The 143,849-nt window shown below is 48.6% G+C and overlaps 2 protein-coding genes across 4 annotated transcripts; one reads left to right on the top strand and one right to left on the bottom strand.

Moving 5' to 3' along the window:
* Positions 1-20,225: 20,225 nt before the first annotated feature.
* On the bottom strand, positions 20,226-21,771 carry LOC130709061 (transmembrane protein 135-like). Its single transcript, XM_057554920.1, has one exon. The coding sequence runs from the start codon at positions 21,749-21,751 to the stop codon at positions 20,375-20,377; it is 1,377 nt and encodes a 458-aa protein (XP_057410903.1). The 5' UTR covers positions 21,752-21,771; the 3' UTR covers positions 20,226-20,374.
* Positions 21,772-62,520: 40,749 nt separating this feature from the next.
* Positions 62,521-125,571, top strand: LRRN2 (leucine rich repeat neuronal 2). 3 transcript variants are annotated; one of them, XM_057534394.1, is made up of 4 exons: positions 62,521-62,822; positions 114,411-114,589; positions 115,343-115,476; positions 122,032-125,571. In XM_057534394.1, exon 4 carries the CDS (start codon positions 122,269-122,271, stop codon positions 124,405-124,407), a length of 2,139 nt encoding a protein of 712 aa, XP_057390377.1. In that variant the 5' UTR covers positions 62,521-62,822; positions 114,411-114,589; positions 115,343-115,476; positions 122,032-122,268; the 3' UTR covers positions 124,408-125,571. The 3 variants fall into 3 exon arrangements, with proteins under 3 accessions (XP_057390377.1, XP_057390384.1, XP_057390373.1); XM_057534401.1 differs by lacking the exon at positions 114,411-114,589; XM_057534390.1 differs by lacking the exons at positions 114,411-114,589; positions 115,343-115,476.
* The last annotated feature ends 18,278 nt before the right edge of the window (positions 125,572-143,849 follow it).

Below are 143,849 nucleotides of genomic sequence, written 5' to 3'. Positions count from 1 at the left end.
CACCTGTAGGTGGGAGATTATAGAATTCTTCATGGTGGAAAAGAGGAAAAAAATAAAGAAATTTATATTTGTTCCTCTTCTCCTCAAAAGACAGAATCCTTGCTCAATCATTAGTGAAGCCCACTAGTTGACAAGCCCAGCTGAATTTCTAATCAGATTTTGTCTCCTACTCTTAAATTTGAATGGGTAATCAAGGATCAACAACCAGGAGGAAAACATCTAGACAAGTCTTCCCCAAAGAAAGACAACAGGGAAGAAAGAATAATGAAGAAACACACAATGAAAAAAAGCAAAAGAAAACTTTTAAAAATTTTAAGTATATTTAGAGCTATAGGAGAATATATTACATCCATGAAACAAAAACAGGATTCTATAAAAGAGAATAAGAGAATAAGAAAGAGTTCAGAGAATAAGAAAGAGTTCTTAGAAATTGTATATTGTATAATATATATCGATATATAGAGATAGATAGATAGATATAATTTCAAAAGTCAAAAAAGTTTTAAAAATTATGTTAAGGAAATCTCCTAGGAGTTGGAATAAAAAGAATGAGGGATGGTGACAATAGAGAAGAGTTAAGAAAACTAAACAATCAATTTATGAATAACAGGAGTTTGGGAAGGAGAGAACAGCAAAATGGGGGAGAAATTAGCAAATAAATAATGTTAAAAAAAACCTTCCCAGAACTAAAAGTATATATATTTCCAGGTTAACAGTTTTCATATTGACAGATTTCCTAGTAATAAGAATAAAAAAGACCTACACCAGAACACACCCTTGAGAAATTTCCAGATACCAGAGATAAATAGAAGAATATATATGCTTTCAGAGAAAAAACAAAGCAAAACAACAAAGATTACATAAAAATGTTAAGGAAAGAATCCAAAAGAGAATGGAGCAATGCCTTTGAAATTTTAAAGCAGGGATTGGCCAACTATGGCCTGTGGGCCAAATCTATGTCACACCCTGTTTTTCTACGGCCCCTGAGCTAAGAATGATATATAAATTTTTTAAGTGTTGTAGAAAGAAACACAAAGAAGAATATGTGACAGAGACCATGTGTGGCCCCTAAAATCTAAAATATTTACTATCTGCTCTTTTACAGAAGTTCTATGAAACTTATTCTAAAGAAACTTCTTTCAATCCAATTAAACTATTAAAGTTTAAGAATATATAAAACTCACTTCCCAACTTATTCTATGAGATAAGTATTACTCTGATACCAAAACTAAAATTTTCACAGGAATACTACAGACCATCTACAATACTACAGACTATCTGTTATGAATATAAATGCAAAAATACTCAACAAATACTAGCAAACCAAATTCAGCAACATAAAAAAGGATTATACACTGTGACCAAATGAAATTTGTCCCAGGGATGCAAGGTTGATTTAACCTACTAAAATCAATCGATGTAATACACCTTATTAATAGAATAAAGGATAATAATAATCACACGATCATCTCAATAGACAAAGAAAAAGCATTTGACAAATTCAACATTCTTTCATGATAAAAACACTTAACAACCTAGGAATGGAAGGGAAGTTCCTTAATCAGATAATAGGCATCTATGAAAAACTCCCAGCTAGATCATAATTAATGGTGGAAGACTGGATGCTTTCATCCTAAGATCTGGAACAAGACAAGGAAGTCTGCTCTCATCATTTCTCTTCAACATTATACAGGGCTAACTAGGTCAATTAGTCAATAAAAAAAACTAAAGTCATCCATTTAGGAAGAAATAAAACTATTAGCAGATGACAACACCTTGTATATAGAAAATCCTAAGAAATCCTCTAAAAACTAGTAGATTTAATAAATGAATTCATCAATGTGGCAGGATGCAAGATCAATGAATTAAAAATTTAATTATTTTTCCATACACTAACAATGAACAATCTAAAAATTAATTAATTGAGGCATTAAGGAAACAATTCCATTTATAATCACAGTAAAAATAAGAAAATGCCTAGGAATAAATTTAACAAAAGAAATGCAAGACTTGTACACTGAAAACTACAAGACATTTTAAAAATAAATTAAAGATCCAAATAAATGGAAGGGGATCCCATGTTTATAGATTGGAAGAATTAACATTGTCATGATGGTAAACAGTCCCTAAATTGATCTACAGATTCAATGCAATAATTACCAAAATTCTAGATTCTTTTTGCAAATAATGACAAGCTGACTGTAAATTCATATGGAAACGCAAGAGATCCAGAATAGCCAAAACAATGCTGAAAAAGAAGAGCAAGTTGGAGGACTTATACTTACCAATTTAAAACTGACTACAAAGCTACAGTAATTAAGACAATGTAGTACTGGCATAAGAATTGACATATAGATCAATGGAATAGAATTGAGAGTCCAGAAACAAACCCTCAAGTATATAGTCAACTGATTTTTAACAAGGGTGCCAAGACAACTCAATGAGGGAAAGAATAGACTTTTTTATTTCAACAAATGGTCAGTGAAAACTAGATATCCATAAGCAAAAGGCTGAAGTTAGACCCCTACTTCACACCATATGCAAACATTAACTCAAAATGGACCACAGACCCAAATGTAAGTGCTAAAACTATAAACCTCTTAGAAGAAAGCATAGGAGTAAATTTTTGTGGTCTTTGATTACACAGTGATTTCTTAGATACAACACGGAAAACAAGTGACAAAAGAAAAAATAGATAAATTAGAATTTATCAAATTTGAAAACCTTTGTGTATCAAAGGGCACTAGCAAGAAAATGAAAAGATAACCCATAGAACAATACATATTTGCAAATCACATATATCCAGGGTATATAAAGAACTCTTACAACAATAAAAACACAAATAGTACAATTTAAAAGTTGGCAAAGGATTTGAATAGACATTTCTCCAAAGAAGATATACAAGTGGTAAATAAACACATGAAAATATGTTCAGCATCATTATTAGGGAAATGTAAAGCCAATCAGAATGAGATACCAATTCACACTCACTTGAATGGCTAAAATTAAAAAGAGAACAAGTATTGGTGAGGATATGGAGAAATTGGAACATTCATACATTGCTGGTGGGAATGTAAAATGGTTCAGTCACTTTGGAAAACTGTTTGACAGTTGCTCAAAATGCTAAACATAGAGTTATGTAACCTAGCAATTCCACTCCTAGGTATATACCCCAGAAATGAAATATAGGTCCACACAAAAACTTATACATTAATGTCCAGCATAGCATTATTCAAAATAACCAAAAAGTGGAAGCAACCCACATATACATCAACTGATGAATGAACAAACAAGGTGTGGTATATTCATATGCCAAAATTATTATTTAACAATGAAAAAGAATGAGGTACTGATACATGCCACAACATGGGTGAACCTTGAAAAGATTAAGTGAAGGGCTTCCCTGGTGGCGCAGTGGTTGAGAATCTGCCTGCTAATGCAGGGGACACAGGTTCGAGCCCTGGTCTGGGAAGATCCCACATGCCACGGAGCAGCTGGGCCCGTGAGCCACAACTACTGAGCCTGCGCGTCTGGAGCCTGTGCCCCGCAACGGGAGGGGCTGCGATAGTGAAAGGCCCGCGCACCGCGATGAAGAGCGGTCCCTGCACCGCGATGAAGAGTGGCCCCCACTTGCCGTAACTAGAGAAAGCCCTCGCACGAACCGAAGACCCAACACAGCCAAAAATAAATAAATAAATAAATAAAGTAGCTATAAAATTTAAAAAAAAAAAAAAAAAAGATTAAGTGAATAAAGTTAGTCACAAAAGACCACATATTATATGGTGAAATGTCCAGAATTGGCAAACTCATAAGGACAGAAGGTAAATTAGTGGCTGTCTGGGGTTGAGGCAGGGAGTTTGGGGAAGTAAGGTGAGCAGAAATAGTGAATGATTGCTAATGTGGACAGGGTTTCTTTTTTGGGGTGTTGAAAATGTTCTAACATTAAATTGTGGTGTTTATACTACTGTGAATGTACTAAAAGCCATTGAATTGTACACTTTAGGTGGGTGAGTTTTATGGTATGTGAAATATATCTCAATAAAGCTGTAAAAAATACATAAAGACATTTTCAGACATTTTCAAGGCTTCAAAAATTAATTTCCCATTTATCTTTCACAAGAAGCTACTTGCAGAAGTATTCTGCCAAAAAGAGTAAATAACCTCAGAAAGAGAAAAATATGGAATTCAGAAAACAAGAAATTTAACCCAAGAGAGAGGCAAAAGAAATTCTCAGATTAATGTTGAAGGGATGCTCGTGATAACAGTTGTGCAGCAAGCTTCGACAGTTACAAGTTAAATATAACAGAAAGAAAAAGGATATAGGAGAGAAATCTTTGAGGGAAAAAAAAGGAAAAAAAAAGACTACTTAACATGTTTGCACATATTGAGATGATTTTTATTGTTTGGCCAGAGAATTTGAAATGAATTAGTGATAAGTACATGGAAAACTAAGCAAGCAGGCAAACAATGAGGCAACTATTAACTCCAGCAAAATATAAAGTTGTCCAAAAAATAAAATAGTTTTATTGTATTCCCCAGATAAGCAGTGAATTACATTTCCATAACCATAACACCATCAACACTGAACACTGATTTCACTCACAAGGTGACAGTACTATAATGGGAGGATGGGAAGAATTGATTGTGAGTGTGGCAGGAGTGCAGGAAAGGTTGGTATAGGATCCAAAAAAGCTAAAACGGAAAAACCAAGAGATAGCAGTATAATCCTGCTATTTAGAAATAAGGGGTTGGGGGAAAACAAAGAAACAGAGAAGAGAGTCGAAAGCAGTTTTTTCTAGGAAGCAGGAATTCAAAAAAGTAGGGGGAAAGGATTGCAATTTTTTCACTGTAGACTTAGTGGTACTATTGAATTAAAAAACAAAAACAAAAAATGGTACCCATGCATTACTTTGATTTTTTAAAAAAATAAGTAGTTTTTAAAATAAGGAAGACAGTTGTACTGGAGTTTCCTCAAAGAAACCACCTTTTCCAGAGAAGCTCCTCGGCTGCAGCATTCCACCCTGCTCTTCCTTTTCTTCAGCCCACATCAGCTTCCCTCCTCAGTGACTGACTTAGCCCCCTAACCACTTGCTCCTTTTTGCCCCAGTATGGTATGCTTTGACTTCTCCCTCGGTCCTCTCATAGTCATCCAGGTCCATTCCCTGTCTCTCTCGACCTTCCCTTCTGCTTTAGAATCCTGGACATGAGCCTGGGCTAGCCTTACTCTAAATTTGTCAGCCTCGAACAATTAGTCTGCTCCAGTCTGGTTCTCTTGGCTGCTCCACTAGCCTTGTAAGTACTCTGTACATCAGCAGCAGCCGTTAGCCTGGCTTCTCCTTGGGACTAGAGTGGGCAGCACTAAGCATAGCTGTCCAGGGGTGGGCAAGGTCCTCTCCTGAGATCTGGATCAAGCCACAGACCACATATCACTCCCCTTACTCATTCTGAGTCCACTAAACTCGTTGGTTTCTCTCAAGCTATGATGGCAAGTCTCCACCACATTTATGGACTTATATAATTGATATTTTAGCCTACATGCAGCATATTTATCTATATAACATTATATCTTTCAAAAAAAAATCTTGTTTTGACTCATCTGGGGAGTAAGGAGCAAGGATAAACACTGTATAAATGACATACAATGTAGACTCAAAGTAGAGGTGCTCAGGCATGTGGCTGGCAGGATGGACACAGTCCTCCCAGACACTTGTCACCTCAAGGAGAGGCATGCTTAGGCCGACCATGACTTGGAGTGCCATGTGTGTGTGTTTGTGATCCAAGAGAGGGAACCTGGTGTCCCATTGCCTTGCATATTAATGATGAAGGTCAGAGGGGATAGATCCTGAGCTTTGCAACCTGGGTTACAACCTTGTTGGCATGAGAAATATCCTATTCCCCAATGAGTTGTGTGAGAAGTTTGCATATCAGCATTGGTTCCAACCCAAGTTCTTTTTTTTTTTTTTTAATTTTTATTTATTTATTTATTTATTTATTTAATTTATTTTTGCTGTGTTGGGTCTTAGTTTCTGTGCGAGGGCTTTCTCTAGTTGCGGCAAGCGGGGGCCACTCTTCATCGCGGTGCACGGGCCTCTCACTGTCGCGGCCTCTCTTGTTGCGGAGCACAGGCTCCAGACGCGCAGGCTCAGTAGTCGTGGCTCACGGGCCCAGTTGCTCCGTGGCATGTGGGATCTTCCCAGACCAGGGCTCGAACCCGTATCCCCTGCACTGGCAGGCAGATTCTCAACCACTGCGCCACCAGGGAAGCCCCAACCCAAGTTCTTGAAGCCCTCCTACAGAGCCAGTGTTCTACTGGGCTGCCCAAGGGTCATCCAGCAGACAATCTGGTTTGTCCCTCCTCATCGGGTCTTTACATATCTGAGCTTACTGACTTTTGTGTTATGTTTTCCTCTAACCTTTGTGCTATTCAGTCTTTATCCAAGCCACTGATTAAAATCTTGAAAAAGTCAAAACCAGTGAAAAAGCCCTGTTGTTTATCTCTGTGATGATAATAATCAATACTTTTTGGCTATTAAACCAAAAAGATCTCTATCTAATATGCTATCATCCAACTTATTCCTCTAGTTTGTCCACAAAGGTAGTTATAGGAGTCTTTCTCCAGTTCATGCTAAAAATCAAGAAACCCCATATTCATCAGGCCCTATCCACAGCCAGGACATGGATGGTAAGGGCTGGCCTCAGAGACAGGGGGTGAGGAAGGGGTTCAGGAAGCCACATCCAGCTGTATGGAGATGGAAATTTTAATTGCCCCAGTGGATGCAGCAAGGGAGAGAAGAAAGCATAGCTGTGAGGAGACCCCAGGTCATGAGCCTATTAGAGTGAATGTGTTAATTAATATGTTTATCAAATCTTTCCCTCTAGGATTAGAGAACCCCCCAGACAGCCTGAAAGCCTTGGCACCTAAAAATGGAGACCACTGAAAGAGAGGGGACAGAGAGCTGGGAGAGGAGGGTCCCTCAGCCCCTCCTTTCTCTCCATCAGCCCCCTCACACGGCATCTTCTGTCCTTATACATCAGAAGGTGATTGCCTAAATTGCATCATGTGTTAGTTACTCTCTCAGGAATATTAATTATGTCCAGGCCACCAGGGGAGCACAATGCCTAACCCATACAAGTGAATTCCTCTTTCCAGGCTCAGCAGGAATAGGATTGGGGGGGCACTTCAAACCAGACCGCAAGGTGACACAGCACTCACTTTCAGTTTGTTCTCTGTATACATAGTCATTGTACTTATCACTGTGAGATAGTTGTTTACATGTCTTTCACATCTACTAGATTGTCAGCAGCTTGGTTAATGCAGATACTACTGTGCTGTTCATCTTTGCATTCCCAGGGCCTGGCATGCACCTGGCGTACTCCACCCATCTGCCCAATGAAGGCTGGCCCTAGGGGTCCTGCTAAGGGCTAGGGTGGCATCATTCCAACTGCTCCTCTGTGCTTGGCATATAGTAGCTGCCCAACAAATATTTGGTGAATAAATGAAAGCAAAATATTTGCCTGCCTGCGAGGAAGGTCTTAGGACAATGCTTACAGGGGACTCTGCCTGCATGGCTCATCCTTCTCCTCAACTGATCAAGGCCAGTGAAAGAGCCCTGTGGCACTGCTATGGACTTCCCCTCAGGATGATGAGAGTCATGGTGGGTCAGACCATTCCCTGCAGTTCAGGGAATAAAGAACTACCTTGTGAGCCTCCTCTGCAGCCTCTGGGGTGGAAGGCATCACACTCACAAGCAGTTCTGACATTTGGCACGTGCTGATGGAGCACTGACTATGAGTCACTGACTTTACACACAGGTAAAGTCCCTGCCTTCATGAAGCTTATATCGTCTCTCAGGGAGGCAGACAATGCAAATAAATATGTAACATGTCTCATGATGGTGGGGGTAATGAAGACAACAAAGCAGGGTGAAGGGGTAGAGCCGGGGTGCTGTTTTGTGTAGAGGTCAAGGAGGACCTCGGAGGTAGGTAACATTTGATCTAAGGCCTGAATTCAGTTGTTCGTTTGTGTAGCAGTCCACACGTCTGCCCACCCTCTCTGCTTCCTGCCGTTTCTCCAGCAGGCCAAGCCCCTCCCACCTCAGGGTTGTTTCCACTGCCTGCAGTTCTCCTTCCTAGTTGTTTGCTCTAGTTGTTTCCACTGCCTGTGATTCTCCTTCACCTCTTCAAGTTTTTGCTTAAATGTCACCTTCCCGATGAGGTCCAGCCTGACTGCCCTGTTTAAAGCACCCTCCCCCTCCCCATCCCCTTATACTCTGCTCTGTGTTCCCTGTAACACTTATCACCTTCTAATGTAGCACCCAATGCACTCGTTTGTTAGGTGTGTTGCTATTGCCCTTCTCCCCTCCCTAGAATGGAAGCCTGACTGGTGCGGGAATTCTCACCGCTTCGGTTCACTAATCCATCCCAAGTGCCTGGGGCGACGGCACAGGGCCAGCGCCTGGTAAGTGCTTCACACATCCACTGTTCCTTCAACCTGATGTGCCTGCCCTGCACCAGGTGCTGCCCTGCGGTGGCAAGAAGCCCCCTTGCGACGGTGGAGGGGGGCGTGGGATGCTGCCCCTACTTCCCTCTGTGCTGTTTTGGGCTAACTCTGGGGGGAGGTGGCATGGTTGGCTTGGGAGTCCCTGGGCTCCACTTCCCGACCACCTCAGCTCCTGCCCTCTTCTCTTCCAAAGAGCACAGGGCGAGGACCTTTCTCAGATAAGGAAGCTGGAGGGGGACCCAGAGAGGGTAGGCATGGCCAGAGACAGGGGACGGAGTCCAAGGAGGGCTGGGAGTCGGGGCGAGGGACTTGGCTTGCCAGAGTGGGTCGGAGTTGAGGCGAGAGGCACAGGGCCACCTGGAGAGGCCAAGGGAGGGGAAATCCCTTCCTTATTGCCTCCCTCAGGGATTCTGTAACAAGCCTTGCGACACCATTCCAGTTCCACTGTGCAAGGCTTCTGGTACTCTCAGCGGGGTGTCGGGGAGAATTAACTGCCTGAATGCCTAATGACAGACACAGGAGCAGAGAACAAGTGTGTATGTGTGGGGGGCGGGGTAAGGAAGAGCCAATGCCTTCTCTCTTTAGAATTATTTGTGGCCAATTGCAGATTTCCATCTTCAGAACCCGTATCTTCTGTGAACTCAGCCACCCCTCCCCACACCACCACTGTTGCCACTGTTCCTGAGTCTCTGGCCAAGGGACTGACCCTTCTGTTTTCCCAAGCAGGGATTTTCAGATTCCCTTCCCTCAAGCTTAGCACCGATGCCCGCTGGGCCATGGTGCCCTCTCTGCTGTGACCACTTCAGGCTGACAGTCACTTTCTCTAGGCTCGGTCACTTGATGGCCAACAAGTGTTCCCTGGGGCTGGTCAGAGTTAAGTCCAGAGCAGTGAATTTCTCCCTTGCTTCCCCCACTTCTGAGCTATGAAATTATCCATTAAGCAAATCAATAATTCATCAGGTTATCCACATTTAGTCTAAATTAGATCTCATCTCCTCAGGCTAGACTTTGAAGTCCTGCTTCACCTGACTCCACTACCCAGCCAGCCGCCCCATGGAGTCCAGCCAGCTTGCTAGTGCTGGGCCCCTTCTCCCCACTACTCGGTCCCCACACCACTGTCCCCAGCCAACCAAGAATAGCCCAGTCTGATCCCCTCTCCAGAAGCCCATCCTTCCCTCTTCGTTGTAATCCAGCTTGCTCTTCAAGGTCTCGTCTTAATTCCAGCCTTTACCATGAGCTTCCTGGGGCTTCTGCAGCAGACGGAAATATTTTATAATTAGAAGTACACAACTTTGCACTTATTTGCACTCCATTTGTTTCACACTTGCAAACTCTGTTTTCCCCCATAGTTGTTAAGCAGCACAAGGACGGGACACTGTAACAGACCCCTCACATCCCCTCACCACGCCACAGAACATGCAATGAATGCTGTTGAATTGTACCACCTCGTTTCCACCCTCCTCTCCAGCACTATCTCTCTCTCTTAATCCAAACTACCTTTAGCACCGCAACCCTCAGTCCCACTTTCCCTTCAGTCCTCAGGGACTAGACAACCCTGGGTACATGGTCAGACTTTGGATCGTAGAGAATCAAGCTGGCTGCAAGCCTACTGAAGAGATTAGAAATGGGGCTAGAGTGGATACAGGCCAGTCGGTAGGGCCATTGCAGCAGGCTGGATGAGAGACGGTGGGAGTAAGTTCAAGGAGCCACTGATAGAGAGGGAGACAAGTGGATGGATTCAAGAGATCATCTGAAGAACTTTTGCATCTACTACATCCTTTGAGATTCATCTCCCTCAACAAACCGTGACAGATACTGAGTAGTACATGTAATTCGGATCTCAGTCTAGGTGATGAAACCAAGGCGAGGAGGGATGGAGTGGATCGCCTGGATTCACGCAGCTGGTCAGCGTGGGCCTGGGACTCACATCCAGATCCTCGGACATCACATCCAGGACTCTCTGGTCTCGTGTCCCGGGAGAGTAACACTGGAGCTGCCATGGGAGGGCCGGGTGTTAAGCTGAAGAACCCTGACTGGGCTACCTGCCTGCAGCTATTTACACAGTTCCAATTGATTTGTAGTAACCTGTAATTATTTCTGCTGAATTTTTTGCATGCTCCATTTGTTTTTTACTCTCCAGCAGACAAGCTACAGGAAAAAGCAGCTTGGGACATAAATGGGAGCAGAAGAGCCTGTCTGGTTCTGGGATAGAAGGTTGGGGAGTCCAGATGCCAGTCTTCTGTCTTTCTCCCCTCGGCTCCCTCTGCCCTTTCCTCAGTCTCTCTTCCTTCCCACAGATGAGGGGGTGGGTACTCCTGAGCCAGATCTCTCTTCTCAGTGTCTCTCAGGTCTGTCTCTGCCAGAAGGAAAGAATCTCTCCAGAGTCCCTAACTCCCTTTCTGCCATGTAACAATTTCCCATTGGCACGTCTCTCAAGACACAGACTTTTTGGAAGGAAAAAGAAGGAAAGAAAGAAAGAAAGAAATGCCCAAGTAAAGTCTTCAGGGGTCAGTGTAGTGGGGAGCTATTATCTGGAGGCAGCTTCTAGAGCCTCTCAAATGTATACCAGACCAAGAATAAATAAATAGATAAATTTATAAGCATAAACAAATATTGAACTCTAGTTAATAAGATGATAAAATGTTTAAAAGTTAAGTGTACTGATGTATGCCACTTACACTGAAATGTGTCAAAAGCATAAGAATGGACTGATGGATGGACAGATGTGTAATAAAACAAATATAGTAAAATGCTAGTTATAGAATCTAGGCGGTGGGTGTTCACTATGCAATTCTTTAAATTCTTCTAGGGACTTCTCTGGTGGCACAGTGGTTAAGAATCTGCCTGCCAATGCAGGAAACACGGGTTCAATCCCTGGTCTGTGAAGATCCCACATGCCGCGGAGCAGCTAAGCTTGTGCGCCACAACTACTGAGCCTGCACTCTAGAGCCCGTGAGCCACAACTACTGAAGCCCGCGCGCCTAGAGCCCGTGCTCAGCAACAAGAGAAGCCACCGTAATGAGAAACCTGTGCACCTCAACGAAGAGTAGCCCCTGCTTGCCCAGCTAGAGAAAGCCTGCGCGCAGCAACGAAGACCCAACGCGGCCAAAAAAAAAAAAAAAAAAAATCTTCTGGATGTTTAAAATTTTTGCAAAAACATATTTGAGGGAGAAGAAATCACACAGGTGAGTCACACCCACCTCTTGTCACACATCACTGTGGCTCGAGGGAGCTTGGTCATTAGTCACCGAGTTCTTCCTACAGGAAGAGTCCTGGGCTACACACTTGAGAATACAGAATAATGAATGGATAGGTAGTCCCTGCTTTGTGAAAATTTAGGATACCTGGGAGAAAATAGGACAGAGTCATAAAATCAACATTTGTAACAACAGTGGTTCTTTATTTTCTGCCTTAACAGAAGGGGAGCAGGTTACAAATTGCTTGTAAGTATACATTGTCCAAAAACCTCTTCTGATTGACTTTGATGCGTAGGACAGCCCACTACAGTTAGAGTCAAAAATGGACAGTAAGGGAAGATGACTCACAATCCCCCAGGGATTACAGAGACTCCCACAGTGGAAAATTCACCTGCAGGTGAATGTGTTAAAGAACAAGAGTGGCTCCTTTGGGTGCCCGATTGGTTTAGTGGAAAGCTCAGCAGAGTTGGAACCCAGCCAGTCCCAACTATGCCCATGTATATCAACTTGAACTAGTCATGTTCTCTTCAAAGCTTAATTTCCTCCTCTGTTAAGGATGATAAACTATTGCCTGCAGTTCAAATTCTGCCTATGACTTGTTTTTATATGGCCTGAGAGTTAAGAATGAGCTTTATATTTTTAAATGGTTAGAAAAAATCAAAAGAAGAATAATTTAACATGTGGAAATTATATGAAATTCAAATTTCATTGTCCATAATTAAAGTTTACTGGAACAGAGCTGCTCTTGTTTTTTTTTACACATTGTCTATGGCTGCTTTCAACCTACAAGAGCAGAATCAGTTGCGGTAGACACCATATGGCCTGCGCAGCCTTAAATATTTACTTTCTAGCCCTCTGCAGAAGAAGTTTGCTGATCCGGTGTGAAATGGTCCATCCACTAACTTCACTTCTCCATCTACCTCACTTCACAGAACTGCTGTGAGAATTAATACGCGCTTTGGGCTTAGTAAACTGTAAGGTTCCATGAGACGCAGGGTGTTATTACTACTGGACCTCATTTCTCTCAAAACCGTCTTAACAAAGGGAGGAGAGTCTGAGAGGAATATTTTATACGACAGATGGGGAAACTGAAGTTGAAGAAGGGAGACAAAACAGGCATGCAGAAATAAATGCCCCTATTTCACTCACAAGGCTTCCACAGCCAGGGCCTCAACTATGTACCTCTGCAAATCTCAACGTACCTCTGAGAAGGACAGAATGGGGAGGACCATGCATTTTTCAGAAATTTTATGAGACAGTTGTTAAAACACACCCATTACTAAAAAGCAAATTACATAAAGTTACAATTAAATAAATTATAAAAGAAAAGGTAATAAATACTCAAAATTCATCACTTCCTAATTATTTTACTACATTTTATTACTATCTCTGCTTTTGAAGTTATTTATGTCTTTTGTATCTGCATGGTGAAAATACTGTAGAATGGTGTGCTTCTGCACAGCTCTTCCTGCCTTTGAATTCAATGATGTCACATTTGGTATCTTGAAATTAGTTTTGGTGAGAGTGTTTACAACTTGACACATGGCAAACCCCATAAATCAGGCATTCCCCTCACCACAAAGCTGGGCTTAAACATTTACCTGCATGCTGCTGGGACCAGAGCTTCCGGTTACAGGAGGTTCACAAGGGATATAGTTGGCGAGAGAATGGAGAATGATAGACGACAGAGGGCAGATGCCACAGGTATAGAAGAAGAGGAGGCCCCTTTTTTCTTGGCCCAAGAAGCCTTTGAACTAGGAGTATTTGGGGACTAAGGCTCCAGTACTTTCCCTGGGGAACCCTAGAGCCTTAGTGTCTGCAACCATTACTGTGATTCACATTCTGGTTATACCTCCAGAACGGTGAGGCTTGAAAGAACCTGGTTGCATAAAGACAGGGTCACTGAGGCTCAGAGAGATGAATGACTTGCTGGGAGTCAACCAGTGCCTCAGAGCCAGGTCTAGAATCCCGACTCCTTCTCCCAGACCAGCTCTTTGTAGGACAGTGATGCTGTTTTACCAAGCACCTGCTGATGACAGGAAATGGATATGTGGACCTGCATGGCTGTTGTCTTCCCACCAGGTCCCATTGAGGACCTGCCTCCCTCCCCTTTTGTCAACAGATGTCAGGAACCTTTGCCACACAGGAGAGTATGACCACCCATGTCCTCAGCTCACCTGTACCTCTGCAGCTCTCTTTCTCACAGCCTTCAGTCATCTCTCTGGACCATTCTCCTAACACAGGCTCATTAAGAGCATATGAAGTGCTGGGCTCATGGGTAGGGTGACTGACTATGGCTTTGGGAAGTTCCTGTCTTCTAGGCAGGCTGTCAAAGGGTGTCTTTGATCTGGATTCCTGCAGGAGCCTACCAACCGAGAAAGCGCACAGGATGAGGCAGGAGAAAGTGTTCAGGAAGTGGTCTGCTCTCTAAGCACGTGAAATGATTTTAGATCATCACTTGCACTCTGTATCATCATCTTGCACACAGTAGGCTCTTGGAGAGTCATGTTTGGAAGGAACCCAACAGATCACGTCTAGTACTTCATTTTACAAATGAGGAAACTGAGGTCAGAGAGAGGAAATGACAAGAGCAAAGACATTCCTAGTAAGTTATGGTGTTGGATTCAAAACCCAGGTCTCTCTGAAGTTTGTTCTTTTCTAAAAACAGAGCTAGGATTAGGAACCAAGGTGGCGGAGTAGAAGGATGTGTTGTCACTCCCTCTTGTGAGAACACCAGAATCACAACTAGCTGCTGGACAATCATCGACAGGAAGACACTGGAACTCACCAAAAAAGATACCCCACATCCAAAGGCAAAGGAGAAGCCACAATGAGACGGTAGGAGGGGTGCAATCACAGTAAAATCAAATCCCATAACTCCTGGGTGGGTGACTCACAGATTAGAGAACACTTATACCACAGAAGTCCACCCACTGGAGTGAAGGTTCTGAGCCCCACGTCAGATTCCCAACCTGGGGGTCCGGCAACAGGAGGAGGAATTCCTAGAGAATCAGACTTTGAAGGCTAGTGGGATTTGATTGCAGGACTTCGACAGGACTGGGGGAAACAGAGACTCCACACTTGGAGGCACACACAAAGTAGTGTGCGCATCGGGACCCAGGGGAAGGAGCAGTGACCGCAGTGGAGACTGAACCAGACCTACCTGCTGGTGTTGGAGGGCCTCCTGCAGAGGCGGGCAGTGGCTGTGGCTCACTGTGGGGACAAGGACACTGGCAGCAGAAGTTCTGGGAAGTACTCCTTGGCGTGACCCCTCCCAGAGTCCGCCATTAGCCCCACCGAAGAGCCCAGGTAGGCTCCAGTGTTGGGTTGCCTCAGGCCAAACAACCAACAGGAACCCAGCCCCACCCATCAGCAGTCAAATGTATTAAAGTTTTACTGAGCTCTGCCCACCAGATCAATAGTCAGCTCTACCCACCACCAGTCCCTCCCATCAGGAAACTTGCACAAGCCTCTTAGATAGACTCATCCACCAGAGGGCAGACAGCAGAAGCAAGAAGAACTACAATCCAGCAGCCTGTGGAACAAAAACCACATTCACAGAAAGATAGACAAGATGAAAAGGCAGAGGGCTATGTACCAGATGAAGGAACAAGATAAAACCCCAGAAAAACAGCTAAATGAAGTGGAGATAGGCAACCTTCCAGAAAAAGAATTCAGAATAATGATAGTGAAGATGATCCAGGACCTCGGAAAAACAATGGAGGCAAAGATCGAGAAGATGCAAGAAATGTTTAACAAAGACCTGGAAGAATTAAAGGACAAACAAACAGAGATGAACAATACAATAACTGAAATGAAAACTACACTAGAAGGAATCAATAGCAGAATAACTGAGGCAGGAGAACGGATAAGTGACCTGGAAGACAGAATGGTGGAATTCACTGCTGTGGAACAGACTAAAGAAAAAAGAATGAAAAGAAATGAAGACAGCATAAGAGACCTCTGGGACAACATTAAACACAACAACTTTCACATTATATGGGTCCCAGAAGGAGAAGAGAGAGAGAAAGGACCTGAGAAAATATTTGAAGAGATTATGGTCGAAAACTTCCCTAACATGGGAAAGGAAATAGCCACCCAAGTCCAGGAAGCACAGAGAGTCCCATACAAGATACACCCAAAGAGAAACACGCCAAGACACATAGTAATCAAATTGGCAAAAATTAAAGACAAAGAAAAATTATTGAAAGCAGCAAGGGGAAAATGACAAATAACATACAAGGGAACTCCCATAAGGTTAAGAGCTGATATCTCAGCAGAAACTCTACAAGCCAGAAGGGAGTGGCATGATATACTTAAAGTGATGAAACGGAAGAACCTACAACCAAGATTACTCCACCCGGCAAGGATCTCATTCAGATTTGATGGAGAAATCAAAAGCTTTACAGACAAGCAAAAGCTAAGAGAATTCAGCACCACTAAACCAGTTCTACAACAAATGCTAAAGGAACTTCCCTAAGTGGGGAAAACAAGAGAAGAAAAGGACCTACAAAAACAAACCCAAAACAATTAAGAAAATGGTCATAGGAACATACATATCGATAATTACCTTAAACGTGAATGGATTAAATGCTCCAACCAAAAGACACAGGCTTGCTGAATGGATACAAAAACAAGACCCATGTATATGCTGTCTACAAGAGACCCACTTCAGACCTAGGGACACATACAGACTGAAAGTGAGAGGATGGAAAAAGATATTCCATGCAAATGGAAATCAGAAGAAAGCTGGAGTAGCAATACTCATATCAGATACAATAGATTTTAAAATAAAGAATGTTACAAGAGACAAGGAAGGACACTACATAATGATCAAGGGATCAATCCAAGAAGAAGATAGAACAATTATAAATATATATGCACCCAACATAGGAGCACCTCAGTACACAAGGCAACTGCTAACAGCTATAAAAGAGGAAATCGACAGTAACACAATAATAGTGGGGGACTTTAACACCTCACTTACACCAATGGACAGATCATCCAAAGTGAAAATAAATAAGGAAACAGAAGCTTTAAATGACACAATAGACCAAATAGATTTAATTGATATTTATAGGACATTCCATCCAAAAACAGCAGATTACACTTTCTTCTCAAGTGTGCACAGAACATTCTCCAGGATAGATCACATCTTGGGTCACAAATCAAGCCTCAGTAAATTTAAGAAAATTGAAATCATATCAAACATCTTTTCTGACCACAATGCTATGAGATTAGAAATGAATTACAGGGAAAAAAATGTAAAAAACACAAACACATGAAGGCTAAACAATACGTTATTAAATAACCAAGAGATCACTGAAGAAATCAAAGAGGAAATCAAAAAATACCTAGAGACAAATGACAATGACAACACGACGATCCAAAACCTATGGGATGCAGCAAAAGCAGTTTTAAGAGGGAAGTTTATAGCTATACAAGTCTACCTAAAGAAACAAGAAAAATCTCAAGTAAACAATCTAACCTTACACCTAAAGGAACTAGAGAAAGAAGAACAAACAAAACCCAAAGTTAGCAGAAGGAAAGAAATCATAAAGATCATAGCAGAAATAAATGAAATAAAAACGAAGAAAACAATAGCAAAGATCAATAAAACTAAAAGCTGGTTCTTTGAGAAGATAAACAAAATTGATTATCCATTAGCCAGGCTCATCAAGAAAAAGAGGGAGAGGACTCAAATCAATAAAATTAGAAATGAAAAAGGAGACGTTACAACAGACACCGCAGAAATACAAAGCATCCTAAGAGACTACTACAAGCAACTCTATGCCAATAAAATGGACAACCTGGAAGAAATGGGCAAATTCTTAGAAAGGTATAACCTTCCAAGACTGAACCAGGAAGAAATAGAAAATATGAACAGACCAATCACAAGTAATGAAATTGAAACTGTGATTAAAAATCTTCCAACAAACAGAAGTCCAGGACCAGATGGCTTCACAGGTGAATTCTATCAAACATTTAGAGAAGAGCTAACACCCATCCTTCTCAAACTCTTCCAAAAAATTGCAGAGGAAGGAACACTCCCAAACTCATTCTAGGAGGCCACCATCACCCTGATACCAAAACCAGACAAAGATACTACAAAAAAAGAAAATTTCAGACCAACATCACTGATGAATATAGATGCAAAAATCCTCAACAAAATACTAGCAAACAGAATCCAACAACACATTAAAAGGATCACACACCATGATCAAGTGGGATTTATCCCAGGGATGCAAGGATTCTTCAATATACGCAAATCAATCAATGGGATACACCATATTAACAAATTGAAAAATAAAAACCATATGATCATCTCAATAGAAGCAGAAAAAGCTTTTGACAAAATTCAACACCAATTTATGATAAAATCTCTCCAGAAAGTGGGCATAGATGGAACCTACCTCAACATAATAAAGGCCATATATGACAAACCCACAGCAAACATCATTCTCAGTGGTAAAAAACTGAAAGCATTTCCTCTAAGATCAGGAACAAGACAAGGATGTTCACTCTCACCACTATTATTCAACATAGTTTTGGAAGTCCTAGCCACGGCAATCAGAGAAGAAAAAGAAATAAAAGGAATACAAATTGGAAAAGAAGAAATAAAACTGTCACTGTTTGCAGATGACATGATACTATACATAGAGAATCCTAGAGATGCCACCAGAAAACTACTAGAGCTAATCAATGAATTTGGTAAAGTTGCAGGATACAAAATTAATGCACAGAAATCTTGCATTCTTATACACTAATGATGAAAAATCTGAAAGAGAAATTAAGGAAACACTCCCATTTACCATTGCAACAAAAAGAATAAAATACCTAGGGATAAACCTACCTAGGAAGACAAAAGACCTGTATGCAGAAAACTATGAGACACTGATGAAAGAAATTAAAGATGATACCAACAAATGGAGAGATATACCATGTTCTTGGATTGAAAGAATCAATATTGTGAAAATGACTATATTACCGAAAGCAATCTACAGATTCAATGCAATCCCTATCAAATTACCAATGGCATTTTTTATGGAACTAGAACAAAAAATCTTAAAATTTGTATGGAGACACAAAAGACCCCAAGTAGCCAAAGCAGTCTTGAGGGAAAAAAACAGAGCTGGAGGAATCAGACTCCCTGACTTCAGACTATACTACAAAGCTACAGTAATCAAGACAGTATGGTACTGGCACAAAAACAGAAACATAGATCAATGGAACAAGACAGAAAGCCCAGAGGTAAACTCATGCACCTATGGTCAACTAATCTATGACAAAGGAGGCAAGGATATACAATGGAGAAAAGACAGTCTCTTCAATAAGTGGTGCTGGGAAAACTGGACAGCTACATGTAAAAGAATGAAATTAGAACACTCCCTAATACCATACACAAAAATAAACTCAAAATGGATTAGAGACCTAAATCTAAGACCAGACACTCTAAAACTCTTAGAGGAAAACATAGGAAGAACACTCTTTTACATAAATCACAGCAAGATTTTTTTTTTTGGAGGTTTAAAAGTAACTTCATTTGTTTTTGAATATTCAAGTGTAATGCTTCTGTAAAAGATTAAAACATACATTTCAACCTTATCAGATATGTCAATTTCCATTTGCTCCTAACCTGCCACTAATACATAGGTCCACTGGGCTGCCAAAGAACCCAACTGATCATGGAGAGAGATGAAGGTATCAGTGGAAAAAGAGCACGGATACCACGGCATTTATCCAAACAGTATGAGACCCGTCTTTGCATCCCTGAAGTAAGAATGGCCACTTTCTCCAATTAATTTGCTCTATACTAAATAAAGCAGCATTGTCTGTGAAGAGTTACTCCATACCCATAACATTTCACTACTATAGTTACCAAATCAGAAGTTAAAAAAAAAAAAAAAATACAGACCAAATCCATGTACCCGTGATCCTTTGTATCCTAAAATGTAGAAATATTGTTAGTTTTAACCAAGAATTATATTGGAATGAAGTAAAACATCTTTTAAAGTAATTTTAAGTATACTCTTATTTGTTACTATATTTCTACATAGATTATTTAATATTGCTTGTGGACATAATTTAATCGATAATAATATATCATAATGTCAACCATTACAGTGATCCAGAATGAGATTCTGGCTATAGAGGGAGCTTAATTATTATTTTTTTTTTTTATAAATTTATTTATTTATTTATTTATTTATTTTTGGCTGTGTTGGGTCTTCGTTTCTGTGCGAGGGCTTTCTCTAGTTGCGGCAAGTGAGGGGGCACTCTTCATCGCGGTGCGCGGGCCTCTCACTCTCGTGGCCTCTCTTGTTGCGGAGCAAGGCTCCAGACGCGCAGGCTCAGCAGTTGTGGCTCACGGGCCTAGTTGCTCCGCGGCATGTGGGATCTTCCCAGACCAGGGCTCGAACCCGTGTCCCCTGCATTAGCAGGCAGATTCTCAACCACTGCGCCACCAGGGAAGCCCAGGGAGCTTAATTATTAAGCAACACTTTCCTAAACAGCTTCTGTATTTCTGATTGGTAAGAAAAACAAAAAAAAGAGCGTCGTCTCTCATTGAAATAACACTGACGTTCAAACTCGGGCCCCCTCCTTTGTGTTCAACATAATTAACTCTCTAGGACAAAATAATGAAACATTAAGTCACATTAATAAGTTACAGTCATCTTCAAGAAAACTCGATGGGCAACTCTGGTGTTACAATTGTGTATCTTGGATCCAACTTAGGGATGAAGTCCTGCAAGTGTTTAGATGCACCAGTACCAAAAACGTCAAGGACTTTTCGGTTCATGACGGCAAATCTGCCCTTGGTGAGCCTTAAAAGGAACTTCCAGTAAGATGGTCGCAAGGTCTGAACTTCCATGACAGCTGCCTGGAAGCAAATTGCCGTAGAGATGGAATAGATGATAGTGTCTGCATGGGGAAAATAGGGAACCTTTCCTGCTTCAATGCCTTTGGAATACACTGTCTCTACCAATTTGGAAGCTAAATACATGGAAATTGTTGTGCTTTTATAAAACATCATTGATATTCCCGCCAAAAATCCAGCTATAATGGCATGCAGTTCATCATCCAGATTTCTGACCCAGCGCAGGAAGCAACTAGTACCCTTGTATATACTAACAAAAGAGCCCAGAAAAGCTCCGAGCTGGAAGTTTTCTTTATTGTAGAAGAGAGAAAGTAGCCGGGATGGCTGTGTAAACAGATGCCTAAATGCAGAGGGAATCCGGAGGCAGCACTGGATCAAGTATCCCACGCTAAACATTCTGATAAAACCTTTAATGCAATAAGAGATGCAATTATCCTCATAGTGTTTGCAACATCTATGCCTTGGTCCATGCTTACATACTGAATCCACAAGCTTCCTGACTAGAGCAATTATATTCGTTCCTCTTGGTTTTTCCTCATGTTTCTCAGTCTTTTGTTCCACTTTTGCATATGCCGCCTCTGGTGAACAAGAATGTGTGGGAATTTCTTCCTTCCCAACAATGAACCTAAGTGCAGAGAATGTAAATCCTTTCAAACCATCTTTGCACCTGAAAAAGAATATGTACATGGCAGCTGTGATGCAGAATAAAAGGACTTCTCCATTTCTTAACGTTGTGATGGCTCCTCTTGCTACACCCATTCTAAATAGTGTTTCTGTGGCCAAGTTGGCCATATAAATTGTGAGCAGCCCTCTCCTGCTTTTTCTCTCAATTAGAATGGCCACATAAGAAGCTGGCAAAGCGGCACCAAAGCCAGGACTCCATGAGTAGAATTTTCCAAGTATCTTCCTTAAAATGCAAAAGAAAGCCATAAACAAGGCCCCATTAGCAGTCAGAAATGAAGCAGATTGTAGGATCTCAGGGAGCAGTCTGTGTAAATAATAATCTAATTTTCGTTTCCGGAGAATTGCTGCAATCAAGTACAGGGGGGCATAGATCTTCAGGGACTCCTCCAGGGCGCCCCTGGTGATCTGCACGAAGGAGACCCCGCAGGACGGGTGCCAAGTGTGGCCGATCTCGTAGCAGTTATGAGGGATGGACTTGCTGAGGGCCGCCATGACGATGAGCCGCGCGCAGGGGCCGGGAGGGGATGAGCCGAAGCTCCACAGCAAGTTTTTTTGATCCACCTCCTAGAGTAATGGAAATAAAAACAAAAATAAACAAATGGGACCTAAGGAAACTTAAAAGCTTTTGCACAGCAAAGGAAACCATAAACAAGACGAAAAGACAACTTTCAGAATGGGAGAAAATATTTGCAAACAAATCAATGGACAAAGTATTAATCTCCAAAATATATAAACAGCTCATGTAGCTCAATATTAAAAAAGCAAACAACCCAATCCAAGAGGGCAGAGGACCTAAATAGACATTTCTCCAAAGAAGACATACAGATGGCCAAGAAGCACACGAAAAGTGCTCAACATCACTAATTATTAGAGAAATGCAAATCAAAACTATAATGAGGTATCACCTCACACCAGGTAGAATGGGCATCATCAGAAAATCTACAAACAACAAATGCTGGAGAGGGTGTGGAGAAAAGGGATCCCTCTTGCACTGTTGGTGGGAATGTAAACTGATACAGCCACTATGGAGAACAGTATGGAGGTTCCTTAAAAAACTAAAAATAGAATTACCATATGATCCAGCAATCCCACTACTGGGCATATACCCAGAGAAAACCACAATTCAGAAAGACACATGCACCCCAATGTTCATTGCAGCACTATTTACAATAGCCAGGTCATGGAAGCAACCTAAATGCCCATCAACAGACGAATGGATAAAGAAGATGTGGTACATATATACAATGGAATATTACTCAGCCATAAAAAGGAACGAAATTGGGTCATTTGTTGAGACATGGATGGATCTAGAGACTGTCATACAGAGTGAAGTAAGTCAGAAAGAGAAAAACAAATATCGTATATTAACGCATATACGTGGAACCTAGAAAAATGGTACAGATGAGCCGGTTTACAGGGCAGAAATTGAGACACAGATGTAGAGAACAAACATATGGACACCAAAGGGAGAAAGCGGCGGGGGTTGGGGGTGGTGGTGTGCTGAATTGGGCGATTGGGATTGACATGTATACACTGATGCATATAAAGTTGATGACTAATAAGGACCTGCTGTATAAAAAATAAATAAAATTAAATTTAAAAATAAATAAATAAATAAAAATAAAAACAGGGCTAGAACTTGTTCTCTTAACTCCAGACACATTTTGAAATCACAGAACCCTAGCTTTTTAAAGATAGTAATCTACTATATATTCCTGGAAGTATGCTGAGCACTGTGAAATGAATTCAATAAGCACAGTTCCTGCCATCTATGATCTGGTTTATAGTTTAAGACTGATAGATGAACATAGACGGGAAGGGAGTTTTAGACTTAGATAATGGATATATGAACAGAATTTACATTCTATGGCTGGTGATAATAGATGTAAGCTTGATGCAGAGGGGAAAGCATGGGTTGGAGAAACAACCACCTGAGTTCAAACCCTATCTTTGCTGTTCGTTAGCTGTGTGATCTTGGATAAGCTACTCAGCTTCTCAAAACCTCGGATCCCTGACCATAAAATGGGGAGAGTGATATTCCTTTAACAAGGATGTTGTGAAGCTTAAATGAGATATTTGTAAAGTATTTAGTATAGTACCTGGGACTTAACAGATGTTCAGATAATGGTGACTAGTGACAGATAGTGCAAGGTATGGGAAGTGCGTTGGGCCAGAAACACGTGAACTGGAGAAGAAAATGATTTAACCTCCCTGGTGCTGGTCGCGGTAACAGCAAAAATTCCTCATATTTGCATGTCTCCTTGTAATGTACAGACAGCCCTGAGAGACAAAGCAGTGTTGGTCCTATCTCCAGGCTGATGTACCTTCATATTTTTTCAGTTGAAATGCATTGTTCCAGGCATGTTCTAGATTACGGGGCTTTAGTGATGCAGAAGCAAATGCTAACGGAAAAGGCAGCAGCCCAGACTCTGACTTGAGTTCTCTGAGCTGCTATCTCTTTCAGGCCCCACTCATTCTTCTAGTTTGGGGAAGGCCTAGAATCCCCCAAATGTCCAGGATTCTGAGGGGGAGTAAAGAGGGCTGGAAAGAGGGTGCCACGTGCTGACTCAGGCCATGGCACTCCAGAGCACCACTGAGGGGTGGGGTGGTCACTAGCACCTGGTCACTCCAGGGTCACTTTCCTGATGGCCCTTCCAGGTTGGCACACACCCCTCCCAGGCTCAGGGAGCCGCATTCCCCCAGGACAGCTGCTTCTGGACTGCTGCTCTGGGCTCTGTGCAGGCAGCCTCTGGCATTCAACCCAGTCGAAGCCGGAGTGTGAGGAACTAAAGACAGGACAGGTGCTGCACGTCAATGACCGGAGGGAGGCGGAGACCACTCCCGGCTCCGCTGGTCTGCGTGGATGTCAGCTCAGCCTGCCAAAAGCCTGCGGGAGGGAGTGTAAGTACGTGGGTGTCCACACATGGGGAGTGGCCGGGTGTGGTGGGGAGCTTTCATGCATGGTGAACATGGAAGAGGCATGTATGTTTATGTGTACATGAGTATGTTTGTGGCATGGGTGTTTGAGTGCATGCTGTATGTTGTGAGAATGGTGGGTGGGTGTGAATGTGCATGTGAGCTATACACATCCAAGATGTAAATAGATGGCAAAGAGGCTGATGCCATAAGCCACAGACAAAAACTTTGTAGACGAATGCTTCTAACATGAACCTGTATATGTCATGTGTCTGTGTGGTTTGGGCATATATGTTTGGTCTAGTGCCCTGTGCGTTCAAATATGTGTACAAGTAGATGAGTGAGTGTTGTGTGCATTTGTGCATGAGGCTCTATACGTGAGTGTTGGGTGTGTTATGTGTGTATCTATGTAAGTCTGTGTGTGCTTCTGGCCAGGGCTGGGGACAGGATATTAGTGTGGGACAATGACAGATTCCTATTTTCCTATAGGCCCAGGATTCTCTCGCCCATAGTCTGTTACAATTTATCCATCCTGAGTGAAATCCTAAAGGTTTGGATAAATCAGTTAAGGCTTTGACCCCCAACAATGTATCCACTTGCTGCTTACACCGGAGCCACCCAGAGACACCTCCCTGATAGATCCCACCACCAGAAGGAGCCTCTGACCCAAGGGCTGGACCAATACAGCCTTTCTTAGCCTCCCCTCATTCCGTCCCTCAATGAGCAGGGTCTGCAGCAGAACCCGAACAGTCCACACTGGCCACCCGCCGACACAGTGCTTTGTTGCAAATGTCCCAGTTTCCCACCCGGGACCTAGAGGGGCTGGTTGGAAGGCCCAGATAATTTCCTCACTACCTTGTCATCTCCGAAAGCTGCTCACTCTGATAGGCCCCCTCTGCTCTGGGGCTGACATTTCTCCCTGCTTTTGTCTAATGAGGTACAGGAGGCTGCTGAAACCGACAATAGAATTACCTGGGATGCTAGATCCTGTCAATCTCCATTAGGAGCCCAGGGAGAAAGCAGTCAAAGTACCAGGACACCTTGGTTCTGTTATTGTAACGGGGCTCACTGTGAGAGCAAACAAAACAACCTTTCTCCTAGACGCACACCCTGGGCTGATGAGTCAACCTGGCTCCCAGCCCAGGCTGCAACACCCACCTCACCGGCCACGCCAAGGAGCCAGAACCTGGGAGAGAATGCACCTCACTGCTGGGGGTACTCAGACGTCAGCTAGATCTCAGACCTCAGATCTGCCTGAGGTTGACTCAACAACCTTTCCCCACTTTAATGACTTCATGGAAAATCCAAAGCCTTTCTATAATTTCCTGGGTGACTTATCTCCTCTTAAACACCTCTGGTTTTGAGCTGCTGATGGATTATTTGATACCTGGACCATCTCTCTGATCCCTCCTCCATCCTTTTCCAGTTCCCATGTGTAATACTGTGACTTATAATGAGAAATATATATTTGGTCTTTATTTCTGGCACAGAGCTCCTAAAACCCTTGGAATTTTCTAAGTGATAAGAGCGATAAAGGTGTCTTGATATTCACAACAAATTCCTTTCAGTCACATCTGAGTTAATGTTAATGAGGTAAGTTTTGGAAAGCACCTAAGGATGGGGGCTGGTTGCAGGGGGAACTAACCACGTGATTGGAGGGCTGGAACTTTCAGTCCCATGCTCCTGACCTCGAGAGGGGAGTGGGGCTGGAGATTGAATCAGCTGCCAATGGCCAATAATTTAATCAGTCATGCCTATGTAATAAAGCCTCAATAAAAACCCAAAAGAATGGGGTTCAGAGAACTTTCAGGTTGGTAAACACATGGAGGTGCTAGGGCAGTGTGTGCCCGGGCAGGACATAGAAGCTCCACGTCCCTTCCCACACACTCATGTCTTCCATCTGGATGTTCATGTCTTCCATCTGGATGTTCATCTCTATCCTTTATCATATCCTTTCATAATAAACTGATAAACAATATGTAAACTATTTCTCTGAGTTCTGTGAGCTGCTCTAGCAAATTACTTGAATTAAGGAGGGGGTGGTGGGAACCACTGATTTATAGCCAGTCAATCAGAAGCACAGGTAACTGGACTATTGATTGGCATCTGAGGGGGAGGGCAATCTTATGGGACTGAGCCCTTAAGATGTGGGATATGATGCTGGCTCCAGGTAGATAGTGTCAGAATTGAGTCAATTTCTTGGTAGCATTGAAAAAAAACACACATTGGAATCAGTGTCAGAATCAGACCACCATCTCAACCCACTGTGAAACTCAGTCTTTTTCCTCAATTGACATTTTTTTCAATTTATTTGTTTGTTTTTATTGGAGTAAAATTGCTTTACAAGGTTGTGTTAGTTTCTGCTGTACAAATGAAGTGAATTAGCTATACCTATATCCCCTCCCTCTTGGACCTCCCTCCCCCCCCCCAATCCCACCCATCTAAGTCGTCACAGAGCACCAAGCTGAGCTCCCTGTGCTATACAGCAGGTTCCCACTAGCTATCTATTTTACACGTGGTAGTGTATTTATGTCAAACCTAATCTCTCCATTCATCCCACCCTCCCCGTCCCCCCTGTGTCCACATGTCCATTCTCTACATCTATGTCTCTATTCCTGCCCTATAAATAGGTTTATCTGTACCATTTTTTCTAGATTCCACATATATGTGCTAATATACAATATTTGTTTTTCTCTTTCTGGCTTACTTCACTCTGTATGACAGACTCTAGGTCCATCCACATCTCTACAAATGACCCAATTTTGTTCCTTTTTTTTTTTTAATTTTATTTATTTATTTATTTTTGGCTGCGTTGGGTCTTCGTTTCTGTGCGAGGGCTTTCTCCAGTTGCGGCAAGTGGGGGCCACTCTTCATCGCGGTGCGCAGGCCTCTCACTATTGCGGCCTCTCTTGTTGCGGAGCACAGGCTCCAGACACGCAGGCTCAGCAATTGTGGCTCACGGGCCCAGTTGCTCCGCGGCATGTGGGATCCTCCCAGACCAGGGCTCGAACCCGTGTCCCCTGCATTGGCAGGCAGATTCTCAACCACTGCGCCACCAAAGGAAGCCCCTGTTCCTTTTTATGGTTGGGTAATATTCCATTGTATATATGTACCACATCTTCTTTATCCATTCATTTGTCATTGGACAATTAGGTTGTTTCCATGTCCTGGCTATTGTAAAGAGTGCTGCAGTGAACACTGGGGTACATGTGTCCTTTTGAATTATGGTTTTCTTAGGGTATACGCTCAGTAGTGGGATTGCTGGGTCATATGGTAGTTCTATTTTTAGTTTTTTAAGGAACCTCCATACTGTTCTCCATAGTGGCTGTATCAATTTACATTCCCACCAACAGTGCAAAAGGGTTCCCTTTTCTCCACACCCTCTCTAGCATTTATTGTTTGTAGATTTTTTGATGATGGCCATTCTGACTGGTGTGAGGTGATACCCCATTGTAGTTTTGATTTGCATTTCTCTAACTATTAGTGATGCTGAGCATCTTTTCAAGGATGTCCACTCTTGCCACTCTTATTCAACATAGTTTTGGAAGTCCTCGCTATGGCAATAAGAGAAGAAAAAGAAATAAAAGAAATACAAATTAGAAAAGAAGAAGTAAAACTGTCACTGTTTGCAGATGACATGGTACTATACATAGAAAATCCTAAAGATGCCACCAGAATACTACTAGAACTAATCAATGAATTTGGTAAGGTTGCAGGATATGAAATTAATGCACAGAAATCTCTGGCATTCCTATACACTAATAACAAAAAATCAGAAAGAGAAATTAAGGAAAAAATCCCATTTACCATTGCAAAAAAAGAATAAAATACCTAGGAATAAACCTACCTAAGGAGGCAAAACAACTGTACTCAGAAAACTATAAGATACTGATGAAAGAAATCATAGATGACATAAACAGATGGAGAAATATACCATGTTCTTAGATTGAATCAATATTGTGAAAATGACTATACTACCCAAAGCGATCTACAGATTCAATGCAATCCCTATCAATCAAACTACCAATGGCATTCTTCACAGAATTAGAACAAAAAATTTTACCATTTGTATGGAAACACAAAAGACCCCTAATAGCTAAAGCAATCCTGAGAAAGAAAAACGGAGCTGAAGGAATCAGGCTCCCCGACTTCAAACTATACTACAAAGCTACTTTGTAGCTGTTACTAGCTACAAAGCTAGTAATCAAGGCAGTATGGTACTGGCACAAAAACAGAAATACAGATCAATGGTACAGAATAGAAAGCCCAGATATAAACCCATGCACATATGGTCACCTAATTTATGACAAAGGAGGCAAGAACATAGAGTGGAGAAAAGACAGCCTCTTCAATAAGTGGTGCTGGGAAAACTGGACAGCTACATATAAAAGAATGAAGTTAGAACACTACCTAACACCATACACAAAAATAAACTCCAAATGGATTAAAGGCCTAAATGTAAGACCAGACACTATAAAACTCTTAGAGGAAAACATAGGAAAAACACTCTGACATAAACCACAGCAAGATCTTTTTTGACCCACCTCCGAGAGTAATGAAAATAAAAACAAAAATAAACAAATGGGATCTAATTAAACTTAAAAGCTTTTGCATAGCAAAGGAAACCATAAACACGATGAAAATAAACTTATAAAAAAAATTTTTTTAATGGGAGAAAATATTTGCAGATGAAGCCATGGACAAAGGATTAATCTCCAAAATATACTAACAGCACATGGAGCTCAATATCAAAAAAACAAACAACCCAGTTAAAAAATGGGTGGAAGACCTAAATAGACATTTCACCAAAGAAGACATACAGATGGCCAAGAGGCCCATGAAAAGATTCTCTTAAATTGACTTAAAAAGACTTCTCAAAGTTTAGTCTTTTCAACAATGGTGCTGGAACAAGTGGACACACATATGCACAAAAATGAGTCTCAACCTATACCTCACACCTTATACAAAAAATTAACTCAAAATTAGTTAAAAATGGGGACTTCCCTGGTGGCACAGTGGTTGAGGATCCGCCTGCCAATGCAGGGGACACGGGTTCAAGCCCTGGTCCACGAAGATCCCACATGCCGCCGAGCAACTAAGCCCGTGAGACACAACCACTGAGCGGTGCTCTAGAGCCCACGAGCCACAACTACTGAGCCCGCATGCCACAACTACTGAAGCCCATGCACCTAGAGCCCGTACTCTGCAACAAAGAGAAGCCACCTCAATGAGAAGCCCATATACTACAACGAAGAGTAGCTCCCACTCACTGCAACTAGAGAAAGCCCGCACGCATCAACGAAGACCCAACGCAGCCAAAAATAAAATAAGTAAACAAAATTTTTAAAAATTAGTTAAAAATGGATCATAAGGACCATTTTACATATGGGTCATATGTAAAACAAAAAACTATAAAACTTCTAGAAGGAAGCATAGGAGAAAGTCTTTGTGACTTTGATTAGGCAAGGAGTTTTTAGATATATAATACCAAAAGTATGATTCATAAAAGAAAAAAATGTATCCATGTTCAAAATTGAATTTTATATATATAGATATAATGTGTTCTGATAGCTTTACCTTTCTCTGCACCTTTATATTTGGTTCCAGGTCATAACTGATACCATGTACTTGTGAGAGAGGCCATGGAAAAGACACCTGGGTTGATCAGATAACCAAGAGATCTCTGCTCCTATTGAGGCCTGACCCACAGGCTTGCAAAGGAGCAGAGGGGGGAAAAGGGTAGGGTACATGATGTGTTGCACTTTATTAACCCAAGACAGAAGAATGTGTAAAGGGTGGTGAAGTCTCATTGGAACTGACTGGGATTTACCACAGGGAAGGCCAAGACTTGGGGCCAAAGGCCCACCCAAGCGATTAGCCAGTGACCCTCTAATGGGACCTGTGCAGTTGGAAGAAGGAAGGGTATTCTTTGTTCTTCACTGTCCCTGTAAGGAAAGGGCAGTTTCCTGCACTTGGGAACCTGGAGCAAGTGCTCCATTTCAAATAATTCACTCACCTGCGACTGAGGTACTCTTGCGACTGGGTGTCCATGTGCTCTAATTCTGGTTTTGGATATGTTCTGTAAAGATTTTGACAATGAAAATGTGTTTTTCTTTGTTAAAAAAATTTATCAGTGTACTAGAAGTAGTATATCTGTAGGTACAGGTCCATCTCTGCCCACAGGTAGGGGTGTTTTTCTTCATTTAACAGATTGACACTGGGGTCTGTTGCCCAGAGCCTCCCAACCCTTAACCATTTCTAGATGGTTAGAAAAATCCACAATTAGTCACTCCTCTAAAGACACTTCAGCTGAGGTAATAAGCCATTTGGAATGTTCCCACTCCAAAAATAAGTGGTAAATATTTTAATTTAGCAGATAGACTCTTAAAGGGAAAAGCAGCATTTGACTCATCTTTGATTTCTCCCCATTAGATTTGGCCAGAAAATAGATAATATGCATTGATTGGTTTCCAAGCCCAGTTCAGTAGAGTGGGAGCACTGGTTCCTTTCCTTATCCCACTTGATCTTATCTTTTTATGGAATTAAATGAGAAGCTATGGTCTGAGTGACCCTTGTGGTCTAAAACAGTTTGCACATGCACTACTTAAAAGGGCTGTCACATAGCTACAGATTCCATTGGCCACCAAAGACTGGAACCCACACACATGTCCCAAAGGAAAGGAATTTCTGGAATGCTGCTGCTTCTCTGGTGGTGCCTTCCCAGGCTGATGCTTCACATTTTGGAACTCTGTTCCCTGCACAGTAGATAGATCAGGGCTGCAGTCTCTCCCAACCTTAGCCCTTGGTGCTAACTGTCCTGCAGTGAAGTGCCTGTGGGGTTGTCCTATCCCATAAGTCACTCAGGTGCTGAGAGTAACCACCATTGAGATGACCCAAGCTGAAAAAAGAGTCCCCGCACCACTCAGTGACACCTTTCTTCTTTCCCCTAGACCGGAATATTGATTAGGGAGTGCCTTGACATGACATTCTTGTGCTGTCCTTGAGATTAATTTGGCAGCAGGAAGGAGCAGACTATGTAACCAGATGTAAGAATTAATTTTTATGTTGAGGGAAAAAATTTAAAAAGAAAGAAAGCATCATATAAAGATTTTTTTTTTTAAAGAAACATTAATTTTGCTTTAAACTTCTTTTGATGGGGCTTCTGTTCTCACAGCAGCACTTGGCCTCCACAAGGCAGTAGGACCAGCCCCAAGGGCTAGAGTTCTATTCTCTTTTTGTAACCTTGGAATCTTTTGTTGCTCAAAATACAATTAAAATTGGCAGAGACTTGTTTGTTGGGAAAAAAAGAAAAAACGATAAATTAGATATTATCAAAATTAAAAACTTTTGTTCTGCAAATTACACTGTTAGTAGAATACAAGCCGCAGATGGGAAGAAAATATTTACAAATCGCATTTTTTTGTTGTTTTTTTAAATAAATTTATTTATTGATTTATTTTTGCTGTGTTGGGTCTTCATTGCTGTACGTAGGCTTTCTCTAGTTGCAGTGAGCAGGGGCTACTCTTCGTTGCAGTGCACAGGCTTCTCATTGTCATGGCTTCTCTTGTGGAGCACAGGCTCTAGGTGCGCAGACCTCAGTAGTTGTGGCACGTGGGCTCAGTAGTTGTGGCTTGCAGGCTCTAGAGCTCAGGCTCAGTAGTTGTGGCACACAGGCCTAGTTGCTCCACAGCATGTGGGATCTTCCCGGCCCAGGGTTCGAACCCGTGTCCCTTGCATTGGCAGGCGGATTCTTAACGGCTGAACCACCAGGGAAGCCCGCAAATCACATTTTTGACAAAGGACTTGTATTCAGAATATATAGAGAACCCTCAAAACTCAACAATAAAGAAGCAAACACCAAATAAAAAATGGGCATAAGATTACAACAGGCATTTCTCCAAAGAAGGTACGGGGATGGCAAATAAGCATATGAAAAGATGTTCAATATCATTAGTCATTAGGGAAATGTTAAATTAAAACCACAATGAGATACCACTACAAACCTGTTAGAATGGCTAGAAAAATTTTTTTATACCTGACAATATTACCCAGTGCTGATGAGCTTGTAGAGCAACAGGAACTCTCATACATTGCCAGTGATACAGCCACTTTGGAAAACAGCTTGGCAGTTTCATATAAAGTTAAACATACACCTACCATATGACCCTACAATCCCACTTTTCTTGGCTTAAGAGAAATGGAAACATGTTCACACAAAAATCTGTGCATGAATGTTTACAGCAGCTTTATTCAAAATCACCAAAAACTGGAACAACCCAAGTGTTCCTTAACAGGCAAATGAATAAACAAACTGTGGTACCTCCATGGAGTGGAATATGACTTGGCTACTGGTTGACATACAATGTGGATCAGTCTTAAATGCATTTTGTTATGTGCAAGATGTCAGATCCAAAAGGCTACATATTATATGATTCCATTTATATGACATTCTGGAAAAGATATAACTTTAGGGACAAAAAACAGATCAGTGGTTGCCAGGGGTTAGTGCTGGGGAGAGGGACTGACCATGAAGGGACAGGACAAGCGAATTTTTGGAGTGATGGAGTTGTTCTATATCATGTCTGAGGTAGTGGATCCACAACTCTGTGCATTTGTCGAGACCTACTCCACCGTACAGCACAAAAAGTGAATGTCACTGAATGCAAATTTTTAAAAAATAGCCAGAATGTTGGGGGAACTCAAAATGGAATACACTAAGAAATAAACCAGATTGTGTGTAAATGAACCATATACCTACACTGAAGGGGATGGGAAAGAAAAGAACTAAACTAAGTAACTTTAGAAAACAGTTTTGACTGGATACGATAAGAGAACAGACCAAAAGGACTGTATACAGGTATTGTACGCTAGTCAGGAAATCTGCTTCTCACAGGGCTATGCATTAGCATTTGTGCAGCTACCTCATGTGTGCGTGTACTGGAGTTTAACAAACTAAATTCAGCCACTGCTGGTTATCCGCAGTAGTTAGGGTCTGCAAGTCACTGTGGACACTGAATTAGCAAATCCTGAACTATTGCTCCCGGGGGAATACAAGGTTCGCTTCCTTTGAGCCCCTGGTCACAACATCTTCGTCAATCAATCAACACATAACTTTGTTTTATGTGTGTTTTTTTATTAAAGACATCGTATTAATATATATCGTTGACTCACTAACAGGGAGCTGGTGGTCAACAGCACTCGAACTCACTCCTGAAGGAAGCTCAGCTAACACCCGTGTTTTCCCCATAAGGTGCATCACAGCTTCCTCTGCTCAGCAACACCACACGGCCCTTCTGCACTGTGCTTGGGGACCATTTTAAACAGCAAAATGACCAACAAAAAGCACAAAGATGAGGAAAATGTGGCGCTAAATAGACCATGAAAAGGGCACTTGTTTACAGTAGGAGAGCTGAAGCAAGGAGGCAGAGGGTCGCCTCATTTGACCTCAGCTGAGAACACATGCCTCTGGCAACTCAAATTTTTCACCACTCTGCACAGGTCTGTGAACGACCGACAAAGCGCCCTGAGTTTTGATTTGGGGGTGACGAATTAATTTTAGTGAGTAAGAGAATTTGCAAATACAGAATCCACAGTAACAGGGATCAACTGTATATTGTAGATAATGAGAGCCAGATGAGGGGAACAGGGTATCAACCCAACAGTCTCCCTGAGGTCAGTTATGCCCCCAGAGTGCACTAGACTTTCTGGAGTGAAATTCAGAGAGTTCAGGCTGGAAGGGCCCTCAGAGACCAAGTATCCACCACGCCTTCTACAGAAGCGAAAGCTGAGGTCTGGGGAAGGGAAGGGACTTGTCCAGGTCACTGTTAGCTCTGTTCTCTCTCCATTTCCCGTAATGACACTCGGATGCCTCAGTACCCATCTCCGGGATCTGAGGCCCTGAGAGGTTTGTAGGAGTTGGCGTGGACGGGAATAGAATGCTTGAAATCTAGGCCTCAGTTTACCCAGACTGATCATGCTCTTATACCACCAATCTGCCAGAAAGAACTTAAATAGCTAGAGCCTCGGGCTCAGCCTCAGACCTCCCTCCCTTCCTTTCTATCAGTGCTCACTCCTTAGGTGATCTCATCCATTCTCATTACTCTAAGTACCATCTATATGCAAATCTATACCTCCAGCCCAGACCTCTTCCCCTGAACTCCAGACTCCAATTTCCAACTGCCTTCGCCACATCTCCACCTGGATGTTTAACAGGAATCTCAAACCTAATATCTACAAAACAGAACTTTTATTCCCTCCCCATTCTTTCCCATCCCAAAACAGTAGCCCCAGTTGCTCAGGCTAAAATCTTGGGCATCATCCTTGAATCCTTTCTCCCATATTCTACATCCCATCCAGCAACCAATTCTGTTGGCTCCAAGCACTTCCTACCATGTCCATGGCTACCACCTAGGCCTTCTAACTGCTGCATTTGCCTCCGGAACTGGGTTCCCTGCTTCTAGCCTTGCCGTGTACAGTCTGGCAAACAGCAACTGGAATTGCCCTTATGGAAAATCTTGTCACATCATTGCTCTTCCCAAAACCCTCCAATGGCCTCTCTCTCATTCAGAGTAAAATCCAGGACCCATAGAGGATGCCCAACGCCTGCGTGAGCTACGATCTCCTCTCTGCCCACTCTCCCCTCGCGCCCCGGCTCCAGCCACCAGGCTCCCTGCTGTTCCTGAACACCCAGGTATGCTTCAGCGGGGCCTGTGCTCTTACCGTTCCCTTTACCTAGAGAGCAGGTTTGCAGGTCTTCAACACTATCCTCCTTGATCCGGACAAGCAGATCTGGGTTGAAAACCTTTGCTTGCTAGCAGGGTCAGGCCTGGAATCCATTAGCTCTCCGGTCGGCCATCCTCCTGTCCCGCCACCCACTAGCGGCACTCAATTCTTTACACGCTTTTTCCACTTCAAGGTTGGATTTTCATCTCCTCTCCCCATGTTTGGAAAGTGTCCCTAATCACTGGAGAATCTAATTACCACTCCTAAGTGAGTTCTCTGTCTCTGTTATGCAGATGTAGCTGTAATTGTGTCAGGCAGGTTTTGTTGCCATTTTATCTTTCCTCCCAAGTGTCTCCCCACCCATACCCCCAACCCCTTTCAAACTGGAGTTGCAGTTCCCTTTATCTTTTACTGTGAAGGCCCCTGAGGTCCCCAGCTCCCCAACCACTGAAATCTCCTTGATTACCCACTCCGGATCCCAGGAGCCACAAAAGGTCTGCCTCAGGAAAAACAGAAGGAAAAATAAACAGCGTTTAGTGGAATTTATTTTCTTTCTTTCGAGATGCAAATCAGAAGGTTCCAGATGAGCTCTGGGAGCATCAGTGTGGGGCGGGAGGAAGTTGGCTGTGGGAACAGGAGCAGAGACTGCGGGGAAAACAGGCCCCTCTGCAGTCGCAGGGGCTGCACTGATTCTAAGCAGAGCAGGGTTGGGGGCGGTGAAGGGGGAGGGAAGCAGCGCCAAACCCCAAACTGTTACATTTGTTATTTTGTCTTATTGAAAATTTCTGGGCCCTCTCTGAGCAGAGACTCTTGGGAAACTCTGGCTCATTTCAGCCTTGAAATTATCTATTGGCAGACTTGGCCGTGGAATGTGTGCTCCCCGGGTCCCTAGGAGGGGGCGAGTTCACTGCCCTTGGGATGGTCCAGGACCACTTCCTCAGCTGCCATCTCCTGGTGGCCCTGTCTGACGTTCCATTTGTTCATTCATTCACTCATTAACTAACACACAGAGTGCCTACTATGTGCCAGGCAATATTCCAGGTGCCGGGAATACAGCAGTGAACAAATTAGACATGAGCTTCCAATCTAATGGAGGGAGATAGACAATACACAAATGGGTGGATATATTATAGCAGGTGGCAAGGAGTATGAAGAAGAAAATCCAGGATGGAGAGGATAGAGAGTGAGGGGGACGACTCAATTTGGAAAAGGTAGTCAGGGAAGAGCTCTGATCAAGGGACATTTGAGCAGAGCATTTTGCAAAAAGTGAGGCTGGAGGTCCAGGCCTGACTCCCCCTGGCCACCCAGATCTTCTACTTGTGCGGACCCAGGGGTGAAAGTGTTGAAGATCCACAGACCTGCCTTGGGGGAGCTCAGGCTCTACCCCAGATAGCTGCGCGACCTCGTGCACGACTGACTCCCAGTAATTCACCTGTTAAATGGGACCTAAAGGGCTACTTGGTGATTAAATGAGATACTGTGTAAGCGTCTGTGGAGTTTAAATCCGTGGGCAGTGTGCTAACTTAAAAGCACCTTCTCAGTGCGGGTCTTACAGAAACTTGTGTTGCTTCCTGTAGGGCATAAGGTTGACCCCCTTCAGGAGGAGGTAACTTTTGAGTTGAGAAGGCAGTTAACCCAGGGGAGCGAAGGGGTTGGCAGCCGTGCAGCTGGGGCAGGTGACTGCAGAGGCAGAGTGACAGAGGAGCTGGAAGCGCTGAGGGTGTTAGAGAAGGTGGTCTCGCCCTTCGCTCCCTGAGCCCCAGTTCTCACTTTCTCCCCTGAAGAAAGCATAACGCCAGAGGGGTCACCTTGAATGCAATATTTGTGCATATATAAAAATCATTTGCAAATGTGGATCCTTTATTAGTAGTAGCAGATAATTTGTGTTATACCACCCACTGCCTGGACTATCATGCCCTTTGATGACAGAGACCAGATTTTTATTATTTTTATTATCACTTTTAATTTCTGGCACTTTGGTGCATTATGGGTGATCAGGAAATGTTTAATGAATGACTAACCAGTTTTGACACTCCCTTCCTCCCCACTGCTGTGGCATCCACCAAAGGCAGGGGACTCCTTGAAACCAGACAATTTAGGTCTATAACTGGCGTGACTCAGCAAAGGATGAAGGGACTTGGGGATGTAATCCTCCATATGTGACTTCTGGGCAATGTTAGGATGTTGGAACCAATGTCCCAAGTTTCCAAGAAGAGAGTGAACTGCAAGGGGCCTCTCTAAAAGAGAACAGATTCATCCTATCCTCATCTCTTATCTGGACTTGATCATTAGAAGCCTAATTGCTGTGATTAGAGAAGCATGAGTCAAAAATTATTCTTCTTTTACAGGGGTGAATGTGTTTGTGTGTGTGTGTGTGTGTGTGCATTTAAGTTGTGGTTATGGAAGTATTTCTGCAAGTCAAGTATTAGCTGAAGCTAAGAGTTTGTGTTCAGCTGGTTTCCATGGTAACCCATCAGCTTCCTTTGCTTCCCTCTCTCCCCCTCCTCTGTTATGGGTATACTCCTTTTCTAAACAGGAGGGCCAAGATTAGTAAAAGAGAGAAGGGACCCTCATCCACCCCGGCCTCAACTGCTCACAGACACTGTAGCTGAGGAGGTGTTGCTGGAAACCTGAGGTGTCTGCCTGTGGGGCTCAGAGCTGGTGGAGGGACTGATGGGCTCCCTGCTCCAAGGTCGCCAGCCCCCAGATTCCTGCTCAGGCACAGCCCCACCCTGATAGCTAGGCTGGTGCTGTAGGCACAACTGTGCCCAGAGACTTAATTACACGCTTGGGATTCTGTTCTTTCCCAGACCAGGTATTGGTTTTTGAAATAGAAGGACAGCAAAGGATTCAGCGGAAGACAGGAGCTGAGAGAGGCAAAGAGAGGGAGAATGACAGACAGACAGGGTCGGAAAAACAGCACAATAACTTTTGACCCTTTGATATTTTGAACAAACCACAGTCCCCAGAGATTACTAGTGAAGCAATTGTCAGAAGACGAGGTCTCAGACTCAGAACAAATGTAGCCTTAGCCCAAACATTTCCTAATTTGCAGGTTACCTATTTTATAATACAAGGTGCATGAACCCATTAAACCTTCCCCTTCCTCCTGCAATATATATAAAAAATATTTCTTAATATTTTCTAATACAGTTAACTTCTTAGAGCAAGGAGGTACATCCAAAGAATCATAGACTTGAAGTTCTATTTAGACTAAATGACCATGTGCCAGGCACCACTCTCATGCCATCACATGTGTTAATTAGTTTATTTCACCCCTACAAAAAGCCTGTGATATAGGTGCTCTAAGAGCCTTCATTTTACAGAGAGGGAAAGAGAGGCACAGAGAGGTTAAGTAAATTGTCCAAGGTTACACAGCAAACAAGTGGCAGAGTCAGGATTCAGACTCCAGGATCTGTGTTTATAACCTCTCTACTAATGTGGCTAGAAAAGAACTTAGAGAACATCGTGTTTAACCATCTCACTTTACCTGGAGTAAGGAAGTGACTTACCCAAGGTCATACAGCTCCTGAGCAGCAGATGCCAAGGGCGAGTGCTCAGATAATTAAGCTACAGCTGGTCCCTCCCCTTCTGAAAAAGATCTGGGGCAAAGATCTCCCCCAGCCCCACCCCTGTTGCCTCCTGTCCCAAGGTTCATACCCCTTGCTCCCTTGCCTTTGAAGTGTCCCTTGCCAGATGTCCCTGTCAGCTCTGCCTGGGTGAAGGGGAGGAGGCTCTGCCCGGCAGTCCTCTGAGAGTGACAGCACCACCTACCACCCTGCCATCTCTGCCTCGCTCCTCCCTGTCAGATGCCTCCCGGCTCCCAGCTGTCTGTCAGCAGCTGCTCGGGGATATAAATAGCCAGCCGTTGGCAGAGGCAACCCTGGCGGGGGGAGGAGATGGAGTGGGGGTGGACAGGCAGTGAAGAGACTCGGGGGTCTTCTTTGGGATCTGAGCCGCTCATCAGAGGGGCTGGTTGAGGCCTGATAGAAGAACGGGAATTGGGGTTTAGCAGGAAGCAGCTAAGCAGAGGCGTGGAGCAGGCCAGCTCTGTCATACATCCCCCGGGTGCCTGGTACAACCTGCATGACCCCAATTCTTCCCTCTTTCACCTGATTCTTGAGGAAATATAAGGGGAGCTCCTCTCCCCACAAGATTTGTCAGGTGTAAGGAAGCTAATAAAGAGAAGACAGTTCTGGAGAGGAGAGGGGTCCTGAGGCCTGATTAAAGCCCAGAGTAAGGGCAGAAATAAGAAGTAAAAGGGAGATCTTGGCAAAATTGGGAGGACAAGAAAATAATTAAAAATTCAACTAACATTTATCAAGCCTCTACCATATGTTGGGTGCTTCCGCACATATCACCCCATTTCATTGTCTCTGTAATCCCAGGGGTGGGCATTCTCTCTATTTTACAGATAAGGACAATGGGGAGTGAGAAGGAAAAGCAAGGAAACACAGGGCTGGCAGATCATCTGGTGCCGTCCTCACTTGCTGCTGAGGAGACACAAGGAAGATAGTGACAAGCCCAAAGACACACAGCCAGGCAGGGGCAGGGCTCACTGGAAAGAGCTTGACAGCCCAGCAGTCACGGCACCCTGTGCCCTCCTCCCCGGGCTGCACGTGGCGGATACGGAGTGGGAGGGAGCTTAGGTAAAGCTCAGGAAGGGGTTCCCCGAGAGCGGACATTTAACAGACCTATTTTATGGCTTAACAAATGCTGCCCCTCTGATATCTCTTGGTGTAGGACCGTCTCACACTTCAGTGTACATCAGACTCACCTGCAGGAGGTTGAAATGGAATACTGAGCCCCACCCCCGGAGTTTCTAGATCAGCTAGTGTATGTTTATATGTTTTATTTTCTGTATCTTAAGATGTTTTGAAATCTTAAAAACCCTTCTGGCTAGGGAGAGAGCATCTCCCGGGCTAATCAATTCTTAGAGGTAACAAAGGGCCCAGCTGGGAACACATCTTCCTTTGATATGCAAACTAACTATTCCGAGCCAAACCTCTTCTGTTTGGCTGGGACACCCCAAGAGACAATGCTTCTGCCTTAATCATCCAAGGCCAGGTACCGGGCAACTAGGGACACCTTATCGCTTAGAGCCCACCAGAATTATTCAAACTAGCCAGTCCTAAACTGTTTACCCTGCCCTGCCTTGCTTTTCCCACAGAAGCTCCGATAAAGGCCGTGACCTATGCTCTCCCCTCCCTCCTGCCCCTTCTGCTTCCTGACAATGCTTCCTCATGTGGCCCTATGCGGCATGCTTCCTGTTTCTAGAAGATGTGAGTACAATAAACATGTTTTCCTGAACCTCTCCTGTGTCTCTTCTTGTGGCTGCACCTGACTCACCATCACATAAAAGAACATAGTTCAATAGGTCTGGGGTGAGCCCTGAGGATTTGAATTTCCAACAGGTTCGCAGGTGATGCTGACGCTGCTGGCCCACTTTGAGAAGGTGGGGTCAAAGGTAACTGGGGAAGGAAAAGACAAATTTGCATAGGGCCCATGAAACTTCTTGAAAGGAACAGGATCAAGTCGCTGATCTCAAATTCAGTAAGTTGTAATGGACTGAGATGTAATAACCTTAGACATCACTGGTGAGAATGGACACCGAGGTCTCCAAGGGAGAACTCATCCTGAGGAAAGAAGAGTCTAGACCGGGCTACACAGTATGGTCCCTGTACTGGCATCAGTATCCTGTGGGATGAGGTGCAAATTGTTAGGTCCCATCGAAGACCCGCTCAATCAGAATCTCTGAGGGTGTGGCCCAAAGTCTGTGCTTGAATAGGCTCTGCAGAATTATAATACTGTACCCAATAAAATTTGGGAAGCACTAGTCTAGACTGGTCATCTGGCCTTAATGCTGGAGCTCAGGTTATCTTGGTGGCAGAGTGGCTCGTTCTGGCACAGAGTGTTACTGTGTCTAGCAACTCTTCCCAGTCCGGCTACTTAGCTGGTGACCTTTGGGGACAGTGGCTGAGCACACGAGTATACACTCATTTGCGGTATATCAGGGGCCCGAGAGTGGAACATCCCTGTGCTGGTCTGTGTAGGAACCTGATCAGCAAGGACATCAAAGCAGCAGTTGAAAAGCACCACTGGACCGTGGGAGACCACTGTCGGAGCATCATGTCATGAGGCAGTGACAGGAGCGTGGACTGTCAGGCCCTCCAGTTATCTACTCACCCATCCCTTCCCACTTCACAAGCCCTAGGACTTTTCTAACAATTACAAGGGGCAGGAGTTGTGGAGGAAGAAAGGGGCATCAAGAAAGAGATTCTGGACTTCCTGCTAAATTGGGCAGATGGATGCTTAGAGGATTAACTTAAATACTAAAAAAATCTGTGACCTGATTTGTACCCTAAGCTGATGAAGCACATCACACCGGTTATCTTTTGATAAACTTCGTATTTTATTTATGTCTCTAACAGAGACTGGTTACTGGTACTTGCAACTGAGAGTTCTGACTAATGGTAACCTGAGGGAGAGGTAAGGAAGGAGGTCTTCTTGTGTGGTGTGCAACCCAGCTTCTTCACCCTGCCCTGAAAGACTGCAGAGTCCATGCAGCTGAAGATGATTCCATGAAGGTTTGCTGCAAGGGAGGGTCCAGGCCAGGAGAAGTAAAGATGCCCCTCAGCACGAGGGGTGCCCCCAGCCTCATCCTGCCTTTGGCACCCACACCCACCTACACCTTCCAAGCCCCCAGGCTACTTCCCACCTCCCGTCTCTGCTAAGGCTGCTCCCTCAGTCTGGAAAGTCATCTTCCACCCCACCCAGATGACAAGTGCCTATGCCTCTTTGAGGACTTGGTTTGGGGACCTTTTCTCAGATTTTCCAGACCTGCCCTGTGATGGTATGGCCATTGCTTCCCAGGCTCCCACTGGACACTATCTGTACTTCTGTCAGAGCACAGACAAGCCTTTTTGCCATACTTTAAATCCCAAAAGGCAAAGATTACCTTGCCTTTCTCTTTAGGTTCAGCCCCTTGCAGGGAGAACGAGACCATTACTACCCAGGTGGAGTTTATAATCAGGTATGATTTTTATAAAGTTATCCAAATAAGGAATTAAACCCTGAATGATGAGCCTTAGATGCCTGATATTTTACCAATTAAACTACCAAGACTTTAGCACCTAATCTGACTAAGAAACACTCCTACCTGGGGAGCTCCCTGTTAGATGGGGGAACCCAGCTCCTGCCCCAGGGAACACCAATCTGGTAGGAGTAACACATCTCTTGCCCTCAGGAAGTTCCCAGTATAATGGGTAAATATATTAGTCATGACACTGTTGCCTGCCATTTATGGGTTCCTTTTCCTGTGGTGGGAAATGTGGCCCCTAGAAGTCCAAGGCTAAATTGTCCTACAGTTCACCGTCCAGGGGGAGAGTCCCATGTCCTAGTATCAAGTCTCAGAGAAGGCACAGTGTGGCCTGGCCAGGTGTCCATCCCTCGGTGGGTGGGGCAGGGTGAGGGGGGTGGGCTGGTTAGCCCTACCGATGTACACAGAACAGGTTTGCCATAGGAGAGGGCTCTGGGACGGAGGTGGGAGGATGGACAGATAAAACACTGCCCCCGGCTGCTGAGGAAGCTAGACACCCACCCACACCCAGCCCAGAACATAGATGTGGGCATGTACAGCAGAAGCAAGTGCAGATCAATACTCCAGAGTGCACTTAAATGCTGAGGGGGAGCCTGGCGTTTGAGGTCAGGTGGAGTTAAACAGGGAATGCTTGTAGGGGGAGGTGAATCTTGACTGGGAATCTGAAAAAAGAAGGCAACATGTCTCTGGGTCAGAGGTGGCAGAGGGGTCCTTTCAGATGCCTGGGATCTGGGATGGCGTGTGTTGGGGGTGTACTCTGAGGAAGGAGAAGACAATTTCTCAGAGGATGCTGGAGACGTGAGGCCCTAGCATTCCCACAAACTGCGCCCAGGTCCTTTGCCCCCTCCTCCCAGTTACAGCATAGGACACTTTCCCTTCAGAGCTTGGAACCAGCTCTTGGGAATCTACAATCTTGGAAGGACTGAAGAGAAAAATGCACAGTTTTAATCCTTCCAAAGGGAGAGATGGGGCAGGCAGGGATTTGAGTCCCATGGAAATTAGGAATAATGGTGGGGGAGGGGGAATTGAGAGAGAGAAACAGAGACAGAGAGAGGTGTTTAGCTTGTGAAAGGAGCAGAGGATGGGGTGGGAACAAGAACAGGGGCAAGCCTCCCTGTTGTCATGGCAACACAGGCAAATCCAACTGTGCTGTAAACACCACTGTGTTCGAGTCTTTTCCTAAGCCAAAGCCCCAGGACAGAAAGGACCGGGACAGCAGAGCCCGGGGTGTGAGGATCACCCCCAGAGAGCCTGCACCCGTCATGTCTGGACACTGCCCTGGGCCAGGGGTGTGGAGTGGGCAGGATCATCTGCCCTCCTTTCAGAGGTCAACTCTCCCCTTGGAACAGAGGGAAGCCCCTCATGCAAAGTGCCTTCATCTACAGGAAGCGATCAAATGGTGTAGTTTGTGCACCCGGAATTGTGGGGCTGTGGGGAGCAGAAGAGGGGTGTCCCATCAGGTGGGCACAGCTGGTGGCACAGCTCTGCCCACGCATACCCCATGAAGCCCAGGGCTCATCACCAGGACGAGGGGTCTGGTGAGGTGTGGCCCTGCTCTGTCCTCCCTGGGTTGCGGCCTGCGGCTCCAGGAGGTGGACCCCTTCAGCTGGCTGGAGGAGGGGAGGCCTGGGAGGAAGCTCTGCCAAAGCCCAGGAAGCTGAGTTTCCCCTCGCTCCCCCATTCTCCTCCTCCCCTTTTATTTTCTTGTTCCCTGGGCTCTGCTTATCTTCTTGCAGCTCTCATTTTCTTTCCTGCTCCCTCTCCACCCTCCCCGCCCACCATGCTGCTCTCCCTCTTCCTCTTCCCCTCTCCGCTTTAGTCTGCCTCTTGTTCCCTGGGTCGCACTCTTCCCTCTCCCAACCTGCCTTCTCTCTATTTAAATCGATGGGAAGCCAGAAGAGTAGGTGGAAAAACACCGCGCTGGGGACAGCAGGGAGGAACGCTTTAGTGTCATCTTCCTGCCGCAGTAGGAACAGAGCAGAGATCCCGGGAGGCATTATCCCGAGGATACAGGTCACCTACGCACCCCACCCCAAAACCAGCGTCGTGGCCTGGGCGGCAGGAGACCAAGACTCAGAGGAGGAGAGAGGGGCCACACCCAGCCCCCTCTTCTGTGTCGCCACCCTGCAGCTAACTGGGGTCTCAGACCCATGGGAAAACTGGAACTTTCCTAAACGTGGTTCACCTTGGGACCAGCCCCGCAGAAATCCTAGGTATTCCGCATTTGCAGTTTGGCCAAAGCGGACCGAAAGCCTCGTGGACAGCGTCGTGTACTGATGAACATGGGAGGGGGAGGAGGCCCAGGTCTCTGCTGCGGGTGCTCCCAGAGTTGAAGGAACCCCCATGCCAGGCCTCTGCGCCGGAAGGCCCTCCAGCTGGGCCTGGCAGGGGGGACGCGGGTCGGTCTGAACGTCTGATGTAGACAGCTTGGTTGGGAAGACTTTCTCCGGAATTGAAACTAAAGGCCAGTAATGAGGAAGGTCCTTTGATTCCCATTTTGCTAAAATAGAAATACTCTTTAAATTGTAAACCCACCCAGTGAGATGGGAGCTATTCCTAATGGCCCGTAAACACATTTCCTGAAGCTTACAGATCCTTATTTTTGGGGGGCAACTACCCACCAAGGAGCCCCCCTGACACTGGAAAGCTACACTAGATACAGGATAGCCAAAGGGTGTCCCAGGGTGTCACCCTGCCCCTCGTAGAAACTGTTGGCCCAAGAGACCCCTCCAGATGCATGCAGACTTGTATCCAGAGTCATCTTTAAGTCTCCAGGGTCCTAGAGTATGGACGAAGGGTAGTGAGGAGAGGGACTGTCATGCAGAGAGCCTTCATTCCTGGTCCAGGGCCCCACACTGTGGGGAAATATGGGATCCTGGGTACGCTGGGCAGCAGGGGTGGTCAAGCATCAATCAACAGCATCTGAGGCTTGTGTGTGCATGCATGTGTGTGTGTGTGTGTGTGTGTGTGTGTGTGTGTGTGTGTGTGTGTAAAATGACTGGATCACATATACCACATAGAAAGAGAAAAAGAGAAGATCAGGATAGCAAGCACAGGTGGTGAGAGCATACTCTCAATAAGGCCTCATGGAGCACTTAGCTTTCTGGCATTCACCACAGTCTATACCTGCTGATCATAACAGTGGTTGTGGTTGTTCTAGAATTCTAGACCTTCTAGAGAACTTTGACCTTCCAGAGCTCTTTCTCATCTATTATCTCATTTGATCCTCAAAGCAATTTCACCGGGATCACTTTCCTAACTTCCAAGATAAAAGCTGAACTCAGAGAGGTTAACTGACTTGCCTAAGGTCACACAGCTTATTAGATTCGATAAAGTACTTCCTGGATGTTTCCAGTGGGTCAGAAATGTCTTATTTCTCGAAAAGAGATGGCACATTGCTTGGTAGCTCACTGGTCTAAAATACATCAGGTCTAATGTTGGTGTAATACAGCCCAGGAATTTGCCCCTCAGACCTCCTGGGCTTGGGCCAGGGTGGAATGTGTGGGCAGCTGCCTTTCAGGACAAGAGAGTAAGTAAAAAACTAAAATGCCTAGGAAAAAGCAGCGCCTATAAGACTTGTGTACTGCACCTCAATGTCAGTTTAATTGCTTATGTGAGTGCACACACACACACACACACACACATCACCTGGGCCCCCTCTCCCTGGGTGTCCTGGGTGTCCTCTCCCTGCCTACTGGCATCCTGTGGCCAGGCCTGCTTGAGAGCAGAATCCTCGATCTGAAGGGAGCAGCCCCGTTCCTGCTCTCCAGGCTCTCCTCATGGGGGCTGGCTGTACACACACAGTGACTCGACACCGGCAAAGAAAACACATAAACAAATGCAGAGGAATAACCCAGCTGCAGGAGCTTTACACAGCCATGCCAGGGGGGTGGATAGCACAAGCAGAGCATAGAACTAGGGGTGCTGAGTCCAGGCAGCTGTGTTTGGGGTTCAGGAACTAACTTTAAGGGTGAGCTCTAGTCGGTACATAAGTCCTGAGGCCCCTCTACAGACAGTCTGCATTGAGCACAATTGGGTGGTTGCTTAGACACCCCCAGGCTCTGACCCAGGTCCTTAGGCTCTCACTGGGTCTGGGGCAGGAAGGAAAAGCCGCAGGAGACCAGATACTGTCCCTGCCAAGGGGTAGAGGGGAGGCACTTCCCTAGAGGGCTGGGCCAGCGACCTCCTGTGGCCAGAGAAGCACGGCTACCTGTCCTGGTCGTGCGGAAAGGTGCACTGAGAGCCCATCCTCAGTTCCGTCGGGGGCTCCCTCTGGGCCAGAGTAACTGGCCTTCTGAACAGGCTGGGAGAGAGGCCACTGCACAAAGGAGGACACTTAAAGGACGCAGCAGGTCACTGAACTCCTGGAGGCCGGCCTCCCTGCCTTCTTCTTGCAGCTCTTCCTCCCCATAGGCCTCATTTGAGATCTTCTGGAGGCTGATTTAAATCAAGCTTCACAGAAGAATTCCTACCTTGTACCCCTTGGTTGACGTTCCCTAGGCTCATTTCCTGCTCGTAATTTGGACCATAGTGAACAGATGTAAACGTCTCCGTGTTCGAAGAACCTCTGAGGAGCCACAGCCGCTCCCTGGCCCTCCTGTGACTGGGGAAAGCACTGGGGGTGTCAGGCACCAGCCCTCCCCCCCGCCTTGCCCGGGGCCAGGGGTGCTGGGAGAGATGGGGTCCTGTCCTGCTTGGGGAGCGCCAGGAGATCAGGGGGAGGAATGCTCCCTGCCCCCTGCACCACAGCTGTCTCTGCATTTTATAGCAGGGCTCCTAATTTATAAGCTGTTTTTACCACTGTTGTCAAACAGCCACAAACCAAAGAAATAAGTAGCCAGAGGAACAATGTCTCCCCTCTGCCTGGGCCCTCCCAGTCTCTCTGCAGGGTCAGGGCCTCTGTCTGTAGGGCTGGGGAGCTGAGGTGCTCTGTGACAGACCCTCCAAAATGACCCCCCCCAAGCCCCAATGAGGAGGGAGACACATTCAAGGGGGTTGGTGGGAAACACATTGAAAGCTGGCTCCCTGCATTGGACACCTCAGCCCCTCCAGACAAATGAGGACGTGCCCAGACCTTGCTGCCTCCTGGCTCAGCATACCTGGACTGCCCTGCCGCCCTTTCTCCCCAGTGCTGCTGGGCACAGAAGTGCCAAGCACGATGTGTGGCAGAAGGAAGGCCGTGATGACATTGTCGCCCGGGGCTCCATGCTGCCTGGGGACAGCCCGACCATTGCTCTGCCCACCCCTAGCCCTCAGGGCCCATAGCGACAGCACTTGATTATGGGCACTGTGCCCTCATGGGGAACGATGTCTTCTACAAAATGATCCCTTAGACTGCTCTGGGGCCCCCTTCTTAGCACATCTGTGCTGGGCCCATAGTGGGCAGGTGACTGGTACACACAGGGATTAAACGGTGTGATTCTGGGAGGGGAAGGAACAAGAGCATGTGCAGGAGGCAGCAGGCAGCCATGAGGGTGCTGAGTGTGAAGTGTGAGGGACCAGCCAGGGAAGAGCTGGGAGCAGTCCCCACACTCCTGCTGGACCCTGGGGAGGAAGGCTGGGGAGCTGGCCACGTCTGACAGTCGCTCTTCTGTGGTGGGTCAAACACAGGATGTGTTTGGTTAGATGTTGACCAACCGGTCTCCCCTGCAGAGAGAAGTGTTAAGGCCTGGCCTCTTCTCCTTAATCACGCTGGACGAGCAGAGGAGAAGGATGGTGTCTCCCGGGGCATCCAGGAGTGTGTCACCCAGCTGAGTATTGAAAACTGAGGTTCCCAGCTAGAGAAGGGGAGACAGCTATTCAAGCCACGGAAAGCTGGGTAGGTCGTGGTTACTCCGTTGCCGAATCCTGTTTGCCATGGCTCAGCACAGATAACCAGGCCCGGCCATGGCTCTGAGTCAGGACCACCCTCTCTCTACAGCCACCCAAACCACAGGCTCACCTAAACCATTCAGAAATCCCTCTCCCTAGAACTGCTGACCTAAGCAACTCCCTTGTCGCCATCCTTTGACCCAGACCCAGACAGAGGTCAGATCAGAGCCCCTCCTCCTTCTCCCTCCTGCCCAGGCCAGGCTCTCTCTGCTGATGGCAACTGCACTGTGTTCCGCCGGCTTCCCGCACCACGGTCCTTCACTCTTAACCAGCACCACCCCCTACCTTCCTACCCACCTGCCACAGCCCCAGTTAGTCTAGCTTCCGTTCAGCAACCTGTGTGGGCCTTCTCTGAGTAAGGAGAATGAGAGATGCTAGGGAAGGAACCCTGAGGGATACCTCATCCCTGCCCTTGAGGGGCTCACAGGGGAGTAGAAAATCCTGGCACGATAGCAGGAGTGATGTCACAGACCGTCTAGCTTGACCACCTCATTGTGAGGCAACCGGGAAAATTTAGTGACTTGTTCAATATCGCGTCACAGAGCAAGCTGGTGGCAGAGCAAGGGCTAGACCTCTGTGCTCCTTCCAGAATTAGATTGTGATATGTATGGATTTGGTGTCAGACAGACCTGGACCTGACTCCCCGTTCTGCCATTTTCTACTTGTGTGACCTTTGAAAAGTTACCCAACGTGCCTGAATCTTAGGTTCTTCCTGTTTAAAATGAGGGGACGAATGCCTTGCTTACAGGGTTCTCATAATTATCAGGGTAAGATGAAGCAAAGTGCAGGGCAATAGAATGAACTCAGCAGATGGTAGCGCACGGGAGGCAAACAGTGGAAGAAGGCAGAACAGTAACGGCAGCGAAGGTGATTGTGTGTCAGGGACTCCTTGTGTACTTTCTCCCATCAATCCTCCAGAGTAAACACTTTTGCTTTTCAGGACAGTTGAAGAAAATGAGACTCCGAGAGAGAAAGTAAACTGCCCAAGTTGAGCCAGCTCGCAGGTGGGAGAAGCACCACTGTGGGGTCCACCCTGCAGGCCTGCCTGTGGCTCTCCTGGTCCCTGCGCCTCATATACAATTCCTCTGACTCTCAACCTATGAACATTTATTGAGCCCTGGAGGTTTACAAAACACTCTGGGGATGCAGAGCAGAATAAGGTGGCATCTTTGCCCTCTAGGAACTTATAGTTTGGGGAGGAAGAACATAAATATAAAAAGATAACTGATAGTCCAAGTCAATGCCAAATAATTCCCATGTGAATTCTAACCCAGGAGGGATCACAGCGGGTTGGGGTAATCATGGAAGGCTTCACAGAGGAAGTAGGCACTCCAGATGGGCCCTGAAGGAGGGAAATGTTCAAGAAAAACAGAAAGGTAGGAACAGACATTCCAAAAGTTGGAAATGGGATGAGCAAAGACCTGGAGGCAGGCTGTGTCTCAGTATGGAGAGGGCATACTGAGTCCTGAGTTTACATACCATCTGTTCATTCACTCATTCATCCCTTTACTCACCCATTTGTTCAACAAATATTTCTTTTCATTGAAGTACAGTTGATTTACAATGTTGTGTTAATTTCTGCTATACAGCAAAGTGATTCAGTTATGGCTTATCACAGGATATCAAACATAGTTCCCTGTGCTACACAGTGGGACCTTGTTCTTTATGCATCCTATATATACTAGTTTGCATCTACTAACCCCAAACTCCCAATCCTCCCCTCCCCTCCCCCTTCCCCCTTGGCAACCACAAGTCTGTTCTCTAAGTCTGTGAGTCTATTTCTGTTTCATAATATGTTCATTTGTGTCATATTTTAGATTTCTCAAATAAGTGATATCATATGGTAGTTGTCTTTCTCTGTCTGACTTACTTCACTTAGTATGATCATCTCTAGGCCCATCCATGTTGCTGCAAATGGCATTATTTCGTACTTTTTAATGGCTGAGTAATATTCCATTGTATATATGTACCACATCTTCTTCATCCGTTCATCTGTCAATGGACATTTATGCTGCTTCCATGTCTTGGCTATTGTAAATAGTGCTGCTATGAACATTGGGGTCCATGTATTTTTTTTAATAAATTTATTTATTTTTTACTTTTTATTTTTTGGCTGTGTTGGGTCTTAGTTGCTGCACGCGGGCTTTCTCTAGCTGCGGTGAGTGTGGGGGTGGCTACTCTTTGTGGCGGTGCCCAGGCTTCTCATTGCCATGGCTTCTCTTGTTGCGGAGCATGGGCTCTAGGCACGTGGGCTTTAGTAGTTGTGTCACATGGGCTCAGTAGTTGTGGCTGACGGGCTCTAGGTGCGTGGGCTTCAGTAGTTGTGTCACATGGGCTCAGTAGTTGTGGCTGACGGGCTCTAGGTGCGTGCGCTTCAGTAGTTGTGGCACGTGGGCTCAGTAGTTGTGGTACACAGGCTTAGTTGCTCCGCGGCATGTGGGACCTTCCCGGACCAGGGATCGAACCCGTGTCCCCTGCACTGGCAGGCGGATTCTTAACCACTGCGCCACCAGGGAAGTCCCCATGTATCTTTTTGAATTATAGTTTTGTCTGGATATATGCCCAGGAGTGGGTTTGCTGGATCATATGGCAACTCTATTTTTAGTTTTTTGAGGAACCTCCATACTGTTTCCCATTGTGGCTGCACCAGCTTACATTCCCATCAACAGCGTAGGAGGGTTCCCTTTTCTCCACACCCTCTCCAGCACAACAAATATTTCTTGAGCACCTACTCTTTGTCAGGCATTGTGCTAAACCTTGGGGATAGAGAAATGAACAGGGTGTGGACGCTATTCTCAAATAACACAGTCTAGTTGGCAAGACCAACAATACAATGTGAAAATAGTAAGGTAGACAAGTTTGAGTGCTAGGGGACTCAGAGGAGTGGTCCTCCATCCATGCCCGTGGAGTCAGGCAAGATTTCTAGAGGAAGTAGTGTCTAAGCTGAAACATGAGGGACACAAATATAGAATGATTTAAAAAACATTCATACTCACCATTATCATAATCAGCATTGTCAAAATAACTTACATTTATTGAGCCCTCACTAAGTGCCAGGGGCTAGATTGAGTACTTTACATATATTCTCTTCCAATACTTGTGACATCCCTGGATGCTATTCATTACCCCTATTTAGAGATAAAGAAATGCAGGCTAAGAGTTTTTACAAGACTTGCCCAAAGTGACATGGCCAGGAAGTGGCAGAGTCAGGATTCAAACTAGGTCAGGTGAGCCTTAACCTTTATGTCCCTAACCATGTACCATACTAGAGGTCAAGAAGAAGTATGCTTAAATCCCATGGCATGCATGTTTGCATACATGTGTGCATGTGCGTGTGTGCGTGGGTATCGGTTGGGAAGGGTGTTTGTTTAGCCCACTGGAGGATGTTTTCCAGTCTGCCCACAGTACTCCCCAGCATCACTCCAACTGCCCACACCCTTAAGCTCAGACTTCCTGCCTCTGGCTGGGCTGATCCTTCAGTGTAAACCTGGTGCTCCAAAAGGCTAGAGCACCAAAAAGCAAAGGAGCCTCCAGAAGAGCCAGAGGCAACTCCTCCTTTTTCCTGAGATTTCCCCATCCCTTCATTCCCTTTTGAAGAACTGGCCCCAGGAAAAGTAGGGGGTGGGGGCACAGAGCCACAGAGCTGGCTCTGAGTTGTTGCCAGAGCAGCTCAGGTGAAGTCCCACATCTGTTGTCATCAAACTCCCCCAATTAACAAACCAGAACTCTCAGTCAGAAATAAATTTATGAAACTCATTCTCCAAAAGAGGTAGCATGGAGTCCCACAGTGGGCTATAGACCAGCTCTGCCATTAACTGCTGCAAGATCTCAGGGTCTTCACCCACAAAATGAGGGGTTTTGTCCAGGCAAGCTTAGACAGGAGACAGGAAAGGGGGGACATGCACTCCTGGATGATTGTCTACCTTCCTGGGAGCCCCACAAGATCAGGATGCAAAAGATGAAGGTGGGCCTAGATGAGCAGTAAGGAGATGGTGTGCGACCGAGGCAGGACAAGCCTATGTCTTTCCCTCCCAGAGACTTAGGGTGGGGAGAGAGAACAGAGCTCCTGGGGCTGCTCATGTGGGGTGGGGGTGAGGGTGGTTAAATGAATCAAGTCTTAGGATGGCTCTTTCAGGCCCCCCTACCCTGGACCCCCACCTCCCCCAGGGCAAGCCACATTTTGTATCCCATGCCAACAGCAGGGTGGAGCCTCGGATCACCAGGACCACACCATGGGTTCGGAAAATGCAGACTTGGACCCAAAATAAAGTAGCAGAAGAAGCAAGTCCTCTGGCAATTGAATTCAGGATCCTCCTTAAACTTGAAAGTGAAGCTGCTTAGGCTTAGAATAATCAAATAAACAAAATATGTTTATACTCCTACTTCACAGGGTAGATAAACCACTTAGAATACAATACCCCAAGAGGAGGCATAGGCTGGAAATAGGTAGAGCTCCCAAACCAGATTATAATGATTCTGGGGAAAATGGATTCATTATAGGTTAGAAGGAGAACTGAAGTATTTTAGCTATATTCCTAATACTTAAGAATGCCAGGAGAATCTGGTACTTCCAAACCTATCCTGAACATCATGCTAGAGATCAAAGGCAGCCCAGGGGCTGACAAACAGTGGTAACAAAGGGTAGAGGTTTTTTTAAAAAACAAAACCCAAAAAACAGGAATTGAACATTGGTACAATCCTCAGACCTTATTCAGATTTCACCAATTTTACACGCACTCCTGTGTGTGTGTGTATATATGTGTGTAATTCTACGCAATTTTATCTATAACATGTGTAGATTCATGTAACTAGCACCACAGTCAAGATGCAGAATTGTTCCATTCACACAGATCCCTCGTGCTGCCCCTTTATGGTCACATCATACCCCTCTTCTCCTCTTAAACCACCCCTCCTCCTCATACCCTGGCAACCACTAATCAGTTCTCCATCTGTACAATTTTGTCATTTTGAGAATGTCATATACATGAAATCATGCAGCATGTGACCTTTTGAAATTGGCTTTTTTCACTCAACACAATGCCCTGAGAGCCATCCAAGTTGTTGTTTGTATCACTAGTTCATTCCTTTTTGTTGCTGAATCGTATTCTGCGGTGCAGATATACCAGATTGTCTAACCATTCACCCATTGAATGACATTTTGGCTGTTTCCACTCTGGGGCTATTACAAATAAAACTGCTATGAACATTCGTGTACAAGATTTTATGTGAACCTAAGTTCTCATTTCTTCGGGACGCACGTCTGGGAAGATGACTGCAGGATCATACGGTAAGTATATGTTTAATTTTTAAGAAATGGCAACTGGGGCAAATAAACAGGCACATCTGGGAAGTGCAAGCACCTTCAGCTTGTGGTCAGAGGTGTCCACTAAGTCCAGGCCGGGCCCAGGTGGGAAAGGAACCGATACTTATCGCCCTACAGAGACTGAGACTGCAGGTGACACAGCAGGAAATGGCCAAAAGCAACTGGAAGGAAGAGCTATCTGGACTCCAAAGCTATCCCAAGCAATCTAGAGAGAACTCAGAAACAAATTTTAAACAGCAAAATAATTCTGGCCTCCAACAAGCCCCTAAACATGCTAGAAAGATGGGCTGCCCAGAATGATTTTCAAGCCATAGCTGTGTCCTGGTAAGTCAGAGCCCTGCACAATCAGAAGAGCTTACTTGTTCACTAAGGAGCTGCATCGTGTTCCAGCCCCAACCATTCCCCCGGCTCTGCCTCCCTCGACCTGAGCGGCTGCCAAGCGGAAGGCACCAGACCATTCAGTCACTCCCTCGACAGGCATTTGTTGAGGCCCTACTATGTGTACAGCACTGTGTTAGGCTTCTGATTCAACCAAAAGAAACCAGTAGGTGGTCACCATTTGGAGAGAAGGTTGAGGGCTGTCCCAAGGTACCTTAAGAAAATTAGCATCTCAACCAGCTAGAACTTCTTAACAGAGGGCAGGCTACAGGATATGTGGAGAAGGCAGGTTGCTGGGGACCTTAGGGAAAGTGGTTAACTCTTACTGAGTACTTTGTCACTGCCAGGCGCCAGCACGGTGCCAAGCACTTGATAATACAAATGGTCCCTGACTTGCGATGGTTTGACTTAACGGTTTTTTGACTTTACAATGGTGCAAAAGCAATACACATTCAGTAGAAGCCGTTCTTCAGCTTTTGAACTTTGATCTTTTTGCGGGCTAGTGACGTGCAGTATGATACTCTCTCATGATGCTGGGCAGCGGCAGTGAGCGGCAGCTCCCAGTCGGCCACAGGATCACAAGGAAAAACAACCCATCCACTTACAACCGTTCCTTACCCTGCAAGCATTCTGTATTTCACTTTCAGTACAGTTACAATCAATTACATGAGCTATTCAACACTTTATTATAAAACAGGCTTTGTGTTAGATGATTTTTCCCAACTGTAGGCTACTGTGAAGTGTTCTGAGCACATTTAAGATAGGCTAGGCTAAGCTATGCTGTTCGGTAGGTTATGTTAAATGCATTTTTGACTTTAGATATTTTCAACCTATGATGGGTTTATTGGGATGTAACCCCACTGTAAGTCAAGGAAGACCTGGACTTTAATAGTGTAAGATTCATGAAATATATACTTAATTAATTTCCTACTATGTGCCCAAATGACCGAAGAAGACACTGATTTCACAAGATGGGGGGAGTGACTTGGACAAGAGGCAAAAGTGTCCTTGAATAGTCCCAGCCTGGTATGGCTGATGCTTTTCTGCTTATCCTGTGCTGGATGTTAGGGCAGTGATTCAGTGACTCTCCAGTGCAGAGGGGTGGGGAAGTTTGATCTCCAATTTGGGACTTACATACAGATTGAAAGAACATATTCAAAATGATACTACAATTCTAAGTTTGGAAAATTAAAATTATTTTATTTTTATAATAAAAATTAGAGTAAGTAAGGCTTGATAAAATGATCTTAGCTAGTACAGATACACAGAAAAACAATAATTCTCAAAGAGGGCAAAGTTCTGGGGCAAGATGCTAGAGAATCTCTGAAGGTGTGTGTGCTATTTTTATGCTCATCACAAAGAGAATTTGAGTGAAAAGAAAAAAAATGTATTAGTGGGTTATCACATTTACCCTGACCCTGCCTACTTTCTCAAATAGACCCCCTTCCAACCAAAGTCAGAAAGCACTAGCTTTGGACCACCAACCAGGGGACCTTCGATGCCTCCTGTCCCATCTTTCTTTCACTGACACTGTCCCCTTCCTCCACGAAGCCCTTTGCAGATGTCAAGTTGTTCCCCTTTTCTCTGAAGGTTCTAAAAAGAAAAAAGCACCTCACATTTTGGAAACTAACTGGAGCCAGCCCTGGCTGAAAAAATCCCCTCTTTCAGTGAACTTGTCAGAGGGTCTCTCTGGGTGGTAAGGGTCCTGCCGCATCAAGCATTCCCTTTGGCAAATCTGGTAGCAGGAGGACAGGAAGGCTGGGTAGTGGGAGACCGTAGGGCCTCCGTCCTGAAGTACCCACTAAAGAGCATCTGGCAGCCCTAGAATGTTCTAAACCTCAATCAGTGGAAAAGGAGCAAGATCAGCTTCTTTTCTTTGTCCTTAAGAAAAAAAGATACATTCCAGATATTTTCACCGTGATGAAAGAGGAAGAACCGCTGAAGTAGCAAAGGAAATAAATTAACACCATCTCAGCTAAAATCACACACAATTAAAACCTGGATCTGAATGTACTTTCCTGTGCAGAGAGAGCATCTTGAAAATGACGTGCATTAGTCATCCACTCCAGCCACCCTACTCAGTGTGTGGGGAGATCATCTCTGACACTGCAGGGGGACAGGGAAGGAGAAGGGCTGGGTGCCCGACCCGGGGCCTCAGCTTTCTGTTCTCCCATCTGGAGTCCGAAAGTCCCACTCCTCTGTGACGGGGGCATCCAGGTGAGCCAGGTGCAACTTCTTCCAGTAGCTGTTTCATCCATCTTCCCTTCCAGGGTGGGACCCATCCAGCAGAGACAGGGGCCTGGGGTCTGTGAAGGGATGTGGACCATTAGCCATTCGTGCAGAAGTACACAGATGCAGCCCAAGGCACTAGGCTGTCTGCCAGGGTCCTGGCCTGCAAGGAGCCCAGCATTTTGGTCACCTCCTCGGGTCCTGCCTCCAGGCAGATCAGTCTCCCTCAGCTCAGGAAGAGGTGGCGCTAATTTACATCCTCAACTCTCTTCTTTCTCCTACTTTTCTCCTCCTTCCTCTCCTTATAATTTTTCTTCTCCCAAAAAAGAAAAGAAACCCCCCAGCAAAGAAGATGAGTTTACAGTGCCTGAGGAAAAGAAGACAGAAAAGACTTCACAAAGCCAAAGGACCCAGGATTCCCACATAGAGGCTGGTGACCAGTGACAGGCTGTTCTTCATCCCCCCTGAGGTTGAAACAGAAGAAATGTGGTTTGTGATAGGAGGAGCAATAAGGATAAAACATAAGGATGAGTTTTCTGACAGTGAAGATTTTAATCCCTTTGACAAGTGGCTCTCGGGGATTGTGGGATGTCTTCCACGAGAGGCAGAGGAGTTGTAGAGGGGGAAAAAAAGGAAAGATCAACAACAGAAAAACCCAGTGGACTTCGACCAGAGGACATGGGACTGAGTCGGGTTTGAGCTTCTTCCTAGCTGGAGGCTAGCTGCTGTGGAGCTCAAAAGGACCAAGTGAGACCACACGCTGACCGCTCCCTGCACAGAATCAGGAGCTAAGAGTCAATTTTATCCAAGTTGCTTACCATGCAGGACAATGCCTTGGGACAGGAGAATGGACCAAGCTGACCTCTGCCTGAAGAACCATTTAATCTAGGAATAGAACAGTGTCCAGGCCACGCCTTCCTCAGCCCCCTTTCCTTCCGTCCATTTTAAGGCTTAAGTGTCAAGACTTGGGGCCCAGGATACTTGCTTTAGGCTGCTTAGCAGGGCTGGCACTAGGGTGAGGAAAGGTGCCTAGAGCCGAAATTTAAGGAGGTGTCCACTCTTAGGGTCCTGCATGTGCAGGGTCAGCACCTGAGGGTAAGTGCTGCCTTATATCTTGCTCCCTAGGCAGCTAGCTTGCCTCATTCTGGTTCTAGCCTTGCTGCTCAGCCCTCTGCCTTTGCTGTTCAATGTGTTTCTGGGTGGGGAGCATGTAATAGCCTTTGATGAAGCTACTATCCCAGGGGGGTCATCTGGACTCATTAGTTTTTACCGATTCACTTCTCTCTAAACCTATGGAGGTGAACTGGAAAGGACAAAGTCAGACAGAGCTGAAATCACCCAGTCAATAACACTGTTTGATCCAGGGAACAACTCAGACACCTACCCCTACCCCGAGCACTCCAGGATAGAGACTACCACCCAGGGGGCTAGGGGCTGAGAGGGGCAGGGGGATATATGGGAGGATTTTGTCCTATGCACAGAGAGCATATGAGAAATCTGCCATGAGCAAGGTCCTCAGCTGGGTACTCTGGGGAAACAGTAATGAATGATACAGTTCCTTGGGGGAGCTAATAATTTAAGTAGGAAGGCGGGATGCCCAGATAAAATAACTTTCCAGACAAAGTGCAAATGATTGCAAATAAACATAAAGTGGCATAAACAAGACTATTCCTGCAGAAGGGAAACAGAGGAGGGATCAGAATCAGGAGTGAATGGGGGAAAGCTTCCTGGAAGGAGCTGAATTTTCTCCATGGTTTATAAATTGTGTTTCTCAAAGTGTGGTCCTCAGAATCACTTAAAGAACTGGTCAAAATTGCAGTTCAGGAGCCCCACTCCAGATCTATGGATGGGATCCAGGAAAGTGCATTTTAATCAGTTCCCCAGGTAATTCTTTTGCTCACACAGTTTCAGAAGCTTGAGTTTACAAAGCAAAAACAGACCCAGGCGCTGGCTGCTGGGACAGGCCTTAGGAATGATCTCTGGAGAGCCCTGTGAGCTCTAAGACCTATGTTGGAACTAATTCAAATATTGGCAGTAAGACCATACAGACTTCCTTCTCTGAGAGAAAATATGAAAGAAAATATAGGGGTCAGAGACAGTGCAAAGAGAAAAGTACAGGATTAGGCTACATGGAGTCCCGGTTTCTTTGCCCTGTCAACCATTTCTGAAATAAAATGTTCAGAAATGAACAGAGTCTGATTGGAAAAGAAGAAAATCACAGAAGTAATGCCATGTAAAAAGGCTGGATTTGAGAAAATACTTTACTCTTAACATGTGAGATACCTCATAAGTATCTTATTTGCAGACTTCGGGAATAAATAGCCAAGGTTTTATGGAGACCCATGGTAAGAAATACATTGAACACCATGACATAGTACACACATAAGATTTCATGAAACTGGAACAAAAGTATTAATGAAATATGTTCTATCCTATTCTATTTCATTTTTTTTAAAAGTTCTTATTGTAACTCACTAATGGGTCTCCACCTGCAGTTTGAGAAACACTGAAGTAGATGGGAGGTGAGAGACGGGCACCTTGGGACAAAGTCTTCTCGGCAGCCTATAGGTTACACAATGAGGTGGGTTAAGAGTCAAATGAAAAGGTCTTTGAGGGTCCCTGGCACTGACCTCTCAGGAAGCCTAACCATTCTCCTCTCCTGCCTTCAAGTATCTTCTCAAAAATTTCCTCCTCAAGAAAGCCATCCCAGATCACCCTCATCCACCTTCATGTACTCAAATCCCTCTCAAATGTCCCCCATTTGGGCTGTGCATGTAGGCAGCCCTTAATTTGTCTTAAGAGACATATGCACTTCAGAGTTGGCCAGGTGTACCCACAAATGATGCTGCCTGGTTGGGCTGTTTTCAGATTGCCATGGGGCACAAAACCCTTGTCCCCCAGCTTCAGATCTCTGAGAGTCTCCCTCTTGCCTAAACAGATTCCATATGAAGGGAAGGGGGAGTCTCTCCAGTCTTCTCCATGGCTCCCTCCTTCCCTCCAAAAGAGCATTTCTCCCAGGAATCTTTTGAATACGTTACGTTAAACAGAATGGGATTTGGTTACCATATTGCCCAGTTTAGCTGTTTTATATATTCAAATTCAATTTAACAAATACAGAGTGCAGGTGTATCATTTACAGTTGATTAAATATGGTATTTATACTTATTCCTACAAAAAGTTGGGCACCAGGACCTTGGTGAGGATTGTAATTTCCATTATCACTTTGTTTCTGGGCAAAACCAGATTCAACCTACATCATTTTACCTGCAGTACCTTTTCCAGGAATATAACCCAAGATAAATTTGAGGACTCCCTGCAGTTCCACACAGCTCTGCCATCTGCAGTGTCCTCCTGCCTTTCTGGTTCTCTGTGCTCCAAGGGTGTCTGCGGATCCTGGGAGCTCCCTGAAGGCAGGGGCCAGGGGAAGAGCCAGGTTTTGTGGGGTCCTCTTAAGAAAAAGAACAAATACAAAATTAGGCCCAATGGTGATATTTCTTTAGAACTAGGAAGATCACAATAATTTATGTAAGCCTTGGAAATTCAGATCCCTTCCTTATGACACCTCTTCATTCAGTTCACCAGAAATGCTTGCATAAAAATGCTTCCTGTTTGCAAACCGGCCTCCCTTCCCCTCATCCCCACAAGTGAACAACCATAAAGCTTAAGCTTCATCAGCTTCACCATGAACCTGCCTCTGGCAGGGACCCTGTGTTCTCCTTTCACTGTGGTTCCCCAATATCCAGAATACGGGGCTCTGTACTTGCTGAGCCCAGGCAGGAGAGATCAGAGTGATGGGCACACCAGGCCAGTGTGTCTCAAAGCAGGGTTCATCTAGTCACTTGAATCAGAATTACCTAGAGAGTTTGTCAAACTGTAGATTCCTGCAGAATCTGACTTTGGGGTAGGACCTGTGAGTCTGCATTTGTTCACATGCTGTAGATGATGCTTAAGCCTGAGGACCACTGCTCTGGGGCCACACTCTCTACCTAGTTCTCTGCCCACAGACGATACAATTCCCTTATCCCTTACGTGTCTTACAGGGTCTGCCACTTAGGAACCAGCCAAATGGCAAATGTTACTTACTTTTACCCCATTTTTTCTTCAATAATCAGTTATTGAGCATCTACTATAAGGCACTAGTCTTGACTCGATGCTGTGTGGGACAGTCTTAGCCCTCCAGAAGTTTACCATCTGGGTTGGGAGCTAAGACACACTATGCAGTATGCATAGGTGCTGGGGGGCTGGGGCACTGGAGTGTCACTGAGCTGGTAAAGGACTGGTAACATTTCCTCCTTTTCATGATCAGTCTGAATACATTGACGTCGTCCCTCAAGATGGTGAATTGACAAGGGCCCCCAACACCCATGCTCAAAAGCTTACAGTCGGGCTTCCCTGGTGGCGCAGTGGTTGAGAATCTGCCTGCCAGTGCAGGGGACACGGGTTCGAGTCCTGGTCTGGGAAGATCCCATGTGCCACGGAGCAGCTGGGCCCGTGAGCCACAACTACTGAGCCTGCGCATCTGGAGCCTGTGCTCCGCAACAAGAGAGGCCGCGATAGTGAGAGGCCCGCGCACCGTGATGAAGAGTGGCCCCCGCTTGCCACAACTAGAGAAAGCCCTCGCACAGAAACGAAGATCCAACACAGCCATAAATAAATAAAAAAAAAAAAAAAAAAAAAAAAAAAGCTTACAGTCAAGTTTTGACCCCTTTCACTCAGTGAGTCAGTGTCAAAGTTCTACCAAGTCTTCCTTACAAAGGCCTATTGCATTTACTCTCCAGTCTCACTGCTCCCCTGCCCTTTGTTCCTACAACAGCCTCCTCACTAGCCTCCCATCTTCCAGCCTCTTTCATCCCAAATCACTTGTGCACTGGGCCACAGCTAAACTGCTCAGCCTGGAAACTCAGGCTCTTCATCAGCTACTCCCACTCTGCAGACCCAATATGGTGTTATAGCAAGGGCACTGTGGTTCCAAGAAGAGGGTTCAGATTATGCCTGTAGATCTTAAACTCTCTGAGCCTCCATTCTCCTGTCTGTTAAATGGGGTAAGAGTCAACTCAGAGGATAAAATGAGGGAGATGTGTGAAAAGGCCTGGCATCCAATCGTAGCTCTATAAATTCCCTCCCTTGCCCCCTACCTACCAGGCAATCCATTCTGCTCTGCTGGTCTCCACTTTCCTGCATTTGCTAGTCCCTGTTTTCTCTGCCAGTTTCACCTGTCCCTCCATCTGGGCTCAGCTTGAAGCTCAACTCCTCTGTAAAAGCTTTCATGAATAACCCTAACCTCTAACAGCCTTTTCTTTCTGTATTTCTACGGCACTTCCTTTGCCTTGAAATGTTAAAATGTGTTTCATATAGTTCCAACTTGTCCCTCTAAGCTCCTTGAGGCCATTACACCCCACAGCAGGGGTGGAGGGTGGGGGCATGGGAGTGGTTTAGGAGGTACAATGAGAACTTAATATGTGCTTATTGAATACATGAAGGTGAGAACCCCCTCTGTGCATACAGAACACACAGACCTTCAAGCCGATTTGATAAAAGCCTCCAGGCACGTAGTTACCACCGGCTGTGCCCTTGGAGAAGACAGAGCCAGAAAGCTCTGTCCCTGTTCTCTCTGAAACTCAGCTCACAGGAGGCATTGAGCTCACGCCCTGGATGAAGGAAGGCAGACCAGATGCCACTCCTGGCAGGACTCCCCATCCCTTGGGCTCCACCCCACCTACTCCCCTATGGTTGCTTCTGCAGGCTCTGGTCAGAACCAGAACCAGTAGGGTGTGGCCTGTCATGGACCTGAGCCTGTCACGTCCATTTTGAGTAGTCCAGGTTCAAGGCCCCGCTAAGGCATGGGCCTCAGGCACCTGGCTCCAGCAGGAGACGCACTCTCCTAAGCATCGACCAGTGGCGGTGTCCTAGCCTTTCTAAGCCACCAGGTAGCAGCCCAGCACCCACCTTCAGCATCCTGCACTCCTTTCCCAGCGTTCACAACGTCCAGCCTGCAAGAGGGGCATCCCCCAAAGCCAAGCCCCTCAGTGGACTTGCCAGTTCCTGCCTAACACCTATGGAGATTTATATCTTTGCTAAGGGCCAGGATGGAATCTTCCAGAAAGCCAGAGCTGCCCATTTCAGGGGGCAATGCTGGAAGGGCATGAGAACTGGTGGGGGTGGGGTGGATATTCCATACCATTCTTTAGGATGAGCGGTACCCGTACACGTGGACAAATTCTAACCCACTCTCTGCATTCCTTAGTCTGCTGTTAACTTGGGGGAGGATAACACCACGCAAAGCAAAAATGCTATGCTTACGAGTTGCACCTGTGCTCTAAAAGCTGCTGAATTTCTCCTCCGTCCTCCTGGCCCTTACAAGGGAGTAAGAGGCAATATCAGAAGAGCCGTTCCCTTTCCCCTCTCAGATCCGCGCGTTGTGCCCCCTTCCTCTTTCAGACAAGCCTTGCGTGTAAAAGCACAAGAACACCACGGCCCCAGACGCTCAAGCCTCAGCATCTTGCCCCACCCAACTCCTCCCTCTGGTGTGTGTGTGTGTGTGTGTGTGTGTGTGTTAGGGAAAGGGGCCTCTGGCCACTCTGGAGTTAAAATGGCAGCGGGACTGGAGGGGGTGGGGGATGGCGTGGCAGGCAGACTGGGAGAAGGCGACCGGAGTGGGCTGGGGAGGTTGGGAGAGCGGCGGAGCAGCGAGCGAGAAGCTGGGGGGAGGGGCGCGCGGAGGCCTGCTCGCTGCACTCGCGAACGGGCGGCGAGCGGAAGGAGCGCACGATCTCGGTCGCCAGCCTCCCGCCGGACGCGCGGGCGCGGCGAGGCGCGGGTGGGAAGGTGGTTGTTCTGCCGGCACCCTAACCCGGCTCTGCCCCGGGACCACTCCCAGGAAAACTCCGCGGTGGGGAGGCGCCCGCGACCCCACCCCGGCCTGCGCGGGCGGCGCGCGGAGGGAGGGGCGGACTGGTCTTCCTCAGCCCAGCCCGGGCCGGAGCCGAGCGGTGCGCGGCGGCGCAGGCGGCGGCCGGCGGCCGGGGGTGAGTGTGCGGCTCGCGACCCCGGGCGCGCGAGCGGGGGGCCGCTGGGCCGGGCGGGCGCTAGGGGAGGGGCGGGCTTCTGCCGCGATGCCTGTAAGGGAGCCGGGGACTCGGACGGGGAGGCGGCCGCGAGGGGAGAGGGAAGGAGGGCTGGAGACTGGAAAGACGGTTGCCGACTGCGCAGGGTGGACCCGAGGATGGGGCGTCCGGGCCTGAATCCACCTGGAGAGGCCCGAACTGCCCCAAACTGTTGCTGGGCAGAGCGGGGCCCTGAGATGTCGCGGAGCCGCGAGGTGGCAGAGAGGGTAGGGAGGGCGTGACAGGGGCGGACTCGCCAGGGGAAGCGCTCCAGAACCCGGGGACTTCCCCTTCCTTGGAGCTTGGGTGTCCAAGGTGGCCTTGGCGTCTGTCCGAAGTATGTGGAACCCGGAGCCTGCCTCTTCCCGGGCGGCAGGGGTCTGCGCGCAGCCTGGGCTGGGACATTCGGGGTGGGGGATGGGCCGGCCTCGGACTCAGCCTGCGGGCCCCGGGCTCAGCCTGCGGGCCCCGGGAGTGGAAGGCCAGCTCAAGCCCACCGCGGCACCCAGCCGCCGACGGGAGGGGTTGGCCAGCCACAGGTGGTGCGTCTGTCCTGCAGGCGAAGGGCGGCGCAGGCTCCGGCGGCCCAGCCAGCGGGGAGCCGCCGGGTGAGGGGAACCTGAGCCCCATTAGGGCTGAGCTGAGAAGCTAAAGAGGTGCGGGAGACCTGGACCCTGAGAGTGGGCCCTAGGGCTGTTGCTGTGCTCCCCCTCTGTCCTTGTCCTTCCTTCCCCATCAAAGGAACAGGAAGGAGGATGTCAGCTGGGCTTTGTGCTCTGTTCTTCAGGCTGCCGCAGCTCCAGTCTGCTGGAGCCAACGCAGCTTCTAATAGGGCACCTTGCAGGGCCTGGAGGGGGTGGGCTGGGCACAGCGCTCAGTTGCCAGAAATGGACCCATCAGGCCCTCTACTTGAAGACCCCAGAAGGTGCGGTGGTAGAGAAAACAGACACCCCAGGTCAGGGGAGTAGAGGCGGCTCCCTGCCAGCTTGGTCATCATCATGGGGAGATCTGGGTCTTTCCATGAACCCTGGCAGATGGCAGGCTCCCCCTTCCCCGCCAGCTTGGGGTGGGCTCTGGCCCATGTCCTCTTCCTGAATGAGAAGGCAGGGATCCCCTCCCACTGCCCACTGCTCCTTAAAGGTCCCTCCAACAAGAGTACTGGGCATGGGATGGGCAGGGCTATGTACAGGGCACTGAGGCCCCCTTGCCTGTGGGCCCTGCTGTTATTAGAAAAAAGTCACATGTGGGTGGCCTGACCCACTTTCCTGGCTGGCCAGGTGTCCTTATGGGGAGAAGACGGAAAGAGAACACAGTTAGGGGTCTGAGCCTTCTAGACCACTTTCCTTCCCCTGGGCTTGGCTCACACTGAGTCTCCTTCTTCCCTTGGGGGGGTGGGAAGGGGGTGTCCCTCTAGACCTGGGCAGAGACCTCATTATTTGGAAAGGATGGAACTAAAGGCCTCAGGCTTCAGGGATTGAGACCTCCCCAGGGTCTGGCAGACACCTGGCATCTAGGAGCACCCCCAAATCTACAGCCTCCCCCTGCACAGCCCAACCCAAAGAAGACACTGAATGGCAGGGGGAACTCAGAGGTCTGCTAAGACAAATTCCACCCAAGCTGAGACAGCAAGTTTCCTCTGTAACTCTCCACCATTCCTCTCCACTCCCCATTCTTTATTTCCTGTGCCTCCCCCACTCCTTCCTCCTCCTCTCTTTCTCCTTCACTCTTCACTTCCCCCTCAAGCATCTCTTCCTCTCCCTTTCCCCTCAGACTGCTCTCACTCTTCTCTCACCCTCATCCTCTCCCCAGACTTCTCCCTCCCTCCTTTCCAGGTCTGTCTCCACCTTTTCCCGGTCTCTTCTATAAACTGCAGCTTCAACCTCAAGCCAGGCGTGTGCACTTGGCTCCTGGCTTCTGAGCATCGTGATGGTGGGAACACATGCACTGTTAGCTTTGCTGTACCCCCTTTGCAGAGGAGGAGCCTGGGTGGAGGGCCTGCAGCTGCATTCCCCATGCATGACTCCTGTACCTTACCACTTGCCCCTCCTACCTACCCTCTTTTTTTATTATTATTATTATTAGAAAGGGGAAAGGAAATCCATTGCTTTTTTTAAAAAAAAATATTCATTCATTCAACAATTTATTGAGCACCTACTCTGTGCTTAGCACTATTTTAGGAGCTGAGGATACAGCAATTAAACAAACCTTTATATCTCAGGGCAGAACCAGAGTTGTATCTGGACTTCCCAGCTGATTAGGTCTGTGCTCACCAGGCTGTTTCAAAGACCCACTACTTGTGGGGTCGGTGGGGGATGCATGTGAACAATCCTAGTAAATTGTCATCTTTATCATACTGAGTGACCTCTAACATGACAGGCCCATCTTCTTACAGTAAACCAGGTACTGCAAAGCTTACAGACCCAGGGTCATCCTGTCCTTAAGACATTTCTGACCTCAAAGGATGGACCAGTTCATATCTTACCATTTATCTGGGAGGGCTGAGTAGAAGGCCAGTGCTTTAGATGGAGAAGGGAGAAAGAAACATATTTGTCATTGAGTACCTATAAGCACCAGCCTGTCAGGAGCTTTACAGAAATTATCTCATTCAATCCTCCTAATAACCTTCTAAATTCTGGATTATCATCTGCTTTATAGCTGAGGAAATTGAGGACCAGAGAGGATAAACCACTTGTCCCAGGTCACAAAGGTCTCCGTATTGAAATCGCTGATTATCTGCAGTTCACTTGGCCCCTATGTCTGTGACACCTGGTAACTTATACAGTTATCTGAAGATTACATTTTAACCGAATTTTTCAGGAGCATGCCTTGTCTCCTCAGAATATTAAAATATATAAGGATTTGATGAATGGTTACATGAATAAGCTTTCTCATGGGATCCGGGAAAGCTTCCTGGAGGAGTTTGGAACCTGGGAGAGGAGGCAGGGATGGCAATGGATCTTCCTGATCCCACACAGGTCTGTGACAAACTGTAGGCAGGCAGTCTCTCACATACACACACAGCAGCTAAGTAGAGTTGATGAGAAATTGCCGTTTCCATTCAGGGTCAGTGTGTAGGAGCTTGGTCCATGGCCAGTCTAATGAGTCAACGTAATTGGTGTTCTCAGCCTCCTTGGGCAAGTCTGGATTCTAGAAAAGCTCCAAGGCAAAGAATGGGGGTGGGAGGCTTTCAAGCCTGCAAGAACTACAGAGAAGGACAGGGACAATGGATGGAGGCTGGGTGGGACAGGAAAGGGGGAGAGTGACCTAGGAACAGACAAAGGCAGGAGATAAAACAGAAACAAAAACCAGAAGGCAGGAGACATGCACGAAAAGACACAATGGGCAGGACAGACAGCAGCATGCCGTGGGATTGCTAAGAGGGGGTGAATAAGAAGGATGCCTTTATCTGATACTTTCCGGAGGGCGTAAGCTCTGTCCCGCAGCTTAGAGGCTGGAACATTCACTATGTTAGCCTTATGCAGGCGTGTGCTTACTCAGTCAGCCTATCTTTTCTAAGTACCTACTGTGCGTTCAGCCCTGTGCTAGGTGCTAGGGACAGAGACAAATCAGGTGTTGCCCCTGCCTTCTAGGAGCCCACAGTAAGAGTACAGATTCTAGAGCCACACAGCTGTGGCTCGAATCCACCACTTCTAGCCGGGTGACATTGGGCAGGTTATCTAACGTCTCTGTGCCTTGGTTTCCTCATCTATGAATGGGATAATACTAGTACCTACTTCATAGAGTTGTTGTGACGATTAAATGAGTTAATACATGCACTGAGTTTAGTAAGTGCCAGATAAATATTATTCTTAAATGGGGGAGTTAGTCTTAACAATAATGAAACAAGTGTTATACTATAGGGATAAGCAGATAAAGAGGTGACTGTCTCTGTCGGCAGATTAGGAAATGGTCATCAAAGGACATGATATTGGGGCAAGCCTTGAAAAGGAGTCAACCAGGCAGAGGTGGTGGGCCTGGAAACCCTGGAGCTCAGGAATCATGTGTGGAAAGGGGCTGTGTTGTGTGTGTGTTACCTTCTGTAGATACCAGGAGCACCTCAGACACATCCTACCTCAGCCTCTTTGTTCCCGGTGCTCGGAGCTGAGCTTCCAGTGGGGCTGGCAGGTCGCCCAGAACATCCCCACACTCTCCAGCCTAAAACATTTGGCCTTTGGGCAGGGGACCTGGTACATCCCTGCTGGGATTGGTCTCATGACCTTGGCCTCCTAAATGTTCTAAGCCATCATTGAGCAGTCTCTGCTCCAAACCCAGAGCTGCCATGGCCCTTGTCCTCTGGATTCTTGCGCTTCTTGGGGACCCAGGAGAAACCTTGGCCTGAGGGACCTGCCTTTTAGGGGGTGAGTTGACCCAGGCTTGGTTTAGAATTCAGTTTCTCTGTACATTTCTTCCACCCACACCTTCCCTGCTGCTCAGCATTCGATGGTCTTGAAGTGAATTCCAAGACGAAGAGCAGGCAGAGGGTTCCTGGGGCACTAACTGTTATTCAGCCTCCACTTCGCACATTGTAATGGCACTAATTATAGCAGCTGGCATTTATTGAGCACTTACCATGTGCCAGGCACTGTCTATGTGCTTTACCTACATTTTCCCATTAAGTCCTCAAAAAATACCCCATTAGGTAAGTCCTCTTATTATCTCTAATTTAAACATGAGGAAACTGAGACTCAGAGAGGTTCAATAACTTGCTCAAGGACATGTAGCTGCAAAAAAACCGAGGGAGGACTTAACCTTCTTTCTGACCGGTGGGCTCCTCAACACCCCCAGAATCCAGTGTCCGTTGGGCCTGGAGGGTGCTCTGGGGGCATCCTGCCCATTCTCCCCGCCCCTACAGTAAGAAGCTCCCCAAGTCCTGTCCAAGCCAGGGGCTGCCTGTCCCCCTTTTGGGACCTTTAGAGAGGGTTTCCCTTCTTTTTCCTCCCAGAGGTCACAGCTCCTGGAGAACCAACATTGTTTCCTCTGCCTCAGCTAAATGCCTCGGAGGTCACGTGGAGCTAGTGGCCTCAGAGAAGCTGGACCCTAAGAGTCAGTCCCCAGGGCCACAGTAGTGGGAACCAATGCACAGGTGACTTCTGGGAGATGTCTTCTCCCAGTGACTGATGTCCCAGTGACTTCTGGGAGGGTGGGCTGCAGACCCCAGAGAGGCGGAGGGAGGTGGGGAAAGTTTGAGATTAGCACTGTCAGTGGGGTGTCTCTAACAAGGGAGAATCCTGTGTCTTGGGAAGAACAAGTACAATTGTTCCTATTTACAAACATCTCACGGGGCAGATCCTTCAGGAGCAAACATGTGGAAGAAGGGGCAGCAGTTATTAGGCAACCAGCACAGGTCCCCCAGGAAAGGCGGGTCTGTCTTCCCTCATTCTACCTGGGGGGTGGGTAGGGGGAGGAAAGGGGCGAGGAGAGAAGAAAGTCAGGGAAGGTTGTGTTCCTTTACAAAGCGTTCTCAGAATGAGCATCAGAGGCAGGTGACGAGAGTGTCTGTCTTTGGCCTGGGAGGGCAGAGGTTGTGATGCCCAGGAGATGGAGAGACCACAGAGGGCTGGCTGTCGGGCACGCTAGGAACCTAAAAGCTGTGCACACAGAGGGGAGGGCCTTGACATTTTACCTTGCCTGGCAGTCACCCCTGCCCCCTCACCTTCTACTTCTTGGACAGACCTCCCAATGGGATGAAGGTCACTGGGGCTCACACAGCTCCAGGCCTCCGAACCTCAGAAAGTGTTTCCCCAGAGCTGGCCCAGGGGTGAAATGGTGGAATCCCACGTCTAGGGGGAACCTACAGAATTTCCTGTCCATTGCCCATCTCTGAGCACAACTGTGCCTTGGCCATCTCAGACCCAGGGTGGGGCTGGGGTCTCTTCATTCAGCAAGTATTTATGAAGCATCTGTGCCAGGCACTGGGCGTATAGATAACAGTGAGCAACCAGAGATCTCTAGAGATTGTACTTTATTGTCTGAGGATAGAGTAAATAGTACAGTTGACCCTTGAACAACACGGGTTTCAACTGCGTGGTTTTTTTTTTTCCAATAGTAAATACTACAGCACTACACGATACTTGGTTTAATCTGTGGATACGGAGGAACCGCAAATATAGCGGGCCGACTGTAAATTATACACAGATTTTCAGCTGTGCAGAGAGAGGGTCAGTGCCCCGATCCCCAACATCGTTCAAGTGTCAACTGTGTATTAGAAAGTGGCAAGTGCTAAAAAGAAAAATAAAGCCAGGAAAGGGGATAAGAGTGTATTGTTAGGAAGAGGAGACTTTGTAGCTTTGTACAGGGCAACCTCACTGAGAAGATGACATGAGTAAAGATGAAGTGGAGGCAGATGGTAAGGGCACGCCTGGCAGAGGAAACTGCAGGTGCAAGGGGTCAGAGGCAGGGCTGTGCCTGGTGGGTTTGAGGAGGCCAGATCTTGGAGAGCCTGGAGCTGGGGTGAGGGGTTTGTTTCCTCAGAGTAAGATGAGGCTTTGCAGGGTTTAGGGCAGGGGTGATATGATCTGACCTTTTAAAACCCCAAGGTTTGGGCCATCCATTTCTGCGTTTTACTTAGGTGGCTGGTCAAGAAGTTTTCCAGGCATTGAAGCGAATTTAGTCAATCAGTATTGACCCACCAAGTCCTCACATGATGGGCACTGCCTCCTAGGCAGGGTCGGGGTGGGGGGTGGATAGGGGGGCATAAAAAGAGGCATAAGACACACTCCTTACTGGTAAGGAAACCCACCAATCAGCTGGAAAGGCAAAACTTATACTCACAAGAAATAAGGAGGGAATAATACCAGACAGTATTTAAAACCAAGTGCTAAACTGTGTGATTTAGACTATAAATGTTATCAGAACTGTGAGCTCTGTGTGGGAGTATATAGGGAACGCTTCCCCGAGGAGGTGCAGCTGATTTGGGCCTTGAAAACCGGGTGGGGTTTGGATCTGCAGAGGGGAGGATTCTCAGGAGGGGAACTTGTGGGTGTGGGGAAGGGCGGCCAGGCCCGGGGAGGGCACGTGGGTGGGAGTAAGGCAGCAGGTGCGTAAGCTGCCGAGGGCAGGCATTTTGTCTCTGGAGCAGCCCCTTCCCCATCACCCAGGTTTCTCGTGTCCCCTTTATTCTCTCAGGAAGCAGGAGAGCAGCCCTTTAGAGAATGGAAACCGTCGGCCAGTGCTCTGGGCCTCTCCTTTGCAGAGCTGGCTGATCTCTGTCCCTTGAAGCCCTCTTGCTCTTCTCAGGTCCCATCTCCAGCTCTCGAGTTGTTTTCATAGACGTGCTCTCTTCTAATCTAGTGCCATCCACCAGCCCCCACTCAGCCCCCTGTTGTCTGGGGCCCAGTTCTCTGGAATTCCCTTGAGCTCCATTTCTCTACCCTGTCTGCAGCCAGCTTCTCTTCTCCCTTCCTCTCACTGCCTGAGCTCCTCTTTGGTAGGTTTCTCCTGGAACATTCCAATTAGTTTCGTGTATATCGAAATGGAAATGAAATTCTGCCCAAAAGAGCATCCGTCGGCCATGAGGGGTGAGTCTCTCTTTCCCCTAGAGAGGCCGCCTGGGTCCTGGGGGTTGGGCTTCCTTCTGGAGGGTGGAGAGAGACTGCCCTGAGGTGGGGTGGGAGCATTGGTGGTGCCTTCCCGGCCCCCAGCCAAAGAGCCGGAGCCAAGAGTCACAAGGGCTAAGCATTCTGCTCGACGGTCTGCTCTCCCTCCGCTGGGCCCGCAGCAGCCTGAGGAAGGCGGGCCCACCAGCTGTGTCCCCGAGGCTCCCGGCACGGCCACCTCCACAGTGCAGGCCTGAGCCTGGGGCTTGCCCGCGATCCAGCGGAGCCAGCATCGGAGCTGATTAGAGTCCCTCCTGTAAGCACACGCCCTTGCGTGGTTTCCTAGGTTCTCTGAGCCTCAGTTTCCTCATCTATGCATCTGGGTTAATAGCACTCACTTCATAGGGTTGCTGATGCTAAGAGTTAAGTTGTTGAGTGCTTATGATGTGCCAAAAGCGTTACTGCATTTATCTCACTTAATCCACCGAACACTGTGCAGTAGATGTTATTTTCCCCCATTTTACCATTGAGGAAACCAAAGCTGAGAAACGTGAAGTAACTTGCCCGAGGCCAGCAAGTGGCAGAGCCAGAATTCAGCCCCACATCTTTCTGACTCCAGAGCCCTGGTTCTCAACCACCCCGTTAAATGAGCTAATCTGAGTGCAGTGCCTGCTACAAAGTAGAAGCTCAGTAAACGTTAGTTCCTTTTCTCCTCAATCTCCCCAGGGCCGCACCTCCAAAGAATAGCTTTCCCCTCCTGCATCACATTTCTTCTCCAGGATCCCTTGGGACATATGATAGAAGTAGGAATGGGAATGGTTTACACCAAGGGGGGAAAAGAGGGCTGAGAGAGGGTGAGTAATTTGCATAAAATCATAAAACACTAGGGCTGTGGTTAATACCTAGGGCACCTTTCTCATAAGAATCTGGTTATTCAACCCCACTGGGTTCCAGGCAGTCAGCAGAGAGTATCTTGCAGAGATGAGAACAGAGTTATGCTATGTGGGAGGAGAACGTGAGGCCACCATCTCCCCCAGGGGCAAGTGTTGATCACTATGGGCCTAGAAACGTGCTAGCAGGAAGATTCTAAAACCTGTGCCTTCTGAACTTGGGTACTGTTTCTGGAGTTTATTACAAATAATCTGGGGGCTCCTCTGGATGGATTTAGGAAGGGACAGTGTTGAAGGTCACGATGTGGGAAGAAGGGCCACTGTCTCAATTTTTTTACTGTCAAATCAGTACACCTTTTGCACCAGGTGCAGTGCCAAGGGATGGGGATGGGTAATGGGGAGCAAAGGAAAACAAGGACATGGCCTCAGGGATCACCCAGTCTGATGGGGGAAGATCATTCACATGCATACACAGCTCCATCTGACCTTACTTGGAAGTAAAAACAAGAACAGGTGACTGCAGGGTAATCTGAATATATGGGTACAGAGGGAGGGGAGAGGAGAAAATTGAGACTGGTGGGTTCTCCAAAACAGCCCTCGTGCTTTCCTCCCTGGAGACCTCTTTTCTGGTGGACACAGAGACCCACCTTTCTGCACACCGCACCAGGACAGCCTAAGCCTGCCAGCATTCACACTCAATGGGCAGATCCCAGAGTTTCTCTGAATTTCCTTGTAAGGATCCTCCAGGGAGGAAAGGAGGAGTCCAGGCCATAGCATTTAAAACTGATGGCAACTGAGTCCTCTGGTCATGTGGCTTTCAAACATTTCTAGAAATTGATCCATTTTTCAAGACAAAGCTATATGTGTGGTAGGCAGAATAATGGCGTCCCAAAGATGCTCACCTCCTAATCCCCAGGACTTGTAAATTTGTTATGTTACAGGGCAAAGGGAATTAAGGTTGCAAATCAGCTGACCTTAAAATAGAGAGATTATCCTGGATTATCCACCTGGGCCCAGTGTAATCACAAGAGTCCTTTAAATGTAGAAGAGGGAGGCAGAAGTCAGTGTCAGAGTGATGAGAAAGACTTGACTGGCCGTTGCTGGCTTTGAAGATGGAAGGGGCTGTGAGCCAAGGAATGCGGCAGCCTCTAGAAGCTGGAAGAGGCAGGGAAACAGATTCTCCCTTGGAGTCTCCACGGAGGAACACACACCTGCTAACACCTTGATTTTAGCCCAGTGAGACCCATTTTGGACTTCTGACCTTTCAAACTGTAGATAATAAATTTATGTTGCTTTAAGCCACTAAATTTATGGTAGTATGTTACCTCAACAACAGGAAATTAATACAGGGTGCTGTAGTTGAAGCAGAGCCAGCGGACCAGAACCCCACTACTCGGCCTCCTCCTGACCTGTGACCCTGGAGGAATCGCTTTCAGAACTCCAAGGCTCTGAAGAACCAGTTTGAAATACACTGTGTCTGAAACACAATCTGGTTATTTTCACCATGATGAAACCGAGGCCCAGAGAGAAGTGGCTTTGTCAGAGATCACACTGAACTGGTAGACTCAGTCCAGGGCCTGCTCCTGTCCTGTCAGAGATCTCAGGTGCTTACCCACGTTCGTTCTCTCATCCGCTTATCCATCTGCAGCAAATGATGTGTGTGCTTTTACCTATGAAGAGCCGGGTGCTATGCTCAGCACTGGGCAGAAGCACAAGTGAGTTCGACGTTCAGGAATACGGGAGAAAGTGGTTGAGTGCTGGTCCTGCCCTCAGCCCCTCACTGAGGGGCTTCTTCCTCTAGACATAGGCCAGCAGCTCAGGTTGCTCAAGGCTGTCAGCCTCCCTCACCTTGGGGCTGGTCCCCAGGTGGGCTTGGTCACAGCCACCTCCTCTGGGCAGAGATGCAGTTCTATGAAGGGAGGGGGCTTGGCCCGCTGGCCCTGCTGCACCTGCCCTCTTGCAGCACACAGGGCCTTGGGGGAGGGGGGAGTGGAGGTGGCAGAGCCCGGTGCCCCACCTGAAGTCAGCACTCCGCTAGTGCCTTATCTCCCCTCTGCCAGGCGTTTTGGCCTACCCAGCTCTCCCCCGCAGCACACCTGAGCCACTGGCCGGCCCCCAGGGTCTCCCGGTGTTGGTCTCCATGGCAACCCCACATTTGCCGTTCTGGTTTCTAATGACTTATTGGCATGTGTGGTAATTTGCAGAGCTTGGTAGGCAGAGCTAGGGGAGCTAGTGGGGGGGGGGGTGAGGGGGGCTTGGCAGTGGGGAGGACGTTCAAGTTTGGGATGGTGATAGAGGCACACTTTTCTTCCCTCCCCACCCTTCCTGTTCCCTGCTGATGAATATCGGCAGTAAAGGAGCTGCTTCAGGTCCAGGGCCTCCCCTCTCTGAGGAGCATCAGCTCTCTCCAGGCCCCTGAGTTGGAGACAGATGGACAGACAGATGTCGAGCACAGCTGCTCACCTGTCAGGCAGCAGCGGGCAGGCGTGGGGGGCTGACAGCCGTGTTCATCCGTGCAGGTCAGACCACTTGTGTTTTCTGACGTCTCCTGCCTGCTCCCTGGGCCCTGAGAACAGGGGTCTCTCCTGGGCCCAGTAGTCGTCCCACCTTGTGGGGAGGGGACAGGACAGGTCTATCCACAGGACAGGTCTTTGCCACGTCTTGACCTCACACGCTCAGAGAACCAAGCTAGGCAGTGGCTGAGCGGGATGCCAGATTGCATAGGCAGTGGGTGAACCAGCCAAGCAATCAAAGGCGGAGAGATGAGCGAGGCCCTGACCCTCTCCACTTCTCTTCAGCAAAGCTTACCCAACCTCAAAACCACTTTCCCAGGGCAAAGCAGCGGGGAGCCTCGCCTGTGTGCCACGCAGTCTTCCACACTTCGCTGCCTCCTCCTTCGCTTCTGTCTCCATCCTGGTCTCTGTTTAGGCAGAGAGGCAGCCCGGTGTGCTGAAAAGAGCACCATCTTTGAAGTTAGATACATCTCCGTTAGAATCCTGGGGCCGCTGTCTACCACTTCTATGACCTTGGACATGTCTCTTAACCTCTCTTTGAGCCTCAGTTTGCTTATCTGTAAAATGGGATTTACATACCCATTTCACAGGGTTGTGGAAGTGAAACCAGCTCACACTTCAATACTTGGCATATAGTAGGCACCAATAAATATTAAAGAATTTAAAAAGTAATCTTTTATCTACTCCAATAAATAGGAGCAAAGTGATCAATAATTTAAAAAATTCTGGTGGGCTTGGTAGGGTTTTCTTTTTTTAAGTATTTGAGAATAGTCTTCATTTATTCAGTAAATATTTGCTGAGTATCTACTGTGTACAAAGTACTGGGCCAGGTGCTGGTCTTTCCTAATATTTTATGATCAGGGTGCAGTTAGGTTGCCTGTGCATTCTCTAAGCATATAGCATCTGACGGGAGGTGGAGGGAGAGGCCAGGGAGGGCTAGTGGCAGAGAGAGGGTGGCCCAAGGTCAGCCACATAGTGGATCTTCCATGGATCTCTGAGAAGTGGCTGGCCCCAAGAGAAAGGTCAGCATTATGAAGGCTCTGTCTGGGTCATGTGCAATGAGACCTTCTGCCCGACTCCTCAGAAATGGTGAGTCTGTTTTTAGAACTGGAAAGTGGATGAAGTGCTCCTCCACTTTCATAAGCTGTTGCTGAGGCTTGAGGGGGCTGCCAGCGACCACCCAGCCACCAGACGGAAGAGGAACAGATGCACCTGCCCCTCACCTGGGCAGCTGAGCAGATCACAGCTCGCTCAGCCGGTGCTGGGAGGGAGGCGAGGAGAGCAAGAGGGAGCTGGGAACTTGGCTTCCATCTCTGCCAGCAGATGGACTTCTGCCTGCAGCAGGAGTCTGTCTGTTCTTCTATCAGCCTCCCCGCAGCCTCTTCCAAGACCGAGTGCCAGAGATGCGCAAACAGAACGTCAGAGACGGCTGGGGCCCTGGAGAGTATCTGGCCCACGCTACCCCGCCCTCTTGTTCACAGTATAGCACACAGACACAATGATAGCGGCTCAGGGACTCTGACCCGAGGGCTAAGGGGGTCAATGTCTCAGCACACCTGTAACCCATCTGTGGCACCCTAACATCGATTGGGGAGCTTTAGGTTAGCCGGTTCCCCCAACCTATCTTTACTGATGCAAAATCTGAGGCCCAGGGAGGGGAAAAGACTTGTCCAAGGTCACATAGCTTGTAAGTGTCATCAGGACTAGGTATACATTTCCCAACTTCTGACCATGCGCTATATCTATTACCTCTTCTCAAGACTCCTTCCACTTTCTTTTCTGACCTTTCACTCTGGAGAACATACTTAAGGTACAAGGGAATGTAATTTCTCTAAGAGACCATTATTCCCCGAATCTCATAAAAGTCAGGCTGCTTTTCTGCTTCCCCCTTATCATCACCAACCACCCTCTTGTTCAGTGAAGCCTTTGGCATCTGCCCATAGACATCCTTCCCTTTCCAAGTCTGTCCATTGTTTTGGGGGAGATCAAAGACTAGATGGGCAACTCACTCTACCCCCTGACCCATCAGACCCTTCACCAGCTTCCCCACCTCAGCCACTCACTCCCAAGGTCACACCCTAGATCTTGCCATCACCTGGAAATCACCTAATAAAGCACCCTGCTTTCTGGTCACCACCTCCTGGTTCCCCAGCTTGTTATCTCAGACTCCCACATAGCCATTTTTTAACCTCATTGAGACCTTTGGTCCATATGGACGTAGGTCCATTGGGACCTATGTTCTAGATCCTTTGGTCCATTGGCACCTCTACTTTCTTGCCATCCGTGACCTTCCTCTGACTTCTCTGAGTCCAGATAAATTCCATGTTGCATCACTTTAAGAACTCTCCTGCCAATATCCTAAACTCTCCTGACCCTCTGTCTTTATTGCCCTGGTCTGGCAAAATCCCAGTTCCAGATTAATCACTCTATCTGCTGCTTTCTGCCTGCATCCAGACAACAAACCTGCTAGAAAAAGACAAAATGAGGCAGGTTGGAGCCTCTAAAAATTCACCATTACCAACCCAACTTATTCTTCAAAAGTGCCTGGTGTTCCTACCACATTCCTGTGGTTATCTCCCTCCCGACTCTCCGCAATGACTGTTTCACACCTCCCTCCCCAAAACTCTACCTACGCCCTCACTCTCAGCCGAGGACCTCACCTCCTACTTCACAGAGAAATCGAAGCCATCGGGAAAACACCCTCAACTCGTTTCGCCAAAGCCTCAGACCCAGCTGCCTGTGCACCAGTCCTCTCCCCCTTCCCTCCTGTCTGAGCAGAGGAGGCAGCACTTCCATTGCAGTGCAGTTCTTCCTCCACTTGTGTTCCAGATCCTGTCCTCTGGTCTCCTCAGGAACGTCCTTCCCGCCACACTCAAGCTTCTCCCATCTTCAACAACAACAACAGAAACCTTCCTCAAGTCCAACTCCACCGCCTGCCGCCTTATCTCCTTTCTTCTTAGGGGCCAGATTTCTTGAAAGAGCTGGCTCTACTAGCTGTCTTCATTTCTGCACCTCCCACTCCTTCCTCTGCCCCACTTCAGTCTGGCCTCCTCCCCCATCGCTCTACTGAAACAGCTTTCCATATCGCTAAGAGCAGGAAACATTTTTTAGTTCTCAGAAGCATTTTTTACTCCTTTCTGACACTTCTTTTTCCTTGGCTTCTCTGACCCCATATTCCTGTCTTTTCTGGTTATTCCAAGTCTTCTTTGCTGACTCATCCTTCCCTTCTCTATCTTTAAACATTGGCATTGCTTATGGTCTGGTTCAAGGAATTCTCTTCTGACTGGATAGCTGTCCCTAGGCCATCTCATGAAAGGCTTCTGTTATCAGCCACGTGCAGGTGATACCCAAAAGTACATCTCTAGCCTGCACCTTTCCCTCTGAGTTCCATATCCTTATGTCCACCTGCCTAGTTGACTAAGTTGGGTGTCTCAAGAAACTTCAGACTTGGCATATCTAAAGACAGAGTCATGATTCTCCTAATCTTCCACTGCCTCTCCACCCGCTGCCTGATCCCCCTTCAGCATTGCCTGGTTTTTGAATGGTACCACCTCAAGCCAGTTCTGTGTACTGGAGTCATTGTCAACTCTTCCCCTTACCCCCTTATAACCAGTCCATGCCCAGGTCCTGTCTGATCTCTGGAACAGCACCCATGTCCATCCACTCCTTCCCATCCTCACAGCCTCCACTGCAGGCTGCCCTTACCTCTCGCCTGCACCCTGGAATCCCCTTCTCATTTGCATGTTTACACCTGCCCTTGCCAATTCAGTCTCCAAATAGCTGCTAGAATGCTCTTTTTTTTAAGTGTTTTTATTATTTATTTATTTTTTTGGCTGCGTTGGGTCTTCGTTGCTTTGTGCGTGGGCTTTCTCTAGTCGTGGCGAGCAGGGGCTACTCTTCGTTGTGGTGCACGGGCTTCTTGTTGTGGTGGCTTCTCTTGTTGCGGAGCACGGGCTCTAGGTACGCAGGCTTCAGTAGTTGCAGCACGCGGGCTCAGTAGTTGTGGCACATGGGCTTAGTTGCTCCGCGGCATGTGGGATCTTCCCAGACCAAGGATGGAACCCATGTCCCCTGCACTGGCAGGCGTATTCTTAACCACTGCACCACCAGGGAAGTCCCTAGAATGATCTTTTAAGGACGCAAATCTGATCTGGTCACAGTCTCCCATACTCTCAAAAGTCTTCAACGATTCCCAGCGCGCCCACCACTGTCATGCTCTACACTCTGCACATTGGCTTCTTACCATTCTTTGCTAAGCTCTTTGCCTCAGGGTTTTCACACATGCTGTTCCCTGTCCCTTAATCACTCTTCCTATTCCATATTTCTCCCTCAATTCTAGTTAGCTTTCAGCTCTCAACTCAAATAACCCTTCTTTAAAAAAGCTTCCCCAGGGTACCTCCAGAATTTTATCAGCCCCCTGTTAAACACTCTCATAATGCCCTATATGCTTCCTTCATAACACACATCATGATATCTAATTATATAATTGGGTGTGCTTATTAGATAAATGTCTGTCCCTGCCACTAGACTGTGACCCCATGAGGGCAGAGACACTGTCTGTTTAGTTCACTGTTGTAACACCGGCACAGATTAGGCATTCAAAAAATATTTGGGGAGTGAATTAATTAGTGAAAGGTCTTTAAATACAAAAAGGATCTCATGGAAAAAGCTGAAGGGAAAAGCCATGCCCAAGTGTGACCAGATGACCGCTGCCTTGCCTGTGTTCTGCAGTAGAAGGAAGCAGGGCTGCTTCTCCTCTCCCCTTTCCTTTCCCTTCGCTGTCCTTCCCCAGCTAAAGACTCTGCCCAGCTTCAAAGGAGGTTTACTCTGACTTTCCAATCAGAGGTGTAGACTCCTCCTTACCAATAGTTCTTTCAGGAACAGTACCAATAATTTTTCACAACCTACAAAGCTCTTTCACATATATCATGGTGTTTTGATTTTTTTTTAATGTCCTTTGAGCCACCCTTATGAAGAAGCTGGGGTATGTGTTATGATCACTTGTTTCACAGTGGGGGAAACTACCACTCAGGAAGGTTTAGTGGCTTGCTTGCAGCCACGGGACTGGTCAACAAAGAGTTAAGCTCAAACCTGGCGCTTGTGGCCCCACTTCTGTGCTCTCTGCACCATTGCATATACATGCTTCTAGAAAAGAGGCTGCCCCAAGTTCTGGATTATCCACAGTAGTGGAAGGAGGAGTGGTACCAAAAAAAAAAAAAAAGCAAAAAACCCTACATGGGGTGGGAAGGAGGAGGTGGGTGGAACGTGATGTGTAGTTTGGTTTGTGTAGATTTACCTCCTGTGCGGTTAAGGCCAGTCTACGTGGGCTCTGCAGAGCCTGCACTGGGCCTCTCACTCTTCTCAGATACTTAGTCCCTCATTCAGCGCCAGGACAGAGTGACAGATCAGGCTCTCTGGGTCCCAGGAGCAGGAGTGCCTGGAGAATCCAGAGGAAAGAACGAGGGTGGTTGAGGAGGGTGTCGGACAGTGGCCCCTCACCCTCACCTCCGGAGGGAGGATGCCTGGGCTCTTGAGGCATACACAGCCTCCCTGGAGTGGCTTCTGCCTATTTTGCAGCCTCTCACCCTACCACCCTCTGCCTTCTAAATGCCCAAGTAAAATCAACTGCCTCTTGGCCTTCCCATGCTGCTCCACACCGGTGAGCTTTGCTCGACTGTTCCTTCTGCCTGGGTGCCCTTCATACACTCCTCACCTGGTTGACTCTCCCTGTACTTCAACACTCAGCTCTGGTGACATCTTTCCCGGGAAACCTTCCCCAAAGCCCAGAGACCTCCTCCCATGTACTGAGCACACTCAGCATGCCGTATTAAACATGTCTTTGCTGCGTCTTCCTATAATGCTGGATTGGAAGCTCCTTGAGAACACAGACCGTGACTTACTCACATTGGTGCTCCCATCGCCTGGCAGGTAGTAGTAACAACAACAACAGCATGTAATGAAGGCTTACTGTGTGCTAGATATGTTAAGTGCTTTATATTAATTCACTGAACCTTAAGAATAAACTTATCTTGTAGGTACTATATACCCTATTTTTAGAAAAACTTTTTGTTTCGAAATAAGTATAGATTCACTGGAAGTGCAAAGAAATGTAAAGGGAAGTCCCGAGTACCCTTCATCCAGCCTACCCCAACATTGACATCTTATGAAGCTATGGTTCAATATCAAAACCAGGCAACTGATGTTGATAAAATTCATAGAGCTTATCCAAATTTCATTTGTGTGTGTGTAGCTTTGTGTAACCACCACCACAATCAAGATACTTAACTGCACCATCACAAGGCTCCCTGGTGCTAACCTTCATAGCTACACACCCCCATCCCTAACACCTGGCAACCTCTAATCTGCCCTCCATCTCTATGATCATGTTACTTCACAGATGTTATATAAATGGGATCATACGATCTATGTCTTTTGCTATTGACTTCTTTTCTATCAGCATAGTTTCCTTGAGATTCATTCAAGTTGTCCCCTGTATCAGTAGTTTGTTCCCCTTTGTTGCTGAGTAGTGTTCCCTGATAGGGATGTGCTACAGTTTAACTACTTACCCACTGAAGTACGTTTGCATTACTTCATTTTCAAGTGAGAAAACTAACTTGCCCAAGGTCACACAACTAGTAAGTGGCATTTAATAAGTGTTTAGTAATAGGCACCTAATAGATTTGTTTGTTGTACTGAGCTCAACTGATGGTGCTTCATGCTCTACTCTTAGTGCCCAACCTAGTGTTTTACACACAGTAGGTGCTCAGTAATGTTTGCCAGAGAGGATGTGGATGAAATAGCATCTGTGTTTACATAGGTAGCAGTAATGTCTAACTTGTCCCTGTGCCTAGACATTCACAAGAGAGAAACATCCCTCTCGATATCTTACATAACTGCACTTTCAGTTTTACTTGGAATATCAGAAAAGGAAAATTGGGACAGTAAATATGATCACATACAGTGCTGGCATTTTATTGCCTAAAATGCCCAAAGCTATTGGTTCCAAATTACTATATGCCATATTTGCATGGTATTTTGCATCTAATTTGCAGGTTGCTCATTTTAGCACAGTGCAGAGAAGCCGACTTCCAGCTCCTGCTTCTTGTCACCACCGCCCTCTCAGCTGCTCCAGGCAGGCTGTGGTGGTGCAGGCTGCAGAGACCATGGGTTGGGTCCAGAAAGTGCCCGCCCTAAGCCAAGAAGGCCACCAGGGCGTTTTTGCCTGTAGAAGAGGAGCTGAGTTATTGCCACTCGGCAGGGGCCTCGGGAGGTTTAATTAAGGAGGATTTGTGGAGCAGTTGGAATCCTCAACCTCAGGTGTGGAGCCAAATGGGATTAAGTGACTGGAAAGGCCCCAGGAGCTAACCGGTCTCAATGCCAGGCACCGCACCCCGGGGACAGCTTGCTTGAGCCCCTGTGCCATCCCTCTGTCTGTAGAGGTGAGGTGGCAAGAGAGCCAGTCTCAGCCTCCAGGGACACAGTGGGGACAAGTGGGGTCTCCAGGGCGGGACTTTCACGGAGGGAGTTTGGAAACGTGTCCCGTGGCCTCAGAGGGAACCTGTGATTTTAGTCCAGTCAAGGCCTTAGCAAGGGCCATGTGTCAGAGGGACAGACAAAAAGGGTGAGACCGTGGGCCCTGCCCTCAAGGAACTGCTAACGGTGTTGACCCAGCCTCAAAGCAATTAATTAAACACCAAACTAAATGGTATAGGCCCTAAAGCCAGTGGTAGTTGGTGGAAAGAGAGACCGTGTTTCCTGGAGAAGGTGTCCTAGAGGAGGTGCGACTCGGCTGGACACGGAAGAACAGGCCTGGGACCTGCCTCTCGGGAGCGGTACCTCCTTGACTCCCAGGCTCAGGGAGGAAACACTAGAGGAAAGCAAATACAGTCTGGTGGGAAGTTCACAGAGGTTTAACCAAGACTCCAGAGTCATTTTGACCTTTCTGCAGGCCATTTGGGACTATGTCCTCAGACCCCTGGGAATGCATGACCACTCTCTGTCATTAGGGCCACTTCAAAGGGAGAGTTGACTCCTCTCCCTAAAGAGAGCAGAGTCATGGGTGGGGAGGCAGAATGGACTGTTGAGAGGATGGGCTTGTTAGGAGGTGCAGCCAATACTGGGGTAGAGGGTGTGGCGTGTCTGCTTTAGGGCCACTGTTCTAAGGGCTCAAGTTGAAGTTTGGTAGCTTAGGGACTGAATGGAGAGAAAGGACTTGATGGTCACTGTGGTGGTGCTGCCAATGGGACAAGAGAGTACCGGGGAGGCGGCCAAGGCAGAGGGGGGATGAGCCTGCAGGAGAGGCTGGTCCCGGAGGGAGGGTGAGCACAGGAGAGCACAGAAGACTGGGAGAGAGTTCCGAGAAGGAAGGGCTTCTAGCGGTGCTGGATGAGTCCATCAAGAGCTCCCGGAGGCTGAAAGCAGAGAAAATGCTGGATTGAGAAGAGCTGTGAGATTGAAAAGCAGCTCACAGGTGGCTAAGCAAGAAGGCTCTGCTTAGGGGGAGGACCAGACAAAAGTGGCATTTTTATTGTTGGTTTTAAAGGCAGCGAGAGGGTAAGTGAGGGACTGAGTTTCCTGAGGAAGTGGGAAGGGACGAGGTTGGTTTTTAAAAGGAGAAAACCTCTTTCCTTAAGACAGAGGGAAGGAAGAGAGGACTAGCTGGCAGAGGTGTGTGTGGGGAGGGAGGCACAGTGCTGGAGGGCCCAGGAGGTCATGCCTGCCCATCCCGTCAGCCCCACGAGTCGGCAAGGCCACCTGTCCAGAGGACAGGGTGCAGACGGGGGCACAGTGAGAAGCAGGTCTAGGAAAGGGCTCTGCAGAGTGTGCCGGGGCGGCAACAAGAGAAGAATAAAAGGATTGCAGCAGAGAGGGCCTGGTGAGGCTGGTATCGTGGGTCTATTATATGGCTGGTCTGTAGGTTTCGCTCTTTCCTTCCTACAGTGCTTTGGAAGGAGAGGACCGGGGTGGGATAGGGAGAGTAGTTAATCTTTTAATTGAGGCAGGGGCAGCACTGACGTCAGTAACCTTTGCCTCACTTCCTCGGGCCTGGGATCCTAGGAGGCCCAGCCTTCTACAGAGACCCTCCCAGCCTGGCCTCCTCCTGTGAACAGCCCAGCCAGGAGGTCCGCTCACATGGCCTTGCCATCTGGGGAGCTCTCCACTTCTCAAAGCTTAAGGCTATTTTTTCTTGTCCTGACTTATCAATGGATCCGGTTCTAAAAGAGTCCCATTTGCCCTCGCTGCTCTCTGTGCACTGTTTTCATTTTTCTCCCCTCCTCGATCTTGCAACAGCAGCTTAATAGCCTGCAAGAGGGTCAGACTGGGAAGATGAATGCCGGCCTGTGGGGGACTGCGTGCTGCCTCTCCATTAGGGAGGTGATGGAAGGCGGTAAGCAGAGAATGGATAATCCAAGGAAACACCAACAGACACAACAAGCACCTTGCAGGATAATCCAAACAGCATTTCCACTTGTGCTTGGAGTGTGCTGTGATGACTTGAGTACACTGATTTGCTGGTCTAATTAGGTCTGATTTGGAGAGCACTGGTTGCATCGCCTAGAGGAGAGGCGGCAGCAAGGAGAAACCAGGATGGGCAAAGAATGATTGCTGGTATCGTGGGGAGAAGCCACCCAGTGAATAATGCCCTGGTGCACACACAAGCAGAATGGAGGGTCCATGGTGGCTGCCCCTGTGTGAACATTCAGCACATGAGAGCAGTCCAGATACTGCGGGGCGCCCCAGAGCACTGTACTCCTCGTGTGTTATGTGTTGGCCTCTGATGACCAGGTGTACCGGGGAGAATGCCTGGGAAAACCCCTGTGGGTGGAATCAGGGCAGATGCCCAAGATGACACATCCCTGTGCCTACCTGCACCTCACTGACACACCCCCAGTCCTCAAGCTGATGCCTCCGGACACTCTTTGCCAGAGGAACTTTGAAGACTCCCAGGGCTGCTGCCCTGCCCTCCCAACCCCACCGTCAGGGATGGTTAATGCTTCTTTTGCACCTGTGGCATCACTTCATGGTCCAAGTGAAGGATGGAGGGGAGGGCCCCTGAGGCAAAGAATATGAATGAGATTGAAGGAATATCCCAAAAGGCCTCTGGAAATGATCTGTTTGAGGGAACATGGGTTCTAGTCTCAGCTCCGGCCTCAGTGTCCTGTATAATCTTGAGTTCTCTGGGCCTCCATTTCTCTGCTAGGACATTTTTCTCAGTTCATAAAGGGGTTTAGTAAAACCAGTCGTCATGAAACCAAGCTGTGCTCTAAGCAGTGGTGTCCCCAGATTCTCTGAGACTTATGACAGGGCTGGACTGTGTTTCTCGGTGTCCAGACAAGGGATTGTGGCAAATTTAGAGCCATATGACTTGTGCTTAAGGCCCAGTTCCCAGCTGCTTACCAACTGTTTGATCTTGGGCAGGTTATTCTTTACCTGAAGGTCAATTTTTCATCCATAAAGTGGGACTTATACATGCCTGACACAGGTGTTTGTGAAAACTCAAACAAGATAACGTGTGAGAAAGCATTTTGCAAATTCTTAAATGTCTGACCGCTGTTGGAGGTTGAGAGGGAGAGGTAGCAGGGAATATGGAAAGGTCATGGGCCTTGAGTCATACGGACCCGAGTTCAGATTCCAACTGTTTGTAAGTCTGTGGCCTTGAACAAGCTGGTGAACATCTCTTAGTCTTGGTTTCATCATCGTAAAGTGGACATGAGTAAGCCAGTCAGAATATCGTGACGATCAAATGACGTGGTGTTTGGAAAGGGTCTGACATGTGGTAGATGCTCCCCAAACATTGCTCCCTTCACTTTCCCCACACCCCTGTCTATCAATAGCTCCCCTCCCAGGCCTTCAAATCAAGGACGGCTCAGAAGACATAATTTACACACATTTCCAGACACTCCTGCCCTGCGTCTGTCTGTGGAAATGCCACGTTGTCTGCACCCTCTCCAGGGTCCCCTCTTTAGCTGCATGTCTCAGTCTTGGGTGTCTTCTTCCTGTCCAACAGCAGGTGCTTGCTGAGGAATGCATGACTCATCGAACACAGTCTTTGGTCCCTATGGAGTCATTAGGCCATTCTGTGGAGCTCCATCTCTGCTGGGGAGCAGCTTTCCCCACCACTGCATCTCCATGACGTTTGCCTGGCCATCCTGGGACAGGGTGCCCAGGGGACAGGAGTGCCGGAGAGGGCTCCTTGCTCAGAGTAATTCCCTCCCCTGATGAGGGGGCCTACTCCCTGTGCTGATTTGAGTTAGCTCAGAGAGCTGCCCCTCATTTCCCACTACCACTTCTGTCTGACAGTGTCTGTGTCGCAGCACGGCAGCCCCTAACCCTTCCTGCCACGGGTGTCTGGGAGCCCTTAACCACCCAGCTGGCCCTCATGGCTCCCAGCAGGATGGCACTTAGGTCATGACTGGACAAACGTCCAAGCCCCATGTGATCTTGTCTGTGGACCCTTGTCTCAGAATCACTCTTGGTGGGGAGAGGGATGTTAACAGTGCAGATTCCCAGACAGCACTCCAGTGTCCAGAAATCTGCATTTTTTATATTAATTTTTATTGGAGTATAGTTGCTTGACAATGTTGTGTTAGTTTCTGCTGTACAGCCAAGTGAATCAACTATACATATACATACATCCCCTCTTTTTTGGATTTCCTTCCCATTTAGGTCACCACACAGCATTGAGTAGAGTTCCCTGTGCTATACAGTAGGTTCTCATTAGTTCTGTATCTTATACATAGTATCAGTAGTGTATATATGTCAATCCCAATCAACCAGTTCATCCCACCACCACCCCTTTCCCCTTGGTATCCATTTGTTTGTTCTCTACGTCTGTGTCTGTTTTTCTGCTTTGCAAATAAGATCATCTATACCATTTTTCTAGATTCCACATATATGCATTAATACACGATATTTGTTTTTCTCTTTCTGACTTACTTCATTCTGTATGACAGTCTCCAGGTCCATCCACGTCTCTACAAGTGACCTAACTTCGTTCCTTTTTATAGCTGAGTAATATTCCGTACCACATCTTCTTTATCCATTCCTCTGTTGATGGACATTTAGGTTGCTTCCATGTCCTGGCTATTGTAAATAGAGCTGCAGTGAACATTGGGGTGCATGTGTCTTTTTGAATTATGGTTTTCTCTGGGTATATGCCCAGTAGTGGGATCTGCATTTTAAATGAGCTCCCATGTAATTCTTATGCATAGTAAAGTTGGAAAACCGTTAGTGTGACTTTTTTTTTCTCATTTTTATTGATGTAGAACTCACACAGTGAAGCACACAGATCATAAGTGGGCAAATTGATGAATTTGTCCACAGGGTGTACCATACCCCCGACGTTACCATAGCCCAGATCAAGATGTAGAACACTTCCAGCCCCCCAGAAGCCTCCCTCATGCCCCTGACACTCTGACACCATTCAGAATTCTAGCAACATACTTTAGTTTTGCCAGTTTTTGAATTTATATGATCGGATTTCTTGGCTTCTTTCGCTCAACATTGTGCCTATGTTGCCCACTTTTAAAGGCCCAAACAACGTATCTTCCATTCCCTGCACTTTACTCTCTCCCTCAAGATAGGTAGGTAGATAGGAACAAAGAAAAAAAGAAAACAAATTTTTCCAGGGCCTAACCCTAACCCCCCTCATTGCAGTTTCCTCCCTGTCCCTGCACCACCCCAGGCCTTGGAGAAATCACTTTTGGTCACCATCCTTCAAGCATTAGCACTTCTGGAGGCTCAGGACCCAGGGCTGTGCCACCGTGGAGGACCTGAGCCTGTTCCCCTGCCAGACTCTCTGTCACAGCTACAGGGGACGCGCATTTGTCGTGTGCGGATTGCCAGAGTCCAGGCACATTCCAGACGAAATTCGCCAACTTAAGCTACAAATGAAGAGACAAATGAGATGGAAATTGCACAGCACAAGCCTACTCCTCATCAGTAGGGATCTGTTCTGACACACTGAGCTATGCAACCTGTTCAGGCCTTTCCCTGCAGCTGAGGTCAGCAGGGCTCTTCCGGCGCTGGGAACACTAGCTCCTTCGCACCCAGCCTGGCAGAGGGGCGGCCCGAGAGGCTTTGAGAGGAAGCCAGCCAGGGTGTGAGTGGGGTGGTGTGAGGGCGTACAGATAGAGGATGCAAAGCAGATACAGAAACAGGGCAATACAGAAAGAAGATTCCATCATTCCAAAAAGAAAAAAAAATATTTTGAACATCTACTATGTGCCCGGCCCCATGCTAGGTGTTCAGACTGTAAAGGTAGAGAAGATCTGCCCTTAAGGGGCTCCCGGCCCAGGGGATGAAAAGAGAGAAGGTGAGATGATGGGGACAGTGACAGAAAAGGCAAGAAGACACATCTGGAAAAGGGGGGGGAGGCGCTGTAAGGGAGAAGTAGGGATGGGCAGGAGAGCTGAACAGAGGAGCCAGAGCCCTACGGCCAGCCAAGGCCGGTTCAAGACCAGGGATGTACTGGAGCCATAGGTACAAAGCAGGGAGGAACGAACTGGGAGGGGGAGGAGCTGGGCCTGCCTGTCCCCCCCGGACCAGGAAGCGGCAGCCATGAGGACAGCCTGGAAAGGGAGCTCTCACAAATGGCTTTACAGACATCAACTAATTGGTTCTTGGTAAAGCGTCAAGGAGTAGGGCTGACGGAATGAGCTCACCAATCTAGTGAATGGGGAGAACTAATAAGCAGAATATTTGGATGATGGTTTACTTGCTCTTGTGTGAACAGGAGTCAAACACCCAGGAGTTCTCCATCCCTGGGTCTCTCTCTTATGCATTTTCTGAGTTGAGGGAGTTGCAGAAAGGCAGGCAATGCAAATTTGTTTTCATATGAACTCAAGCTAAATACAACTTTTGTAATAATAATAATAGCAAACACTTATAAAGCACTTACCAGGAGCCAGGCTGTTTTAAGCACTTAACTGTATTAATTCATTTGCATAGTAAATACGCTGGGGGCGGAGGAGTAGTTCAAAGCCAAACACTAGTGACTTTTAAAAATTATCCGTTTCCTTCCTTCCTCCCCACTCTGAAAGTTGATTAAGAACTGTTGTCCAGGGGCTTCCCTGGTGGTGCAGCGGTTAAGAATCCGCCTGCCAATGCAGGGGACACGGGTTCGAGCCCTGGTCCGGGAAGATCCCACATGCCGTGGAGCAACTAAGCCCGTGCACCACAACTACTGAGCCCACGTGCCACAACTACTGAAGCCCACGCACCTAGAGCCCATGCTCCGCAACAAGAGAAGCCACCTCAATGAGAAGCTCGCGCACCGCAACAAAGAGTAGCCTCCACTCGCCACAACTAGAGAAAGTGCGCACACAGCAACGAAAACCCAATGCAGCCAAAAATAAATAAATAAATAAAATAGATACAACATTAAAGAAATAAAAAATGTTTATAAAAAAAGAACTGTTGGCCACTGAAAGAACTCTGAGCCAACTCTCCCTCGCTTGGGTGAGCATGAAGCAGAAGTCCTGGGGGGCTGGATTTGGGAGCAGTTCCAGAAGTACTTGAACGATTCCAGATCTTGGTGGGTCAGACAGGCTCACCCTCTGCCTCCTCATTCTCTGAGCTGAAGTGCTTCGAGCCAGGCCCCATGCTAGGTGCTCAGGAAGAGAGGAGACATCTTGAAGGATATAGCTGGTCATTAGGGTGAGTGTAGCCAACTCTCCAGGGACTGCTCTCTGCCTGTTACCAGAGCCAGAATCCACGTGCATCCCACCACTGTGATGTCTCTAAGCCTGACTGTCACCAGGGAACTAGTTTCCATAGCGACAGAGATACACTAGACCCTTGACATTCTCGAGAGAGACATGATAGCCTGTCATGAAACCATGGATTAGAGACTACCCTATAATTTCCCCCATAAAATGTAGTAAAGTATGGCTGAGAAATGTAATGAGGATGGCTAGTGAGGGCAGTCACCTAACTCTCAGCTTGCCAGGAGGTTTTCCTGAATCAGACTCACAGTCTGCAAGTCAGCACTGTGCACTATTTCATGTCAGATCGGGGTTGGTTGTTGCAGTGGAAACCACCTTATGGTAAACTTGAGAATGCCAAGTGTCTGCTGCTTTTCGAATGACAGAAAGCAGAGAGGGACTGCGATTGAACGTGGTAGACTGAACACTCTCTCTCTCCACTACCACACGTAAACAAGAGTAAAGGAGAAGAGGTGCCAGCCCACAAGGGCAAAGGAGAGGAGACCAAGGTGAATCAGTGATGTCTGTGCAGCTGTGGAAGTTGAGAAGCTAACTGACTTGGCTTGATAGAGAAAGTAAAACCTAGAGATCCGCAGTGGAGAAGCCAATGAGAAATGGACAGACTCCTGCCATTGAACGACACATAGGCTCAGAAATCAGTGACATCTGAGGATAGAATGTGGAGTAGGGCCAAAAACAGGAGAGTGATTCCTCACCCCTTTTCACCACAGAACTGTCCCTGCTTTACCCTAACAGCATCTTGGAGAGAACTTTATTCTCCAGAGAGACTGAACCCAAGAAAAGCTGGCTTGGGAACATGGGTACAAAGTATGGGTGGAGATGAGGCAATATATTGAAAAATGGGGATTTGCTGAATGTTTGCAAGCCAGATGGGGGAGCCCCTTGACCTTTTCCTCCTGTTGGCTCTAGGAATGTTGGTAGCTGGGCAAATAGTGACATTTGGGGGACTCCACTGAAACCTCCCATGGCGAGACCCACACACGCACACAGAGCTTCCAGTCGGCTTCTAAATGCCTCACTCGTAAATACGAGCCATCAGCCAAGCACTACAAGATTTTTAAGGAAGGCATCCAATATAAAAAAGCATTAGCCAAGGGAGGGTGGGAGGAAGATGCAAGAGGGAGGGGATATGGGGATATATGTATACATATAGCTGATTCACTTTGTTATACAGCAGAAACTAACACAACATTGTAAAGCAATTATACTCCAATAAAGATGTTTAAAAAAAAAAAGCATTAGCCAAAATAAAACAAATTGAAGAAGATAAATATATGCAGGGAGCAAAAGAAAATGTAAACACCACCACCATCACAATTGATATCCTCAGAGAAATAAGGGAGGATTTTATACTCACAGAGCAAGGGGCCTTTTAAAAAAAATTGAGATATCAGGAATTCCCTGGAGGTCCAGTGGTTAGGACTCGGTGCTTTCACTGCTGAGGGTGCAGGTTCATTCCCTGGTCAGGGAACTAAGATCCCGCAAGCCACATGGCATGGCCAAAAAAAGGAAAAACTTTGAGGTATAACTCACATACCATAAAATTCGCCCTTTCAAAATGAACAATTTAGTGGGTTTTTTTAAAAAATTATTTATGTATTTTTGGCTGAGTTGGGTCTTTGTTGCTGTGCGCGAGCTTTCTCTAGTTGCGGCGAGTGGGGGCTACTCTTCGTTGCGGTGCATGGGCTTCTCATTGCGGTGGCTTCTCTTGTTGAGGAGCGCGGGCTCTAGGCACGCCGGCTTCAGTAGTTGAGGCATGCGGGCTCTAGAGAGCAGGCTCAGTAGTTGTGGCGCACGGGCTTAGTTGCTCCACGGCATGTGGGATCTTCCCGGACCAGGGTTCGAACCCCTGTCCCCTGCATTGGCAGGCGGATTCTTAACCGCTGCACCACCAGGGAAGCCCTTTAGTGGTTTTTAGTATATTCACAGGGTTGTGCAACCATCATCACTATGTATTTCTAGTTACATCATCTGTTCAGTCTACCGCGTTCAAAAAGAAACCCCATACCCATAAGCAGTCACTCTTCATTCTTTCTCCCCAGACCCTGGCAACTACTAATCTACCCTCTGTCTCTATGCATTTACCTATTCTGGACATTTCCTAAGTGGAATCGTATAGTATGTGGCCTTTGTGTCTGGCTTCTATCATTTAGCATAATGTTTTCAAGATTCATCCGTGTTGCAGCATTATCAGTACTTCATTCCTTCTTATGGTTGGATAATATTGCATGTATGGATATTTCACATTCATCCATTTATCACTTGATGGACATTTGGGTGATTTGCAGACAGTGTAAATGCAGAAAACGAGAATGAACTCTTAGATATTTAAAATATATTCCATTTCCTTAAACGAAAATGATTACATACTTTCCAGATCACAAGGATCCATTAGGTGCCCAGAGCAATTAATGACAAAAGAGCCTCACAAAGACACATTTTAAAATTTCAAAACGTTGGGGATAAAGTGAAGATTCTACAAGTATCTGAAAGAAAAAGACAGGCTTTAGGATAACAGCAGACTTCTCAATAGAACTCCGGCAGCAAGTAGATAATGGAAAAATTCCTCCAAACATATGAGGGAAGGTTTTTTTAATCTGAAATTATATTTTCAGTCAGTCTATCAATTAATTACGGAGATTAAATGAGGATGTTTTCAAACATGCACATTTTCAAGAAACTCACCTCTTTTTCAAAAGTACCTTGACAGTGTGCTCCACCAAAACGAGTAAGAGGACGTGAAACCCAGGCAGAGGGACATACAGTAAGAATATTTACTACCGTAAGAAAAAGCTTGAAAGGACATGCACCAAAATGTTAATAGCAGTTAGTTAGAATTGGGAGGTGGGAAAGGAGATTACTTAAATTTTTTCCATGTGTTTTTCTCATTTTTCAGTAACAGTGCTGTATTGTACCTAAATGACTATATTTGTTGGCAAATGCAGAGAGCCAAAGGCAGGAGACAGGTCCAAAGGACAGAGAGGAAGGATATGGCTCTCCGAGGGCCCTTTTGGCTCTCACCTTCATTAGCCCCCACTGTGGGTGCCCCTGTCTAACACATCTCACAGCCCCTGGGCCTACATGAGACCTGTGTCTGTCTGTCTGCCCTGCTAGGCTGAGAGCTTCCCCAGGGCAGAGCTGGGTCTTGTTCATCTCATGTATCCCCAGTGCTAACAGAGCAGGCACAGAATCAAAGCTTGAATGAATGTGTAGAAAGAGAAAGGGAGGAGGAAAACAAAAATAGGAAAGAGAGAATGCCCACCAAACATAGACCATAAGGTGAATGAGACCTGGGAGTTGGGATGCAATCAAAGTTTTACAGACCTCCTGGCCTGGAAGTCAGAGAGGTTGATTAGAGATCAAAGAAGGCAATCAGCCCTGGGCATTCTCAACCTGGGGCGAGTGGAGCCAACTCCTGGAGTAAATAATCCCCTAAACATTAGAGTTGAAAGGGACCAGTGGTCCCATAACCAAGGACTTTTATCTTGCAGATCAGGTTCGGAAGCCGAGTTCCGGTAAGTACCCTTGCGTAAGTCCCTTCCTGCTCTGGGCCTCAGTTTCTTCCATTGAAAAGCAAGGAGGCAAAATGAGATGGCTTAGGTGAGCTCTGACCACCTGAGGCTCTTACAGCATACGTCCCAGGAGGCAGAGGACCAACTCACCTTGCTTAGGTGTGGAGGCTGCCTAAGGCACACACCTCCATGTGAGGGTAGAGGATGGGGGGAAAGGCTCTACCTCCCAGCCAGCTCTTTTCATATGTGGAGGCAGCTTCTGAAATGGATATGATGCTGGACAGTTTGGGGCCAGCTCTTTCCCCCCAGGAGGCAGACACTGGCCTGGGACAGCAAGTGCAGACCCAGGCACCTACATCAGATTCACCTGCTTGGAAGTGAGTCAATCTGCAGGTTTCTGGGCTCCATCCCCAGGCCTGCAGAATCAGGGATCAGAGGAGTGGGGTGGATATTTGCATGTTAACAAGCACTCCAGCTGATTCTTGGGCGCACTCTGATTTGAGATATGTTGGATTCAGGGGTCTGGGATTCGGGATGGGAGGTTCAGTGCTCATAATCGAAATAGCTACCATTTATCCAGTACCTACTCCATGTGGGGCACTTTTCCACAACTCTAATCTTCACAACAACCACCCTACAAAGTAGGTATTATTACTCTAATTGTGCAGAAGAGAAAACTGAGACCCAGAACAATTAACTTGCCAGACATCACACAGCTAACGAGACAAAGAGCCAAAATTTTGCCTGGGGTCCTTCTTTACTCTCACACTACGCAACTCTCGCTCCTTGCTTAGGCCAACAGCTGCTGCTTGCATGCCTCCAGTGTTGGAGGTGACCTGCACTGAGAGGGGGATGGGTTCGTGTAAAGGTGGGGCTGCCGTGGGACAGCAGGACAGAGGGTGTAGAGGAGCTCCCTGCCCATCTCTGCTTTTCCCTTTCCCTCTACTTCTCAGGCTTTCTCAGGCCCCCAGGCACGTTTTGACGGGGCGTGAAGCCATCCATGACCTCTGTCTTCCCTTCTTTCCAGCCTCCTATTGTCTCACTAATTAAAGACACCTCAAATAATTCCCCCTGCTGTGAGCCACTGGTGGTGCGCCAGCATCCCTCTAGGGAAAGCAGCAGTAAGCACCTGGTACCCTGGCACTGAGGAGACACCTGGGCACTGGCAGAGGCCAGCTGGGGAAGGAGGCAGAGCAGGGGAGAGAGGAAGTAGCCCAGGGACAGGACTGGAAAGGCAGTGATAATTAAGCCCCGCAGCTGGAAGGAGAGGGTTCTGGAAGGAGCCAGTGCCCCACCTCTGGGCAGGCCCACACACCTTAGCTAGAACTGCTCAGTCCCCATTCTGAGCGAGAGTCCCCACAGCTCCATCACCTGCTCCTGTATTTGACAGCCCTTCCCCCAGGATGCTTTTAGTGGTGACTCACCCGAAAGCCCCCCACCTCAGAGCCTTTGCCCTGCTGTCCCCTCTGCCTTACAGTGACCGACCATTTGGTTTGCTTGGGACTGAGGGCTTTTTGATATTCAGGACTTCAGAGTTAAAGCTGGGAAATGGGGACAGATTGATCATCATATTCTGCCTCCTCCTCCTCATTCAGGTCTCAGGACAGGTCCCTCCTCAGAGAGCCCTTCCCGGCCACCCAGGGTACAGCAGCACCAAGTCACTATCCTATACGATTAGTTCCTGAATTCGTTTTTTAATGCTGCTGTAACAAATCACCAAAAATTTGGCGGCTTAAAACAACACGTATTTGTTGTCTCAGCTCTGTAGGTCAGAAGTCCATCTGGGATGGCTCTCCTGGTCTCTCGGCCCCAGGTTTCAAAAGGCCAAAATCAGGGTGTCAGCCAGGCTGGATGCTTCATCTGGAGGCTCTAGGGAGAATCCACTTCCAAGCTCATGCAGGTGGCAGGTGGAACCCAGTTCCTTGCGGTTGTAGGACTGACGCCCTGCTTCCTCGCTGGCTGTCAGCTCCTGGAGGCCTCTCTTCAGTCCTTGTGCGTAGCCGCTATATCTCAGAACCAGCAACAGGACGCCAAATCCTTGCATGCTTGGACTTCCTTTCTGCTTCCAGCTGGACAAAGTCCTCTGTGTTTAAGGACTCATGTGATTAGATGTGCCCCACCCAGGTAATCCGGGACACTCCCCCTTAAAGTCCACAACCTTAGTTACATCTGCACTGTCCCTTTTGCTATGTAAGGTAACAGGTTCAGCAGATTCCAGGGATTAGTGTGTGAAGGTCGTTGGAGGGCCATTCTGCTTACCATGTTCCTTCAGAACCCTGTCACTATCGGGTGTTTTATTTACCTACATATTTATTCTCCATTTATTGTCTATCCCTCTCCTCCCCATGTAAGCTCCACGAGAGAGGGGGTGGTATCTGTACTGTTCACTGCAGTGTCCCTCGTCCTTTTTTAGTGCTTGGCACATTGGTGTTTGTTGCATGAATGTTATGATGACTATTGGATATGGCAACTTCTGGCAAATCCAAAGAGGTTTCTTAGAGCCCACCCCTCAGCTGGGCAGATGGCAGGAGGTCAGGCAGGGAGACCCCTGCAGCTACAGTGGGCCCTCCTGGCAGCTGGGCTGGAAGCCCTTAGCACCGCTGGCTTCTGACCAGCTGCACCTTCTGCGCAGCTGCTTCCCCAGCCCAGCCTCTCTGCCAGTGTCCCCCCTCCGCCTACCCAGAGCCCCCAGACCCTCAGTCTGTCCCTGCCCGAGGATCCCAAAGGGCAGAAGCCTGAGGCTAGGTGGCTGCCCTGAGGGGTGGTGGGGAGGTGGAGGACCAGTCCAGGAGGAGGCAGGGACTGCTTGCCTCAGCTGGTTTCAAAGCCAATCCACCTGGGACTTCAAACAATTAATTTCCCTAGTCTGCAAAACGATCAGCTTCTGAGGGAAAACAGTTAGCCCACTGCAAGTTGTAATTGTCATCTTACTCCTGATTTTAATTTGGACTAATTGAGAGCTAAGTGATTCTGGCTCCCTCCACCTCCCACTGTCCCATGGCCCTGGGCCCTCACCTGCCAGTGGGCGTTTAACCCTTGGCTGCCCACCTTGCACCAGAGACTGAGGGACGTTTGGTGGCTGGTACAGGCTGGGGTTGGGCTGAGCCGGTGCTGGCAGGAGGGAGAAGGAAAGAGAGTGCCTCGGGCCCACAGGGGAGCTGCCTGTTTACAAGGCTCCTAGGCAATCAAAGTTTTATTGATGGAATTGACTACTGACTCGCTCCTCTGTCACAGCCAGTTACCTCTGGCTGCGCAATCTCTGGGGACCCAGCTTCCAGGAGCGTCTGCCTCCCTTGGGCTGGGGCATCTCTGCCTGGCCTTGATCTTCCCCACCCCCTCAGTGCCCCTCTGTGGTGAAGCTGTGATTCTCTGCAGCTGGGAGAGGATCCAGTGCCCACCACCTGCTATTCATGGGGTCAGTGTGAGTGACTTTGCATCATTTAGTTCAGCCCCGCTCCTACTAAACAAACTAAGGCCTGGAGAAGGAAGGGACTTGCTCAAGGTCACACAGGGGTCCGGCCTCAGGAGGAACACGCAGCCCATCATGCTTCTTATTGCTTACTTGTCTCTCCTCTCCTTGGGTGCTTCTTTGCTCTCTTGCCCATGGCTTACCCCCAGCACAATGCCTGGCATCCTCCCAGAGGCAGGAAATGAGGTGCATGCAGAGTCCTGAGTCTACCAAGCCCCTCCCCCGACTTAGCCTCACACATTAGGCTGGTTTGATTCATTCATTCACACATTCCTTCATTCATCCATCACTGCCACTGTGTGCTGGGAACCATGCTACGTGCTGGGATCCAAAGACAAGACCCATCCCTGCCCTCCAGGACTTCACAGCCTCGTAGTTGTCCTGTGTGGAGCTGTTCAGCCCTGGGTCCCAGCCTCCAGTAGGTCACTTTTCAGTGAGAACTGACTAATCCTGAGCAGCAGCAGGTGAGGGAATAGCTGCTGGCTCCTGGCCCCCGCCTCTGGCTGCGGAGCGACCCTGAGCTCACCCATGTCGTCGAGTTGCTGCTGCTTGAGGAGCTAGGTTTGGAACCAGGAATTCAGGGTCCTCATCCTGGCTTTGCCACTGGCTCTCTCTGTGACCTTCCACAAGTCCCCTCCTCCTTCCTGAAGCCAGGGCCTTGGCTCTGGTGCCTCCACCGCCGCCTTTGGTGACTCTGGCAGGAGCTCACCCGGCTCCACGCTGGTGGAAGGCTCCCGTGTGGTCAGGGGCAGCCTGGGTTAGGGCTGCCACCACCACCTGGTGACCTGAGTCTGTGAGCCTCCCATTCCTCGTAGATAAAGCAGGGCGGATGGTATGAGGCCGGCAGGTGAAGGTTTGCACGTCAGCAGGCAGGCATGGAGCACCTTGCATGACCCCTGGAACAAAGCCTGTGGCGCTGCAGGAGAGGGCGTCTTTGGTGGGTGCCACCGCATCTGAGCGCCATCCTTTAGTTTGGTGGGAGCGCTGACTGGAGGCTCGTGGGGAGGTGAAAAGCGCATGGAGGTGGGAATCAGGAGGGGAAGGGATTTCCTCTCAGAGCCTCAGCTTCCAGGCCACTGGGTCACGTCCTCTCCCAGGCTTCCACTGCTAACAGGCGGGTCAGCAGCTGAGATTTATCCCCCAGTGAGGGCAGCCTTGGGAGAGGCCACAGCTTCATCTGGGTTCCACCCAGGCCCCTCCGTCACCGCCTCCTGAGGGAGACACAGACGGCAGCCCTCTCCAGCATTCTCTCTGCATCTTCCCCATGGCCTGCCCCTCCCCCTCCCCCCCCCCCAACCCCGGACCAACCAGCTCCAGCCCTGTGTTGTTTCCCCACTGCTCCTCTTGGCTTTAGCTGGGCCACCTGCCTGAGTTCCTCCTCTCCCTCCCCCACCCGTGTCTGCCTCCACCTGCTGCCAGATCTCTCTCCTCGGCCTGACCTGAGGGAAAGGCCTGGGAAGGTTGGGTCCACAGCCTCAGGACCCCTTCCCCTTGGAGGGTGCTTAGAGCTCATCCTCATAGGCCTGTCTCTTGTCTCTAAAGAAAAGAAGCCAGATGCTCCAGGGTGGCTGGCTCCTCATGGCAGGACATTCCTACCGCAGCCCCTGCTGCTGCAGCTTGACCCATTTTCCTCAGGTGCCTGGGAACCGTCTTTGATGTATAGGGCTGCACAGATGTGAGAAGAGGGGTGCATTGACCCCAGCCTTCCCTTCCCCTTGCAACGCATACCTGGTCCTTCACTTTCTGCTCTAACATCTCCCGCTCACCTACTGATGGGGTTGACAGAAATGCAGCCTGCTCCGGGCTGGGGGTAGGGAGGGTTCTCCCCCTCCCGGAAGTCATTACACTAACCCTCACTGGGATCTCCATCAGTGCTTACCAAACACCACCTCCAGAGTGTGTTAGGCAGGCAGGTTCCTGGGTCTCACCTCCAGAGAATCCAATTCCAGAAGTCTGGGTGGATTCCAGGAATCTGCAGGATTAACAAGCACCCTGTATGGTTGTTCTGAACCTAACTCTGGTTTAAGGGGACCATGGACCACCCTCTGTGAAAGGTTGTTTGATCTGGATGTGACAAGAAGAGCTCTGTCCCCTGTTCTTTAAGGCCTTGAAGCTCAGAGTCTGAGAGAGAAGCCATCAGCCCCCAGCTGGACTTGGTCAGAGGCCTGGAGCACTGGCTAACTAGGTCTTCAGGTTGCTGTCAGCACCCTCTTCCTACCTTGGTCCCCCTGGTGGTCCGGATCTTCGTCCCTACCCCTGCCCTGGCCTGGGGAGGTGGGAGCCTCAGGAGAGGAGAGGGGCTGGTTGTGGGCAGCAGCTGGGAGCCCAGGCCAGCTCTGTAGGAAGGATATTTACTTCCCCAGGGATTAGGCAATGCCGTGGTGCTCCTGGGTAAAGATTTTAAGGCCTTGCCCACCTTCTTTAGACACACTTCACGAGCAGAGCGCTTTGAACTCCTCACTTGGGCTCGCTCGGCTGGTCACAGCCCCAGGCTCCACACCCTGGTGGCGTGGGGGCTTCGGCGCAGCACCCCATGGCCCAGATCCCAGCCCGGAGGGCAGTGGTGTCTGCCGTAAGGCACAGGCACATCGAGCCACCCTAGGAGGTCAGGAACATCACTACCGCACTTCCTCCCTTCAGCCCGCTGCTGCTGCTTGCCCCTCACAAAGACTCAGGTGAGGAAACAGGTGCGCCGAGGTTGGCTGATTCATACTGTGGGTCATAGAGCTTTGGGGAGCACTCAGAAGTCATCTGCCCTAATCCCTTCATTTTACACTTGGGAAAACCAAGGTGCCAAGGGGTGATAGTTTCCCAGATTCTCATGGAGGGCCAGTGGAAGAGCTGAGCATGCAGCTAATAAGTGATGAGGCTAGGAGAGTGTTCAGTCCTGGCTCCCAGGAATGGGACGGGGGAGCCTTGAGTAAGTGGTGGAGGTGGGATTGAACCTACATCTTTCTGATCCACAGTCTATGCTAGTGCTGTTCAATAGACATATAATGTAAACCACACTTTAACATACGGAGTAGCCACATTAAAAAAGTAAAAAGAAACAGGTGAAGTTAATAACATTATTTCACCCAATATATCCCCCCAAATTATCATTTCAAAATGTAATCAGCGTAACAAAGTTATTAATGAGATACTTCGCATTCTTTTTGCACATTAAATCTGTACAGGCTGGTGTGCGTTTACGTGTACAGCACTTCTCCGTTTGGACTAGCCGCATTTCAAATGTTCACTGGCCGCATATGGGGCTGCCACGTTGGACGGTGCAGGCCTGTGTTCTTGCTGCGTCTCCTTTCTGCTGAGTCACAGAGTGAGTCGGCATAGAAATCAGAGCCATCTCCCCGGCCTCTGCTGCCCCTGGCTTCCTGCTGTTCCCGGGCGCGGTCCTCCTCTTCCTCTGGGCTCCTTCAGGATCGTGCTCTTCCCTTCCCTCTCACCTGCCCATCTTGCAGTCCACCTCTCTCCATAGCTCTCTCCTGGAGGACTTGTTGTCAGACAAGAAACCTTTAAATAAGTGAGACAAAGGTGACAAATGTTCCTCATTTACATTCAAGTTCTCTCTGGCTTTTTGGGCCCTGTTGAATGGCACCTCTATCAGAACATCTCATTTGGAAATGTCAGTGTGGCTTTTGATAAGTCATCAGTCACCGTGATGGCGACTGACAGAGAGCAGTGTGGTGGTATCTAATACGCTGCGGGACGGCTCTTTTGCAATTGCGTAGTATTTCGTTTATTCAATGGGGCATGAAATCTCTCTTGAAGGAAACTATTAACCCTGCCACACCAGGCTCCTCAAGGCCTTCCTTTCCCCTTAACTTTCCAGCCTCTTTTTTTGCTTTCTTGCTCCTTGGCTACCTGGATTCAGAATCTTGCCGTCACCACAGGTTCCCTGGCACCTTCTCCCACTCCAACAGGAGGCAAGCCAGCTGCCCTCCAGGCACCCGTACAGGAGCCGGAAAAGCTGCTCGGCTGCTGCAGGGCCCTGGCTCTGAATCCAGGTGCGGGGGGTGCCTGTGAAGCTCACCTGGACCTGAAACAGTTCCCGTGTGCAAGGAGCGCCACCCTTCTTCACAGCCACTGTTCATTCCTGGGTGTGATTGCTGGTCCTCCCTCCCTTTACCCCTCTCTCCTTCCTGCCCTCCCCCAGCTCCTCCAGAGTCCCCAGCAGACTGTGCTGCTCCCCAGCTGCTCACGAACCCAGGTGCTTACGATCCCGATTTTCTCTCCATTTCAATGGAAACGAGTAGATTTTTGAAAAGGAGCACTAAAAATTTAAGAGAACCGATAACATACATGCAAAAAACAAAAACAAAAACCCAAAAAGCATAGAAGTCCCAAGATTTTCCAGATCACATATTTCTGATCAAAAATAAAGGTACTTAAATCTCTGAGATGGGTTGGTTCAGTCCAAGCAGCTTGTCCCCAGCTCCTTCCCCTCATTTCACCCTTGTGTCTGGACTCCCCTCTTTTCTCACGGTGGAGGGCTTGCCCCCCGTCCCCGCCTTTCCTTCCCATGATTTTGGGGTTGAGACTTTGGCCAAGTAGTGCAAGTAACCAGACATGGCGGCATAGAAACAGGGGTGGGCTGAAGCCCCCTGGGTTGTTTATTGCTGTGCTAAGAGAGCCGTTCCCCACCGGTACCTGGAGACTGATGCCTGCTCAGAGGCTTGCCTTGTGAACCTGAACCCCAGTGTGGAATCCTCTGACCCACATCCAGACATGTGGGAGGAAAGGCTGTCCAAACCTTCCTCCATCCATTCTCTCTGTCTTTGTCGTTGGTGAAGAAGTATCACGCACACGCACATGCATACACACAATCTTTCAGTGTGAGCCTTTCTCCATTCCTGTTCCCTCTGGATGCTGTGTTATGATTTCTGCAGAAGACAGTATCTTGTGAAGAAAAGAGATCTCGTTCTAGAGCTGGACCAACCTGGCTCCAGTTTCAGCTCTGTGCAGCTTCTTGCCTGGCTCTGGGCCAGTGAGTCACCTCTGACCCTCCGTGTCCTCATCTGTGAAATGAGTCGAGGATGCCAGCCTCACAGAGCTCGCCCTAACACTGCCAGTGCTCACGATGGTTAATTCCCCTCCATCCACCTCCTCTCCCGGTGCAGGTGCAAGGTAGAGAAGGTTCTGGGGTGATTGCAGAAGCCCTCTGCCCTGACCCCGTGGCTTGAAATAGACAAGTGCAGAATCCAAATGGGATGAGCACATCAGCCTTCTCATTGTCACCTGCTACTCATCTAGTCTAGACACAGGGTTAGGCCTTCTCCAGCAGGACCCAAGCTAGCCACCTTTTACAGATGGGGTGGGTCTGCCCCCTTTACAGGAAGCCTCCTGTTAAGGACAACCCCACTGCCAGCCATGGGCCATCACACCATTTGTTCTTTTACCCCAACTGGCATTTGTTGAGCACCAACCATGTGCCAACCCCTGTGCGAGGCAAAGGGGAAGCCAGGCTAGAGCAGGGCCAGTCCCTGCTCTGGAGAAACTCAGGCTAGGAAGGCAGACACTCCATGGCTCCTGCTAAACTAGGGTAGGTTCTGGAGGAGCAAGAGGAGGGAGGGCAGGGATTGTTACAAAGGAGGTGACAGTTGAGCTGGCACTGGAGGATCATTAAGAGCTCCCCAAGCAGAGAGTGGAAGGGCATTCCAGAGCAACAAGTTCAAAGGCCTTGCAAGCACAAAAGAGAACAGCCAGTTGCTATACAGTTCAGGGAAAGAGAAGAGGAGGGGAGGCCCTGGAGAGGTGGGTGGGGATGGATGTGGGGGGCTGCTGCTAAAGCAGCCAAGGGGTCTGCCCTTTGGTCAAGGAGAGCCAGTGGCCTCCCTCATCACAAGGAGAGAGATGGAGAGGAGAGGCTGCACGATACAGATGGAAAACCTAGATGGCAATTATGGGATGTCAGGAAAGAGCACTGTACAGAGGAGAAGGGGCCTTCTGGCGACCCATGAAGGATTGGGAGATTCGGGTCAGTGTGGGCAGACGTGGCTTCTGACTGCCATTCACGTGTTACCAAGAAGCCATTCTCCCCTGGGGTCCCTTTTCTCTGATATTGCAGTAGTGCAGCAGGAGGGTGTAGGTGTGCACATCCCTATCCATGCCTGCTGTGAAAAAGAACTCATTTATTGATCTCCTGCTGTGTGCCAGCACTGTGCCAGATTCTTTGTCAGTATTACCTCATTGAATCCTCAAGATAACCCTTGAGGTGTTATTCCCATTTTACAGATATAGGAACTGACTCTCAGAGAGGTTAAGTAATTTGTTCAAGGTCACACAGCTAGTTAGAAGCAGAAGTAGGATTTGAACTCAAGTCTTTCCTATTCTAAAGACTTTGTTCTCTCCACTCTGCTGTGTAGAGCATTTGGCTCCCAGCTTCCTGAACCTGATCTCCTTCTAGCCCCTGGGGTTCTGGAGGGATTTATATGACATTGTTGCTGCCTTCATCATTAGAAGGCTGTCACTGGGGTGACAGAGAACAGCAGATATGGAGCTGTCACAACGGGAAAAATGAGGTGACGAGGAAGGCACTTCATCACTGCAGCTAGATTAGAGGCGGCCACAGCTCCGCCTGGCAAAAGACTCCCTGTCATAGTTCTGCTTCAGCTGTGTCCCCAGACTCGTCCTTGCCCCCCTCTTCAAGCAGGTAGAATCCAGCCTCAAAATCCACTGCTGTTTCTGAAGGATGAAGAGACCTTTATGGAAAGGGGCCAACCCATCATCTTTAGAACTGACCAAAGAATCAGTAGAGCAGTGCTCCGTAGCATTTGGGGGTCATAGACCCCACTGAGGATCTGATACAAGCTATGGACCTTCTCTCCCGAAAAATGCACCCATACGCTCACGCTCACACATGTGCACACAAACACACAATTTCAGGTATTTTCCAGGCTCTTGACTACATCTGTGGACTCGAGATTAAGTAGGCTTTTTCTCTCTGGAGATGCTCGGGGAATATGTTTATGATAAGCACAGTTGCTGACTGTGTTTACCCTTCTGACCCTTTCCATGTCCTGCAGCTCCTGGAGGAAGCAAAGGAAATGTATCGATAACTCAGATCCAGTAATTGCTTTTCAAGAATGTCTTTGGAGGGGTTGAAGCCCCAGGCCACAGGAGAGCTTTGGCTTCTCTGTATTTAAATTGTTCAGAGTCCTTCATGTCTATCAGGGCGTGGGTGGGCTGCCTGGACGCTGAGGAGTGGGCTCTGTGTCTAAAAATCTGCCAGGATGCTGGCTCCCAGAACCCTGGGAGTTCCTCCTTGCACTGGATTCACTGGAGAATGCTTTGGAGGAGAAAGCCCATTGCAAGGCCCTGAGGTCCTCCGCCTCCTCTGGAAGTTCCTGTCCCTCCCTGGCGGGAAGCACGTGCGCTCTTAATAGAGCTGCCTAATCACTTGTTTAAACTAGACATTTGGTGCGTAATGACTCCTGGCTGGGATCAGAAAAAGCCATCAGCCATCCTCTGCAGGGACCAGACCTGCCGGACGTGGTTTCATTGGCTGGAGGAGCAAGGGGTCGTTCTCCCTAAGGCAGTGCCCACTGTGTGGGAGCCCAGAGATGGGGGAACTTCTTAAGTTTGGGCAAAGACAGCTGACACCTTGCTCCCTTCCTTACCTCTTCTTCTGCTCCTGGACACAGGGTGATCCCAGAATGTGATGGAGTGAGAAGGTGGAGAGGCAGAGCACCTGGGGTTGTTTCCCAGCTCTGCTAGGGGCACTCCAAGGGCAGCTTCTGGGACCAGTCTCCTGTGCACCTGACTTGCCACCCAGCTGGAGGAGACAGAAAATCTGCCAGTACCTAAGGCTTCCCAGGCTCTGGGGTATGGCTAGAAAGCCAGCAGATTTGCTATTTGCCCAGAGTTTTGAGATCTGGGGAGAGAGATGCTGGAGAAATATAAGCCACAGCTGAGTTAATTATTATTATTTTTATCAGTATTGCAGAGGAGAATGTTCCGCTGTGAATCCCCTGGGAAAATGACCGAAAACGAGCTGGCCCCACCCAGGCCTTGAGCCCAGGAGAGCAAAGCAGTGGCAAAATACAGCCTCCAAATCTGCTCCTCTCTTAGCTGGTTCACCTGGCCGGGCACCGTGCCTCTCCCCAACACACAAGTGCACACACACAGACACATGCACACAAACACATGTGCAGCCCACGCTGCTCCAGCAGAAGGGAGGGCACATAGCCCCTGGAGCACTTGTTCTTATCTCGGTGGAAGAAAACTGGCCAGGCTGTATAGCAGAGCCCTGTGAGAGTTGGGGGAAAGACCCTCTGCTTTAGTTGTTCTGGAGATTTCTGTTGATAAGCACTTTTGCACACATCCATCCCATAGGCTCCCTCGCAGCCTGGCAGTTGGTGTGCTGAAGAGTGAGGGCTCAGCATCACACAGTGCTGGACCTGGATCTTGGCTCCTACATGTACTAGCTGTGGGACCTGGGCAAGTTGCTTAACTTCTCTGAGCCTCCATTTCCTCTTCAGTAAATATAACTGCCACTCTCAGGGGGTTGTTATGTGGGTCAGATAAGAATTAAGCTTTGTGAAAGGCCCAGTACAGAGTAAGTATTCAATGAAGTTTACCTACTAAAATTCAGAGCAGATATTCTTATCCCCATTTTACAAGTGAGAAGAAACTGGGGCTCTGTGAGATAGTCCCATCGTTGGTAAGTGGTGGAGCTGGGATTAGAATGCTGCTGTTTCCCTGGGAGATTTACATGGTGGCAGTATGGACTTGGGCATCCGTCGAGTTGGCCCTTTGCCCTCCCGCTGCTGCCAGCTCTGTCCTCCCTGGCCTGCCTGCACACATGGCCACCCCTCTGGGGACTTCTCAAAGGGGTCACCTGGACAGCACCTGCAGCTGTGGCTCAGTCTCTGCCAGGTGGGGGTGAGGGAGTGGGGATGGGTAGAGGAGACCCGGAAGCCAGAAGGAAGCATCAGGGCCTGGTGGGGGCGGGGAGAGGATGGTGATGGATGAGAGCAAAGTGGAGGAGGGGTGAGAAGAGGGGGGAGTGTTAAGAAAAGAGGTGGAGGCTGGGAGAAGACACAGACCCCACAGCTGGCTCCTGAGGAGCCCCATGGCTGGACTCGTCTGGCTCCGTTTGCTGAGACTACTGAATGCACCTTCCAAGAGGAGCTTCCTGTTGGGTAACAGTAAAACATCCTTAAGCTTGGTGGCAAATCCAGCCATTAAATTTATTTTTCAAACATAATGTGATTGAATTTATGGTACATGAATTATATCTCAATGCTGCTATTTATATATAATTATGTAATAATTATATATACATGTATATACATATATATATATATACCTACATATGCATATACATGCATATGTATAAGTTTATATATATATAAAATGGGGTTGTCAAGAACACTGGTTCTTGCCCCTTCCTAGTTGTATGAGCTTGGGCCCAAGGCTTAACTTCTTTTAGTCTCAGTTCCCTCATCTAAGGATTAAAAGAGTTGATGAGTGGCAAGTCCCTGGCAGAGAAAAAGCCCTTAATGAAATTAGCTAATTGTTTTGCATCTGTTTTAGCTGGACAAGGTGTATGCCATTGCCCCTAGTTTAGGATTGAGGAAACTGAGCCCAAGAGAACCGTCTACAGGTCTGGAGGGCAGGCACAGGGTAGAGCTCGGTGAACGTTTGCAGAGTGAAAGGCGTTTCGCCCCTTGCTGGCACAGCTCTGGGCACCTGAAGAGGCTGAGGAGGGAGGCCCGGTGGCCCAGGGGCCAGCTGCATCCCAGGGGGACCGTGGGCCTCCCCAGAACCGCTGGGGCTGGGCTGGACTCCCCTAGGCTTGCTCGCACGGGAGGGACTCTCACAAGCCAGGAGCTGAGAGGGCTGCCAGGGAAGGGAGGCCTCAGGGTGGGGTCCTTGGCAGGCACGCGAGCCCCAGACACGCTTCCGCAGCCGGGAGGCAGGAGCCTGGGTGGGCTCCCTCTTGGGGCAGATGAGCTAAAATGCAGTTTCTTGGGAAGACATGCCTTTTTTATTTCCACCTCTCTCTCACCCAGGAAGTTCTTCCCCACATCCAGCCACAGCAGCCTATGGTCTTTCATCTGGTTTCCTGACCTCTGGTCCTTAGAGGAGATGGACTTGGCTTCAGGTCCCAGCCAGACACTCTCCCTGAGGCGGCCAGGAGGACAGGTTGGACCCCCTGAACATGCCAGCGTGTTCTCAGCGCTTGGGTGTGACCTTTCACGAGGCACATTCACACGTTCTAGGTGTGGTGGGTTAGGAGGTCAGGGTCCTGGACAATGCCTAGTCCCACCCCAGCTTCACCCTGGAATTATTTTCCTAGCTGGGCTCCTGGAGTGGAACCCATTCCGAAGGTTGAAAGAGGAAAAAAATCACCAACCTTAAGAGGTAACAGGGAGCAGTGTTGTGAACCTCGGCCTCTGCAGTCAGCCTGTCTGGGCTTGCTTCTCTGCTACACACTACTTACAAGATCCTCCTGGGCAGGCTTCGTAATATCTGTAAGCCTCACTTTCCTTATCTGTAGAATGGGGCTGCCAGAAGTTCCTACTCTGAGGGTGTGGGGGGATTCAGTGAGACCCTGCATGGGAAACACTGAGCTTGGTGCCGAGTACATACTGAAGCTCGGGTTGGAGGCCTGGCCCTGAGATAGCGCGCTGAGAGTGCCCTGTGAATGGTGATACACACACGGGGTCAGTGCTGGCGATCATACCGCCCAGACTGCAGCCAGCAGACCTTATGCCAGGGCCTGATGCTTGGGCTAGGGGGAGCAGGCAATCACAGTTGGGGTCCCCCTATGTTCAATGAATGCATTCATGAAGCAGCAAGGAGGCCAGAAAAAAACAAAGAAGAGAAAAGAAACCCCAGCAAATTCTCCTCTGTCCTCCCCCAGCTCTGCAGCTCCTGGGGGAACTGAGCTGCATAATACAATGGGATTTAATAAAATGCCTTTAACTCACAAAGTTTGTCTGCTGCCAGCTCCTTAATTAAATTGCCTAATGCTGCTTTGCGATGGCAGCACAAACTCTTGTGTTTAAAGAGCACGGTGTTGCCATGGCACTCCTCCGACAGGACGAGCCAGCTGTGGAGGAGCATGCAGATGAGACATGGGGCCTGGCCCCTGCCCCCACAGTATCCAACACACACACACACACACACACACTCTCTCTCTCTCTCTCTCTCTCTCTCTCTCTCTCTCTCTCTCTCTCTCTCTCTCTCTCTCTCTCTCTCTCTCTCTGCAATAGACTCTGGTCTGGTTTTCCTGGGAAAGGATTTAATCCTTGCTAAGAATGCTGAGCCTAGGCTTTAGAAAGAGGAGACTCGGGGCCACCTGAGCAGAGCAGAGCTGGCCAGCTGGTATGGCAGTGGGTCCCAGGCCCAGCCCTGCGAGGCTGGGCAGCCAGGCGTCTCCCTAGCCGCCCGCTCCTACAGCAAGCAGCTGCCTCCATTTCCCCCGGTGCACCATCCAAATCCACTTGTCTATGTGTGATGAGACCCAAGAAGGGTGGGTAACACTGGACGAGAGTCTGATTGGTTTGATGAGAAAGGGAGTATGTTTTTTCACACATGGAGGGCGGAGGAAAGAAACTCACTTGCTTATGGATTTTTCCTTTAGATGCAGTGTTTCTCAGCCCTAGCTTCACAGTAACACCAGTTGGATATTTTTCCCAATATTTTATTATGAAAAATTTCAAATATACAGCAATGTTGAAGGAATTTTACCGTGAGCAATCATATACCCACTGCCTAGATTCTACCATTAACCTTTTATGAGACTTGCTTTATCACATCTCTTTCCATCTATCCATCAATCCATCTTATTTTTGGTGCATTTTAAAGTAAATTGCAGACATTAGTACACTTTTCCCTAAATACTTTAACAACTATGGAGTTCAACTTTATTTTACTGTTTTGTTTTTCTTTTGGTGTAAAATTTACATACAAAGAAATTCTGGGGAATTTTAATTCCATGCCTGCATTGTACCCCCAGAGATTGATTTTAACTGGTCTGGAGTGGGATGTAGGCATCAGTATATTTTAAAAGATCCCCATATGAATCTATGGTGCAGCCAGAGTTGGAAAACAGAGATAACAGGAGACAAAGGATTTTAATTTTTTTCTCCTAAGGAGAATGTGGAGCTCTGGTTGACCTGTCCCCTGCCTATCCTTCCAACCCCACTCCCCTTCCCCCCGGCGCTCTCCATGCATACATCACATGTCCATGTCTATGCTTCTGTTAGGATGGATCTCTGTGTACATGTGAATCCACTCGTTCTCATGTTAGCCTTATAAGGTCTCATATGTCCCAATGGCAAAATCCATTTCTGTTTCGGATATTGAATAAGTCACAGAGATGAAGCCAAACAAGTTCTCTTATGATGATCAGGGTACTATGATGACCAGGATTGTGGCAGCAGTGGATGAGGGATAATGATGCTAGTGGAGGGTGTTCAAAGTGATGTGTGGTGATGACAGTGAGCGAGGGGGTCCTAGTGATCACAGCTGAGGACAATGATGACAATGGGGTGGTGACATGGATGGAGATGGTGTGCTGCAGGTGGGGTGACCACCATGCTGGTAAATCTCAGGTGACAGCATCATGGTGGCGGTTATCATGTTGATGCTGCTGATGTTTTCCTTCCAGTGAGGGCGGCGTGCAAACAGATGCTCATTCGCCACGCTGATACACATCTGGGAAGAATGTTGGTTGTCGTATGGCAGGAAGCTAGCTTGGTCCCCCCATTTGAGAACCCCACTGCTGCAAGGTGCAGCTCCTTCCAAAATTCTGAGAGGCCACCTGAGAACCTTATTCCCCCCTGGAGCCCTGGAAGAGGCCCCGACAGAGAGGCAGCAGCCCCACATTTAGCCACCCTGTTCCGTTGCACTCTAACAAGACAGCTCCAGCATTAAGTATGAGTGGATCATTAGGAACGTTTATTTAAGATGAACAGCTCTGAGCCAGCCGGACTTGGGATGCCAGCCATCCCATGATCGATAGAGATTTTATTTGCTGCCTGCGTGGTTTCCTGTTCCTTTCATGCCTGGTAAGCTTGAGGGAGGAGAGAGGAAAGTGCTCTGGTTCCTCTCTTAACCCAGGCAGTAGAGGGCAAAGGAATGCAAAACCCCAGCACTCCTATCTCTCACCACAGTACTTAGCTGGCATCCCTCTGCATTGTCCTGGGCTACTGGGATGAGAATGAGGTTGGGATGCTAAGATATACTACTTTAAGTATATATATCAAATACATATTAATATGTATATATGAATAAGCCCAGGAATTGATGCTGAAAAATACCTTAATAATGTTGTCCAACCCTTTCACTTTACAGATGAGAAACCTAGGGCCAAGTGGGCAACAAATAAAATCTCTGTTGAGAACGACAATAAAAATACTCTTCATGTATGTAATATCTCTAATGAGGCAAAGACACCTCACACCTGTGATCTGATTGGATCACAGCCCTGTGAGCTGGCAAGGAACTTCCTTCCTACCCACCTGACAGCTCCTGGGTCGATCCCAGATCGTTTCCACTAGCAGTGAGCCTAGGTGGTATTTGTGTAGCACTCACAGCTCATAGCGTATTTCACACTCATGTTTTCATTAGATCTCTGGACAGAAAAGATGGAAGGAACTAGTCTTATCCCCATTTTTGAGAGGTGAAAACTGAGGTTCATGGAGGTTAAGCATTTTGCCAACCTTGCACAGTTAGTAAGTGGTAGAGTGGGAACCAGAATCCAGGATCCCAGCATGAGTTTACTGGGGCTGCCGTATCAAAGTACTACAAACTGGACTGGATGGCTTAAATAATAGAAACTTAATTGTCTCAGGTTCTGGAGGCTAGAAGTCTGAAATCAGTGTGTCAGAAGGGCGGCAGGACCAGGCGTGGTCTTTCTGAAACCTGGAGGGGAGACTCCTTCTTTGCCTCTCCCAGGCTCTGGTCCTGGCTTCCCTGGCTCGCAGCTGCAGCACTTCAATCACGATCTCCATCACCACATTGAATTCTTCCTGTGTCTCTGTGTCTGTGTCCAAATTTCCCTCTTCTTATAAGAACACCAGTCATTGGATTAGGGCCCACCCTAACCCAGTATAACCTCATCTTTACTTGATTACATCTGCAAAGACCCTGTTTCCAAATTAAGGTCACGTTCACAGGTTCTGGGAGTGGGACTTCACTGTATCTTTGGCGGCGGGGGGGGGCACAATTCAATACATAACCATCCCTGACCTAAGCCAGTGGCCTTCCACAATGCAGTTTGCATCCTGTGCTCCATCCCATTCATTTTCTCCTCCTCGTCTTCTGCTACCAAGGACGAGGTGCTCCCCTCTCCTGCAATGCAGAAAGTGGGGCTCTGGCTCGGAGCACTTTTCATCATCTGCTCTTCCCAAATGATTACAAGCTACTAAGGTGGACTCATGAAATATGGGCAGGCTTTTTGTCCTTTTTATTCCCAGACAGTAAAAATCATTAAGGCTCGCTCTTAATTAGTTTCATTTCGAAACTTCTAAATATTGATTTAACCTACACTCCTTTGTACTTGCTGCAGTCACTGAATTATGCCTGTTATTGATCATGAGATGGAAGTGCTTCTATCCACTGGGCTCCGGGCCCTGGAAGGCACTGGTCCCCCAGTGGGTGTGTGGGGCTCAGAAGGCATTGATGGGCTTGGAGGAAAGAAGCCCCTGCCAGATTGGAAAGGGCCTTCCCTTAAAGAAGGGCTGTTCAGCTTAGGCTGGGGGCCAGTTTCTTTCTCTTGGGTTGGCCCAGGCTCAAGGGAATTTGAATAAGAAGTCAGCTGGAAATCTCCCATTCCATTCTGGGCCTGAAGAGAGCTGGGCAGTGGGAGCTGGAGGAGGGTGATGTGGGGTCGGAGTGTAGAGCATGGGCTTTGGCAGCCAGCCAGACCTTGTCTGAGTCCTGGCTTTACCAGCTGGATGTTCTTGTGCAAGGTACCTACCTATCCTCCACATCTGTGAAATGGGGCTAGTAATCCCCGTATCTTACTGTGGTTTTGAGCATTGAGTGCAACCACTCATTTCAGAGCCCAGCCCAAGGCCCGGCTCATAGGCAGTCCTTGGCCAATGGCTACCATTTTTAACATTGCCGTCCCACTGAGAAAGTAAGTCTGGACTTGGAAGCACACTGTCTTTTAGCCCTGGCTCCATTACTTGTTTGCTGTATGATCTTGGGTAAGTCACTTAATATCTTTTCCATTAAAATGGGGATAATGGCATCTATGACCTTGCAAGGCTATTGTGAATATCACACAGGATCGTGGAGATGGAAGAATTTAAATTGCAAGGTGCATCCAGTCATAATAGATATTATTGATGGCTATAGTATCACTGCCTTAGATGCCCTCTTGGCTGCCCCCTACCTCCAATATCATGTCCAGACTGTTCTGGCTCCAGCCTGCTGCTCCAGCCTCTTCACATCACCTACACTCTTGGAAACTAAGGGGGACCACTCAGTTCTTGGAGTTCACTTCATCATTTTTATCCCAGGACCTTTGCTCATGGTGTCCCCAGTATGTATAGAATGGTCTTCTACCATCTGTGCATCTGCTGACCTAGACAACACTTCCCTGGGAGGTTTTTTTTACAACAACTTTATTGAAGTACATTGCATACCATCAAATCTACCCATTTTTAGTGTATAATTCAATGACTTCTAGAAATTTCCTCGCAGAATTGTGTTTTCTCCTCCAGACTATGCCCCTGTTGTCCTTGGTAAGTACTTCTGTGACAATTCTTATCATACTTTAGTAGAGTGTTTTGTTTTGTTTTGTTTTTAAATTTGTGACTCCCGCCTGCCCTCCCCATGACCTTGTATCCCTATCCCCTCACAGTGCCAGCATACAGTCAGGGCTCTATTAATGCTCATTGGGTAGAGAGCTTCCTTGTGGCTGGGACAGAGAAGATGAGAGGGGTCTGGAAAACTCAACTCTTATCTATCAGGATAATAATAAGGAGTTCATCATACACATAGGTTTTTTTTTTTAATAACTTTTTATTTATTTATTTATTTATTTTTGGCTACACTGGGTCTTCGTTGCTGTGTGCAGGCTTTTTCTAGTTGCAGTGGGCGGGCTTCTCATTGCAGTGGCTTCTCTTGTTGCAGAGCATGGGCTCTAGGCGTGTGGGCTCAGTAGTTGTGGCACTCAGGCCTCAGTAGTTGTGGCTCCCGGGCTCTAGTGCGCAGGCTCAGTAGTTGTGGCATGTGCGCTCAGTAGTTGTGGCTCGTGGTCTCTGGAGTGCAGGCTGAGTAGTTGTGGCGCATGGGCTTTGTTGCTCTGCAGCATGTGGGATCTTCCCAGACCAGGGCTCGAACCTGTGTCCCCTGCATTGGCAGGCGGATTCGAACCTGTGTCCCCTGCATTGGCAGGCGGATTCTTAACCACTGCGCCACCAGGGAAGTCCCCACGTAGTTTTAATTGAGTGTTCCTAGCGGGCACTCTTCTCGTTTACAGAATTCTAATCTCATCTGGAGGGTCCTTGGAGGTTATCTAGCCCAGTGATTCTCCATGCGCATACATCAGATTCTCCTGGAGGGTTTGCTCAACCACAGGTAACTAGGCCCCGCCCTCTGAGTTCCTGATTCCAGAGGTCTGGGGTGGGCTTGAGAATCTGCACGTCTAACAGGTTTCCAAGTGATGCTGATACTGCTGGTTCAGGGACCTCAGCTTTAGAACCACTGCTCTAGCCCAGCCTCCTCATTTCACAGATGAGGAGCCCGAGGGCTAGAGAAGTAAGGGGACACACTCCAAGGTCTGTCCCAGGCCAGAACTAGAACCCAGCCCTGTCCTGTCCCATGTCCTCTACCACCAGTTCTCATGCCCTGACCTCTCCTTCCCACCCTGACTTCAGAGAAGCTGGATAGGGGCACAGAAGGTCGGACAGGGCTTCTGACAAATGCTCTCCACAGGCCTGACCCCGAGCTGGGGAGGGATGATGGGGGGGCTGCTGAGGGAGAGGCCAGCGGGGCTGAGGAGGGGAGCAGGGGAAGAGGAGGGCCACGGGAGGGGGAGCGCGTGAAGGCGTGGGCAGGGCAGGCCTGGAGGAGGCGATGAGGACTGACAGGCCATTCTTACTGCGGTTGGGGATGGAAAAGAACCCGCTGCGGGGCCTCAGCTGCAGCCATTTATCTCTCAGGCCTGCCCGAGACAGCTGACAGAAGGAGAAGGCAGTGAGCCACTCCGAGACCAAGGCTCCTTCCGCCTCGTGATTTATCTCTGAGCTTCATCTGGCAAACCTGCTGATGAAACGAGTCTCCTTTTCTCTCCGCCTCATCAATTTTCATTCTGATTTCATTTTCTTTTTCCGTTAGAAGAGCTTTGGCCTTTCTCCTTGTTTAACTAGTCTGTTCCCCATTTGCTCTGCCTTTCTCCTCAGCCCCCCAGGCCCCAAACCCTCTCCCCAGGAACTCCTCCCACGCCCACCCCCACCATGCCTTGGTGCTTCTCTCACTACTAGTTCTGGGCTCCTGAGTCACAGAGTTGCCCTCGAGGGGCTCACAGTCTGAGAGAGCAGTTGAGCATCACAGTGGATATGGGTTCTTCAAGGATGAGGGAAGGAGCAAGGGATTGATTAGTGGGGCGTGGGTGGTGGTCAGGGAAGACTTCAGAGAGGGGCAGTGTGAGCTGAGACTTCAGAGATGGGAATACACAAGCGGTGACAGGGACTTTTGGGCAAGGCCCCTGCCTGTGCAAAGGCACGGGGGCAGGAAAGAGCATTGCTTGCATCTCTCTGAAGCCTTCCCTCTCCTTCCGCTGCACCTAACTCCCAGGGATCCAGTGTGTCTGAAGGGCTGCAGGAGGGAGCCTTTCAGGAATGCAGCAGGGTCTGCCCAGCACCCCCGGCTAACTCTAGGAAGGGCAGGGAGAATTATAGGGAGAGAGGCGGGAGAGGCTCGAGGTCAGTAGCTGGGCTTGGCTGCCCCTCTGGCTTGCACCTATGGCCAGTGTGGAATGTCCTCAGGCTGCGGTCAAGCTGGGACATTTAGACCTCTGCTAGGAGGGGGCCCTCTCGACCCTTCCAAGGAGCACCTGGGCAAACAGAGGAGCTGCTCACCTAAGCCAGGAAGAGTGAGCTGTTGGGTGAGAGTGTGTCAGACATTGGTGATCTGTAAATGAACTGAGTTCTAGAGCCTTCTCGAGTCCTAAAGACTAGAACTGGACCCTGGTTGGAGGCCCCGGGGAGTGCTTAAAGTTGACCCAGGAGAGGGCATCTCCGTCAGGAAGGAGTGTCAGACTGAGATGGAAGGGTTCCTAGGAGAGGCTGCCTGCGTGAGAGGCCACATGACCATGGACAGGCCGTCTGGTGCGGGCCTGGTACACAGGTGGCCTGGAAGCCAGGGACTGTGCCTCAGACAGACCGAGGTAGATGAAAAGGGAAGAGCGCTCCAGTGAGCGCCAGGCACTTAGCAGGCATCATTCTTGCAGATTTCCCCCCATGAGGTAGACTCTCTCCCTGCATTAGGAGGAATCTGAGTAAGGATGCTTGAGGTCATACAGCCAGCACCAGGATTCAGATGCAGAACTGACTCCAAAGCCCTCCTTTGAACCGCTAACCTAAGATCTCAGAGTGTCCACAGGATTTCCAGAGGGGGCGCCTGAGGGAGCTCCAGAGGGGGCGGATCATCGTAGGGTGGAATCCAGAGGCAGAAAGTTAAGTCAGAAGTGCCTTCTCCATCAAGGGAAGGGCTACAGTGGCCATGCAGCGGCCAGAGCCAGGGCAGGGGAGCCCGGGTGTGTGCCTACAGGAGGTGCGTTCTGGGTCTCCTTCACGAGGCCAGACTCAGGTCCACCTGCTCTTCCGGAGCTCCGAAGCAACCAGCCCCCTTCTGTTCTCGTGCCCTGCCCTTCCTTGCCTTTCTTTCTCTCCTTCCACAGGTATCTTCTGAGCTCCTACTGTGTGCCAGACTGTTGGAGGAACTGGCAACTTGGAGCACAGTTCTTCCCCCGAGGGCCTCACAGTCTGGAGGGAGAGACAGACAGACAAGTAAACAGCCAGTGGATGATGGAGGGACGCTGAGGCACCAGAGGAAGGAGCCCAGGAGAGGCCTGGAGGGGTCAGAGAAGGTTTCCTGAGGATGGGCAGATAGTCAGCAGAAGGCTGGCGGCGTGTGGCGGTGGAGCTCAGCCTGGCGCTGCTCTCCAGGCCCCTGCAAAGCTGGCTCCACTCCCCTGAAGCCTCTTTGGTGCAGTGCAACCAGACAAAAATGACTGTGGGCTACCTACTGGCGCCCTCCACTCCTACTTAAGAAATAACGAGGCAGGCTCCCTTCCAGGCAGTAGAATTGCAACACCCTCTGTCCAGGGCCAGTCCAGAGACCTGGGAATGTAGATATTTCTTCCTGGGAACAAGTCCCTTCCCTCCCGGGCCAGGAAAGGGTTTTTACTGGAACTGACTCTTCTCACTCCAGAGGGGAGGGGAGGGCAAGGGTAGACAAGAGAAACCTCATCCTTTCACCAGGAGATGCCCTCTCATTTTTCTCCCTTCTCTCCTCCAGTCTCCCCAGTATCCTCCACTCTTGGAATTCAGCTTCTGGCACCAGAATCATGGAAATAGAAAGGGCTGGTGTATGAGACACGGCTGGGTTCACACTCAGGCTCTTCCACATTCTAGCTGTGGCACCTGGGTCTGATCCCTTGTCTCCACTGAGCTTGAGGTTTCTCTTCTAAAAAGTACCTACTTACAGGGTTGTTGGGAGGATGGGATGAGGTATCTCTAAAGTGGCCAGCAAATAGAAATCCTGCACATAGAAGGCACTCGGGGGCGTCGTATCTTCCCTCTGACACTTTGATTTATGTCATCCTTCCAGCGGCATCAACTAGAGTTGAAGGGACTCACCTCACTCAAAGAGAGAGGCTCTGCAGACTCATCATTTTCAAGCTTTTATAGCTGCGACTCAAGGGCAAAAATGCACGATTTTGCATCACATCCATCTGTACACAGGTGTGTGTGTGTGTGTATGTGTGTGTAAAACAGAGGGGAAAAATTTCTCAAAACAACGCTTAGTCTAGCTACATACAATGCACTCTATTTTCTATTTCATTTTTTTAATGTATATTGTTATCCACTTTAAACTGTTTTCATGGCCCACTAATGGGTTGCGATTCATAGTTCATGGCTGTAGAACACCTCCCACCCTTACCAGGAAATTCTGCACTGCACTAGGCTCTGAGAAGACAAAAATAAATAACAAACCATCCTTTCCTCCAGGAGCTCACAGCCTGGTTGAGAACACAGGCTCTCAGAATGACAATAAGGAAGGTACTGTTACCGTGGAGGTCTGTTCAGAGTCTCTGGGACTGCGGTGGGTGTCACCACCCTTCTAGGAGGGCCTCTGGGAACATGTCACAGAGGAGGTGGCATTTGGGATGGGTTTTTATGGCTGAAGAGGAGTTTGATAGTTGAAGTTGGGGAGAGGTTTTGCTGGTTGAGTGAGAGGCCCGAGGAGGAGAAGGAAATAGCAAGTCTAGTCTTGGAGGAGCATGAGGTGCCTGGGAACGAGTGGGTCACTCAATGGTGAGGAGGCCGCTGTGAGAGTCAAGACAAGAAATGAAAAGGGCACGTTAGCGTGAGCACTGTGGTGGGTGTGTGTGAGGTGGGAGAGGGACGCGTCACCATGGCGGAGATTTCCAGTCTTGGAGACTGGTGGATGGCAGTGCCTCCTGAGCAGGTTTGGTGGGAGATGTTGGGCTTGGGACAAGTTGAGTGCGAGGAGCCTCTGAAATGGGCAAGTGGAGAGGTCTGGGGCAGTTAGAAGTGAGTCTGGGTCTCTCCTTCCTGGTCACTCCCCCATTTGTCCTCTGCCTGGTGCCCCAGATTCTGTAATCAGATTACCTAGGGGTCTGGCAACAAAAAGGGGCCAGCAGTGCTGCCCCAGGAGGTGGCCAAGACCCAGCAGGGCTTTGGGGAAGGGCTGCCAGGAGGTTATCCTACCATCTTCTTGCCTCAAGGCAGCATGACACTCACAGGCCCAAGTCATAGGATTCCAACCGGAGAGGGGACCCTAGGGCGTAGAGCAATTTCTAGATATGGGAATGGCAAAACAAGAAAGAGGAATAAGAGGAATCAGTCTCCCTTCCTGGAGATCGCTGATTAAGTGTGAGACCCTGAGAAGCTATAGCCACTATGAAGCAGGAGGATGAATTAAGTGAATTTCAGGTCTGAGGTTCTGGTGTTCCCTAAAGCCAGAGTCAACTGTTTCCAAAGACCCTGGTTCCAAGTTGCGATGGAGAAGGAAGGGGAATTCTGGGTTTAAAAGATGAAACTGATTGATGATGATAGAAGTCAGGACAATGGTTAACTCCAGGTGGGGGCTGGACATTTACTGGGAAGGGCCACATAGGAACCTCGGGAGGGCTGGAAATACTTAATATCTTGCTATGGGTGGTGGTTGTACTGGTATCTACTAAGGTAGAAATTCATCAAGCTGTGCACTTGGGATTCGTGCCATTTATATACTCTCCTGTACGTAAGTTATACCATAATAGAAAGAAAAAGTTTCCGACGATAGGTGAGAGATGAGAAATAGGGGCTAAGATGGGAGGAGAGGCAATGGTGAAGGGAGCAATGAAGGCAACTAACAGGCACGTCATAGACCTTGCATCCTGGCTCCTCACAGCAGTTCTGTGAGAGGGTCTCATCCTCATTTCCCAGCTTGGGTCGTCTAACTTTGTCCAAGGTCACGCAGTGAGCGGCAGAGCCAGACTCAAACTCTGATCACAGAGCCCAGGCTCCTTCCGCTCCACCACTCCTCCTTTGCATAAGTTATTTATGGAATTCAGACTCTGGAAGACTAGATAAACGCTGAGGTCTCCTCCAGCTCTGAGGTCCTGGCTGTCTGTGATTAAATGAGAGGTGGGAGTGAGGGGCCATGCTCACCTCTCGGGAGGAGCCGGAGGCCAGGTGTACAGATGGAGCAATGGCCTCCCCCACCTCTGCATCCCCCAACCCAGCGCTTATCTGCTGGTGAGGAGGCTGGAGTTTATCAATGCTACACTCAATTATGCTGCCCATCTGTCTCCGCAGCTCAGGGGGACCTGGCACTGAAGCAGCAGGGAAGGCCAGGCAATTGATCACTGCCGAGCTGTTCCTCCCTCCGGAGGGCTCCCAGCTCAGGGCGGCTGGGCAGAGGCTGTGGGGAGGGGAGAGGAGTTGGGGGAGGGAGAGGCTCTGCATCCACCAGCCACCTGGAGGAGCAACGCTGTCAGTGCTGGCAGGAGCTCGGGACTGTCCTGGGGGCAGGGCCAGAGATGGAGGAAAGAGAGAAGAGCAGCTCCGGCTCCTGACGTCAGCTTCTCCAAAATTCTTCATTTAGGGCTTTGCCAAGGGTTGGAGTTTAATGGGGAGTGTACGGGATCAATTCCATACTTTCTGCTAAATCCAGAGCTGCTGCCGGGAGGAGGTGGGTCCGTTGGGGCTTGCAGAGCCAGCCCTTCCAAGAGAAACTTTGCTCCTGCAGTGGGCAACCCTGCTTCCCCTGCCACTGACGGTCATGGCTCCAGCTGTCCCTGAACAAAGAGGAGCGCCCAGCCCCCAATCCGAAGGCAGGCTGAGGTCTCTGTGCAGCCTGCTGGCTCTGTCTGTCCCTGTGCTTCCAGGCCCAGCCACACACACAGAGGAACAGGGTCTTCCCCGTGTATCCCCCAGGGAAGTCACTCTAGCCAGAAATCAAGGAATGGTGTCTGAGGGGCCCCCGCAGGTAGCGTCGGGGAGGAGGAGCAGAGGACCCATTCATCTGTGAAAGGATGGCACCTGAAGTAGGCATTCGGGGCCACCAGCCCTGCACTCTGCTCCTGTAAGGTGGGCATTGAGCTGCCAGGCAGTGAACCTTGGCTGGGCTGGTGGGGCAGGTTACAGAGTCAAAGACCTGGGTTTGAACTCTGACCCCACCACGTCAGAAGCTGTGCAAACTCTGACGTGTCAATTAACCTCTCCTTGCTTCAGTTGCTTCCCCTGTAAAATGAGACTAAACAATCCCTTCTCTGTCTGCACACAGGGTTGATGGGAGAGTTACACACTTCACAATTTGTATCCACTCACCAGTACCCTCTGCATGCTCAATCCTACACTTGGCTCACTGGGAACACAAAAAGCATGCAAGACATAGCCCCTACTGCAAAGAGCTTGAAATCCAGTTGGGGAAAACGTACACGTGATAGTCTGAACTCCCGCTCACCCCGGGAGATTATAGAGAAAAGACAATTAGCTTTCTCTGCAGCTCCCGCTCCCAGCAGAAATTGCTAATCAAGCCTGCATGAGTGGGCCATGTGCAAGACAGCCTTAAGTGGTGATGGCAGGTGAGTGGGCAGCTCTGAGTTCTGTCTTGGAAGGGGCTGTGTGCTCAGCAGTGAGGGGGAGGACTTGTCTGGGCCTTTGCCAAGCCTTGGGACCAGAGGTGCGTACAAACATGAGTCATCCAGCCGCTGCCCGTCTCTGGGCCTCTGGATGCCGAGCCCCGGCCCGAGGCTCCTGGCTGAGGGGCTGGAGCTCTGGCTCACCAACCGCCCCCCAGCCCAGCCACAGGGGCAAGGAAGAGGGTAAGCCTGGAGTGGAGGGAAAGGCGAATCTCTGGATGTTTTTGTTTTTTGTGTTTTTTTTTTTAATTTTATTTATTTATTTTTGGCTGTGTTGGGTCTTCGTTTCTGTGTGAGGGCTTTCTCCAGTTGTGGCAAGCGGGGGCCACTCTTCATCGCGGTGTCTCTGGATGTTTTTAATGAACTTTTAAATGGCTTCTCGATCCCATCCATACAGCTGAGCATCGGTAGGACAAAGGTGCCAGGACAGAGGTGTTGGAGGAGGAGCCTGGGGCTCGGGCAAGGTCTGAAGGCCCTCTCCACCCACTGCAGCCTCTCTCCCCTTACGCACTGTCTTGGGCTCTCCTAATCATTTTGCATTTTTGGTCCTGCCAGAGTGGCACTCTTAAAGGTGTGACGTTTTATCTAGTCCTGCTCACAGCTCCCCATACCACCTGGGGGCGACACTGGGCCCACAGTGGGCAAGCTTAATAGGGGCTTGTTGAGCCCTGGGATCCAACTTCTATCCCCCCCTAAGAAGTCCTATTGCTGGGGAGCCTCCCAACCCTGGGAGATGAAAGAGACCTAAGCCTTGCTGAGCTCTCGGTGTGCACCACACCCGGTTCCTTTCATCCCAATGACAAGCTCGTTTTACACATAAGGAACAGATGCTCAGAGCAGTGAACTTTCCCCAGGGTGCTCTGGTAGGAAGTGGTAAGTAATAGTAAGATCTCTTTGCTGGTGGGTTCTACTTTCTTGGGTGAGACCTGGGCAGGAGGCAGGAGCCTCTGGTGTGTACGTGTGGCAGGACCCCAGCCCTAGCTCCGTGACAGGGCCATCCCAGGACTCAGCTTGTCCCTGCTGCCTCTCCACTCACATAGCACACGGCAGAACCCCACCACTCTTCCTGACCGCCGCTCACCGGCCTGGGTGGCTGAGTACTCCAGGCTCCCCTCTGCACGTGGATGCGGGTGTGCATGTGTGTGTGCACGTGTGTTTGCCCTGAGTTTTACGTGTCAGTGTACACACACCCCCACGCAAAACCTCTGTGCATTTTAAGTCATGTTGTTTTTCCCACCTTCAGAAATAGCTGCAGAGGAAGGTGGGAAGTAGTCAAATGTAAACAGGCATGCCGCTCCCTTGCTCAAGGGAGGCCTCCAACTGCTCCCCTCCCCGGCCCCAGCATCCTGGAAGTGGGATGAGGTGGGCAAAGAGCCCCGCTGGCCAGCTGAGAGGCACTTGCCTGGAAGGTGGTGGAAGACACAGCTCCCAGCTTCCTGCAGCTCCCTGATAAGGAGTCATCTCCTCAGGGGACAAGAATGGGCACCCAGCCCGCTGCTTCAGCAGCCAGTACAGCTCAGGGTATCCCGGGTAGGGTCGGGCCAGATCTGGGGGCAGAGAAGTACAGTGTAAATGGCACAACCTCTGAGTTCCTGTCTCCTGACATTTACCAGCTGTATGGCTTGAGCCAAATTCTTTAACCTCTTCCAAACCTCAGTTTCTTCATCTGCAAACTGGAGGTATTATTGCTTATCTTGTAGACTCTTTATGAGGGTTAAATGAAATAAGACATAGTCTTTGAAAGGTCCTGGCAAATAGCAGGCATTCAATAACTGTGCACTCCCCTGATGTCTGCAGCTGGAAAACTACCCAGTCAGACCTCCACTCAGGAGTCAGACTAGGCCCAGGGGTCCCCTTTGGTTCCCCCATCTTGGTTCTAGGCCAAGGCTGGACTTTCGTCTAGGGCAAAGCATCCTAGCCATGGGTTCTTCTAGAGAACCAGGATTGATTGTCCATACCTGGGAGGAAGGAACAGCAGGGGCTTGGATTCTAGATTGGAATGGGGGTAGGGACCCAACCTCCTGGAGGAAGGGGCCCTAGGACCATAGAGATTGATTTATACGATAAACCCTCACTGGGCACCTGTCCTGGGCTACAAGCATGATGATGAGCGAGACAGGTCCCCAGTTGGGGAGACATTTCCACATGATGTGATCAGGGCTGTGACAGAAGAAAGCATGGGGTACTGCGAGAGCACAAGGCAGGCCCCTTAGCCATCCAGGGGTGGGGAGGGTTAGAAGCAGCTTTCTGTAGGAGGTGACTGACCTTAGGTTGAGTCTTGAAGAACAACTGGGAGTTGTCTGGGAGACGGGTGGGGGGGGGGGTGTACGGTAAATTTGACCTGAAAGGTTGGTCACAGTGAGTCAGTAGGATGGCAAAAGCCAGGAGAATTGGCTGAGGCCAGATCACATATGGTCAGGACTGAGGTGCTCAGACCCAGGCTTCTTAAACCCACCACCTCCTCCTGGCAGTTTGGGTAGGCTACAGGGGAAGGGAAAGCCCCTGCCTCCAGGTAGGGAAAGCCCCTGCCTCCAGGCAGGGAAGTTGGCAAAAGCCAAAGCTGTCCCCTATCCCCGGAGAGCCTAAGCAGACCCCAGGTGACCACCCCACTTTCCCAGCCTGTCTGGGTGTGGGGTCAGGGTCCACTGCCTTTCAACTTTCAAAGTCCTGGGAGCGCACCCTGGAATTTAGAAGCCACATTTGTTTCTACCACCCTCTACCCACACTGCTCAGAGGGATGTCTGAAAACTGTCACTTTATTTCCCATTTACTCAGTGAGGAGAGATGTGAGGAAGGTTGGAGAATCTACTCCACATCTCTCTGGGCTCAGAAGGACTCTGAAGATGACAATTTCAGCCATCCCCTCTCCTCCACACACACACACACCTTCTGCGAGTTATCCTGGAAGCTTCCAAGGCTCAATCTCTTGCCCTTTCCTTGAAGACTCCCAGTCACTCCCCCAGCAGATCAAAGAAAAGGACAGCAAAGCCTAAGGACTGTAGGACAGAATCCAGGAGCCCTGGCTCTGATCTTGTCCACCCCTCTCAGCTCCTTTGACCTCTTGAGTCAAACAGGGGAGACACAGGAGGAGGGAGTAGATTCTGCTTCTCTGCAACCTCCTTAACTCTGCATCCTCTTCTTCCAGGGCTGCCCCGATGGGGCATGGCAATGAGTGAGCAGACCGAGCGCCAGTGGACAAGGATGGACAGCCGCACCCAGGAGGGCAGGAAATGGTGCCCACCCATCCCCGCATAGAATGACTGCCCAGGGAGAGTGGTTCCCCGGGCCCTGGCAGGGCTGCTGACGCTCAGCCTGCAAACCGCTAAGAGCACAAGGACTCCAGACTCTTCCTGTGGATGGTCCCCTGCCCTGCAGCTCCACCATGAGGCTGCTTGTGGCCCCCCTCTTGCTAGCTTGGGTGGCTGGTGCCATTGCCACTGTGCCCGTGGTACCTTGGCACGTGCCCTGCCCCCCTCGGTGTGCCTGCCAGATCCGGCCCTGGTATACACCCCTATCGTCCTACCGCGAGGCCACCACCGTGGACTGCAATGACCTATTCCTGACAGCTGTGCCCCCGGCGCTGCCCGCAGGCACGCAGACCCTGCTGCTACAGAGCAACGGCATCGTCCGCGTGGACCAGAGTGAGCTCGGCTACCTGGCCAATCTCACAGAGCTGGACCTGTCCCAGAACAGCTTTTCAGACACCCGAGACTGTGATTTCCGTGCCCTGCCCCAGCTGCTGAGCCTGCACCTGGAGGAGAACCAGCTGACCCGGCTGGAGGACCACAGCTTTGCAGGGCTGGCCAGCCTTCAGGAACTCTATCTCAACCACAACCAGCTCTACCGCATCGCCCCGAGGGCCTTCGCCGGCCTCAGCAACCTGCTGCGGCTACACCTCAACTCCAACCTGCTGAGGGCCGTGGACAGCCGCTGGTTCGAGATGCTGCCCAGCCTGGAGATCCTCATGATCGGCGGCAACAAAGTGGACGCCATCTTGGACATGAACTTCCGGCCCCTGGCCAACCTGCGCAGCCTGGTGCTCGCGGGCATGAACCTGCGGGAGATCTCTGACTACGCCCTGGAGGGGCTTCAAAGCCTGGAGAGCCTCTCCTTCTATGACAACCTGCTGGCCCGGGTACCCCGGCGGGCGCTGGAGCAGGTGCCTGGGCTCAAGTTCCTAGACCTGAACAAGAACCCGCTCCAGCGGGTGGGGCCCGGGGACTTTGCCAACATGTTGCACCTCAAGGAGCTGGGGCTGAACAACATGGAGGAACTGGTTTCCATTGACAAGTTTGCCCTGGTCAACCTCCCTGAGCTGACCAAGCTGGACATCACCAACAACCCCCGGCTGTCCTTCATCCACCCCCGCGCCTTCCATCACCTGCCCCAGATGGAGACCCTCATGCTCAACAACAATGCTCTCAGTGCCTTGCACCAGCAGACAGTGGAGTCCCTGCCCAACCTGCAGGAGGTGGGTCTCCATGGCAACCCCATCCGCTGTGACTGTGTCATCCGCTGGGCCAATGCCACGGGCACCCACGTCCGCTTCATCGAGCCTCAGTCCACCCTGTGTGCCGAGCCACCAGACCTCCAGCGCCGCCCAGTGCGGGAGGTGCCCTTCCGGGAGATGACGGACCACTGCCTGCCCCTCATCTCCCCCCGCAGCTTCCCCGCCAGCCTCCAGGTGGCCAGTGGAGAGAGCCTGGTGCTGCACTGCCGGGCGCTGGCTGAACCAGAACCCGAGATCTACTGGGTCACTCCAGCTGGGGTTCGACTGACGGCTGCCCGGGCAGGCAGGAAGTACCGGGTGTACCCTGAGGGGACCCTGGAGCTGCGGAGGGTGACAGCGGAAGAGGCAGGGCTGTACACCTGTGTGGCCCAGAACCTGGTAGGGGCTGACACTAAGACGGTTAGTGTGGTCGTTGGCCGGGCTCCCCTGCAGCCAGGCAGAGGCAAGGGATGGGGTCTGGACCTCCAGGTGCAGGAGACTCACCCCTATCACATCCTGCTGTCCTGGGTCTCCCCACCCAACACAGTCTCCACCAACCTCACCTGGTCCAGTGCCTCCACCCTCCAGGGCCACAGGGCCACTGCTCTGGCCCGCCTGCCACGGGGTACCCACAGCTACAACATCACCCGCCTCCTTCAGGCCACGGAGTACTGGGCCTGCCTGCAAGTGGCCTTTGCTGATGCCCACACCCAGTTGGCATGTGTATGGGCCAGGACTAAAGAGGCCACTCCTTGTCACAGGGCCTTAGGGGACCAACCTGGGCTCATAGCCATCCTGGCTCTCACCATCCTCCTGCTGGCAGCCGGGCTGGCAGCCCACCTTGGCAGTGGCCAGCCCAGGCAGGGAGTGGGTGGGCGGCCTCTCCTTCCAGCCTGGGCTTTCTGGGGCTGGAGCACCCCCTCAGCCCGGGTGGTATCTGCACCCCTTGTCCTGCACTGGAATCCGGGGAGGAAGCTGCCCAGGTCCTCAGAAGGGGAGACGCTGTCACCACCATTGTCGCAAAATTCCTGAAGCTCAGCCTGTTCTCAGCAGTAGAGAAATAACTAGGACTACTTTTTACCAAAAGGGAAGCAATCTGGGCCAGGTACCCTGCCCGGAAAGTAACATGGACCCACATACTTGAGGCCTGGCAGCTGGACCAAGACAGCCAGCTTTGTGGCCCTAGGGGAGTGCTCCTGCAGCCTCCAGAAACTGCCCTTACTTTCTGGGGGCTCCTCCGCTGCCATTCTGAGGAGCATCTCCAAGGAACAGGAAGGACTGTGGCTAAAGCTGCCCACCTCCCCAGTTGTCTGTGTGCCCAGAGGCTCCTGGGCCTGGATGTCCCCTGCCTGTGTCCTCAGGCCCTTGGCCCACAGGATGCACCCCCTCCTCTTCTCTGTCTCTGTACAGTCTCAGTTACTTGCTCTTTCCCCTTCTGGGCAAGAGCTGAAGGAGGCCTCTCCTCCCCACCTCGGGGAACTGCTCCCAAAGTGGGGCCCCAGTTGGATGAGAAGGACATGTGGGAGAGGGATGCCCAGGAACGCCTCTTCCCGGCACCCTTCCGGTCTGCACTCTGAGGTTGACTTTCTATAGGCAATTTTGTACCTTTGTGGAGAAATGTGTCACCTCCCCCCAGCCCAATTCACTCTTTTCTCCTGTTTTGTAAAAAATAAAAATAAATAAGAATAACAATAATAAGGGGAGGGGAAGGAAACAAAAGAAAAATAATCCTTTGAATACTGAGTATAACTAAAGAGCTCTCTGCTCTGAATCTCTTCAAAGCCTGAGGGTGACAGAAAGAGGGGCTGGATTGGGAGAGGAGGGAGAGGAGAGAGAGGAACGTGGTGCTCGAGAGCACAGGTTTTCCCTTTAGGTTTGAATTCTGACCTGCCAGGCGCCTCTGGGCCTGCTCCCCAAAAGGCCTGGAGACCTGGAGAAGAGGGACAAAGAGCAGGAGAGGCTGACGAGAGAGGAAAGAAGAGACAAGGAGAGGGTGGGAGAGGGAAATGGAGGAAAACCTGGAGATGGAGAGAGTGGAAATTTCCATCACCCAATGTTGTCACCCCTTCTCTTTCTGTGATAAGCAATTAACATGCCAGTGCATAGGAAGCACTTCCCATCCTATTTCTAATTAAACAAACCCAAGAGGCAGAGTCATGCAGAGAATTGCAGATCATCAAGACAGCAAGAACTTGGGCTCACTGGGGCAGGAGGGGGTTGTGGGGTGATGGAGGATTTGGGGAGGGGAGGGCTGTGGGACAAGAAAATTGCTGCATTTATCTTTCTGGTCCATTTCAGTATAATCTGCAATGAGCCTGGTTTGCTTTTGCAGTATTTTTTTTTTTTCATGGATTGACTTCTTAGGACCAAATGTGAAGAGGAACATCTGTTGGAAAAGCAGAAGAGCCAAGGGGAGGGGCTGCTGTGGCCAGCCGAAGGACGGTTCCAGAGCAAAAGGCCGCTGGGCCACAGGTCTTGTTTCTGAGATGGGTCTCTTGAGACCAAAAAGAAGCAACACGTGAACCTGACGTCTCCTGCGCTACAGACACGTTTAGCAGACTCGTGGGAAGCGGGGTCTAAGTCACCCTAAGGTTGCAAATGTAGACACAGGTGGAAGCCAGACCAATAGAGCATCAGGCCCCATGGAACCTAGAAAGAGAACACTCACCCCAAGCCAGAGGATGCTGCTTCTCTCTCGGTAAGCACAACGAGACCAGGGTTCTCTGAAGACCTTCAGCAAACAGCCACTTTAGAAGCCTTTTCCTCTTGGGCAGAAGGGTTCTCACACATCAGCCTGCATCAGAATCACCTGAGGGCTGGCTGAACACAGACGGCTGGTCCTACCCCCAGAGTTTCTGATCCGGATTTGGGTGGGATCTGAGAATTGCATTTCTAACAAGTTTTCGGCTGATGTCGATGCTGCTGGTCTGGGGACCCCACGTGGAGAACCATGGAGCTCCAGCCTGCGGTGGCTAGAATGTTTCACTTCCTCTGCTCAGGTCCCGGCTTTTTTATAGACAGCAGTACAGGTTATGGTCCCGTGAGAGACTTGGGGAGGGGCTGGAGGATGGTCCCTCAGCTCCTCCCCCCTCTACTGCTGGGCTACTCGGCCCCATTTCAAAATGACAGCCCACTGCCCTGAGTCACCAGGCTCCATCCACATGTGCTCTTTCCCATGGGCAACTTACGTGTTCTTTAGGGGAGGGAGCTGGGAAAGCTTTGGGACCATCATAGCCAAGTTCCGGGCAGCCACGCCAACTAACTGGGGCTGGCCTGTGGGATCCAGCCTATTTGCCGTTGGTGAGGGTTCATCCTCTGTGATCCAGAGGCTCTGTGGGGAAGAGGCAGGCCAGGGCCTGTGCGGATCATGGAAAACTGAAGTTAGAAATCAACGCCTCTCCTGTCTAGGATGAAGGGCAGATGCTGCCTTTCTTGATGGGCCCACATGGCAAAGAGCATCCTGGTGCTGGTCCCCTAAGCACCCAGAGCCCTGTAAAGCCTGTGAGCCCTGCAACCCTCTCCCATCAACTCCTCCCCTACCACCCCAGAACTCCTCTAAGACCTCAGGGCTGGGTCATAGCAACCCCAAAAGTGACCCCAGCACACCTTAGATCCTGCAAGCACGAAATACTTGTACCTGTGGTTGGAGGATGGAAAGGCTGGAAGTTGAAAGACATCTTTGCTACCCTCCTTTCCCGAAGACTCCTCGGTTATAGGCAGGAAGCCCTGAGGGAACCGTGGAAGCTGTGAGCCCTGAGGAAAAGGGCTGCAGCTCTGGCTCCCAGTTTCCATGTCCTCAGGGGCTCCCTGCACCGAGCCCTTGAAAATGAATCCCCTCTTGGTGGTGAAAGGCAGTTACGGTGATTTAGCCCTTCTCTCAGCTGAATTCCCTGGTCCTGAGCATGTGGCTGCCCCAGAGAAGTGAGGTGAGCTGGGGAAAGGATGTGAGTGAGTGGCCTCTTTTCTCCTGGAAAGAGAGCTGAGCTGCAGGGCCGTAGCCAGTTGCGGAGGGGGAGGAATGGCACTTTGGGGTTGCTGTGTCCTAGAATAGCTAGAAACTGAGCAAATGAGAGCAAGCAGCCTCTCCCCTGGTACAGAGCTGGGCACGTGGCTCAGGTGTGTTGCAACCAGGTGAGAGGACAGTGGGACCATGCCCTGCATGTCTGTTAACGCAGCCGAAGTGGCATTCGAAGTCTTAGCTTTCAAACTAGTCTGAGTGCGTGGGCAACTAAACATGCTGGGTTTAAAACAAACAAAACAGCTATTTAGCCTGGTCTCTTCTGGACATTTAAGGTAGCTTTTTTTAAACCCTAAATAGAAAGCAGTATTTGTTACTGTTTGAATTTTAAGTTGTTACAGAGAGCCTGTCATTTCCATCTATTGAGATGATTTTAAAACCCAGCTCAGTTGTTGACTGTATATGTCCCCGGTGGGAGCACGCCACTGCAGGATCCTATCCTGCCTTTCTGTCCTCAGCCGCAGCCCAGATTGTGGAGCAGACTCGGGCCAGGACACAGTTCTGTGGCTCACCACAGCAGCCTTCACAGCAGCCTTCCCATCAGCCCGACACGGGCCCATCAATCAACCCATCTGAGGTGGCCGCTCAGCCAACTGTCAATACAAACCACTTAAATACACTCTCTTGCAGCCCACATTCCTGCATTCTCCCAGGAGGCGGACTTCCTGGAGGGCTGTGCCCATAGGAGTGAGTGTCAGGCAGTCCTGGCAGCTCTCACACTAGTCCCTGTATCGCAGAAGTCAATGAGGTTGGCTGATCTAGTGTAGGGTGACCAACTGGGACTTTGCTGGTCTCAGCACTGAAAGTCCCTTGTTTCAGGACCTCTCTCAGTGCCGGGAAAACCAGGACGGTTGGTCACCCTGGTCTAGTGACCTCTTTCTAAGTGAACCAGTCACCTTCCTTCTTCCCATTTTCCCTTCTGCCTCCCAATCAACAAATATTTAATGAACGTGACTATGCGGTTGGCACAGTTCTAAGAACTAGGGGTGCAGATAAAAATCTCTGAGCCCATGAACCTTGCATTTTAGTGAGGGAAGGAAGTTGATGAACCGGACAAATAAGTAAGAATATATAGCATGTTGGGCGGTAGTGAGTACTATGGAGAAAAACATAAGTCAGGGAAGAGGATGAGTCGGGATAGGGGGGTTTACATAGCGGGGTTCAGGAAAGACCTTGTTGAGAAGCTGACATTTGAGCATTGCTGTGGGGGAGGGAACCAACCAGTTATCTGGGGGAAGAGTGGTCCAGAAAGAGAGGAAAGTAAGGGAGAACGCCAAGAGCAAGAATGCTGTGTCCGGAGCAAGGGGGAGGGGGGCAGGGAGAGGACCTGTGAGACCTGAGGGCAGAGAAGTAGCCAGGCAATCATGCTGGGCCTCATCGGCCACTGGAAGGACTTGGATTTTCCTTCCAGTAAGAGGGGAGACACTGGAGGGTCCTGAGCAGACGTGGCATGATTTGGCCCAAGCAGATCCCTCTGGTTGCTAGACTGAGAACAGAGCATGGGCGTGTGTGGTGGTCGAGGGCAGAAGTGGAGAGGTCAGTTAGGAGACCACTGCAATAATCATCTCCGTTTAACCATCGCTTCTAGAACTTTGCTGGAGCTGGACACGAAGTGTACCTCTCTTTCCTGAATCTATCTTTTCCCCTATTTTTGAAAATCAAAGCCACATTTACTCTTTCGCAGGATCCTGACCGCTCTCTCTCTCCCCACGGTTCTTCAAGGCAGCTCGTGTAGATCAAGGATCCTCCATCACATCTGCTACTTGTGTCAGTGCCTCATAACAGAGACCGGAACTTATGTAAGGTAGTGAGGGATGATCCTCACTGGCTTTAATTTCCATCTTAATTGTGTTTGTTGTTCAAGCAGTTAGTCATTCCAAGGGAGAAACAGCAGTGGCAGGAGTCCTTATCCTGCCTCTTCCCTGACAGCGCATTGCCGTGGAGTGTTGCAAAGACACTGCCAATGCAATGTGCTGACAACACATTGGCTGTTCCAGGCCTGACGTCTACCTTCCTTCTTGATGATTTTACCAAAAGAACGCTTGTGTGCTCCTCATAAGTTTCACACATGTCAGATCAACCTGTCCTTAGCCTTCCCAGTACTATTGTTACCCATTTGGGCTATCCTTTTACAGATGCCCTTTGATTAAGAGTATCTCCTTGTAATTTTTATAGAATGGTAATAATGCCTAAAGTCAACCATTTACTATGTGCTAGCCACCCTAGTGGGGATTTCACAGGCACCACTTCATTTCACTCACAGGTACCTTATAAAGTGGGTACAATTACCCCCATTTTACAAATTTAGATATCAGAGCCCAGAAAGGCTAAAGGACTTATCCAAGGTCACACAGCTAGTAGGTGGCAGAGTCAGGATTCAAACGTTGTCTGATTCCAAAAGCTCTTTTCTAACTACTGCTCTGCTATATTCAAATTTATACACTTTAAAAGTATGTCAATAGTTTTCGAGAACATGAGAACTTCTAAAATCTGTGTGCAGATTTTAGAGCACTCTCTGTGCAGCCACATATATTTTTAGATGCTGCCCTCTTTTTTTAAACTCAGGATAATTTGTGGCTTTATTGTCAGGACTTCAGTTTTAAAACCTCTTGAACTATATTCTCTTGGGAATCATAGCTTATAATTCTTTTCTCTGAATTTTTGGAACATGCATTTTAGAAGCCTGGGTGTCTGATTTTGCCCCCTCATCCTTTCCTTCCTTAGATACTGTGAACTCTGAAGTTCCACAGCAGCTTCCTCTGGAGGTTCTGGTCTCTCTCCTCACCAACTGGTTCTTCTTTGTTGATCAGAACTGCATCCAGAGCAACCCTTGCCCACGGGCTTCCTTTTCTTCTGAGCTCAGACGTCGGCTGGCCAAGTCAGGAGCTCATCGGAGGCTCAACATTGAGCCGAGCAATGCACCAAGCAAGTATCTAGGTGGCAGGAGTCCTGTCACTGCTTCCTCTGGCCTCTGTGCCCATTTTATAGCATCAATTAGGAAACACGGTCCCCATGGCCTCCTTCTGACCCAGTGGCCCGTATCATTCTCATACCACAGGGCCCTCCTGAGCCATTCTCCTTTCATCTGCATCCAAAATCTGGTTTTGCTTCTTGTGAACGTCCATTGCCTTGCTACAGCTGTGAATCAGTATCCCCACCCTCCGCCTCCACCACACACTCCAAATCTTTGTGCCCCACCCCCCGGTTCCCTTTCCTATAGTCCCCAGCCAGGGAACCCAGAGCTCCCCTCTGCCTTGTTTGTAGAAATTTCCAATTGCCATAGTCCCCATCCCTACTGTGCACAAAAAGAGACCTGGTTGTCTTGCTTGTGGATGTCTTAGAGCACGAAAAGCCAGTGTTGGGAATGGCAGCTCCCTTGGCAACAAGAGAACACAAGTAGGTTGAGGAAGTGCTAAGGCACTATTCCTCATTCCTTCATTGCTACCCTCAGAAATCAAAAAGGATCAGGCTATCAGCCTGTGAGGAGGGAAGAAAGAACCTAGGCTCAACCTACATGATAAGAATAAGGGGCAGTACGTGGTGGCACATTACTAAGCTCATTGATATTTACTCTCTCTTGCTCTTAGTAATAACTCAGTGAGTTATGCTGTACAGATATGACTATTATTCCCATTTTACAGGTAAGGAGATTGAGGCTTGGAAATTTTAAATAACTTAACCAAGGTCACACAACCAATAAAGGTAGAACTGGAATTTGAACCCAAGTCTTCTAATTCTGAATTCCCATGCTCTGCTCACCTACCCACACCATGTTCTCCACCAGAAACAAGGAGTGAGTGGCGTGCACTCCTCTCGGGGGCGGGGGGACGCGGTGTGAAGCCGGGTGGAAATAACCAGGTACTGACTACAGAGAATAGAGAGGAGATGGAATCACTTGTACTGACAAGGATCACAGAAGCTGGGTGGGCAGGAGCAAGAGCCCACAGATGGACTCCAGGACCGTGGAGACGGAGCTGGCCCAGGCAGAGGAGCCACAGCTGAGAAGGGTAAGTGGCGGCAGTGCCTGGCTCCAGGGCTCAGAGGCCACTGCTTGGCGAAGTCCCACCTCTCACAGCTGAAGCCAGCCTCACAGAGTCATCTGGTTTAGGCCCCTGCCTTCTAACGGCCTGGCTATCATTATCTCTGTTGATTTCACAGTGAGAAGAGGTGGGGAACCAGAATCTCAACCTTTTGGCTCAGGGCAGGGCTGGACTAGGGCCCTCCATTGAATGAATGACTAGAGCCAGTCATTCAAAGATGGACTTGGAGAGTCCATGGGCTGCTGTGAAGGCTAGCAAATTTTTCTGTGCACATGCATACATGACATTTTCTGGAGAAAGGGCACCTTGGATTTAATAAGACTCTGAAATGGGTCCAAAACCCCAGAAAGATCAAGAATTACTGCATTAGAGGGTACTAGTGTCCCACTCACAGCTGTAGAACTCGAGACTCTAGTTGGGAGTTGCCAAGGGAAACAGAGCCACCCACAACAATTTGCAGGTCTGTCAGGGAGGATTAGGTTGATGAACATTCGCCATCTCTGCACCTAAATGGATTCAGATTTGCTTCCATAGACATTTCCTTTAAAATAAGGAAGATGAAGTGAAGTCTCATTGTTTTCATTTGCAAAGCAGGGGCTCCTATGTCTGCTCCTAACGTTCAATCAAAGCTCCAAGCTTTTAGCCCATCAAAACCTACAAGCTCCCTAGAACTCCACTGCACCTCCCACATCAGCCCCATGGGTCCCCCAGCCCCGAGAGCCACATGAGAGCTCACTCAGCCACTTAACAACTTCCGTCTGACAAGCATGTGCCCAGGGAGGGCACAGGATTCACCCAAGTGCCTTGGGAAACCCAGGCTCAAGCCCTTCTCTTTAATCTTGAGTAGATTAGAATCATCCATCCTGTTCTATTTCTCCTTTACTCCCCTTCCCCAATTCCTCAACTTCTCTGACCCCCCCCCCACTCACACACATGAGCTGTGTGCACACGTGCATGTCCATGTGTTTGCACAAACACACACAACTTTGTAAATGTCATTTGCAGCTCCGTTCCAGTCCCCATTCTACACGCCATTTGCCTGACACTATTTTAAGCACCTAATAAAACTGTTTTAGAATGAATCCTCGGATGTTCTGCCCTTTGCTTCCCCAGGGCAAAAGCATTTGGGCTCCAGATGGAGCTATGTGTTGGCACCAAGTGAAGAGAAGGAGAAAGAATCAACCCAGGATCAGCAAGAGATCCCAGTCTCCTGCCCATAAGCAGTGTGGTGTGTCTACACAGAGACATACACCTGGACTGAAATCCCTGCCACGATCTTTACTATCCCTGAGACCTTGGGGTGCTGACTACACCTGTCTGCCTCATCTGTGAATGAGAGCTGCTAGTACCTCCGTGGTTCTCAGCCTGGAGCACACATCAGAATCACCTGGAGGGCAGTCAAAACGCAAATTGCTGGGCTCAACCTGGAATCTGGAGTGAGGCTTGAAAATGTGCATTTCTAACACAAGCTCCCAAGAGGGTGCCGCTGCTCCAGGACCACTCTATGAGAAACAGTGACCTAACTCATGAGTTCCTGTGAGGATTAAATGAGAAAATAGATGTAAATCACCTGGCACTTAGTCAGGTAGCAGTTCTCAACCTTGGCTGTGCATTAGAATCACCTGGGGAGCTTTGAAAACTAGGTGCCCAGCAACTGCAGACCAATTAAATCAGTCTCTAGAGGTGAGATACAGACATTACTACTTTTTAAAAAAGCCTCCCGGTGACTTAAATGTACAGTCAAGGTTGAGAGCCACTGTAGCAGGAGCTCAATGCATTTGAAACACACTGTATGAGCTGCCCAGCTGCCCCTCTTTCCAGGACCTCTAATCTTTCCTCAGAGCCCCATTGCCCACTCTGGTTCCCCTGGGAAGGACTGGGGGAAACTTAACCTTGGCTTTGGCTGCTAGAGTGGCCAGGTGCTGAGGACCATTTGGAAGATGAGAACTGGTTCATTCATTCAATCCACCCAGTCATTCATTCATTCACTAACAATCAACCAAGCTGCTATGACTGTATTTATGAGGTGCTTGGGGACGTGGGGATGAAAAGAATCCAGTCCTGTCCACAAGAGTTTGTGCCCTAGCACAAAAGATGTAGAATAATCGCCTCACAGGTTTGGAAGTGTTCTCTAGCCTCAGCTCCCACCCACCACAGGAGTTCTCTCCACAACGGCCCCATCATCTCATCCCAGATTTAATACTTTAAGTGACAGAGAGCTCGTTACCTCGCAAGATGGCCCATCAAGTTTAACGATTCTACGTTTTAAAAAGTTTTTCCTTAGACTGAATTGAAACCACAGCCCTGTGACTCCCACTCATTAGCTCTAAACTCTGGAAGAAACTCACCCCAAGCTATCCCTTCCACATGCAGGCTCAGCTGTGTAGAGATGCTTTCCGTGGTCAGGGGAAATTACAACTGCAAACTGAGAGTTTGTTCCTAATTACCATCAAAGTGTCAGAAGGGCAATACAGAGGTTCTTGTTAACTGAGTATTAGCCCGCCAGTTCTCACAGGTGGTGCTGGGACACAAAAGTCAACATGACACAAAAATACTTAGTAATGAACCAACCACCCTCTAACCTTAACCCCTCACTCAATTTTGTTCTTTCCCGTTTCACTGCAGTCTCAGCCTGACCCAACACCTGTGGCAAAGGTCTTCGTCAGCCTCTGCTGGCTGTGGGCAGTTACTACCACATAAAACAAATAGACAAACCAATTGCAAAGTGAAATTGCATATCTTGCCTCCCAAAATGCAGGTTCTAATGATGTTGACCAAATCAATGTTAGAGAAGTATTTAAATCACCCACAAAGCTATTGAAAAAATAAGACTGGGGTGGGGAGACCAATTAACAACGGAAGAAGAGAAAATCAACAAGGATCATACACAGTAGTCACCCCAAAAGTAAATGATTTGGATACCCAAAATTAAGAGAGGCCCATGGGAAATGGACGAAGCACTGTAATGTTTTTATAAAATGAAGACCCTCTTTAAGATCCTGCTTCAAAAGTCAGACAAGAAATGAAGAGTGTTTCCCTCCAGGAATCTATCATTTGGTTAAGGAGTCAAGTCTTAGCTAATAAAAGAGTTTCTATATTATGCCAATAACACAAGACAGCGATGATCAAGAGCTGAATTGAGGGGCACACAGCTTCTGAGATTAGGAGAGGACAACCCAGGGGAGACTGGAAAGGCCAGTGAAGGCTTTGCCAAGAAAAGGCTTGTTTTTCAAGAAAGACACACATACACAACCCGTCTTCCTTCCTGAGTCCTCTGGATACTCACCATGTCCTAGTCAAGAGGCCCAACAGCTTAGGAAAGACGAGTACATCTAACCTACCCAGCACACTGCAGTGTTTATGGTCAGGAGCCCGGGAACATAAACATGCAATGGACCACACCAAATGGCAGAGGAAGGCCGAGGAACCCCTGAGGTGGCGGAGAAAACACTCAAGCCCCTGGGTGACCTCAGTCCAGCCCAGCTGGGTGTGCTGCCAGCAGGCCCATGCCCAGGACCCCAGTGGGTCTGGCTGCTTTAGCCCGAGGGGGACGTGAGGAAAGCAACGGCGCATCTGAGCAAAGGGGAAATCAGTGGCGGCCTTCCCCTCCGTGCTGCTTTTTCCCCATATGGGTGAAAAGGGCTTCCTATTTATCATCCCATCCATCCCTGGCCTCCAGCTGGACCTCAGCTACAGTTTTCTGGGAAGTAGGAGAAACAGGGAGGCAGAGACACCCCTAGATGAGTGTGGAACCAAGGCAACTTCATGTGTCCCACCTCTCGGCCTCCCCACTATTTTTACTAATATCGAGGAGAGAGTAAGTTGAATGTGTGTGTGTGTGTGTGTGTGGTGCATTAGGGGAAACAGCAGCTGTGACCTTGGCCATTTGGGTACCAGCCAAAGCTCAGTACTTCTCCTCCTGCTGACCCCACAGCTGCCTGTTGTCCTCCCCAATCCCATGAGGGCAAGGGGACACCTGGGAATCAAATGTCCTTACCTGGGGCCGCTCAGGGGAGGAGAGTCAGAATCTGGGTTGACCTCTCACTTCCTACCATCCTCAGAAAGGGGGAGCTGCTTATACCACCCCCACCCGCTTGTCCCTGCTTTGCCTTTTGTTAAACTTAAATCACCTGATTTTTAAAATTTTCATTTGAAATTGTGGTTTAAAACACACAACACAAAATGGTGCCCAGTTCTAAGCGCACAGCTCAGAAGTGGCCCAAGGTGCTCACACTGTTGTACAACTGCCTCCCCAACCTCCTCATCCTGCAAAATGGAAACTCTATCCCCTTTCAGCAACGACTCCCCACCTCCCCCTCCCTGCAGGCCCTGGGAACCACCATTCTACTTTTTGCTTCTATGAATTTGACTATTCTAGATACCACAACAATACAGTCTTTTGTGACTGGCTCACTTCATTTAGCATAGTGTCCTCAGAGTTCATCCATGTGTAGCACGCGTCAGAACTTCCCTCCTTTTGAAGGCTGAATAATATTCCACTGTGTGTATACACCACATTTTGTTTATCCATTCATCTGTTGATGGACACTTGTGTTGCTTCTGCCTCTTGGTTATTGTGAATGATGCCGCTGTGAACATGGGTGTGCAAACATCTCTTTGAGATCCTGCTTTCAATTCTTTCCTCTATATACCCAGAGGTGGGATTACTGGATCATATGGCAATTCTATTTTTAATTTTTTTGAGGAATCGCTGTGCTGTTTTCCACAGCAGCTGCACCATTTTACATTCCCACCAAGAGCACACAAGGGTTCCAATTTCTCCAGCCTGCTTTGCTCTTAAGGAGTTGCTGAGAATGAGGGGCTCCCCAGAATCTCTGGACTTGAAATGAGAATCCAGGACCTCAGAATGCCTGCGGTCCTACCCTTCCCGGCCTTCTCCTCACAGGTCTCATGGTCATCCCTCAGCCCCTGAGGAGCCCTGCTCTCCAGCAGGCCAGGGAAGAACAAAGAAAACACAGTCTTCCAAGGCAGCGAGCAAACGCCCAAGAATGATAGCGCTCAAGTAACCGGAGCGCTCAGCACTGGGACGACCTGGGTGAAGGCAGGAGTGAGCTGCCTCCCCTACCCTGAGCTCGCTGCACCAGCAAGCAGAGCACAGGGCAGGGGGCGACAGGGGAGAGGCTGGCTGGGGAGCCCCTTATTCTCAATGAACATGGAAGTCCAGGCCACCGTCAACTCTCCCCTGAACCACCGCAACGGCCTGCAACCTAGCCTCCAAAGGGCTCCTTCAAAAATTCAAATCCGGTCCTCTCACTTCCCTACTTAAAATGTTTCATGGCTCCCACTACCCTCAGACTAAACTCCTTGACACAAAATCACTGCCCTTCACGACCCAGCCCTGCCTAGCTCTCGGTACATCTGCTGTGTCACTCCCTCCTACTCCGAGATTTAGCCACACAAATGCATTCCAACTGCTAGAACATACCACACTCGCTGTCTCTATTGGGCCTTTGTACACAATGTTCTCTCAGCTTAGAACATTCTCCCTCACATCACCCTCCTTCCTCTCTTCATCTAAGTAGTTCTAGGCATCCTTTGGGTCCCAACCTAGATGTCGCTTCCTCCAGGAAGGCTCCCATTACCTCCCGGATTCTGAGTCTCAGTATTACCATGGGGGTCATGGCAGGACTCTGTCACTGGTGTGTTCCCTGGAGACTCGCCCGTGTTCCTGACACTAGGTTCTGTGAGCAACGGCCTGCAACCTGGCCTCCCAGCACCTAGAACACAGCGTGGCTCAGTGTAGGTGCCCATTACAAGTTTTTGATGAGTGAATGAATGTGTGAATGAAGGCATGAAGGCTTGATTCCTGTGGCTGATGAGACCTGGGAGGCGCAGGGGCTGGCAGTTTCCACCTTCCACCTTCCACCTTTTGACCTCTTTCTTGTCTTATGGCCTTTAGTGTCCCCAGAGTTATGGGGAAATGAGGATAGGCCAGAAAGGGGACAGGGACCATGCAAATGAAGCACAAACCCTGGAGTTCCTTGGGAAGCTGTTCCAAAGCCCTGGATTATCAGGATATTTGAATTTATCTGGTTGTCCCCTACTCCGTGACACTGAGCAATGAAGAGTTTATGGTTTCTTCCACCCTCCCTGGCTTCCCAGCTTCTTCCCAGTCACCACCTCCTGCCCCCCTCTGATCCTCCCCCCATTGCTAGGAGACAGCTGTGATCTGTGGCCATTCACCTAGGGAGCCAGCCTGGCTGAGGGACCCAAGGCCCCAGGTACAAAAGTGATGCAACTCTTGGAGCTAGGCTCTAACTGGCCATTCCCCATGAAGTGCAGAGATCTAGCAAGACAAAATTCTCCCCTACAGCATCCTGAATCTTCCCCCTGTAGCTGATAAACAGCAAGTCCCAGACCTGGGAACAATCAAAAGAGAAGAGCAGTGATTCAGGGGAGAGGAGCACAGAAAGGGGTCCACCCCCATGCCCGTTCTCTCCCCAGGGCCCCCAGAGCTGCCGTCCTGGGAACACTAGTATTAGGGAAGTTTGTGTACATACCACTGTCATTATCACAGAGCCCACGCCATTTCTGCTCTCCAGTGCCATCCTCTTGTGTGGCAGGTGGGTGAAATGTGGCCCTTCGTTTGTCACACAGCTAGCCAAGGGCAATGTTGGGACAAACGCCCAAGATGCCCGCCCTCACTCACCAACGGCGCTGTGGTAGGTGAGGGCGAGCAGAGCCCACACCGCCCTTCCTCGTCCCGTGGGCACCTTTGGCTCCCCGACCGCTACCCATTTTGGGACTTGGGAGGGTCAGATAGAGTGTCCAAGACCTCTCGCCCTCGTCCTCTTCTGTGCATCAGGAGCCACATTACATTTTTTTTTTTAAAGCATATATTACTTTTCACATATTTATTTATTTATTTATTTTTGGCCACGTTGGGTCTTCGTTGCTGCGCATGGGCTTTCTCTAGTCGTGGCTAACGGGGGCTACTCTTCATTGCGGTGCACGGGCTTCTCATTGCGGTGGCTCCTCTTGTTGCGGAGCACAGGCTCTAGGCGCACGGGCTCAGTAGTTGTGGCACGTGGGCTCAGTAGTTGTGGCGCACGGGCTCAGTAGTTGTGGCTTGTGGGCTCTAGAGCGCAGGCTTGGTAGTCATGGCGCACAGGCTTAGTTGCTCCGCGGCGTGTGGGATCTTCCCGGATCAGGGCTGGAACCCGTGTCCCCTGCATTGGCAGGTGGGTTCTTAACCACTGCGCCACCAGGGAAGCCCCCGACATTACATCTTAATTAGGAGGAAATCCGAGGCAATTAGTATGGGGTCCCCTGCAAGGAGCACAGTAACTGAGAGTGACAACCACCCCCACACACGCAGGGGCCCCAGAGCACTCCCCCTGGGCTTGCATGAAGCTGCTGCCAGCCGATGCCTGCAGCCTTGGCCCAGGTTACAAGAGCCAGGCTTTGGGGCCCCCTGGGTTCCACGCAAATGCAGCCTCCTTGGTTATCTATTTGCACTGGGGGCTGGAGGGATGGGGGGACAGTCCAAAGGCCATCTCATGTGCAGAGCTCAGCTCAGCCTGGAAGAGGGTTTTTCCAGTGAAATGAGATTCAGTTACACCCAAAGTGAGAAAGAAAAGGCCCAGATAGATGAGGTTAAGACAGGTGCTCAACAGCTGTTCTAAAAGATTACTCTGCTACATCACACACAAACATGTGCATGTACACACACACACACACACACACACACACCCCACAGCTCCACTCCAGAAAGTGTTGCTTAGCATCATCTCACAAACCAGGACCAGCCAGCTTGCGTGCAACCTCTCCTCCCTCCCTCTCTGCCCAATACATAGACCCAGAGACCGGAATCGCAGATGACTCAGGCCAGACCCAAGGGGGCTTGCAGTTCTTGCTCTCTCATAATAATTCCTGCTTTGAGCTAAGCTCCACAGTAATTCAGCCACGCAGGCCAGAGCAGTGGAAGAATTTGTCTTGCCAAAAAAAAGCTAATGGGAGGTGAAATGGCATTAATAACAGTATAGTGTCTAGACAGGAGGCACTGGTCCAGAAACTCTCTGCCCTGGTCAGGCCTCTCCCAGCCCAGCCTGAGAGCCACACACAAAGGGCATTGGTAACTTGGGCCCCCTTCAGCAAGGGCTCCAGAGATCAGGGTGGGGGTCTAGAGGAGCGCTTTCCCCAGTTGCAGCCTGGGAGAGCCATCTTCAGATGGCTGGGGGCAGAAGAGAATGGTTCTCAGAAGGTGCCTGCGAGCTCTAGGGAGGTAGGTTTCCACTCAAAGGGAGAACATTTTCTAACAGTCAAAGCTGCCTAATGATAACACAGTCATCTTGTAAGGTGGTGAGAGCTCTGTCACAATACATATTCAAACAGTACAGCGTAGTGTTTGGGAGCTTAAGCCATGGAGTCAGATACATCTGGCTTCAATTCCTGACTGTCATTTACTCATTGTGTGATTTTGAGAATGTTACTTGAAACTGTTTGTTCACTGGTACATAAGCATAATAATTACCCCCTCAAATTTTGAGGCCTATGTGAGGTTAGTGCATGTAAAGTAGAGTACCTCATAATAGTAAGCACTTGATAAATTTCAGCTAGATCTATTCTTATATATAATAACAAGCAAAAACTAGGCGGCTACCAGTTGGGGGATGCCAACAAAGAGAGTCTCAGAATGGCTGGGGATGGGAGTAGATAATCTCTGAGATCCCTTCCAACTCAAAGGATATACAGATCCACTCATTCATTTTTTTTCTTTTCCTTTTTCTCATTCAACAAATGAAACTACTCTGTGACAGAATAGACAAATAGACCCTGAATAGACAAAGATCAGAGGATGTCTCACCCTCTTCCTTCCCTCTGAGAGCTCTTTAATCATTTCTTGCCTTAAAGTCCTCCCCAGCTGGTCAGAAGGAGGAGATGTTGGCATGCAACACACACACACACACACACACACACACACACACACACCACCACCACCACCACCACCACCACCACACTGCTTTGCCCTCACCAACATGACAAACACTGAGTCCTACACAAAGCATAGATGTTTCTACACTTGGCTTTTCATTCCTGTAGCTAGCTCTGGCTCATATACCACCTCACAGCTGTCTCTGGACCCTCCTGATGGCCCAGCCATGGCAGTAAGAACCCTCTGCCACAAACTGGTTCACCAGATACCTATTCCTTGGGTAAACAAACAAAGCGCTGCAGACCTCCACCATTACAAATGTGACCCTGGTTTGCAGGGACTCTCATTCCACTAGGAATAAATATCTGTTCCAAGAGGACAAACCGTAGCCCCTCCATGGATCAGGAGCTACATTATATCTTAATTAGGAGGAAATCTGAGGCAATTATCTGAATTAACCAACGTGGTCTAAAGCAGCCGACAGGTCCCCCTAGATTATGGTACAAGTCAGGAGCTCAGGGTTGGCTCCTGCTTTTGGAATGTTGGGCATTTAACAATGGCAGTAACCAGCTTGGTTTTGGTGAGAGGATGTGGCTGAGCTATGCCAAGCCTTCGGCCTGGCCACCATGGCCACTCTGTTCACAAGTCCACTGAGCAAACCCCGGGGGCGCTGAGGGAGAATCCTAACTAACATCCACAAAGTGGACCATCTTGTCCACATGGCTACCAGTAGGAGCTTGGTGAAATCCACACGGAACACAAATGTTTCATATTCTGTGCCCATTCTAAGAGGCCTGTCCACACATCTTTTTTCTAAACTTCCTTGTCACCAATTCTTGAATCTTACCCCTTCCGAGTTTTTGACCATCTGGCCAAACCATTAGTAAAGCACATGAATTAGTGAGAGACTTACCTCAGGCCATCTCTCTTTCCAAGTAAAGTTGTCAACAAGTTGTCCTGCTCAAAGCACTCCCACTGGGCAGCATCTGTTCCCCACTTCAGGGGCACTCCAGAAAGAGCTCCAGTGCCAGGGGAGTTCCCTTCGGGTGGGTGTCAGTGTATCAGGAGGAGTTCTGCAGAGCAGTCTGGGCTGTTCTCCTCCTCAGTCACCTCCTCTTGAGGCCACAGGTGTCGACTGAGGAAGAGGTGGCAGAGCAGAGCATCAGGAGTGGGCACCCTCAGAGTCTGAGTGACTTGTGACGAGAACTTAGATGCGCCACTGGTATTGGCTCAGTCCCGCTGATACCACCCGTACCCGATTACGTGCGGAGTGCCGCTGGGAAGGCTGAATTTATGGCTTGTCAATCATGATGAGTAGCTTTGGTTGCAAGGTCATGTGGTACCCAGTGGTCGGAGATGTAGTCTATCAGGGCTGACAACAAGCCAAAACTATTTCTCAAAAGAATAGTGAGCTGACAGAGTGTGCTTGTTCCCAAAGCCCCAGGACCTCCGCTGGGATTGTGCTACTGACTTGGCCACAGGTTCCACAGTGCATCCCAAAACTGGTCCCCAAAATCCAGAGACCAGCTCCAAGCCGAGATGGAGTAACAGTGTCAGGATTTACCCTCCCACCTTGAACAACCAAAAACCAGAAAAAATATATGAAACAACTGTTTATAAGACATGGCATACCAGGCAATGAATGGCAACGATCTCTTTGAAATGGGAAATAAATATGGTCATCCCTATAATTGCCCCAGCTCACTACCTTAAGAGAATCTCCAGGCCACAAGTGGGGAGAGGGAACCCAGATGGATCCTGATGGGCTCCCTGAGTTAAGGAGCTGATGCTGAGAGTACAAGGCAGGGAGAATTCATAGGACAGAAAACTGGAGAGGAAAGAGCTGCACAGAGGGAGAACTCTGGAGATCTAAAGCGAACCCCCTTCAGGTACTCAGCTGAGTACTGATCAGCACGTACACGTGAGGAACCTCTTCGAGGCTGGGGGAAGAATAAACCGAAGATTAAAGGCAACAGTGCTGAGCCCTCACACAAGCTGGGAATAGTGCTGGTTCCTACAGGCCAGACCGGAAAAGCCCGTGATTCCTGAGCACTGAAGAGAGTACATAAAAGCGTCTTGCTTCAGTATCTAGAGATGATTTCTTAGCTTTCTCAGTTGACATTTTGGGCTGTATTGCTTTATTGTATATAAAGCAATATACAATATTGTGCTTTATTGTACAATAATTCTAAACATTATATATCTTATAACAGAGCCTCAAAATACATGAAGCAAAAACTAATAGAACTGTAAGGAGAAATTGACAAGCCCACAATTAGAGATTTTCATACCCCCTCTTAATAATTGATAGAACAAGTCAGATAATTAGCAAGGATATAGAAGATTTGAACAACCCTATCAACCAACTTGACCTAATCCACAGTTACAGAACACTCCACCCAACCACAACCAAGCATGGATCAAGTAAACAGGAAACTGTTATCGAGAGAGATTATCTTCTGGGCCATGAATAAAACTCAATACATTTAAAAGGTTGTAAGTCATACCAAGTATGTTCTCTGACCTCAGTAGAAATAAATTAGAAATCAATACAGAAAAATACCTAGAAAATCCCTAAATATTTGAGAATGAAACAACACACCTCTAAATAATCCTTGTGCCAAAGAAAAGAAAACTAGGAAGTATTTTGAATTGAATGAAAATAAAAACACAACTTATCAAAATCATTGGTTTCAGGATAGTGGGACTTACATGATATTTATTATTAATCATAACAACTAAAATTTGTTGAGCAGTTACCATTTTGTGCCAGGCGTATGTAAGAACTTTACATATATTATCTCATTTAATCCCTATAAAAATTTCATATTACTAGGGTACTATTATTCTTCCCATTTTTATACATGAAGAAACAAAGGCTTAGAGAAACTAAAAATAATCATTGTGGTGCTGCTAAAGCAGTATTACGGGGAAGTATACAGCACTAAACACATAGCTCAGAAAAGAAGAAAGGTTGGGGACTTCCCCTGTGGTCCACTGGTTAAGACTCCAAGCTTCCACTGCCGGGGGCGCGGGTTTGATCCCTGGTCAGGGAACTAAGATCCCACATGCCGCACGATGCGGCCTAAAAAATAAAAAAATAAAAAAACTCAGAATGAAAAAAAAAAAAAGAAAGGTTTTAAATCCATGCTCCAAGCTTACTTCTCTCACGTGATCTGCCTGTATCTGCCCCACAAGAGTAGGTGCTCTGAGGACTGCATCATGTATCGTATCCATCCTTAGTCTACCGACCCTAACACAGCGCCTGGTCCACCAGAGGCCTCCAGAAACATGACTTGACCAAAACTCCACCTTCACTGGTCTCCCTGTCACGGGAGCTAGGAGAATGCCTCTGGACCTAGGCCTTCTATTCTGTTCCATCTGGAATAAACAAAATTCTGGCCCCATAACATGGCCCAGGGAGCCTCTGAGGACTGGCAATGGGCCCATTCCCAAGCCAAGTCTGTGAGGGAAGACAGAGCCAGCCACCCTGACCCTTGAAAACCCACCAAGCTCTTTC

This window comes from Balaenoptera acutorostrata, chromosome 1 (assembly GCF_949987535.1).
Source record: "Balaenoptera acutorostrata chromosome 1, mBalAcu1.1, whole genome shotgun sequence".
Lineage (NCBI taxonomy): Eukaryota > Metazoa > Chordata > Mammalia > Artiodactyla > Balaenopteridae > Balaenoptera > Balaenoptera acutorostrata.
The sequence above is the reverse complement of the archived record's forward strand: the minus strand, read 5'-3'. Positions and strand labels throughout refer to the sequence as shown.

Excerpts from the sequence above, each read along its gene's own strand:
- LRRN2 (XM_057534390.1), top strand. The coding sequence starts at position 122,269 with ATGAGGCTGCTTGTGGCCCCCCTCTTGCTAGCTTGGGTGGCTGGTGCC.
- LOC130709061 (XM_057554920.1), bottom strand. The coding sequence starts at position 21,751 with ATGGCGGCCCTCAGCAAGTCCATCCCTCATAACTGCTACGAGATCGGC.